Below are 135,907 nucleotides of genomic sequence, written 5' to 3'. Positions count from 1 at the left end.
TGACCCTCACTCCACTCTAACAATAGCGCATGATCTGTACGTGCCGCCACAGCCTGTGTTAGTCCTTTGCCCGTGACTCGACTTCGTTTCGGACTGCTACCCTATGTTCCTGCTTTCCCAAACCGAGCATCAAGTGAAAGTGGGCGTAACAGTCTCTTCTAGCCAATCCAAACTAACAAGATACAGCACAACCCCTTTATTGTGGCTTTTAGTCGCAGTATTATAATCTGTTTTAATAGACTATACAAAAACCGCTTCAAGTAACGTTCCCTAGTGGGGCATGGGTGGGAGCCAATTACTTGGCTCCATATTCCTTTTTTTTCTTCTTTTTTATGTTATGTATCTGTTGGTTTTGGAATGACTGTATGAGATTTCCACTCCACTGAAACTTGTATCCTGTAATCCTTTAGTTTATCTATAAAATGCTAAACTTGCCTTTAAAAAAAAAAAAAAAATCTAATAAGAAACTTTGGTTAGACACCTTATGTGCTATGTGGTATTTAGATTTAGGACCATGTGACATGAGGATGGGAGAACGTGTCATTTAACGCTTTTTACTATGCATGTTTGTTGTTAAAAATGAGTTAAATGCAACATGACACACGATATTTACATCTTATCACATTATGTTATATAATTAAAAATTAATAGTTATGTGGGTATTTTTAATAATATAATATCGTAATATACATACTTTCAATATAACTAATAGCAAATTTTGGTTAGACAACTTATTTGCTATGCTGTATTTAGGTTTAGGACCATCTGACCTTTATTTTGAGAAATAATCCATTTAGTACGCGTTTATTAAATAGAGAACACTTTGTTGGTTTTCCATGCATTAACACTAACTAAAAATATGTGATCAAGTCACAAGCTGTCACATGTCAAATTTAATTTTTCCTTAATATTATTCTAAAAAATCAAAAATAAAATCTCATAATAACAAAACTAGTTTTATATTAAAAATCAAAAAGAAAAAGGGTCGAACTGTGTCTTTATTTTTACATTTTTTATTTTCTTTAATTTAATATTTTACTTTAATTAAATGTGCACTAGGATTTAAAATTAAGACGTATCAATTTGTGATTCAACCACATTTTCATGGCTAACACCGATGGATAGAAAATTTTACAAAAGGTTGTCTTTTCTAATAATAAATGTATGCCAAAAAGAACTAGTTCAAAAAATAAAAGCTCCAATTAGCTATGTCTCATGGTAACACAACGATCCACAAGAGAAAATTATTAGGTATTTTCTGAAGGATGGTACGATATTTTTATTTTATAATTAAGTTAAAATTTATTTATATAAGTACTAACTTTAATTGACATGAAATTTTATGATAGATAAGAGTGTTAATCTTCAAAAATAATGCTACTCGGTCATTTAAAACTTATCGCTTATATGACTATCTTGAAGTGTTTATTAAAAAAACAAGTAAAAATAAAAACACAAAAAGGGTAAAGGGATGTAACTGGTCCGATTTTGGACAAATTCTAGAACCAAGCCGACCGATATATACCAATTTTGAAATTTAAGAACCGATTCATCACCGAAATCAAAATTTTCAGCTTTTCTGATTTCGGTCCAGTCCAGTCCGGTTTTTTCGATTTACCATTTACACGTGGCACTACATAAGTTAAGACTTGAGAGCCAGTTCCTCTAATGCATGTTCTATATAAGTTAACCATTTACACGTGTGGTACTACATAATATTTCATGTTCTATTAATTTTATATTATAAGATAAAAATTTATATGTTTTTTTTTTAAACAGAACAAGATCCATTATATTAAACAGAATGTTGGCAATCAGCCATTACAAGTGAAGAAATACAGGTAGCAGTGGCATCTATGTCTACCAATTCAGAAAGAAGTATCACAGCTTCCTGAGCTAGTCTATGAGCAACCATACTGACCTCTCTCTTAACATGTCTAATTTCCAACAAGAACAAGCAAATAAAAGCTTGATATCTGATACAAGAGGACTAAAAACAACCAGAATTAGATTCTTTTGCTTTAATGGCATCTACAACTTGAGAAGAGTCTCCCTAAAAAAACAGCATTGCAGCCCAAGATCCTTGCAAAACAAAGCAGCTTCAAGTAGTCCTCGAGCTTCAGCTATTGAAGGTTCTAAGCAAAATATCGGTGGCTTCATCAAACTAGCAAGAACCACTTACCATCACAGTCTCTAATAACAACTCCAATACCACAAAGATCTAGCAATAATAGCAAACAATGTTAAGTCCTGCAATGTCAATCTTTCTGTCATCTGCTTAAAAATAATACCAAAGTCAGTGGTTCGAGGCCTTCTGGATTGTTTTGTTTCCAAGTAACCAAACATCAGTAGCTGAAGGGCAATACCACAGAACACGATCTGGTGTCTCATTCTCGCAGAGCATTTGTACAGGCACGCCACATGAAACCTTGACTGCATTAGTGGTAGGTAGAGCCCAATCTTCTTCCAAATCACTTCAAATTCTTTCTGACTAGATGTTTCTCCTTTACTGCCAGGTTGAAGATGCATATGCAGATGATAGGCACTTTTCACATAAAAAAAAGGCCATTGTTAGTTTCCCCCCCAACACCAATTTATTTGAACTATTTGATAAACTCACTGGGAGTTTTAGAATATGAGAGATGTCATCCTCATTAAACACAGCCTGTAACAGATCCAAGTTCCACCAACCATTCTGCTTATCAATCAATTCTTCCGCTAGGGCATCTTCAGATAATAATTTTACAAGAGCGCTCTCTCGGTATCCATTTATCTTTCCAAATATGGATTTGTCTTCCATTACCAACCCTCCACAAATGTTATGTCAAATGTTATATTAATAGTTATACGATTAATTTTATGTTATATCAAATGTTATATTAAAATATTATAAAATTAATTTTATATTATATCAAATGTTATTAACTTTTTGTTATAAGATTAATAGGTATGAAGAATAAGATTAAAATTTTATATTATATTAATTAACAATTTAGCACATAATATATATAATATAATATAATATATAAAATTATATATAATATAAGAAATTAAAAATTATATCTACTGGTCTGATTTGGTCGGTTCAACCGATCTTTTTATTTTTTTACACTCCTAAAGGAAACCTAGAGTTTTAGTTTTTCTATTTTTATGTTTTTGGAGGCCTTTTTGTTTTAATTTTTTTTTAATTTTTTAATAAATCACGTGGTACCATATGGTAATATCTCGTCAAAATAATTATTTGAACAATAAATCTCAAATGCCCAATAACATTAGTCAATCTTCAAAACAAGGGGTACCAATATATCGACTTGTAAACCTAACACGAACATGACACGAAATTAGCGAGTTTGGGTTTAATATTAACGGGTTTTCAGGTCAAAACGAATTGACCCGTTAAGACACAATTTATAAACGGGCTAACAAGTCAACCTACTTAACATGAAATCAATCCATTTTGACCTTTTTAGAATTTATTTCAAAATTAAAATTTTATTATTGTTAAGTTCTAATATTGGTATTTCTTAGTATGCTTCTATTTTTATTATTGGGATTGTAGTTTTAGACATATGTTCATATTTATTATTGCATGGTTTGAAATAGTGGTTTTATTATACATTAAAATTTGAAAAATATTGATATATATTTTTTAAGATATTGTGATTATTAATAAATATAAATTTTAACTTTTATGTGAAATTATGTTAATCAGGTCAAATAACTTGTACATTTTAGTTCAATCCATTTAAATGAAACGAACGAGATTAAATGAGTTGTGTCATGTTAACTTATTTCTAATTAATTATTAAACAGATCAAAATAGAAAATACAACACGATCCGTTATCTAAATAGATTGAATTAAGATTTTAAAATTTGACATGTTTAATTTAACGAGTTAGATTTTAATTAATCTATATAGTTAAATATTCATGACTTGAGATAGCTTGAATGCGATCCCAAAACATGACCTGTGAACCTGTTCAAAACGCGCCAATCAAATAAAAATAGGTTTCTCGGACCAAACGACGCACAGCGAAGGCCCACCAATGAGCACCACCGCCAAACCCAACTTCTACGTTTGTACATAGAAAATTCGTATCCTCTTTCACTGAGATGAGATCTGTCTTTCACTTCAGTCTCTGGCGATAACAGTCTCAGAAGTAGTGGCAGTTTAGAGACCGAAGAAGCTGAATCCTGAATAAAACTCTTTCCAATTTTTTGTAATAATGAGAAGGTACATTGCTCCTTCACTTTCTCGATCATATTTTCCTGGAAAATAGTGAAGTGCCCGGTCTTCCATCGTTACAACCGGAGTTTAGTAATTGAGTTAAACCATTTTCTCAGGCAAGGGCATCATAGGCACCACGCGAAGCAAGGAGGGGTGAGGGGAATGGTGGGGAGGTTATCTATCGCGGTGTTGGTGCTCCTGATCTGCACAGTTTCGCTGATGTTTTCTTCCTCCAGCAGTGGAACTAGTCGATCCGGAAATCGCTCGGAGGTTAGTTAGGTCGATTTCCTAAAGCGTTTTGGATGTGATTGTTATTTTTTTTCTGTTTGATTGCTGAGAAAACGTGGGAAAATTGAAAGAAATTGGAATTCTGAAAATGCGATATTATATTATTTGAAACCTTTTAGATGGCTTTGTTGGCTCGAGTATTTGTGTTTTTTGAAGAATTGGAAGGGTAGTAGCTTTATGGTTTATTGGCTTCAGAATCTGAATTAGTGGACCGATTAAAGTGAAACATCGACAACTAGTGAATTCTATTTGGAGACAACTTAGTGAATTCACTCAGTAAAATGTTAGCTTGATCAGAGTGGCTGATGATTGGGAGCTCGAAGCCCTTACCACATATTTTAATCCGTTCTACTCTCCTCGTTTGAGAACAAGAGGTGAGGTCAAGTTGCTTTGGGCCCCATCCGAGAAAGGTGTGTTCAATGTCTGTTCTTCTACAATGTCCTTATTTCCCATAATTATAACCCCATTCCTTGTGAGAGAATATGTAAGACTAAGGTACCTTAAAGAGTTGCGTTTCTTGCTTGGAAGACATCTCTCGGGAAGATTCTTACCATGGACAATCTGAGGAAAAGACACATTTGTGCGATTGAGTGGTGTTCCATGGGGAGGACTAGGTGGCTTGTGCTTTATGGAGTGACTTCTTCATCCGGGTTGTTTTGGCTTGAGTCATGGAGAGGACTAGGTGGTAGTTCACAAAATCTTAGGAGTGTGGAAGATAGTTCCAAATATCCCATAAACTTACAAAGACTGATTGGCCTGAAATCTGAAAAAGGTGGCTGGAGATTCCTTTTTCCAAGTAAGGTTAATTGCTGTTGCATTGATTGATCTAGTGATGATACCGCCATGAAAGAAATACAGAACAACAGCAATCAAATTATTCATGTCGAGGGAAATAAATGATAGAAATTTTGATGATTTAGAATGGACGATAGAGGAGCTCAAGACTTTTTTCTTCAACACTCTCCTCCAATGGACAGCATCCATGGGCTTACTCTTTGTGATTATTTTGTATCGTTTTCTGTTTCTAGCTAGATGACTTTCACGCTCATTGTAATTGGAATGTGCCTTTAGCGTTTCATAATGAAATGATAATTACTTATCAAAAAAATGTGAAGGAGATGTGAAGTTGGGGAGAGTGGTGCAATTAGATAGCTCAGTGTATTTCCATTGTGCACTTTTTAGTCTCGGTAAATAGCATTTCCACAGGTCTTTGATTGCTCGCGTGGGTTGCCACGGGAATCCTTTGTCTCCTCTGCTGGTTATTATTATTATGGAGGCCCTTAGTAGAATAATCCCAGCTTTGGTGGATAAGGGTCTTCTACCAGGATTCGAAATGATGAATACCATCAGTGTCATGTCATATTGGATTTCTTCAAAATGAATGACATGGCGTGGTCCTTTTTTTTTTGTTGTTGTTGTTGTTTATCGGTCATATTTTCACTTTGCAGGGTTGCATTTATCTTTTTATAGAGATTATCACCATATTAGTGCTCCCAATAACGTTCCACTCTAAGTTGATATTAACTTTCTTGGAGAATGAGTACTTGGTGTCGACTAACTCCAGAGTACTACTCACCAGTGAACCAATGAGTTATGAAAGGTGTATTTTTATGGAGAGTTATGTGATGTTGACTGGTACAAGGTTGTAGCATAGAGGGAATTTCTAGGAAGAGTTAATTACTTGAGTTTCATGCCAAGCATATGGGTGGGCCCTACGATGTTACACCAATAGAAACACATGATTTTTATGAGCTGGATTTTTCTTCACACTCTTCCTGTGTTATCAGTTGTCCATTATAACTCATTCAACAATTGATCACTCATTTTCTTCCTGTTTCAAGCAGATCAAGGTAGAAGAACTTTGGAGAAGTGCTGATGCTGGTGGCTGGAGGCCATCCTCTGCTCCACGATCTGACTGGCCCCGTACATACTTTTCATTTTCTCAAAGAATGGTTGCCCCATGTTGAAGGGTCTGAATTTTATGCTTCTAGAGGTCCTAATTTTAAATTTTTTGTTTGGTGTTGTACAATGTGGCAGCTCCTCCAGCTCGAAGTGAGAGTAATGGCTTTCTGCGTGTTCGCTGTAATGGTGGTCTGAACCAGCAACGTAGTGCGGTTTGAATCCTTTTCTTTGCTACTAACATCGTTGCACATTTTCACTCATGGGTCCTTAAAATTTGCTCATGGTGTGCAAGCCAAACAAATATATTCCTTCCATGTTTGTTCCATTATTTTGGTGTGAGACGAAAAGATAAAAAGAAAAAAGTAATGAATGGTTGTTTTCAAATGTGCTGCTCAATTTGTGTTACCGAGCTAGAATTTGGGAACCCCTGTGCATGACCTAAATAAAATTGGCATCAGTGTTGTACTGCTTTTATGATGGAGTTGTTTGTTGTAAATTGATATATGCTCTTTTCAATTTTTTAGATTTGTAATGCAGTTCTTGCTGCACGAATCATGAATGCTACACTAGTTCTACCTGAGTTGGATGCAAACTCCTTTTGGCATGATGAGAGGTATGCATTTTCAAATAGTTTTGTGAACTGACAAAATATATTTGACCGGATGTATTTTTATTAGAAAATTCTGGACAACATGCCTTGAGCTATGGGTAGTTAGGTTTAGGATCCCATATAGTTTTTAATTATAAAAAATTTATTTATTATTTTATAAATATTTTAATATATATTCTCAAGAAAAATTAAAATTCATATGTGGCAGTTTGTGATTTGGAAAGTCCTTTTTCTAAAAACATCATACACAGGATTATGTTACAAAAAACTTTACACAGCATAGGGGGGGTCGTTTGACAAAAATTGGTGCATCAAGCATGGATGCACGCATGACTCAAGATGAAAGAAAATTTCAGAAAGGTACTTTTACGGCTGCATAGACAGGAAATTCTATATCTTAAAGAGATGAAAATTTTAAGGCTTCACTGGCTTAACATATGATCTGATCTGGGGTAGACCAGAAGATAAAAAGTTTTGGCTGTTCAAGGACTAAACCCCAAGGGGTGGTGCAATGATCCTGGGGTGAGCCGTATAAAACGAACGGCATGGCTGATTGCCAGAAAATCCCAGGAAGTTATTTATTAGTTTTCAACTTCTTCCATCCATCAAAATTCAACTTTTTAAGTCATAATTCAATCTACAAACCCTGTTTCTTTCTTCTAAAATCCTGAGCCTAGAGCTGCAGATGTTTATGTATGCCATCACAAGCACTGTAGACAGGTTCCTCCACATGTCCTGCGTCATTGACATAGGAAAGATCTGGAAATCCACCTATGAATGCTTATATGGTGGGTTTAGAGTTGGAGAATTTGTATTTCTAGGATTTGTTGAAGGTCTATCTGATGGCTATGATTTTGTAAAACTTGGAGGTTTCAGGGTTTGAAACATGTAACTTGGTGTATCTCATTAGATTAATAACTCATAATTTTTTTTGCTCTATGCAGCGGTTTCTATGGTATCTATGATGTTGAACATTTTATCAAGACGTTGAGGTTTGACGTGCGGATTGTTGAACACATACCAGAAATTCACAAAAAGGGAAGAATTAAAAAGATTAAAGCTTTTCAGGTGCAATGTTAGCATTTTCTTCACATTCATGAGCATGAATCTTCAATAATACTTGAAATATTAACTTCATATTTCTTTCTCTTGACTTTACTCAGTTACGTCCTCCTAGAGATGCTCCTATCAATTGGTATACTACAGTTGCTCTGGAGAAGATGAAGGAACATGGTGCTATTTATCTCACTCCCTTTTCGCACCGATTGGCTGAAGAAATTGACAATTCTGAGTATCAAAGATTGAGGTGTAGAGTTAACTATCATGCTCTAAGATTCAAGCCACATATTATGAAGTTAAGTCAATCGATAGTTGATAAGCTCCGCTCAGAAGGTCACTTCATGTCCATACATCTTCGTTTTGAGATGGATATGCTGGCATTTGCTGGGTATGGTATATAACTTTCTTACAATGTTTGTTACTTATCAAAAAAAAACTTTCTTACAATATTTGCATACACTTGCAGTTGGCTGAGCCTGTGCTAAGGGGTTAGAGATCGATAATAATTGCTTGAAATATTTGCTTATTTTATATGTTTATAAGAGAACGGTGTTTGCAGTAGGGGGAGAAGACACACTAATTGGTACATCTATCGCTAAACCATTAGGAGCTGTACAAGCATTTTTCATTTATTTAAAGGCTATATCAACTATCCGATTGCTCTATTGTAGTGTTCCACTGCTTGGCTCAACTTAGCTTTGGGCTGTTTATTTATAAAAATGTCCTTAGCTCAAGACTACTCTCAAGTTGTTTGAATAAATGAGCAAAATGGTGGATGCCCTGGTTTTGGAGGGCTTAGGGTTTCTTAGTGGCAGTTGGCATATAAATAGTCTGGTGATGTCATGCATAATAGCATTGTCATGAACACTTTGGTTATAAGTACACTGACGGGTGTGTTAAAGCATTAATTGTATGATGCATCTGTAAATGCATGTGTGTGTTTCCTCACATGCTTTTAAAGTGTGGTAAGGATTCCTCTGATGCGAGTTTCAAGGTGAAGGTAAATGGATCACCTCAATTCTGAAAGTTAGCAACTTCTCAAAAAATGTGGGCTGTTGCATCTGCACTATTCGTTTCAATCTTGGCTTAGCAAAATTTAAAAAAAGGAAAAAGGAAAATGTGGGACACAACTTATGCCCTGAAGTACACCTTGCACATCAATTTTAGTCTCATACAGAAAAAAAGGTTCAACTCTCCAGTTAAGGCTTAACAGTTAGGGCTCTTCTATTTCTCATTTCTATATGAATTTTGCAAATTTTTCCCTCATGGTTATTTATAGCTTTTATATCTTTAAACCATTCTCTTGCTTCTTGTTAATTTTTCTTTTAATATTTGGAATATTTGGACTGGGTGATGTTATACTTATTAGCAATAGCACACATATCCAAAGACCCTCACTGCTGGTCCTTCTTCATCGTTTTCCAATGCGTATAACTTCCACAACTTGATGTTTGCGTTGTAATTAAGTACTTTCCAGACCTAAATTTGGAGAAAATGAAATTGCTGATTGTTCTTTTTGTCTTTCTTTTTTTTTTTTTGGGGGGGGGGGGGAGGTAAGCTGTTTAACTGGAGCCTTCTAGATTTTTTTTAATTTCCCAATGAGTTCATGTTTTTTTTTGAGTAGAAGCTTTGAAACTATGTTTTCATCATATAGATTTTTTTTTCTGTTATATATATGGGATGTGGCTGGTAAGCTCTTGGTGAGCCCCCTTTACCATAGTTGATGGTTGTTCTCTTGTTGATCTTCTGGTTGACGAGATGAAATTATATTTTAGAAATATTTTTTTTTATAAGTAAATTATATTTTATATTTTAGAAATATTTGCATGAGAATACCGTTAACCTCAAACATTGGTTGTAATGACTTATAGGTGCTTAGATATATTTACGCCTCAAGAGCAAGCAATTTTGAAGAAGTACCGAAAGGAAAATTTTGCGCCAAAAGTACTCAATTATGACGAAAGGAGGGCCATTGGAAAATGCCCATTAACTCCAGAAGAGGTGATCTTCTTGCCTTTCATTGTCCTTCAATCTATTTTTGGAAAGATAATTTTTTCTTACACAGCTAATTCAAAACTTGTCGAGGCTAAGAAGACTAAAGGCTGGTTTGGATTCAGAGATAAGATGATTTTAGATGAAAGTTGAAAAAAATATTAAAAATATTATTAGAATATTATTTTTTAATATTATTATTGTTTTGAGGTTTGAAAAAGTTGAATTGTTTATTATATTTTGTGTGAGAATTTGTAAAAATTGTAATGATGAGATGAGATAAAACACTTTCCGAATCCAAACGGAGGTTTGGATATTGACCTGAGTTGAGATGAATTGAGTTCTTTATAAATAGTAGTGAGTTAAGATTGTGGAATGAGTTTTGTAGGGCCCACCTAAATTGAGTTTAGATGTGTTTAAATGTTAAGATGAGTTTAGATGTATTTATGAGAAGTTGAAAAAGTTGTGGGCCCCGCATGTAAAGAGGTGTTGAGTTGAAAAAAAGTTGTGGATCCCACTTGTAAAGAGGTTTTGAATTGAGATGAGTTTGGCCTCATTTGTTTTCGCAGATGATATGAGTTGAGATTAAAGTTAAAAAGTTGAATAAAATATTGTTAGAATACATTTTTTAATATTATTTTTGTTTTGGAAATTTGAAAAAGTTAAATTATTTATTTTATTTTGTATTAAAATTTGAGAAAGTTGTAATGATTAGATTAGATGAGTTGAGAAGTTTTCTGAAAATAAACGAGACTTAGTGATTTGAGAGTTGGATGTTTGGATGTTAGACTTAGGTTAAAATTAAACTGAACTGAAATAACAGTTCAATTTAAGTTCCAAACGGGGCCTAACAGACCATGATGGCATTGGAAAGATATTTTTTCTTACATAACTAGTCCCAAGCTAAGCTTGTCGAGGCGTAGAAGACTAATAGACTATGACGCCATTGTGGTGTCTAGTGATATATTCTGATTATTTTTTGTATTAGGCCATATACTTTTTTTTTTTTTTTTTTGATAGGTTATAGACTCTCCATATTTTAATATTATGATGTCTCTTCTCACTGCAGGTTGGTCTGATTCTACACGCAATGGGGTTTGATAATTCTACCAGAATATACCTGGCTGCTGGTGAGCTTTTTGGTGGGAATCGATTCATGGAACCATTTCGGACACTTTTCCCTCGTCTTGAGAACCACAGTTCTGTGGAACATACAGATGAGCTAGTTGAGAACGCCAGGGGACTGGCAGGGTCGGCTGTTGATTACATGGTTTGTCTTTTGTCTGACATTTTTATGCCAACATATGATGGCCCAAGCAACTTTGCAAACAATCTCCTTGGACACCGCCTTTACTATGGCTTCCGCACTACAATCAGACCTGACAGGAAAGGTCTTGCCCCTATCTTCATTGATCGGGAGAATGGACGAAAGGCAGGTTTTGACGAAGCTGTTAGGCGAGTCATGCTCAAAACAAACTTTGGTGGACCCCACAAGCGGGTGTCACCAGAGTCCTTCTATACAAATTCTTGGCCTGAATGTTTCTGTCAATCTTCACCACAGAATCCTGCTGACAAATGTCCACCTGATGATGTTGTGCAAGTTTTAAGCAGCCATTTGGAGAGTGAAGATACTGATGACTTCAAGTCATTGACAACCTCGTTAAATTCGACAATACCGGGGGCGGAAAGATGAGAAAATTTGACCCAAACTTCTAGCTGGTGGTTAGCCTAACTCGGTAATGAACCCCCACATGCATCAAATTGAAAAGCAAGAGATTTTCTCAACCATATTACGCGGTAATTTTATACCTGTAAAATGTCTTTTCTTAGCACCTGAGTGATTCTGCCAACATTCTTGAATGCTAAACTTGCAGATTTTCAAACATGTTTCATATTTTGTATTGATATAATAGGACATCCAGATTATACAAGAAAAGGTTTAGAGGAAGTGAAAAAGAATGTTGTAGAGCTCTTAAAAAAAAAAAAAAAAAAACGTCTTACAATGTCCCAGTTCAGTGCAAATGTTATATCATAAAGAGAAATAATAGTTACAGTCGTGTGTATGTAAGCGTCGCGCAATCATTTGAATAAATATGAAATTTATATGAAAAAAAATTAATTTTTTAATAATAGATTTCATTCTTTTTCAAAGTGACTGCACGATGCTTGTGCATTTCACAAATATGTATAGCATTACTCTTCATTTGATCATTTAAGTTGACGGTTGATATTTCAGTTATTCTTGCTGGCATAATCTCAGAAGATGCGTAGTTGGTGTTATCTATTTGGTGGTAGAGGTTCATGTTTCCTACGGTTCAGAGGGGTCGGTCATACAGATAAAGGTTGCTGGAGCAAATTTGAATTACTTTGAACTACCTGATTTTGTCGAAATTTGTATGTAACTTGAGAACTTATTATAACTCTATTATGAATGTATGATATCTGGTTGGTTGGCTTACGTCCAACAGGGAAAAACAGTGTATCACTGATCTTAATTTAACAAAGACAATTTATTGGGGCCTGGTTTGGCCAACATATACCAGTGGGTACAATTATACCTCATTTGAAAATGCCAAATGCACACTTTATCAAAAGCAATTGTAGCAAAAGGACACTAAACAAAAGCGACCAAATCAGTTCTTCGTATTTTTTTCACTTTTTGAATTATTTTTTTTTTAATGAATGATTAGTTTTAAAATCTTTTTTTTTTTTTATTCAAACAACAAATAAAAAAGAATAAATAATTTATTCGAAAACATCAATTAAGTTTGCTGGCAAGCTATACCGAAAATCAACTCATATTATTCTAAATCAAATCATGACACCAAAAGGGGGAAAAAAAATAAAGAAACTTGAAAGGGTAATTGTTACACAATTAAATCAACCTCATTTTGGGGGGGTGGGGTGTGAATACATGCATGTATTAAGGTAGCAATGAATTTCTAGCAAGAAGAAAAAACAGAAACAACGGATGTCATCCCTGAGCTGCCTATCATTTATTTACTTTTGATCAACACTTACATCGGGAATTCACAAACCTTAAATTGTGAACACAAGAAAAAAGAGAGGGAAAATCAAGAGTGGCTTAGAAAATTAGCCTATGGATTGTACTCGCAACGTGTTGGCAACATAGAGCAAATGACTGATGTTTGTTGGGGGATAGTTTTGGAGCAGTTTGAGATTCGATGTGAAATCACCTGCTAGAAGGCGCCGCCGTATGAGGATCAGCATAGCACAGCATATCCGAAGAAGGGTTTCCTGCAAACACAAATTGTCAGTTTTTCTGCCTCTTTTTGCATAAATTTAGAGATATATAGCAGAATAATGCCGACTACGTAATACTACCTGAGGACCTTCAGGGTCACTTAGAAGTGTGTCCCAAATGTGAAGGCTGTCGGAAAAATTGAATTCCTGCGTCAAGAGGAGAGTAATCCACCTAAATGCATAAAATTGGGGGTTGACCTGTGATTTACCAACGAAATAGTAAGTGTAGGAAATTGTCAAACAACCGGAAATTAACAATTATTTTATAAACCTTTGGAAAATTATGACAATCAGACAAGGGACAACGTGCAGAACACACTTAGAGCCCTGCAGGAAATTCCTTGTCATGCTACAGAATAGACAAATGGAAAAACAAGGAAAAAAGAGCAGTGATTGATAGCTACAAGAAAAGAAAAGCCCATATCAGAAATATTACACCCAACTCGCAGTAGCACCATCATATTCCCCACATTGCAACTAGGAAGGACAGTTCCCAAATTTTAACAAGACTACTATATCCACCCCCTTCCAAATCTATACTATTCTTGAACCAATTCCTCACTCTTCTTCCGGTGAAAAAGTGAAGACATACTTTAAAGTTTGTTGAGGAGACAAACCGAGTTTTCATTAAAGACGCTGTGAAAATGGGGTACCAACCAAGGGATAAATCCATGGATTTACAGCTAAAAATATTACAACAGGACATTTTACACCTTGAAATTTGTAGCTTTTTCAGTATTAGTTGTACTTAAACCCTTAAAACCTATCAATAGAAATTTAAAACCAGCGGGAAAGAAATAAATAAAAGAAAAAACATATGTGACCATTCCACTATACATATAGGAGAATAAGCCAAGTTTAAAAAAAAAAAAAATCAGCAACTTTATCAATCACTTCATTCTCATAAGTTACAGACACTAAACATTAAAGAAACAAAGTCACAAACACAAAGTTGTGGACGGATCATTCCGACTGGAGTAAATGGTGAGATTTCGACTCAAGAAGTTATGCGTCATAATATTGCTGATTCTTAACCCATCAGCCGAGATGAATAAACCTTAGAAAAAGCCTTTTGCAACTACGTATCACTTACCCATATCATACCCTTCACACTATAATAGTTAAAGCCAAAAGTAGAACCAAACTATGCTTCTATTCAACTTCTATTTTATTCTATTGGAATTTAGTTATGGTACGCTAATCAAAATGGTCCCATTATCTCATCAAAAGATATGTTTTTTTATATATAATTAAAAGTATCAAAAGATATACTTAAAGCTATATGGTATCCCAGCTGTGTTCTGAACCATGGGTCTGATGCCTAAATTGAGAGCCGCCCTATTCTTTAAGAGAAATTTGCATAGAAAGATAAGGAAGACTGAAAAGGCAGCATAATTTATCAGTTAAAATAATTTCTTACTTTGGTTGTGACCTCAAGATGACGCCACAACTCCTCATCATGCTCCTTAAGAAGCTGTGACAATTTTGTAATCGTGGAACGGATTCCCACAACACTATTATCAAGTTGCTGACAGAAGTGGTCACGGAATCCGCTTAATAACTCAACAAAACAAAAGAATGTGTCTGCTTCAGCAGAGGCCTGCATAACTTATAGATTAGAAAATGATATGCAATATTAAACCAAAGGAAATCACAGGAAACATTTTTTTATAAGTAAAATCACAGGAAACATGATAGCTGCAAATGACAATAATTGTAACATTTCCATCACTGTTATGTAATGTCTTCATAATTGTTTATTGCCAGCAACAAGCATTTCATACCAACATTTTTTTATGGAAAATGCCACTCTCACCGAGAGTGGCTACCGACACTCCTCACCGATTGCCTTTTTTTTTTTTTTTTACTTAATAATTAAGGAAGTGTTTTTTAATGAGTTTGTGATTTTTATTTTATTTTTAAATGTTTAAGGGGTTTAAAAAAATGTTTGAAAATAAAGGGCCAAAGGTGGTCTGGACTTTTCCTTAGGTCGTTACAGCCATTCAAGGAGAAATTTATTTGAGATAGCATTTTGGAAAGATGGAACATCGCTTAGCTGGGTGGAAGACACTGTATTTATCCAAAGGTGGGCAGGTAAATTTGATTAAAAACACCGTCTATCCTAGCAACTGACTTCTTATCTTTATTTTATGTCCTTGTTGGCATAGCCTAGTGCCTCAAAAAGCTCTAAAGGGACTTCTGGTGGGGAGGAATTGTTGATGAGGTTCAAGTTTCATCCAATGATCTAAGATTTGTACCCCAAATCTTATTTTTGACCACTAAGCTTCTATGTGAAAGTAGAATCAGGAAAGCATTGATCACCTTTTGCTACACTGTGAGCATGCTAGAGAAATATGAGCATAGATGTTCAGCATTTTAGGGATCGTGGACTTGACGGCATGCCAACAAAACCCTTGCGGAAGTCAATAGAAATTCAGATGCCTGAAAAATGGTCCCTTTGTGTGAAATGAGATGCATTTGGCAAGAACACAATGTCCAAAATTTCGAAAAGGGGGAGTGGATGATATCAGAGTTAAAAGCCATTGTATTCAATACCCTCTATATTTGGAGGATGCTCACACAAGTTCCCAATACACCAACTTTCTAGAGTTCAAAGACTTTTGCTCTTTTTGTTTTCATGCTAGTTGGGTTTATTCCTCTTTATACATCTAGTGTGCTAGGGTTGTGCTCTGCTGGCTTGGGTATCAAAATTTTGTTTTCGCTCAACAAAGTTCTTTTGAGCAAAAGTGCAAAATACCTAAAACTTAAGATGTAAATTACATAAATCCAGCAAATCCAGCACAGAAGAAATTTGGTTGTGTTTGAAACCCTGGCACCACATCAATGTATATGGCAAAATAAGATTCATTTAGCTAACTAAAGGTTAATACGGATTCCATCCACCAGTGTAAAAGAACTAGATAAACAATAAAAAACAGAACTTTGATAAAAACGCTAATTTTGTTTTGGAGTATGCCTTTCAGGGAAAAGAAAATTCAAACGTTTTTCCAAGCCAGGGAATACAACAACAATATTTGAGCTATAGAATGAAAGAGAACCTAAACTCATATGCTTCTGAACCAGAAACTTAAAGCAATAGTATAAGACTGTGCACCTGGAAGCATATATCTAAAGGAAAAAAAATAGTTAATATTAAAATCCGGAATCAAGCAACAAAGTATGTTGTGTGATCCTTATTGGCAGCAAGACAATAAAAGCTTGCATCCAACTACCATCACTGGATACTTTCAAATTAAGTTTGATATACAAAAAAAATAGACTGGTGTTCAGAAAACAGACACTTGTTCAAGAAAAAAAGGAACATAAATTAATTGACATTACTTACTGCATATTCCTCTTCAGGGTCATTTCTGAATATATAGAATAGAGGAGCCAAAATCTCATTCATTCCTTGAACATATTTTATGCCTGGATTTAACTTTGCAAATATGATTAATATGTTCTTTAAAGCCTCCTGAAAAATAAGGCGGATATAAGTCAGCAAAGCAGCTTATACTAAACAAAATTGAACATGTATGAATTAACTTTGTAACAAAAGGGAACACCTGATTACATTCTGCGAATTGAGAGTCCCCTGAGAAAAAGTGCATGCCTGGATGGGTGCGCTTCACATCTCGGTCAATCTGTTCTATAATCTCCGTGTCCTACATAACCAATGTTTAGAGTTACATATTTCACAAGAAGGCTGCACAAGCACCTAGTAATCTACATAACTAATGTTCAATTTCCCAAGGCACTGGGATTGGCACATAATCAGCAGACAGTAATCTTGCTAAATATATACTGGATATTTCCGGACAAGCTACAATCTTGACCATAGCCCAAAACCATCATGTTTACACTCATCATTAACCAACAAACATACTTCTGTGCAATGTTAACCATCATAGCAAATCCGGGCATATTTCCTAGAGAATAAGAAAACTGTGTCGCGCTGACAATTTTCATACCCAAGGTTCAATTTTCAATACATGAACGTTCTTTTGTACTGGAAGTCAGACACAACTTGTTGGCTCTAGAACATAATACTTTATCCTCCATCTTTATTTGTATAGGCCATAGGGTGAGAAGATGCCACTTGAACTAGAGCTCATTAGTCATTATGGAATGAGAAATGACCAGTGTGGTCCAAAATGATTAATTCAATGGGAAAGAAGGAACCTAATCATATAATATTCTAATGCTCCCCCTGCATATAAGCCCAGACCCCCTTAATAAGTAGGGTCCAACATGTTGAATATTTAACTGAAATGAGAAGTATAGTGTGAAGTCAAGATTTGAACTCACAATCTACTCTATTATTATGTGGAAAGGGTTGTTGCAATAAACCATGGAAAGGAAGTTTGGGAGACACGTGTAAGGGGATAATTTTGAACACATGCTTTTGGTATGCATGCGAGAAAGATATCTCAAAATGATAAAGATTCTACAGCGAAGAAAATCAAAGTTCATCAAATGGGGGTCTGATGAATATAGTTGTTTGAATAGCTAGAACCATACAAAAAAGATGGTGCACAGGATCTCGTGAGAAAGTTTTTGAGCATCACTATAGTGTATGCACATATTTTAGATCATTCAAGTGAAGAAAGATGGCAAAGAGACACAGACCAATCACAAATTAGATCCTAATTGAACCAAAATAGTTACACACAGTGAGAATTGCACAACAAAAATTTCATATACAAATTGATTCATAATAGTATTACTGAGCTTCCAGTTATGGAATTTTGGACCAATTTTCAATTGCTCGTCACTTGATATAATACCTGAAAGAATTGGTTCCATATGCTGGTCTTTCCAAGACTCAAAGGATGCTCCCCATGGGTAATTTCTGATCTTGAGAGCAAGCCCCTGCTTTCACTTTTTGAGTCGCCTTTGTCACAACTTCTCGTTTTATCCAACCTCCATGTGATTTCTGACTGACTAGCCACAGAAACATTCAGAGAACCGCACTTTTACAGAAAAAGAAAAAAAATTCAAAATGGATGCAACAAAAAGCACACTACATCATGTTTTAAGAAGTCATTTATTTTCATTAGCATCCAACTTCTCGTAGATGCGTAAAACTATTGACTATGAGACATACCATATCAGACATTAAGTGCATGTTTGGGATTGCGGTAGGAAATATAACTTAGTGTATGTTTGGGATTGTGGTGGGAAATATAGCTTATAGCTTTAGGGCTTATAGTTTATAACTTAAATAATAAGCTCTATAGTTCAAAAGTTGTTTACTGTTTGATAAACATGTATCTAAAGCACTTTTAAAGTTAGTTACATTAATTTTTTAAAAATATATAGTTATCTACAGGAGCTTTGGTGCTTTTTAAAAAAGTAGACTTTCAGATTTTTTAGGTGATTAAAGCACTTTTTATAAATTTACCAAACATATCATTTTTTCTTTAAAAGAGCTTTTAAATAGTTAAAAGCACTTTTTAAGCTTTCAAACTCAATCCCAAACAGGCTCTTAGAGCTTTAGGACTCATAGCTTATGGCTTAAAAAATAAGTTCTACTATTAAAAAGTTATTTACTGTTTGGTAACCATGTGTTTAAAGCACTTCCAAACATGTTATATTCATTTGGAAACAATTAAAAAAGTGTTTTTTGATGTAGAAAAGACATCATTTGATTTTAAAAAAAAATTATGACCATATCCATGAAAGTATAAAAATTGTAATTATCTTAAAGTTGTATGGGTATTTTCGCCCATTGACAGTTTTTTTAAAATTCGAATTACGTTCTGCACTATCCGGAAAAGCACCAAAATAATGATTTTCCTCAAATGTACTTTTTAGTTTATTTGAGATTAAAAAGTACTTTAATATGTAACACCCAAACAACCTAATTTTTCCATTAAAGAGATTTTAAAGTTATTTAAGTACTTTTTAAGACTCCTAACGCAACCCCAAACAGGCCCTAAAAGAACCGGAAAACTGAACTTATAGGCTCACTTGACGTTCAGGTTTTATAAAATGACGGCAAGAAAGGCCAATTGTCAAGACACATGAGGAAGGAAGTTCATTTGAGGCAATTTTTCATCCCTTACCCTGCTTATTCTAAAAATCAAACACATTATTAAAGCCAATAATGTGTTTTTATTGGTAATAGGCCATGCCCAAGCACACAAGACATATACAAGAGCATCACCTATGCATGATTATCTAGTGATACAAGAAACACATTATCAAAACCAAAGATAATACCCATTGTCTTTAAACTTCTAGTTCACACTGCTTAAAGCAAGAGGAATACCATGAATATTATTAATTTAGTGTATTATTATCTCTTTCTATAAGCAAGAACAAGCATACTAAATTCATTTGTTCATTTTGGCTAGAAAAAACAAGCACATGAACACGCGATCCTATTCCCAAAGGAAATAATGTTTTGAGAAAAGAAACCTTTAAAGAAATTGCATACAAGAGAATCAAGGTTCAACATTACAAAGTCAAGGAGGATAAGGCAACCAGAACTCCCCATTGACTAAGAAAAGCATACACGTGCAAGTGCACAGATATATGTATGTATGTATGCACGTACGTACGTATGCAACTATGCATTTAAACGGGGTGGGGGGTAATGAGGGTAAGATTAACTATATAAAAGAAGCAGAATGACCATCTTCAGGATCGAAAAAGGCTAGCTGCATTTTCTTAAATTCCACTATTACTAAAGAGGTGGATGATTGACTCAATCCATGCTAAAGTTAATTGCAAGCTTTTTTTTTTTTTTTGGCAAGATTGTGTTCAGTTTATCTGGTTTTGCTATTCCTTGTCATCTCAATAAACCAATACCACATGAAAATAGAAATGGAGTCATCAAAAATTCAAAATCCACAACATGACTTACAGGATTCATCAAAAGCTCCTCTTTAAATTGCTTGTACTGCAACCTCCTCTTAGCTAATTCTGATGACCAAAGCCCACGATCTGGCGGCAGATAGCCCAGCAAGAGCTGTGACAACCAACAATCCCTAAAGTCAATATCAATTCTATTCATCACAACATAGCTACTGCCAGAAACACTCATTTTTCTCCCTTTTTAATATCTTAAAGAAACCCTGTAAACTAGCAATGAGTATGAAGAAGAAAAACAATGCATTTTCTTAACAAAAGGCCCCTACGCAGTCCAAATTTTTGTTAAAACGTTAAGTGAAAACTTTGAATCCTAATTCTATGTTATTTTCTGACCCCAAATAACTAAATCTGCCACTGCCACGCCACTCAACCGAGCAGGCCAATTCCAGCAATTGACTAGAGGTATTTTTTCATTGAGAAATATTAGACCTAAAAAATGAAATACAAAAGGCTTAGCCAAAAAAAAAAACAAAACAAAAGGCATGCTTACAAATGGGTTAACGAGATACATCAAATCTACTGTATAGCCAAGTAATAAAAAAGAAATGTTACAATCTGCCGCATTAAATTAAACAAACCAGTCTGTAAAGTAATTGTAAAGAATCTTTTTATAATTCTCGTTGTACTTCCCCTGCATTTCTCTTCCTATTTTACTGTCCATTACTGTTCACTCTTTTTTTTTTTTTTTTTTTTGCCTTGGTCCGAGTAATTTCCGTGCAACTCGTCCGTGCAAATCATTTCCCAAACTACATACCTTCCAAACCATGGAACGAATCCCAGGGATATCCGGTATACCCTGTGATGAGATTCTTCGCAAGTCTCGTATGTTTATCACTTTCTTCGATATCTAAATTTCCATAAATACAACCAAAATCCGAGTCAATTTTCAAAGTTAATTTCAATATACATAAACACAACATTTTACAGAGAGAGATAGAACCGGGGGAGAGGGAGGGAAAGAGCCAACCTCGGCGAGGAGCTGAGACTGGCGAGAAATGTCGACGGTGGAGAAGTCGACTTCTTCGGAGATGTCATTGTAACTGAGATCGCTACTATGACTATCGTTGGAGGGAGAATCTTTGGTTTCGGGCGGCTTCTCAGGATCTACTCTGGTGGGAGAGGGAGGGGTCGGGGGGGTTGGAGGATCTAATGTGGGTTCCACGGCGGGGGAATAGGAAATGGTGGTGGTAGTGGTGGTGGAGTGGCGAGAGAGGCGCTCGTCGTCTTCGAGAGAAGGAGTGGAGGACCAGAGCGAGCTGTTGAGCCAGTCGGGCAAGCGCTTGTTCACCATTGTTAAATTCTTAGAACTGCAATGCCTACAGAAATTTGGAATTCCCGGGAGCAGAGGAAATCTTCTTGCGGAATTCTGCTGAGGGCTTTCACAGTCGAGATAGAGACGAGAGTAGAGGAGCCACGTCACCGCAATTTGTTCATTACATTTACCGTTAGTTATATCGAGAATATCTTAATTATTTGGATTAAAAAAAAAAAAAAGGTCATGTTCATGATATGATATGCATCATTTGAGTAATTGAGTTAATCTATGTATAGTCTCTAAATGAAGATTGCTCATATAAGCTCATAATGAAGATTACTCATACAAGCTCATGTAGTTATATTTAAAAAAAAATTATAATTATAATAATATCCTTTTTAAAATGATGTTTGTTTTCCTTTTACCATCATTCATCAATAAGACTGCAGATAGTCTTCCACTTAAAACTGTAAATAGAATTTCTCTTTATATATATAATTATTTATATATATATTTAAAAAAATTATAAATAAATATTTATGTAAACTTCGAGAGTGTTTTTATAATAATGTATTTTTCATAATTGATTTTGTCAATCTTAATCATGAACACATGAATATAATCATCGAAATATGTATAAGAAAATCATATATAGATATTTACATAAATCTCGAGATTATTTTTAGACTAATTGCTTTTCTTCACCCTTGATTTTGTTGACCCCAATCATACTTAATGATGTGACACATTTCAAACGGCTTCTATTCAAGTAAATGATGAAAGAAAGCCACTTAAAATGTGTCATATTACCAAGATTGACTTAGGATGAAAATATTTAAAATGAAAAATAGTATAACTCTTGTTATTATCAAATATAATATAATTTTTTTTCCTCAAAATTAGATAACTTGTGAACAACTTCAAACTCGCTTAAAACGTAAATAATTTATTTGTGAATATAAAAATGAAATTCAATGATAAGCTTGAGTCCGACTCATGTACGAATAAAAAGTAAAGAATAAGCTCCGTCTGGATTTAGAAAATATTTTATTTTATTTCATTTCATCATTATAATTTTTTTAAATTCTTACATAAACAATTCAACTTTTCTAAATCTTAAATTAATTTTTTCAAATTCTAAAACAATAATGATATTAAAAAATAATATTCTAACAATATTTTTTTTTAACTTCCATCTTTCATCTAAAACTATCATATTATCTCTTAATCCAAAAACTCCCGATGTTTTGCATTTGTTAAGTGAAATTAAATCATTATTCTCGTTGCATATCAAAAAATAAATAAATAAATCCTTATCCTCCTTTTTAAATGACTTTTCATTGAAATAACCGACGTAATAAATCTCTTAAAATGCATCATATCAACCATCGTACCTTAAAATGATAAATTTAAATGAAGAATAGTATATATTTTTGCAGAAAGTGCAGTTAAAAAAAGCCCCCCCGACAAGAGAACCTATGTTATCTGCATCACAGTGGATTAGATTTATTTGATATGGGTCCCCTTCCAACTAGTGATTGAGAAGTGGCAAAAACGTGTATGAAGAGTGATTGTTGCGAAAACCCAGATCGGGAAAAGGTAACAGAGAAGGTGCTGGAATGGGCATACATGGCAGCTCATGCCTTGCACAAGTACAGCAACCTCAGGCCCACCAACGCAGGTAAGCTTCCAAAGGCTAATCTGCTTGTTTGCCCACGTTCCTAACACGCAGAGACAAGCAAGTCCAACCACCATGCAATGAAATAATGATGTCTTATTCCACATTTGGTCTCGTGTTTTTAAATGCCTTGTCATTTCTTTTTTCTATTATAACAAGTAATAAAATAATGCAGAGCCAAAGCAGCTTACTAAATGAAGCTGAAACTGAAAGCTCCACCTTCTGTGCTTGGTTAACCTGGCACTTCTGAATATATCTCATGAAGTATGGTTTAGTAAAAGAACAAAAACAGCCACTCCAACTATTCAAGGTTCTCCTCAACAGAATGCTAACATTTAATCAATTGTCAATCTATTTTGAGATAATGCTACACAAATAGTCTGAAGGAATTCAGAGCATCCCAAGCACATTAGAGCAATAATCCGGTATTTGTGTTGGACAACCTTCAGGAAAAACGATGCATGAGAAGCCTAAATTTATCTGTCACTCAATTTGATGCTGCAACTTATGATAGGACCTTCTGGAAGCCCCCCATCCCCCGGAAATTGAATAACAAAAATTTGTATCCCAGGTCAAATGCTTTTTTAAATAACAGTACACGCTTGAATACATTCCAAAGTTGAGCTTCATTACATGAGAGAGCAATGATAGAACAAAACCATATCATACAAGACTTCATCTCCTTCTGTCTCCTCGGTGCCTTCTGTCGTGATCATCATCATCATCTAATGAGTTTCGCCTTCCATGTTCTCGCTCTTCTTTCCTGCCTTTGTAGCTATCATCGACTGCACTTCTTTTTCTCGGACTTGGCTCATCCCTTGTTTCTCGTCTGTCACTGTCTACATTTCTCTTCTTATATACTCTCTCATCCCTCCTTTCCTCATGACTATCATCGTCTACACTTCTCTTTCTATGATCTCGATCATTGCTCCTTTCTACATAGCTACCATTATCTGCATCCCTCTTCCTATACTCTCTATCATCTCTCCTTCCCACATGACTGGAACTATCTTTATTTTTCTTCCTGTAGTCTCCATCATCCCTCCTTTCTGCATGGCTACCATTATCCGGTGTTCTCTTTCTATAATCCCGCTTATCCCTGTTGTTATCATCTAGGTCTCTTTGTTTATGTTTTTCTCTATCCCTTCTCTCTTCAATATAATCCCGATCTCCTCGGCTTCCACTGGATCGACTTGCTTTACTATCGCGCCTCGTTTCATCCTCTTTGTATCCTCTCCTCCTGTCACTCTGCCTGTGCCTATCACTCCAGTTTTTATTTTCTTGATGCCTATGCTTTAGGTCTTCAGTATTTCCATCATTTATCTTTTGTTTCTCAACCCTGTCATCTGGATCATGACCTCGATGTCTCTTATCTTGTCTTGGACTTTCAAGAGCATCTCCATCAAATACCATTTCGTACCTATAACAATAACAATAAATAGCATTAGAGAGAGACAGACAGAGACTAAAGGGCAGAGAATCACGTGCAAGATTACAAACCTAGAATCGTTGTCTCCTCGCTGTCTGGTATCCTCCTTTAGAATATATTTTTGAGTTTGGTGTCCAATGGCTGGGCCCCCAGTGCAGTCCTTGGCAATGTGATCAAGAGCACCACATTTAAAGCAACCACTTCCTACAGCCAAGTAGAAATAGGGACACGTTAATTTCAGAGGATTATAGAAACTTACTGAGATTTCAAATGATAATCACATTCAAGCAACAATCCTAAAAGATATTGACTTGGCTTTATTTTGCCTTCCAGCAAACTGCCACATTAAGACTAACAATTAAAGAAGTTAATATTAAGGTATGTGCCAATTAGTTTAAGTTTTCATAATGAAAATCAGGACATCATGTTGCCAACCTAAATTCAGATGAATATGGGTGACACCAAGACCATTATCTTGTTTGTAGCACAGTATTGATCTTTATTGAGCCAGCATAACATGCATGGATGCCTTCATATAATCGAGAAACTGATTGCAATCCAAGCAGGACATCCAATACGGGATTTTTTATTCAATTGAAGCAGGTATCATGAAACATCCTGTTGTAATTACCATTAGTTCTTAACCCACCCCCCCCCCCCCCCCCAAAAAAAAAAAAAAAAAAAAAATGGAATTGCAATCCAAATGGGATGACATATACATTTTTAACATCCATCTCCACTGCTCTGACAGCCAAATGCGTGCTAGTTACCAATTTCACCTAGTAAATTAGACCAGATATGCTGTAACATACTGGTCCTAAATTAGGGCTTAGAATTATTATTTTTATAATTATTACTACTATTATTATTATTTTAGTAAATATTTTAATAGATCAGTTTTAAAATAGTGATTTTATTTGATTGGGTTTCGTCCCCTATCAACACCCCATGTATTCCTCTGTTGGTTTCCTAGTTTGAATAAGTTTCCTAATCGATAAACAACACTCACCTCAAAACCCTCTCTTTTACTCTTCATCAAACCCACGACATTCCTCCATCAACCAGCAGCATCTTTGCGGCCAGAAATCTTCCCAACGTAAATTCTAATTTTCTTCTACACAGCAGAGCCCCGTAGCCCTCCTCTTAGCAAACCAAGGTCCTCTCCTCGCCAGAAACCACCACAGAAGATGCCGCCAGTAAGTCTTCCTCCCCTCACAACGTGCGTCAACCCCTTAAAACCCCCCTGTCATCTCTCTCTCCACCGTAAATAATAGAACAGCCTTGTGTTTTGCCCAGCCACTGTCGACCACAGAGGATGTCGGAGCACCACCCACGCTGCCCAGAAACTGCCGGACAGCCAAACTCCATCGAATCCCCACTATTCCGGTAAGCCCACTACCGTCCGCCACCCTCCTCTCTCTATATTGCTTTCGGTTGACAATTTCCTCTCTCTCTCTGTCACACCATCATGTTCAGAGGGACCCTCTAGTCACCACCGTGAACCTCGGCCAGCAACCCAGACCCACCGTAGCAGTGGTTCTTCTTCCTTCTCTCGATGAGCATCACACAGCCATTTCCCTTCATTGTTCTTAGTCTCGTGTATTTTCCAGAAGGGTAGCCACCCTTTTAATTCATAATGGGCCCTTGGGCCTTAAGCCCATTTGGCCAAGTGCCTTGTTAATCTATAAGAGGGCTGATTTTCCACATGGACCTTGTTATATGCTGGACTCGATTTTTAATGCTTTTCAGAAACTAGGCACCTGGCCTAGGAGATGTAGAATGGGTGCTGTGGGAGGTTAGAGGCCATTTGTCAGGGCTATCAGAAGAGATTTCAGCTCTTATGAGGAAGGTTGACTGGGGCTTAGGCACATTAATGGGACAAAGAAATAGGGTTGCGCAAGAATAGGCCTGGAAAGGTTGTGCAGGAAAGGCTATGCAGGAACAGGCCTGCGCAGGAACTGTTGAGGCCCACGAATCAAGCCTGCTTAGGGTTTCCCAGCGGGTTGGGCTCGCGACCCAGAAACCCACCAAGCCCGTGAGCCTTCAAGCCTATCAAGCCCGTGACTCCTCTCAAGCCCGAGCTTCTCCCTCAAGCTAGTGTGCCCTAATCCCGTCGGCACCTTTGCGTGCAACACAGACATCACTGTCGGACCCCATCGTTCCTACCGGGGTCTTCTATGCGCGACTTAAGGGCACGGCAACAACGGCATCGACTTCGACAACGCTGTTTAGAGAGGAAAATGACACTGTCGTCGCTTCTCAGGCCATCGAAGGCTCGACGCCGCCACAGAAACCACCGATAGGCTCAATCGAGCCCTTGGGTGGCAACCTGGACCCTCTCTTGGCTCGAGATGAAGTCTCCACGAACCTAGTGGTCGTTGCCCTCTCTGGTCAGCCCATTCCCGTAGTCCCCACAGGTCCTCTCTCAATGGATGTCTCCAGGGTCCTTTGCTCAGTTGAGGAAGAGGAAGAAATTGGTTCCTAAGTGGAGGAAGAAGAGGAAGTCTCATCTCCAACTGGGTCTGGAGACATTGTGCCTTTCGCTGAACTGGGGGACTTAGGGGATGATCCCAGTCCTATCTGCTCTCTGCCCCCAACTTCACTGCAGTTTGATCCACAGCCAGATTGGGTTTTGCAGAAGATAGAAGAGATTTGGCATTGCGTAGGCATCTCCTGTGTTGGTTTCGAGGACCAATCGACAGCCCTATTCACAGCCATTGCAGCAAAACAGTCTCACTCACATCAATCCACCATCAAAAGAGAAAGGGAGCTAAAGAGGCTATCATGTTCCATAAATTATGAATCTAGGGAAGGAAGTGTTAGCAAGGGGAGGATTATGGATACGGCGAACCTAGGCGATCCATGAAGCCCAAGATCCTTTCATGGAATGTTCGGGGTTTGAATGACTTGAACAAACGCCTTAGAGTGAAGAACTTAATCAGGGATTGGAAGGCAGACATTATCTATTTGTAGGAGACTAAATTGAAGTATGTGGACAGGAAAATTATAAGAAGCCTATGGAATTGTGCGTATGCGGGATGGACTAGGTCTTGCTTCAAAGGGCGCATCAGGGGGTATCATTGTGATGTGGGACAAGAGAGTGGTTGATTTGGTGGAGGAGTTTATTGGGGAGTTTGTGGTTGCATGTTCTTTCACTACTTTGGAGGATGGATTTGGCTGGAGTTTTGAAGGCGTATATGGACCTAATAACGAAAACAGTAGGAAGCTTCTTTGGGATGAGATTGCTGGTTTGTGTAGCTAGTGGGAGGGCCCTTGCATTGGAGGTGATTTCAACATCACTCGGTTCTCGAGTAAGAGGTCGGGGGTTTCTAACTCGGGATGAGCCATGGCTGACTTTTCAGCCTTATTTCTTGAATTGGACTTGATTGATCTCCCACTAGCGGGGGTGACTACACTTGGTCAATGGGAGGGCATGGTCTCGGCTGGATAGATTTATTGTCTCTCCTTCCTGGGAGGCTCACTTCCCCACTCTATGCAAAAAACACCTCCCTAGGCTTTGCTAAAATCATTTTCCACTTTTGTTGGACTGCGGGGGCCTTCATGAGGGGCGGAGATATTTTAAATTTGAGAATGTGGCTAAAGGTGGAGGGGTTCATGGACAAAATCAAAACATGGTGGTCCTCCTATCATATCTCGGGCACCCCCAATTTTGTTTTAGTCGGGAAACTAAAAGCCTTGAAAAATGACCCGAGGACATGGAACATGGAAGTCTTTGGGAATCTAAATGACCAGGGGTATAATTTTTTTCAGGAATTGCAGCGATTCGAGGAAAAAGAGGGGATTGGGCCCTCACGGCTGATGAAAAGGAAAGGAAAATGGTTGTTGTAGCTGAATTGGAGAAAATCACACTTTTGGAAGAGATATCTTGGAGACAAAAATCTCGGGCTCTTTGGTTGAAGGAAGGGGATAAGAGTACTAAATTCTTCCATCGGGTTGCTAACTCTCATCGAAGAACCAACGCCATCGAGGTTCTCCATTCCGAAGGGAGGATCATATCAAACAGGGCAGCCATAAAGGAGCACATAGTCCACTTTTATGACCAACTCCTCAAAAAGCAACACCCCTGGCGGCCCAAGGTAGATGGACTGACTTTTGATTCTATCGATTCTCCTAGCGCAATGTGGTTGGAAAGGCCGTTTGAAGAGGAGGAGGTGTTTAATGTGTTAAAAGGGATTGGAAAAGACAAGGCCCCAGGCCCAGACGGTTTCACAATGGCTTTCTTTCAGGCTAGCTGGGACATTGTCAACGAGGATATCATGAAGGTATTTCTCAAATTTCATTCTTTCTTGAAATTTGAGATAAGTCTCGATGCTACATTTATCACCCTTATCCCAAAAAGGGCAAGATCGGTGGAGGTGCAAGACTTTCGCCCCATTAGCTTGGTGAGTGGGGTCTATAAAATCATCTTCAAAGTGCGAGCCCAGCGGATGAGCGCAGTGATGGGGAAGATCATATCAAAATCCCAAAATGCCTTTGTAAAAGGGAGGCAAATACTTGACTCAGTCCTCATTGCTAATGAATGTTTGGAAAGTCGAGTCAAAGCCCGCATTCCAGGTATTTTATACAAGTTGGGTATGGAAAAAGCTTTTGATCATGTAAACTGGGATTTCTTGGTACATATATTTGGCAGGTACGGCTTTGGGGAAGGTGGTGCCAATGGATGAATCATTGTATCACTACAGCCAGATTTTCTGTTTTGGTGAATGGCACTCCTGAAGGCTTCTTTGATAGTTCTCGGGGATTGAGGCAAGAAGACCCTTTATCACCTCTTCTTTTCATCTTGGTAATGGATGTCTTAAGTAGAATGTTGAATGGAATGGTGGATGGGGGTTTCATCTCGGGTTTCTTAGTAGGTGGCTCCACTCATGGTAATCTCTCAATCTCTGATCTTCTCTTCGCTAACACACTGATTTTTTGGAGCCAGATCCTAATCAAATTCGCTCTCTAAGAGCTCTCTTGCTCTGTTTTGAAGTCGTCTCTGGCCTCAAGGTCAAACTTACAAAATCTGAAATTGTACAAGTTGGTGTGGTTGATAATCTAAGTGTATTGGCTGATTTTCTAGGCTGCAAGGTGTCATCCTTGCCCATGAAGTATCTTGATCTCCCTCTGGGGGCCCCTCATAAATCCAAGACAATGTGGGATGGGATTGTCGAGAAGATTGAGCGCAAACTAGCGGGTTGGAAGCATCTCTATTTGTCCAAAGGTGGCAAAGTCACTCTTATCAAGAGCACACTCTCTAATCTACCCACATATTTTCTTTCTTTATTCCCCTTGCCTGCAGGTGTGGCGCATAGATTGGAGAAGACTTTTTGTGATTCCTATGGGGCAGTCTTGTAGTGCGCTACATGCGCTGAATCTACATATTGACGGAGAGGATCGTTTGCTTTGGTCATCCTCAGAGAACAAGAGCTTCTCAGTGCGTTCCTTTTACAAGGTATTATCGACACACCCCTTCAATGCATTCCCCTGGAAGTGCATATGGAGGACTAAGGTTCCCTTAAAAGTGGCTTTTTTTGTTTGGCATCCCGCAGCAGCATTCTAACTATTGATAAGCTGGGAAGGCGCGGCCTCTACCTAACAGGCTGGTGCTTCATGTGCAAAGCAGGAATCAAGATGCAGCGCTAAGAGGTAAGTAGTATGATCCTACCTTTATGTGTGCTGTAATTGTTAAGTTTTTGCATGAAAAATGTGATGTTTACCTACGCTATGCTACGAGCCAATTCAAGGTTAGCCCCTTTTCACGAACCTCTGTGAATTATTATGATATGCTTGTAAATGAGCCTATGTATGCTATGCCGATATGGATTGTTGTTAGACGGATGAGATGTTATGAAACTCACATGTATGCCATGTAATGTTCATGTAATGTTCAGATCATGTTATGCCATGCCTATGTTATGTTATGTTGTGTAAGACTCATGTTCATATGCCATGTTCAATGTTATGCCATGAACAAGAGTATTTCATGCCATGTAACTTCATGAAGTCAAATATGTTCATATGCATTATGAAAGTTAATAAGAAAACACATGAATGACAAGCAAGCTTTAAGATTGGCCTTAAGTTATAAGTGGATGTGCAAGCCACGGACTCAAGCATGGTCCACCACATGAAAGATATGATGTTTTGAGGTGACACAGACCCAAGCATGCTTCACCACAGGTTATGTTATGCTATGTCATGGACTCAAGCGTGGTTCACCATATGATATGTGATAACATGGACCCAAGCGTGTTTCACTACATGTTATAATATGTTAGACGGTGTCACAGACTCAAGCATGGTTCACCATATGTTAAGCGATAACAAGGACCCAAGTGTGTTTCACTACATGTTATGATAAGTTATACGGTGCCACGGACCCAAGCGTAGTTTACCCTATATTATGATATGTTATATATGGTCAACGACAATTGGACCGATGCACACATATAATGATGGCCACTAAATAAGTGAAAGACAAGATAAACAAGTCATGTATGATAGTTAGGAAATGCATGGAGTCAGTCATTCATGCATCCACGTTACATGTAGTGCCATAATTAAGTATGATTCCACTCATGTTACTAATGAATGATATATATGTTATGTGAATGTGTGACGATATATGTAAGTTTTCAAAATTAAGCCTAATGTTAAACTAAGTTAAGTTTACAGTATGATGTGCTATTACTAAGTCTTCGATTCATTTGTTTGTTTCTTTGTTTTTATGTTTTAATGTCTCAAATGATGATTTCGTGGATAACAGAGCAAGAGTGCCAGGAGGAGAATAAATTTCCAAAGACTTAGTCTATGATTTAGACATTTAAGCAATGTTGGTTTCACATAGAACTAGCTTATGTCATTACTTTTATTTCTCAGCTTTTATGTTATGAAAGACTGTCATACTATGAGTTTTATGATCGAATAGATGAGGTATTTTATGAGACCGAATCTCTTTACCGGGCGTTATGTTATGAATATACGTAACATTCTTGACCTACGGGAATGAGTGTTACATATGCGCACTGAAATCTGTGGGAGGCTTGGGTATCTAAAACTTGCTTGTGTTTAATCAGGCTTTACTTGGAAAATGGTTGTGATGATATCTACTGGGGAGGGAAGTTCTATGGAAAGTTGTAGTAAATTCCAAATATGATAGTGCTTCGGGCTAATAGGGGTCTAATGAGGTAAATGGACCACAAGGGGTAGGGTTGTGAAAAAATATTAGAAAAGGATGGAAAGTCTTCACTAGACACTAGACTTGAGATGCAAGATGGCACTAGGACCAAATTTTGGCATGAGTTTTGGTATGGGTAAGAGAGCTCTCAAGGAAGCTTTTCCAGAAGTTCATAGGATTGCAAGGAAGCAAGAGGCTTTGGTGACTAATTTAAAGGTACTTTCCAATGGCTCCCCTCAGTGGAATGTCAAATTTTTCAAAGCGGTCCAGGACTGGGAAGGTGACGCCTTCACAGACTTTTTCAATCTATTATATTCCATGAGAGTAGGGGCTGGAGGCATAGACAAACTTCTTTGGAGTCCATCCAAGAAAGAGAAGTTCACAGTCCGCTCATTTTACCAAGCCCTAAACTATTCAGGACACGAATTCCTCTCTATAGAAGAATATATGGAAGGCTAAGGCGCCCTTAAAAGTTGCTTTCTTCGCTTGGGAAGCTTCTATAGGGAAGATTATCAGCACAAATAACCAAAGGAAACATCAGATTATTGTCATGGATTGGTGCTGTATGTAGAGAAAGGGAGGGAAAACTGTAGACCACCTCCTACTCCATTGTGAGGTTGCTAGCACTCTGTGGTATGATTTATTTAGCAGAGTTGGTTTAGCATGCGTTATGCCTAGCAAGGTAGTAGACCTCCTTGCTATCTAGAGAGGATTAAGAGACAGTACACAAAGTGCAGCTGTATGGAGATGGCTCCCATTTGCCTACTGCGGTGTAACTTCGAAGATAGTGAACGTACATTGGATGAACTCAAAACTTTGTTCCATAAAACTTTGTTCCTTGGTCAATCACTGTAGATTTAAATGGACTAAGCCTCCATGAATTCCCTGTATCAGTTTCCAGTTCCATCTAGGTGTTTCTCTTGTACACAACACATGTACTTGGGCTATGCCTATTATTATTAATCAAATTGACATTTTCCTATCTAAAAACAAAACTGTCTAGAAAGTTAGGGGTACTGCTGCCCAGATTTATGGTAAAAAAACCAAAACGAAACAGGGATTTATACTTGATGAACAGCAAGTACACTTCCATCAGGAAAGATAAGGAAAAAATAAGTTGAAAGATATGGAAAATGGTCCTCACGTATTTGGTGGTATCTTTGGAGGGAGAGGAATGCAAGAAGCTTTGAAGATTGTAAGCGGTCAATGGAAGAGCTTAGAACTTTCTTTTTTAGCACTTCATTTCATTGGTCAATTGTAATAGATTTTAATGGCTTGAATCTCCACGACTCTCTTGTACCTCTAGACAATCATGACTAGGTGTTGCTCTTGTATATGTCCCGTTTACTAGGGCTATGCCTATTTCTATCAATAAGATTTGTATACTGAAAAAATAAAAGTTGAAAAATAGTGCAGCCGCATCATGCCAAAAATTGAAAGAGAAAAATGAACCAGAAAAGGAAAAAATAAAGATTTTTTTATAACTAGGAAAAAGAGATGAAACAATAATCCTTATAAAATTGTAATATTTACCTTTACCCATTTGGTGATCTTTGCGTCTGTACTGGGACCACAGTTTCGCAACACTCTGACTAAAATCCACATGTATCCTTCGATCATCAATTAGGGCATTATCCATCTGCCATTAAAATTAGATATAAGAAGTTTGAATGAACAAATAGATGCATAAACAAAGCGTGGTTTTACAGCAAAATAAAGCAGGTAATCAATATCGATTCCTCTAAATCTTCTATTCTTAGTTATTTATGTAAGGAAAATTAAAACATAGCTCTTATAGTTAAATCAAATTGCACTTTACCTCCCTGACTTATGAAAAATATAATTTGGATCAGATTTAGTGTATTTTGCTGAGCCAATCAAGTAATTCCACATTATTTATTTATTTGATGCCCTTATTTGCATATTTCCTTTTACTTTCCTCAAAACCTCTGCCAAATTGGATAGCCCCAGTCTCAAATTATATGAGCCGTAACTGGGAAGTGGTCCTTCAGGGTTGTGATAAACAAGGCCATGGGAAGGGTGCCAATGACCCAAACGATGCTGCCTCAATGTAAGAATGGTATGGAGGTGAAGTTGTAGGCCAAAGATCTACAGAGTGCATACAATCAAATGAAACAACCAGCTACCCCCACAGGGTTACGGAGTTCTACAAGAATTTATTTCTAAGGAACAAAATGAATGATCATGAAAAATATTCATTTTTCAACCTGTGAAGAAAATGAGTTTTTTTTTTATTATTAGTAATGCAAATTGCAAATTTTATTAAGAGCACAAAGGAGTGCAACCCAAGTACACAGGAAGCATATAAAATATATATCTTTTTTTTTTTATTGGCACTAGGTGTCCGGGAATAGCGTCCTGACTAATACTAGGGGCACAGGCCGTCAGCAAGGAGTTTCCCGCAAGTACAACTCAGGTAATTCAAGGGAAAAATCCTTCAGTCCGATGGACCCTAGAGATTGTTTGCACCCAAAGAGATTTGAACCTCAGACCTGGGGGGGAGCATACCCCCAAGCCCAAGGCCTTTACCACTTGAGCCAACCCCTAGGGGTTATAAAATATATACCCAATTAGCAAGAAGAAAAAGAAAATCCTTAAACTCTAATAGGTTGGAAAATTGCGAGATATTGTGAACAGTAGTCCAATTATCCATGCATAGAGATTGTTGAAAATTATTACTTTTAATTCTGACACTGTCCTCTCACGGTTTTCTAAAATTCGGGCATTGCGTTCTTGGAAAAATGCACCACACTAATAAAACAAAAGTCCTTAATGTCCATCTTAGAATAAGGGCAATGAAAGTAGCATTGAGGTTATTCTCAAAACTCATGCAAGACATACAATAGGTCTTCTTCAATAATCTCCCAACAAGTTTGAAAAAAGTCTAAAGAGAAAGCATCAGGGCTAGGGGCTTTGTCACCATTTATACCCTTCACCACCTCAAATACCTTACCCTCTCAAAGGCTCTCTCCAGCCACACTAACTTCTTTCCACACTAGAATCAAAGCTAAGATCATCCGACATTGGTCTCTAAGAAAATTGTAGAGAATAAAGACAGGTGTAAAATTGTAAGACATGGTTCCTAACTTCTATGTTGTCTAAAGAAGCTGCACCATCAATAACTTGAAAGTTTATCGTGTTATTTCTAATTTTCTATGATTCAAATTGGCCATCTAATGGAAGAATTTTGTGTTCAAGTCTCCTTCCTTGAGCCAAAGAGTTTGTAATCTGTGTCTCCGACATGTTTTCTCCAAGAAAAGAATCCATTCTAACTAGCTAGAAACCTTACTCATTTTCAATAGGTCATGCTCAGATGACGTGCGTTCTTCAGCAATAGTATCCAGCTCACTAAGTTCCAACATGAACTGTTCTTTTTTCTAGAGCAGTTACTGACTGAGAAATAGAGGCTGTTTCTAAATTGTTTGGCTTACTGTATGCTACACAGTTTGGGCGGGATGCGAGTGATAAGATGGTTTGGAGGCACACTGGTAATAAGAAGTTTTCAGTTCGTTCTTTCTACAAGTTGCTGTCTAGGCCGAATGGGGTACGCTCCTTTCCTTGGAAGTGTTTGGATCGGGCAGGTTTGGAGGGTGGGATGAGACACAAAATTCTCATCTCATCTCACCCTTTTCAAATCCCCATACAAAATATAATAAACAATTCACTTTTTTCAAATCCCAATTCACCTTTTTCAAATCCCAAAACAATAATAATATTAAAACACAATATTTTGAACTCTAAAAAAAAACACAAAATTCTCATCTCACCCCCCAAACCTGCCCTGGTGGCTTTCTTTGGCTGGTCTGCTGCTTTATGGAAGATTTTGACTTTGGACAATCTCAGGAAGCATGGACTAATTGTTTGTTTTGGAGTGGTGCTTCGTAAGTAAGAAAGCTGGTGAATCAGTAGATCATTTATTATTACATTGGGAGGTGACTAGGGTGTTATGGTATGAAGTGTTTAATAGAAGTGGAATGGCTTGGGTGATGCCTAGGAGGGTGGCGGATCTTTTTGTTTGCTGGAGAGGTTTACGGAATTTGCAAATTGCTGCTGTTTGGAATATAACCCCTTTATAATTGGATGAACTTAAATGTTTTTCCTTTAATACCTTATTGCAATGGGCTTCGGCTATTGTGTTTAATGGAACTAGTGTCCATGATTTTCTTCTTGCTTTTTCTAGTTCCTGACTTGTAACTAGGTTCAGTTTTTGTATACTTCATGTGTGCTTGGCTTTGCCTTGCTACTTGTCTCAATAAAATTGCTTATTCATCAAAAAGAAAAAACTTATAAAAAATTTTCTCCAGGGAAGAGGTTACAAAGTGTTTAATCCAACTAGAAACCAAGCTGTCGTAAAAACTGGATGCATGTAGCTAGTACATCGGGGTCAATAGATATGCAAGAAGATAAAGAGCAATTTGAGAGAAACAAGACTATAATTTCAGGCTCCAACCTACCTTAAAATATGCTTGTTCACAAGCCTCTATCGTCTCAAACTCTGGCATGGGAAAAGAAAACTGATAGCAATCAGATCATAATAAAAAACTTGACACTACAATAGAAAGTAAGACAACACCATAAACTAAGAAAATGACGATATGCGCAACAATTACCACGTAGACTGCGGTATAATGATACCCATGCCTATTATCCCCACTGATCAATTTCCTCCAAATGCTCTTAGTCAAGCCAGGGTTAGGCTATGGTTTGGTCTATCTAGAGGGAGCGCCTAGGGATCCCCTATATATGAACCCACCTAGCGTGCTCCTCATGGGTCCATTTCCTCTTGACACTTACCCCAGTGGGTAGGGGTACAATTATAGTCACACTTACAAATTTCCAACCGATGGTCTCCCACTCCTTGCCTTTGTTTTTGTCTTCTTTTTTTTTTTTGGCTTTGAATTAAAAAAAGAATATAAAAGGAAAAGATAAAGATAACCATAATTAGTTATGCATTCCATTAATGGAAAAACCTGTTTGAGACTTTTAAGATTTCTTTTCCTCCTTTCCTGTCCTTTTTTTTTTTTTGGCTTGGATAGAAGCAGAGAAGGGCATCATCCTAAGGGATTTTAAGGACCATATTAATAAATGTCCAAGCAAAAAGTTAAAGATAGCTGTAAACCAAAAATATCACTTCCTTCCCCAAGCTAAAGGAAATGCAAATTAAACACCATAATTATTTTTTTAATAGGTAATTGAAAATTTAATTAATAAAAATAAACATTCTAAGTAATTACAGCAGTCTTGTACAGAATGCAAAGAAATATTCACCGGGATAACAAATGGAAAAGCAGGAGGAAAAAAAATATTTCCCCACCTACGAAAGCATAGCATAAGCTGTCACCAGTCTTGTAGTCATGAATTATTTCAGCCCTGTAAGTAGCATTTACTTATGAGAAATGCATGTAGCAACCCTAAAAACACCCACCCCAAAAAATCAATAATTTTCAATACCAAAAACAAGCTATATCATCACTTACGATAATACTGTTCCAAATCGAGAAAATATGGTATGCAAGTCCTCATCCTGCAGTAAAAACAAGTAACCATTAAAGATGACCTTAAGATTAAAAACTCATTAACAAAGAGCTTAATATGAGTATAATTTTTTCTCAGATGAGAATAGTATCTTCCTAGTAATAGGAGTGATAGAAATCCCCTATCGCGATCAGAAAAGAAGCACTCACTTCAGTAACTGGATTCAGTTTACAAACAAAGAGCACATTATCAGGAGGCTTCATCTCAGCATCAGGAATATCTCCAATCTGTATGCAGATAAGGCAAGAAAAATAAATAAAAATAAAAAACAACTCATTTTATCAAAAAAAATCAGTGATCTTTTTTTTTTTTTTTTTTTTTTAGGATATGTAGAAGTACTGGGATCTATGCATATGTATCCAATGCTTACACTCTCAAGTACAACTGCTCTTGAATGTGCTTCCTTTGAGCGGAGAACCTCCTCAAGCTCTTCAGTACCTAATTGCTCATCCATAGGCACCCAATCATCTTCAAGCCGCACATCATCATCAACCTGGTTAGAACATAGAGATAGTCACGACTTTGAAGCAAAGATGCTTGCCACGTTACCAACAAATCCTCCAAGATGCCACAAAAAGAAAATGAACAATGATGACCCACTTTGTCTTCTGCTCACCTTGTTTAATGCACCCCACAAAGTAATATAAATTTACTTGGCATCATGTTGGACATTTCAAACTGACAACCAAATATCTGCCAATTATGATACTCAGAATTCCTATTCTGAATCCCTAGTTTTTTCTTTTTTAGGTAATTTCTAGTCTGAATCACTAGTTAGGAACATGCCATCAAGGTGAAAGAATCTCGTATAATTCTATCATGTTTGAGCAAGCTTCCCATGACATTGTTAAAATTAGAAGATATTATGATAGACAGGAAACAAAAAGTATCATCATTTCAATAAATCCTAATTATCTATAGATCTCAATGGCCATCTTAACCTGAGGACCTTATGCCTCTAAGTGCCTTGTAAATGACTTCTCACCCATTATTATTTGGCTTCATGCTTCCTCAAATAAAAATAATATCTGCAGCTTTTTCATTACCTCATCTTTTGGCTTTCCTTCAGGGGAAGCCTCAGGAATCAACTCAGGTAGCTGGGAAGGATCATCAAAAGGATCATCCAGTATGTATGTGTGTTTGATTCTGTTCAACAAAGGAAGAGATAAGAAAATATGACCTAAGAATCATAATTACATTGTTGGTTTTACAAGATAAAATATTTAGAATGGAAATAGAATCGACCGTATATTCCTATATGGTCTTCCCTTCTCATCCACATAAGCTTCATTTATCCTGGTCAATGTATCGAGCCCTTCTGCTACTTCCCCAAAGACCTACAATGACAGCAACTTTTGTGAAACGATTGTACATTGACCCAACAACACTATTTGGATAGATTATCCCATCATAAACTCCCATCAGCTACAGATATATAAAATCATCAAGAAAAAAAAAAATCTTTAGCCACAAAAGGGATTTAAAAAAAGTAAACTCACAAACTGATATGGCTTGATATAGTACATCAGATTATAAAGTTACTTTTATTGTAAAGTAGATCTAACGTATCACATAAAGTCACGTTAGTTTGTGAGTTTGCTTTTGTGAAATCTCTTTGTGGATGTAGCACTTCTCATAAAAAAAAAAAATACACAATCTCTGTACCCACACCCTGGCCTATGTAAAGAGTTGACTTAGTCTTAACCCCTAGAAGTTGGCTCAAGTGGTAAAGGTCTTGGTCTTGGTCTTGGTGGTATGCTCCCTCCAAGGACTAAGATTCGAATCCTCTTGGGTGCAAACAATCTCTAGGGGCCATCGGACTGGAGGATTTTCCCTTTTAATTACTCGAGGTGCACTTGCGGAAAAATATTTGCTGAGGGTCTGTGCACCCCTGGGATTAGTCGGGACACTATTCTCAGACACCCGGTGTCAATCAAAAAAATTATAGACATCTAGGATGCAATGACTTTATAGCAAGAAAGACTAGATAAGTAGAAAGGTTTTTTCTCATGTTGATACAGAGAATGATTTTTTTTATTGACACTGGGTGTCCAATAACAAAATCTCGACTAATCCCAGGGGTGCACAGGCCCTCAGCAAGGAGTTTCCGGCAAGTACACATCGGGTAATTCAAGGGGAAGTTCCCCCAGTCTGACGGCCCCTAGAAATTGTTTGCACTCAAGAGGATTCGAACCTTAGACCTAGAGTGAGTAAACCACCAAGACCAAGGCCTTTACCACTTGAGCCAGCCCCAAGGGGTTAAAAAAGTTTGCAAAATAAAGCTCAAAACACGATATTGCCTATATGCCTCAATATTACTTGCTCTCACAACTACATTGATCAGGCTATATGGATATGAAATCAATGTCTAGGTAAAAACTTCTTCAGCTAAACTGGAAGAATCCTTCACATTTCAATAGACACTAAAAAGATGCATAGAATATTAACATTGTTGATAGTCTAAATGTTTATTAAGAAAAGAATATAAGTATTGCAGTAATGCCACACTTATTGCAGTAATGCCACTAGTCTTCTAGCTACTCACTTACAAATGAAGTGTTTTATGATGAAACAAGAAGAATACAATAAATTTGTAACACCCCAATTATATTGGAGGGTGGTAAATGAGAGATTGATGAACGGGATCCCATATTGCAGGGGAATGAGAATTTTTTCATATTTATAATGATCTTAAAGAAGCTCTAGTTGTAACTATAGTTAGTACTTTTACTAGAACTAACCTCTTAAAAGTAATCTATTTCATTACACCTCCCCAAAGGGAACTAAAGGACAATAAGTTCTGCCCATGCTGTCCAAAGGAAGATAAAGCGCTAAACATAGGCTTCTTGACGGAAGCATATCACACAAACTAAGTAAAGAACATTAGAAAAAAGTTGAGATTCCTCCCTGAATCCACCTCTCCTTTCACATCCTTTATCAAGGGGAAAAAAACTCTTTAAATAAGAAATTAACTAGGAGAAGCGACAACTATGTCCACATCTTCAATTCAAGTAAAGGAATCAAGAAGGTACATGACATCACAAAAGTAGATGACTAGCCAAAACAAAATCATAAAATTAAACATTCCTTTATTCATTACTGGTGGAAAGAGAAATAGAAACCAAGAAATCACTGGGATAAGGAGACTCACAGTGTGCTTCCCATCTAGATAGTCCAGATCATCACGTAAAGTGAAATAGAACTGAAACAAGAGAAATTTCATGAGCAAAAGAATAGGTTCAGACGAGAACTCATTAAACTCTAATTCTCAATAAGATGCAGGAGAGATTTTGAATGCCTCTTCATCTTCAAAAGGTTATATAGTAAAAGAATCCTCAATACCATTAAGCAAGTAAGACACTCTTATACCTGAGAAGCATTAAGATTCTCTCCGGCACTAGCCATGGCAATGGTGCCAGTCTTAGAATGCTTTAAATCAAGATGAATCTCGTCACTGAAAAACCGAGCTTGCTCACCATATAGAAACCTGAAAGGAGAACATGGCATGATATAAGTATGTTCAGTTAGGTTGTGTTGGGGCAAAAGTTACTTTGCATAGCAGACAACTATCAATATAGAATGCAGTGAATGGTAACCCAAGTTACCAGAGAACAAAGCAGAGTCGTGAAATCATGCACTAAGAAACAAGAAGTGTAGACAGCTATCAGAATAGAGAATTTCCAGTAAGATTAATGTAATTTCCCACAAGTGGGGAAAGTTTTATATTGCTAATAGCTCATATAGATGTTCTTACTTGTAGATAGAATCACCACCAGACCCTGTTCCAGTCGGGTCACCAGTCTGTGCAGTAAAATCCTTCTGAACCGTGTGAAATAGGCACCCATTATAGTATTTGATCCTGAAACAAAAAGTAGAAATAAATATGGAACAAAATAGAAAACTAAGATATTCTGTAACCAATGCCCAAAGCAGTTTATCAAGCTCAGAAAACAAATTTCCCACGGTCATGGTTTCTTTGATAGTAAAGATTATCAATAAAGATTATTCCAACTTAATATAAAAGTTATAATACTCATCAAAATGAACAAAGTCGAACAAAGAAAACAATCCATAGAGAAAAAATTCCTCGTGGAAAATAAATCTTACAGTTACAAATCAACTAATTAAATATTAATTCGCACTTGTAGAAACTGAAGTTGAAACAACTGTGCGTCGAAAGAAATTTGAGGGAACAAGCGAGTTTCAGAAATGTAAGAAACACCAACTACGTGCAGCACCATTAACCCTCAAAAAATTAACTACTCACAACAGAACTGAATCTCCGCACTCCTAAAACCCGCTAAACATAGACATTCAGATTAATAAATAAAAAAGGACTCCAGCAAGGACAGTCAGAGTTCAGCAGCCAACAAATTGTTTTTCTCGGGAGAAAGTAGGAAAATAAACGAATCAAACTTTTTTTTTTTTCTCGGGAACCAAAAGGATGTTAAAAAATAGACAACAACTCACTTGCAAAGCTTTAAGAAGTTTTTGGAGGTCAAGGGGCACTTATCCGTGTGCAAATCCACCACTATGTCCCCTAAGCTCGTTACGATCAGCACCGACATCCTCTATACAACGGCACTCAGCTACGAATCTCTGCGATTTGCTTTCGTGCCGAAAAACATTGCCAGTAACAGCGAAAAAATGAAGCAGCGATTAGTTGAACCCTATGAAAGGACGGAGGAGGTAACTATACGGCGTCGTCCAACACGCGTGGACAGTAACGGGTCACTGCTTCGGTCGAAACGTACGGAACGCACTCTACGTGCTATTTATTTCCTTTTTTAGGCTTCCAAATTATCAACAATGATTTCTTCATAAAATGCCAAAGGATATGGTGTGGTGGCATAACACCTCAACCTCTAAACTGAAGTTATTGGGTTCGAACCCCCTCTCCGACTCAAAAAATAATAATAATTATTATTATTTTTTCATAAAATTATACTCCAAATTCAACAATTACTAAGATTTGTATAGTGAGTTAAGAAGAGAGTTAAAAATTAAATAAAATATTGTTAGAATGTAATTTTTTTATATAATTTTTATTTTAAATTTTGAAAAAGTAGAATTATTTATTATATTTTATTTAAAATTTTGAAAAAAAAATATAATGATTAATAAAATTAGATGAGATAAGTTGTGACCGTCAAATTAGAAGAATCTTTTACTATAAATTTTAGAGTTACTTGCAAAAGCAGTACTTAGAGTTTTCACTTTTTTATAATTTGAGGCATAAGTTTTTTATTTTTACAAACTAATATTTAAAATTTAAAAAACTCGTAATTTAAGACTTTCATTAATTTTGCTTTTAAAAAATTAAGAATCACGTGGCAGTCTTAAGTTGCATTTAGATTTTGAGTTTAATTGAGTTAAATTGAGTTCTTTATAAATAGTAATGAGTTAAGATAGTAAAGTGAATTTTCTATACAAAATCACATCTTTTAAAGATTAATTTTGTATATGAAGAAAATCTCTTATATTGAATTATGTATTTTTTAACTAAATAATAATAAAATATTTATTATTTTATTAATATTTTTTTTCTTAAATCAATAGATCATCCATGTGCATATAACCAAAATCAATAGACCATCCATTTGCCAACCAAAATCACAAGAAGTTGCTTATTTTAATTCATTATTCAATTGCCAACCAAAATACGAAACACTGCTTATTTTCATACAAATTCAACTGCCAACTAACATAAATGCTATACAAATTCAACCTTCTTGCCAAAATAAATTCCATACAGATTCACAATTTAATACAATATAATTCCATACAAATTCAACAAAGTTGATTTTAATACAATTTTTTTTTAAAGTATTTTAATACAAACTCACACAAAAAGTTGATTTTAATGCAATATACACGAACTCCAAAAGTGATACAAATCAACAAGTTTTTTTACAGCAGCTCCACAATAATTTTCATGTCGTTGATAGCAACCAGTAGTACAACAATACCCACAATATGTCAACACACAATCAAAATAATTACAAAATTACCATCATACAAACATACAATTATGTACTAGATATGACCTTATTCTTTTTTTCCTCAATGATTTCCATTTGAAAATTATAGAAATACTCTTACTGCATAGAATTCATGCAATTAGTATTCAATTTCATAATTTATATACCAGTTTTTCTCTTCTTAAGAGCTACTAATTTAGATTTATCTTATTCAACCTTAATTTTCAAATCAAGTTTTCTCTTCTTAATAAGTAATAACTTAGATCTTCAATTCTCATACTTCAATTGCGATTCTCTTCTCTCTATCATACAAGTCCTCATGTCATATTTGATTTGGCTCAAGGCTTTATTAATTACATTATTTTGTCTTTTGTTATATTTTCTTTGTTTCTCTCTTGTTTTTTCAACTTTCTTATCCGAAGGTCTCTCACAATCCACAAACATATTTTCGATGTCTTCCCTTAAACGTATTGAGTTTGGAATAATACCTGAATGTGATACATTGTCTTTTTTTTCTTACGAGGTCCATGTGTGTTTGCCATTTAGGTTGGTGCCTCAAAAAATTCCAACAATGATCCATGTTAAAGTTTGTTTTTTGGGTATCTTGGTACAAGATTTTTGCCTTATCAATTTACAAAAAAGTGGAACAATTAGTTGAGCTATATCATTGCAAATACTTAATAATTAGAACAACAAAATATCTAATTAAGTATTATATCTTGTCTAGCTCGGTCACACAGCTTGGATCCATTCCTTCAATTTGGGCTATGCAACCACAAAATTTATTGACAAATTTTTAAATGATTGACCACCGATTGGTCAAAGAGGGGATAGACCATTCTTGACCATTCTTGACACATTTGGGGAAAAACAGCAGAACCAAAGGAAAATCAAAACAAACGCACGTCGTTACCCTCTTAATTCATCATTCAATTGCCAACCAAAATACGAAACACTGCTTATTTTCATACAAATTCAACTGCCAACCAAAATAAATGCTATACAAATTCAACCTTCTTGCCAAAATAAATTCCATACAGATTCACAATTTAATACAATATAATTCCATACAAATTCAACAAAGTTGATTTTAATACAATTTTTTTTTAAAGTATTTTAATACAAATTCACACAAAAAGTTGATTTTAATACAATATACACGAACTCCAAAAGTGATACAAATCAACAAGTTTTTTTACAGCAGCTCCACAATAATTTTCATGTCGTTGATAGCAACCAGTAGTACAACAATACCCACAATATGTCAACACACAATCAAAATAATTACAAAATTACCATCATACAAACATACAATTATGTACTAGATATGACCTTATTCTTTTTTTCCTCAATGATTTCCATTTGAAAATTATAGAAATACTCTTACTGCATAGAATTCATGCAATTAGTATTCAATTTCATAATTTATATACTAGTTTTTCTCTTCTTAAGAGCTACTAATTTAGATTTATCTTATTCAACCTTAATTTTCAAATCAAGTTTTCTCTTCTTAATAAGTAATAACTTAGATCTTCAATTCTCATACTTCAATTGCGATTCTCTTCTCTCTATCATACAAGTCCTCATGTCATATTTTATTTGGCTCAAGGCCTTATTAATTACATTATTTTGTCTTTTGTTATATTTTATTTGTTTCTCTCTTGTTTTTTCAACTTTCTTATCCGAAGGTCTCTCACAATCTACAAACACATTTTCGATGTCTTCCCTTAAATGTATTGAGTTTTGAGTAATACCTGAACGTGATATATTGTCTTTTTTTTTCTTACGAGGTCCATGTGTGTTTGCCATTTCGGTTGGTGCCTCAAAAAATTCCAACAATGATCCATGTTAAAGTTTGTTTTTTGGGTATCTCGATACAAGATTTTTGCCTTATCAATTTACAAAAAAGTGGAACAATTAATTGAGCTATATCATTGCAAATACTTAGTAATTAAAACAACAAAACATCTAATTAAGTATTATATCTTGTCTAGCTCGGTCACACAGCTTGGATCCATTCCTTCAATTTGGGCTATGCAACCACAACATTTATTGACACATTTTTGAATGATTGACCACCGATTGGTCAAAGAGGGGATATACCGTTCTTGACTATTAGGTTTTTTTATAGGTGGAGTAGTACTCATAAATTTTACTCTACAGTTATGTGGAGGATTGGTCAGCCCCTTGTATAGAGTCCATACTAACTGTAAAGAAAATGCCTCAAGCGTAAATGCTATGAGGTGATCTTTATTTATACAATAAAACTGTACAACTATAAACAAGGAAATAACTATAAACGAGGAAATAATTTAAATATATACAATAAACGGCAATCTCCTATAATTAAGGTGAATTAGTGATAGGAGCTAGAATCATAGAGAATCAACTATCTTCTTGATCACAATCAGGGGAAGCGGATTCTCCTCTAATATCCCCACTCAAAGTTGGCGTGAGTGAGATGGGAAAAACACACAACTTGCCACAATCCAACAGAAACTGTAATTTCGGCACCCCTTTAGTGAAAACATCGGCCAATTGAAGATGAGAGGGGACAAACCCAAGACTGAGGACCCGTCGAGCTACAAGTTCCCGAACAAAATGATAATCAATGTCAATGTGTTTGGAGCGAGACTTGGTGACCGAGTTTGATGCAATAAAGATGGCACTTTTGTTATCGCATAACAATCTCGGAGGAGAGGAGAGTGTGATATGAAGCTCGCGAAGAAGTTGAAGTGTCCAGGAAAGTTCAGCAGCAACAGAGGCTAGAGCACGGTATTCAGCTTCAGCACTTGAGCGAGCAACAGTAGTTTGCTTTTTCGAACACCACGAGATGAGACTTCGACCAAAGTAAACAGCATAACCTGTTGTAGAGCGCCGGGTAACAGGTGGCCCAATCTGCATCAGAATAACCAAGCAAAGTCGAAGAAGAATCTCGCAAGAGTTGCAAGCCATAATGATAGGTGCCCTTAACATATCGTAAAATACGCTTCAAGGCACGGAAGTGATCAGTAGTAGGAGCATGCATATATTGACATATAGAGTTAACACTGTAAGATAAATCAGGGCGGGTAAGAGTCAAATATTGCAAAGCTCCTGCAAGTGACCAAAACTGAGTAGCATCAGAATGAGCAGTTCCAGATTCAGTTAGATGAGATCCCACCAGAAAAGGAGTGGAAATAGGTTTGCAATCCACCATGTTTGCCTGAGTCAATAGATCAAGAGCATATTTTGTTTGGCTAAGAAAAATTCCTTTTTCATTGCGAATAACGTCAATTCCCAAAAAATAGTGTAAATCACCAAGATCCTTCATTGAAAATTCTCGTGTCAATCGATCGATGAGTGTACGAAGCATAGACTGATTATTGCCTGTAATAACCATATCATCGACATATAAGAGAAGATAAATAACACCATGAGGACCATGATACACAAAAAGTGAGGAATCGGCACGACTCGCAATAAAACCAAGTCTAAGCAAAAACTGACTGAAACGCTGGAACCATGCCCTTGGGGCCTGTTTCAGACCATAAAGAGCACGTTGTAAGCGACAAACATAAGAAGGGAATTGGGGATCAGTGTATCCCGGAGGTTGTTCCATGTAAACTACCTCTGTAAGAAAACCATGCAGAAAAGCATTTTTAATGTCAAGCTGATGAAGTGACCAACCATGCATAGCAGCAAGGGACAAAATAATTCGAACAGTGGCAGGCCGAACAACTGGACTGAATGTTTCATTGAAATCAATGCCATGTTTCTGAGAAAAACCTTGGGCCACAAGACGAGCTTTGTGACGTTCTATAGAACCATCTACTCGAAGCTTCGTCTTAAAGATCCACCGACAGCCCACAACATTATGATCACTTGGACGTGGAACCAAACACCATGTGTTATTGTGCTTGAGAGCGGCAATTTCATCATCCATGGCAGAAAGCCATTTGGGATGTTTGACAGCTGACTTAAATCCATGAGGCTCATTGACAGCAAGATGTACCTGAAACCACGGTGGAGCAGACAAAGCATATAACGAATGAAGAGTGCGAGGTTTAACAATACCGTTCTTAGCACGAGTAACCATAGGGTGAGTAGTGGTCGGCAATTGACTAGAGGAAGAAGGAACAGGAGGTATGACTTCCAATGCTATCACCGGCGATGAAGGCTGGGAAGAATCTTCAAGAGGCGGTGAAGGAATACGTGAATCAACACAAGGAACACACAAGGTGGGGGCCGGGCGATGAGCTGAAGTCACACCTGAGGAGGAAGTATCACTAGAAAGAAAACTGTCATAAGGGTCATCAAAAGTGACATAATCAATGCCATCCAAAGGAGGAAGAGTCGAGCTGGAAGCATAAGGAAAATAATCTTCGAAAAATTGGACATGGCGAGAAATATAGACCTGGTTAGTTTTCTTATCCAAGCAACGAAAACCTTTGTGAAGATGACTATAGCCAATAAAAACACAAGGAAGGGACCATGGAGATAATTTGTTAGGCATATAATCACGTAGAAAAGGAAAACAAAGGCAGCCAAATGTACGTAACAAGGAATAAGGAGGAGCATAACCATATAAAATTTCGTGAGGGCACTTACCATGAAGAACCGGTGATGGGAGGCGATTAATGAGATAACAAGCCGTGAAAAAAGATTCAACCCATAAACATAAAGGTACATGAGAATGAAACATGAGGGTGAGACCAGTTTCAGTAATGTGGCGATGCTTTCTCTCGACGATACCGTTTTGATTTGGTGTATAAGGACAAGCGATACGCTGAATTATACCATTCTCACGAAGAAATGAGGTAAAACGATGATTAGTAAATTCAGTACCACCGTCGCATTGAAAAGATTTGATTTTACAGTCAAATTGAATTTGGACATACTTATTAAACTGAACAAATATGTCAAAAAAATCTGACTTAAGCTTTAACGGATAAAACCAACTAAAGCGGGAAAAATCATCTATCAAAACACAATAGTACTTATATCCAGAAGGAGAAGTAACTGGTGAGGGACCCCATAAATCGCAATGTATCCTTTCAAATAAAGAGGCACAACGTTGATCTAAATTGGAGAAAGGTAAACGATGACTTTTGCCCAATTGACAACCAAAATAAGGTTTAGAATCAATTATACTCTTATGAGAAAGGGTAATAGCACCATGCTTATTTAAAGAAGAAACAATGCGAAAAGATGGATGTCCTAGTCGTGCATGCCAAGTGATAGATGAAGCACGAGAGTTACATTTAGAAAGACTAGATAAAAAACTTGCATGGCCATGGTCAAGAACTTAGAGCCCTTTCTCACATCGCCCGACTCCCACCACCGTTCTTGTTGCTAGATCCTGTATGGTAAAACCAGAAGAAGAAAAAGTGATGGAACAATTGTTCTCACGAGTAAGCTTGTTAATTGACAAGAGATTTTTAGTAAGACTAGGCACAAGGAGAATATCAGACAAAGGTAAAGGATGAGAAGCAACAATGGATGAAATTGAACCGATGCGAGAAATAGGCATGGAAGTACCATTACCAACATACACCCGCTGATTACCAGTATAAGGAACGGAATTATCAAGAGCAGCAGCATCATTCGTCATATGCGAAGTAGCCCCAATATCCGTATACCACTCGGAATCAGTTGGTTCATCAACCGAAGTAGCAGCAAAGGCTTCAATCAAACCATCCGCATTGGCTTTCTTCAGTAACTTGCCAAGTTTATGACATTTCTTGGCAGTGTGCCTCTCTTTACCACACCACTGACAGGTAATGCCCGGAGTCTTGGAAAATTTTCCAAAAGCGGACGAAGAGAAGGCAGGATTTGGGCGACCAGAAGAAGCACTCGAAGAAGAAGAACCTCGTTGGGCAACAATAGCCAACTGTGAGGATGAGTCAACATGAAGGGACCGAGAGAAAAGCTCATGGCTTTCGGGCTTTCGGTACCAAGTTGACGAAAGAAGGCAGCGGCAACTGTGACAACATTGAGGTAGAAAAAATTTTGTAATCAGATCCAAGACCACGAAGAAACCAATGTACCTTATCCGTGTCATCAATGGGTTTGCCAATAGCACTAAGCTGATCACACAGAGAACGAAAAGAACGAGCATATTCAGCAACACCACGAGAGCCTCGTTGCATCAGCTGGAGTTCGTCTTTCAATTGAATCTCCCGAGTCTTAGAACTGTGTGAAAAAAAGGCTTCAAGAGCTAGCCAAGCATCACGAGCAGTAGAGCAATCCACAACTTCAGCCATACATTCCTCAGTGAGAGAGGCATAAAGAAGACTGAGTATTAGCTGATCCTGTGCGTGCCATTTCTTGTAAGTAGGATTCGGAACCAGATCAGTACCCTAGAGAATCTGAGCAGAAGGTGCCGGAGAAGACCCATCCAGATAACCCATTAAATCCTGACTTTCCAGTAAAGGAATAAATTGACGATGCCACAAGAGGTAATTTGTGGGAGTGAGTTTGATGGTCACCATGTGAACCATCGTATTGAGTGGAAGTTGGTTGGTGAAAGGATCAGCCATGAAAGCTTGAAAAAAAAGAAAGATCTCGGCAAGGATTTGACCGCCTGGCTGATACCATGTAAAGGAAATGCCTCAAGCGTAAATGCTATGAGGTGATCTTTATTTATACAATAAAATTGTACAACTATAAACAAGGAAATAACTATAAACAAGGAAATAATTTAAATATATACAATAAATGGCAATCTCCTATAATTAAGGTGAATTAGTGATAGGAGCTAGAATCATGGAGAATCAACTATCTTCTTGGTCACAATTAGGGAAAGCGGATTCTCCTCTAATACTAACGTTAAGTCAAGCCGAAACAAGGAGAGCATCTTCTTCTGCAGTAAATGACACATTCTGCTGAAATTTTTGTTTCCTTTTTTCCCGTTGGGGTTGTATCGCTTGGACTTCAACATTTGCACTGTCTATATGGGATTGTTAATACCACCCTCACCACTTTCTAACAGTATGGTGAAGAAAAGATCTTCATCAATTAAACCGTTCATCTTTTAACAAAATATTGAATAATAAAATGTTACTAAAACAACACATGAGAAAAGTATGTATGCATGAAAAATGCAAAACAAATGGAAAAAATATTCATGGAAGAGAATAAGATGAAAATATGCAAAATCAATATTTAAGTTGAAGTAATCTAAACGACAGTTTATCAACTAAACCAAAAAAATGAATATTGTCTTCGTGTGAGCAATCAAATATTCTGTACCTACTAGAGTTTCAATGAATATTAACACTTATTATTTATAGGTTTTTTTTTTTTTATCATATGTGGAAATTGGAATGATATATATAATTTGATGGTACTATTCGTGCCAAGGTTTCTGTGTCAGATTGAGTTAAGGCTATTTCCTGCAGGTTCACGAAGCTGCCCATGTCTGTCCTGGATATGGACAGTAGTAGTACTATTGAAAATACTCGTGATATCTTGAACCAATGACCCTCATGTGAGCACTGTCGAAGAGATAGCAAGGAGAGAAGGCGAGAGATGCCTTCATCGAAGAGAGAGCAGAAGGCTGAGATGCCTTCGTCGGAGAGAGAGCGAGAAGAGAAAGAGATGCCTTTGGAGTCGAAGACAGAGAGAGAGCAAGGAGAGAAAAACATTTGAGAGTTCCGTCGGGGGGAGAGTGAGAAAAAATAATAAAAATAATAATATTTGGTGAGTGAACAGTATTTCTTTAAAATTTGAAAAAATACTGTTTATAATAATGTAAAATTTTGAAGATATGTAATTCAATGTAAATCAATTTGAAGAGATATTATCCAAATATAAAGATGCATAAGTCACTACCAGTGTTCTAAGATGAGTTTAGATATATTTATAAGAAGTTGAAAAAAATTATGAATCCCACGTGTAAAGAGTGTCGAGTTGAAAAAAATTGTGGAGTCTCACGTTAAAAAAATTTTGAATTGAAATGAATTTAATAATTTGAGAGTTAGGTGTCTGAATATTAGAATAGATCTAAATTTAAACCGAATTCAACTGAGTTGAGTGCAATCAATGAACTAAACGACCCCTTGGATATATTTGCTAGAGTTTTTCTATTTTTGTTTTAACATTATGGCCTTATTCGTTGCCACAAATCATCTCATCTAATTATTATAAAAGTTTTAAACTCTCACATAAAATATAATAAATAATTTAATTTTTAAAAATTTTAAAATAAAAATCATATTAAAAATTTATATTTTAAAAATATTTTATTCAACTATATACCTCATCTCATCTTAATCAAACAATTCCTCAATTTATAACACCGACGTAATAAATATTGTGACACGTGTTATTATTATTATATGACTCATATTATAGCTATGAAAAATTTAATGAGTGGTTCAACTCTGCTACATGCAGGTGGCTGCTCATTGTGCCGTTTAGTGTAAATTAAACTTTTTGTTTTATTTTTTATTTTAAATATTTTTTAAATATGTTTAAATATTTTTAAAAAATAAAAAATATAATTATACTAATAATTACTTACTTAACCATTAAGAAAAAGAATTAAAAAAATTAAATCTATGATCAATCAAAACGAGAGAATAAATGCTGAAATAAATTGAGCAGGCATTTATTCAAATTTAACTAGGGAGAAAAGCGTGCGGAAATTTGGATGCCGTACACTTGTTGTAATTTCAAGTTAGTTGGCGGGCTCAAACCACATGTTGCCACCTCTGCGCCACCTACTGCCTCCTCGATTCTTGTCTTCTTCTTCTTCTTCTTGTGCCTTCCTTCCTTCCTTCCCTAGTCTCTACGTTTCATTCTGTTAACACAGGTAGAAGCGCAGATTCCAGAAGCTCTAAACAATGGAATTATTGACGGATCCCTTATTTTAATATATTGACATCGATTCTCGTGCATCTATCGGATCGGTTAGTCATGGCATCGGCAGCGGTGAACAAGATCGAGCGGGCACACCAGATGTACCGGGAGGGACGGCACTCGGAAGCGCTAGGCTTTTACACCGAGGCCCTGGCCCTGGCCAAAACCAAGCCTCAAATGATCGCTCTTCATAGCAACCGGGCCGCTTGTTTTCTCAAACTCCACGATTTCAACAAGGTTCTTCTTTATTTTTTCCATTCATTTTATTGGATATGATGCTTCTTTATCCTGAGTTTTTTTTCCTGGAATGAATCGCGTGATTTACCAAAGATTTTGAATCTTGTATGTATATATAGAGTTATTGGAAATATATATGTATTTGCCTCGGATTCAATGAGTTGCACGGTGAAAAAAAAAAAAAAATTGGATGAATTAAGATTTAAGTTCGAATCACCTAGGCTCTTGACTGAAAAAAAGGGCCCGTTTGTCTGTACTTGAAGTTCAAATTACTTCAGTAGGCAAAAGTATGTATATCTACGATGAGGAATTCAAAAAAGTTGCGATTAAAAAAATAGAATTGCAAGAAAGGATCCTATGCCAATCTGTCGTGGAGAGAATACCGGTCTTTGAAAGTGGCTCTACTGGAGACGAATAAAAAGTTCTTCATAAAATGTAAAACGTTTATTTTTATAAGTAATAAGAAGTTTTATTGAAACAAGTAAATAGGCATAGTCCTGTACACAGGAAGTATACAAGAGAATACACCCAAGCTAGAAAACATAATCATTCAAATTTTAATTGGCAACTTTACTTATATAAAAAAAAAATAATTGGCAACCAAACAAGCGTAAGAATATTTTATAATTTGAATGCTTATATTTTTCTGTGGGTATCATACAAACCAAAGCTGTCACCACCCCTGCCTGCATGCTTTTTATTTGCCATTTATTTCCATCGGTATCATGAACCACATATAGGTGAAATCACACAATTAAATCGATAAAGGAATAAGATTTTGTATTTTAATTTTCCATGTGTCATTTGTTTTTTGGCCTTCCAATTTGATTGTGCATGTGGTCCTCTTAACTAGGTGTTTCCTCTTGTATACTTCATGTTATTTGGGCTATGCCTATTTCAATGAATAAAATCTTTTACTTATATATATAAAAGAAAAAAAAAAGATTATACATGTGGGATATCCATGACTAGGAAGCAAAGAAAGATTTCTTAGATAAACAATGGCGCATGCTATTTTTAACATCTACTATTAATTCTTGTGCGAAGCAGCAGTGTCTTTATGGCATAATCATTGATAGTGCTATTTCCCCCTCAGTATTACTTATTCTTTCACTTCTGTTCGGAACTTTATTTGTACTGTGTTTGAAATACCAGTCTAGTTAATAAATATATTCAATGAGATTGCAAAAGGCCTAACTGTATATGGTAAAAGTTACAAACTTTGGAAACACATGCATGAAGGTTACGTGCACGCATGAAAATGGAGAAAATATTTACAAGAAGAGCAAAACTTCCAAAAAGGGTAGTCTTTTAGATAGTTTGTTCAAGAGCTCAGATATAACTATTACAAACAATGTTCTGCATCTCTCAAAAGTCTAGACTGCCAGGGATGGATGACAGAATAAGATGGCTAGATTAGACATTATTGATGGTGATGGCCCGATGGGTAGAATATGAACACATTGACCAGGTGAAGAAATTACTGTAATTTGGGTGGAAGGTCCAAACTAGCTTCCTCAATCAAGGCAGTCTTTACAAATGGTTGAAACAAATCTTGGCTAATAGCAATATAGCGAAACTGGTATACTGGATGGGTTCAGGACATGCTCCTTTTAAACGAGGCAAACTGGTTTTCTCATTGACAGCCCTGGCAAACCCCTTTCACAACAAACATAAATAAATTTGTTTTTTATCTCCTCAAAATGAGTCGTGAGAGGAAAAAAAAATCATTCAATAGCAAATTCTCCAGGGCTAGCTAAGCTGAATGCAGCACTAACATCTGATTTCTTTGAACTTTCCAGCCTTACCTTTTTTTTCTTTGAAAAAATGAGACTCGATAACTTTCTAGCCTCGCCTGACATCATTTCCCTTACCCATTCTGTTTACCTAAGAATTTTATAAGCAAATAGAGGTGCATAGAGAGGCATCCTACCATGCACTCATGACTTATTTTTTATTAAATTTTGGACAAGATTCTCGTGGTTCTTCTTATTCATGGGAAGTTGCACGAGTCTCTCTTTTGCAGCCGCAATGATTTCGTTCGACAATGTCTTTCTCAATTTACACTTTCAAATAGTCATCTTTTGTTGTTTATATATTATTCATTTTATAAGTTACATGTTTTAAGAGTCATCTGTGAGTGACAAAAAAGAAAGCATGGTTCAATTTCATTCATCTCCTCTGTGAAAAATTGTGTTTCTCATTGCTTTTGATTATTTTTGTTGGAAGTGATTTCCTAGCACAATTTCAATTGGAAGGAGTCTTACATATATCGCTAAATAAGGCATATGTCCACTTTCCCATTAGCAGACTCTCTATATTTCACACTTACTAGAGAAGGAATGTGTCTCACATAGTGTTGCTTTTTATGATTTTTTAATAGTGCCGTTGTTCTGTATGGATACTTGTAAAGTAGCTATGACCAGTCACAAGAAGTCAAACTTCCTCCTTATAATCGCTTAAAAAATTGTAAGAGGAAGAAAAACCATCTTGCTTCAGATTCCAGGATTTTCCATAGATAAGCTTGTCCTTTGTCTACTGACGTGGATCTTATATTTATTTCTGAATGGGTGATCAATGAAAACCCTGTTAACAATGCAGGCTAGTGCTTGAGCTTGATGATAAATGGGGTTAGATTTTTCCTTCTGTTATTATGACATCAAAACTCTCTGTTAATAGTCATGTAATATAATTCATATTGCAAACTGTTTTTGGTGGTTTTTAATTGTTGTTATACCATCTAGGCCGCAGAAGAATGCACCTCAGTTCTTGAACTTGATCACAATCACAGTGGAGCACTGATGCTGCGTGCCCAAACACTTGTCACCCTTAAGGAGTATCACTCGGCACTATTTGATGTCAACAGACTCTTGGATTTGAATCCATCATCAGAAGTTTATCAAAACCTTCAAGCTCGTTTGAGGACACAATTGGTAGACTTTCATCTTTTCTTTTGATTAAGATTTCCATCAGTTTTGTATGATTCGTTGTTTGTTAAAGCGGCAATTAGGATTTAACCATGAAAGAAAGGATAAAAATGAGGCCCATACACGACCTACTAGTTTGGTAAAATCAAGATTTCATCATTTACTGTCCTTGTATTAGGATGATACTCATTTTCTTTTCTGTTATGTTTGTTTAATTGCACACGGTTACTTGACTTTTGCCCATATAAATTTGATCACCTTTCACCTGCTGTTCTTATGCTAAGATACTTCCATTATTGTACTGGTAAAAATTTAAATGAATGTTGTTATATTTCTATTCATCTCTTTTGATTTAGGGTGCTTATCTCCTTGGGTCAACATGTCAAATGGTTGTCTACTTTGCTGCACTATGGCAGCTACATAAGACTGCTATAACTTATGCCGTATCTTTTTGAAACTAAGGCCCTGTAAATGATTTTTAACATTAGTTTAGTGGGTAACCTGTGTTGTGATAGATATTAACTCATCAGATGAAGAAACGTGATTTTGGAATGCAAAATATAAACTCAACAATTTATCCTAATTGAATTGGGGTTGGCTTTATGGATCCTTGTCAACTTCTCAGGCTCAGCCACAAATATTCTTTTCTGTTATTCTATTTTATGATTTATAATCACATTATATGTTGCCTCCCTAATCAGCATATCCTTTTTAACTACAACTGATCATGTTGTATAATAATGCAAAATATGACAAGTTCAATATAGACTTGTTTTTCCTAATTTCTACCTTCTAGGTTTCTATAAGTTTTCTTCTGGTCATTTGTAACATTGTAGCCTGCTTAACTAGTGTGGTTATTATTGATTTGCAATCTACATTGTAGTGGGAAGTTTCTTTCCTCTCAGCTATTAGTAAGATTTTTTTTTTTTTACTGCTCAAGGAAAGTCACTTGCTCCAATAGCTGAATCTGAAGCAGAGCTAGAAGATGAGGAAGATTATAAAGATGAATCAAAACCAAATGGAAATGAAGAAAAGGAACAATACAAGGAAGAAGAAAATGCGGTAGTTACAGTAGGAATAGATCAGAAAGAGTTTGATGGGACTCTTATAAATGCCGACGTTAATGTGCCTGAGATGCAGAGGCCCAAGGAATCATATGAACAGGAAAGGGAGAAATCCAAGCCTACAAAGAACTCTTTTACTGCTGTAGAGATTGCCCCTAAAGTGCAGAGCAACAAGGAACTGTTTGAACAAGATTCTAAAGGATGGCAAACAATTCCAAAACCAAAGGGACACTCAACTCTAGACTACGCAAGGTGGGACAGAGTTGAAGACAATTCTAGCGAAGAAGATGATGATGAAGAAGAGTCTTGCCCGCAGTATAAGTTTCGTGTGAAAACCATTGGTATGCGACCGGTAAAGTGAGAGGACCAATATATATGCACTATACATGTAGATGCCTGTGCTGATCCTCAATATCAGCACTAGAAAAAAGTTAATCCCCAGAGAGAGAGAGAGAGAATTATTTGGGAACCTCCCATTTGGGGGGCTATCATGTCCAAACTTAAGCTAGGAACGACCAACTTTGACTGGTAGGAGAGCTTGGCAATAGAACAGATGGATGCATGAGCAATGTGTACGAGAGGATTTTCATGCCAACCTCCGGCTCGAGAAAATCCAACTATTTTCAGTCTGGTTTCTCCTATTGTGCAGCAATTCAAATGCTTTATTCTATCAAACAGTGTCGCTTGGAGGGACGGTACCAACCATTTTACTCACAACTACTACCAGACGCCCAGGTTTATCTGAATTCTAGATCCGCAATAACGTGCCCATGTATATAATTTATATGGGACGTTCATATATTTATTTTATAATTGAGAATGCTCAGGCCAAGGAAATGCTTTGTGATGGTTTGTGTTTTTTAATTTCCTGTAACTTCTTGTTCAAAGCTGAGCTTATACTTGGTTGAAATAAAGCATGAATACCTCAGTTATTTTCTGAAGATTAATCGCAATGAGAATGATATCATGCCTGGAGAGATAATGGTACAGATTCCAGACACTTCCCCTGTCATAAAAGTTAGTCGCCGTGGGTTATACAAAGACACTTCGCCTGGAATGAGAAGAGAAACATTCAAATTCAAGCCCCAAAGACACTTCGCCTGGGGTTATAAATCCATTATATGCAAAGGTCGTGCTGTAGAATGTGAGAGAGAGAGAGCTCTTCCGAAAGGCCTCCATGGATGCACGATCCAGACTCAATCACCAGTCTAATTTGTTGAATTGATTCACCAACTTAGGGCCCATTTGGTTGTTAAACTTACTTGAGTTCAACTCAGTTCAATCTAATTTTAAGTTAAGTCTAATATCCAAATACCCAATTCTCAACTTACTAAATTATCTCAACTCAAAACCTCTTTACTCCACAATTTTTTTCAATTCAACACTTTTTTACACGTAAGATTCACAACTTTTTTCAACTTCTCATAAATACATTTAAACTCATTCAACTCAATTCAATCTAATTTTAAGTTAAGTCTAACATCCAAATACCTAATTCTCAAATTACTAAACTCATCTCAACTCAAAATCTCTTTACTCCACAACTTTTTTCAATTCAACACTTCTTTATACGTAGGACCCGCAACTTTTTTTAAACTTCTCATAAATACATTTAAACTCATCTTAACATCTAAACACATTTAAACTCATCTTAGGTGAACCCTATAAAACTCACTCTACCATCTCAACTCGTTACTATTCTTAAAGAGTTCCACTCAGCTCAACATTCAAACGCAACCTTAATCATAAGATGGGAGATTTTTAAAAAAATAAAAAGAAGTCGATCCACTCCTGGTGTTACCACAATGCAATAGTTCGATATATGCAAAATCGGAGGGTGTTTTGCATGGCATAATGCATGTATAATCAGTACAGATGCTCCCAAATTTGAATTCATACATGTCGTCCATCACAATCTCATAATCAACAAAGAACTCAAAGAACTCCGAAAAAGGGGTTTTTAATTGCAGAATCCAGCTCCGCTCCAGCTGAATTTAGCACGGCCATGTCAACCTTGTCCCTGGGTAGAAACAAGAACTCACCACCTTCAATTTTCTCAAACCCGCACAGCTCAAGAAACTCAATGCCCCCACTGAATGCACCAACTCTCTCCTGTTAAATGCAATTATCCATTATGAAACAATAACATGGGGGGCAAAAACGGATAAACATATAAAAGAGGGGAAGGTTTCGTTTTGTCAGGTATGGCAGGCATGTCAACCATTTTGAGGTTCAAAGAACATGTCCATATACCGTAGTAAGGTGTAACCAGGTAGGTGATTGGGGCAGTCCAAACATTCAATGTTTCAAAATGATTTAATGATCAAAGGGGAGCATCACCATTTAGCTTCTGACCATTTCCAGGTTGTTTAGGGGAATTTGGGCAGAAAATTATAACGATGTCCACTCTCGAGAGTATTGGAACTTTTGCACCTAGAATATTTTGAAATTTCCTACTAACAACCTCAAACATGCAAAATCAATCATAAATTGGGGTGGACCTGGTCTCAGATTGAACTCCATGTACCCTAAAATAAGAGGCTTTAGCATGATCTGTCCGGCGAAGTATTACTTACCTGAAAAGATGGGTTACCAAGTCTAATTTTTCTGAATTTTTCCTCATCGGGATTCCTGGCAACATTTCCTACAAAAGTTAGGAGAGTCTGGAATGCTCTCTTGACTTTGGCATCATCATCCTACTCACGCAGAAAGCAAACAAAAAAAAAAGAAGTTAGACCACTGTATAAAATGCAATATACCTAAAAGGAAAAAAGATATCGATTGCCTTCAGTTAATGGTGAAAAATTGATAAGCACGCAATTGTTTATATTAGAACAGGTGAATTACATGTTACATGGATACTAATAGACAAATGAAATGCCGAGGTGGACCAGGTTGAGTTCAAGCATGACAAAGATTCTAACACGGCACTCGTGCCATTCTCCAATCATTGAAATTGAAAGTAAAATATCTCTTCTGAAATGCAATATTAATAGAAAGGTATCAATTGATATTGCATGAACAGACATTCTACCAAAGAATATCTCATGAACAGGAAAAAAATCTCAAGCTGTCATGCGGAAGTGCATAGGGTCAGTTTGGTAAAGAAGCCATTTGTATAACAGAAAGTTCACAAAACCCATTTATCTTTTTGCATATTATAAAGCCTCTCACGCCTTTATATTTTTTACTTGGATTTTAAATCAAACCATGTATATCTCTTCCTTCGGGACACTACTTTCTTAATTATCAGTCCAAGCCTCTGGTTGATTCTGGACCAGTGAGATTCTTGAAGAAGAGATGCACATAAAGTTAAAAACTAATTCTCGTGAATAGTTAGGTCTCTTTTTTATCTTGTTTCTGCCCAAAGATTAAGTTAGCTCATGAAAATTTCTCTCCTTTTCAATGCAATACATATCCACCTTAAAAAGGAAGATAAGAGGAGCAGCAATTATGATGCTGGGTTTATTTTCAAAAACTCAAAAATCGAAATGCATACTAGAAGAAAACTTGAATTCCATAACACAACTGAAATAATCCTCACTTCAGGAAATAACTCAATTTGCTTGTAGTTCACTTGTAGACTTGCACATGGTACGTAAAATAGAAAAAGTGATACTAATGTTATGAAACAACATATGAATTTACCTTGTGGTTTTGCTTAAGAGATCGCAAGCTCTCTCTCATTTGCTCTGCTTTTGTAGCAGGTCTAACTGGCAACGAACTCTGCAAGTTCAATATGACAAGATAGATATTAAAACTTTGTACAAGATCTTGAACAAATTTGAATGAGCAAAGGCCAAGTTTCATTCAAAAAATGCTGTTACCTTTTTATCCTCCACAACAGGTGAAGGTTTTACAGCTGAAGGATCTTCAGGTGGTAATCCAAGCTTCCGCCTTCTTTCTGCCTGCAAATACATAGACAATAGGAATCAGATAACGATCAACAAGAGCAATTTATTGAACAGTAAAATTATTCTGGCAGGGATTTTACCAAATGAAATCTTGTTAACCTTCTGCCATGGTAAAAGAAAATACATTTTGATGAATGTTGGATTAAAAAATAATAGAAACCCACCTAGTGGGAACCATTGAAATGGTAGATTTCAAACACAATGAAAATCCATTTAGCAGGCACAGAATTGAACTTCGCACATTCCACAAACTCATTTTAGTCATAAACTGACTGATCGCGTTAACCAAAGGGAATTTACTTCTATTTTGATTCAAAACACCAATATCATAGAATATAGATGACCTCTAGCTTCCAAGTTCTATGAAGCCACTGTTTCAACAGCCTCCAATGCTCCAAATCAAATGTTCACAACTACCTACTTGGAGATGCCTGATTCACAGTTGATACTCCCTTCATTTTGCATTCATACGATGGATGACGTGGATATCCTCTATCCAACACCATTTATCACTTGAAAAATAGATGACATTAAGGGGATGTTTGAAAAACATGAGAATTCTCAAAATTCTCAAAACTTCTCATAATTTCATTCCCAAACATTACACAAGCAAAAAACACATTTCAATTTCAATTTTTTCATCTTATCATTACCTAATCATTATTCAAACACAAAAATCAATGCAACTTTTACAAACTTTAAAATAAAACACAAAAATCAATTCAACTTTTACAAACTTCAAAATAAAATTTATATTCAAACAATTATATTCAAACAATTTTTTCACTTTATTTATTCACTTTCACAAACTCCAATACAATACTTATTTTTAAAAATATTTTTATCCAACTTTTTCTCTCCATTTTTCCAAAACTCAATAAAACATCTTCACTCTAACCATTTCACTACCTATTTACAAAACTTTGAGATACTCCAAGTATCCAAACATGCCTTAAATCACCTCCATTACATTACAACAATCTTACTATCTTTGACCAACTTCAACCATCCTACTAAATCCCTTCTCAGGGGTGCCATGGAGGTGTATGAATTATGGAAATACATTAACTATCCCTATACCCAAGTAAAGCCAAGGCTACATTGGATCTTATACTCCAATGGACTGGTTAAGGTTACAATTGGATATTAAGGTTGTGTTTGGTTGCAAGACTCAGTTGAGCTCAGTCTAATTTTAAACTGAGTCTAACATCCAAATACCTAACTCTCAAATTACTAAACTCATCTCAACTCAAAACATCTTTACACATGGGACCCATAATCTTTTTCAACTTAACACATCTTTATATGTGGGACCCATAACCTTTTTTAACTTTTCATAAAAGTACTAAACTCATTTTAACATCCGAACACATTTTGAACTCAGTTTAGATGGGCCCCACATAACTCCCTCCACTACTCAACTCACTACTATTCATAAAGAACTGAGATCAGCTCAACATCCAAATGCAGCCTAAATGTCAAGAACTTCTCCCTCTAAGAAAATGTGGGATCCCGTTCACCATCCACCCTCTTGTAGAAGTTAATTTTTTAATTTCAAAACTAGTCAAGATGGTTTAACTCAAGCAATTTCTCAAGAGAAGCAAGAAATTTTGCTTGCAAGAACCCCTAGGGGTTGGCTCAAGGGTAAGGACCTTGGTCTTGATGGTATGCTCCACCCAGGTCTTAGGTTTGAACCCTCGGGTGCAAATAATTTATAGGGATGTTGAGATGAGATGGAATGTGATGAGATGAGATGAGATGAAATGAAAGGATCTTGCAATCTAAATGGGGCCTTAGACGTATACATCAGAAAAAGAAAAACTACTATACAAGAATCTCTTGCCAAAACAGTGTAGGAAGTTAATTTTTTTATTTTATTTTATAAGAAAACAAACTTTATTGATGAATGATAAATAGGCCTAGCCCAAGTACACGTGACGTATACAAGAGAAAGCCCCTAGCTAAGGATTAGAAACAGAAAGAGATACAAGGAAATCATGTAGACATAGCCCAATGTATGAAGTTAAGAAATTATCTACCCAACAAAGTGACTGGAAATATGAGTACCTTATCTTCTTCCAATTTCTGTCGAATTTTTTCTCTAGCTCTTTTCTCTTCCTCTTTCTCTGCTTTTCGCAAGGCCAATATCCTATGGGACAATAACAGATTTTTTATTCTAGTGGAAAATGAATCCAATGAGAAAGAAGAGCATTTACTGCCATACAATTGAAGATTGGATCACAAAGACATGATATCATAGAAAGATTACACTAGATAAGACAAACCGTTTTCTTTCATTCTCTTCTTCAATTCTCTTTGCTTCCAATAGTTCCTTGCCCACTCGAATTCTCTCCTGAAAAAAATTGATAAGCAAGATAAAACTGTTTCCAAAATACTGCAGAGGAATCATAGATGCCACAATTTAAGACTACTACGATGTAGCATTATCATACTACAAGGCAGGCTTGTAGACATTGGCACAATATAAATAACCCATCAAAAGAGTTTCAACATATAACCATCCAGATTACTGTCATTAAACATTTATTTATTTTCCATGATGTACTCTAATAGCAAAAAAACAAATCTCTATGGAGAAAAAAAATATAAGGTTAAATCATAAGTTGCAATTTTCTCTCTTGTTTAGAGGTCATATTGCAAGTAGTTTGAGGGAGGGTGGAGTATATTTTCCAATTAAAATAAAACTTGAATCATCAACATTATGCTTGCAGATACAATGGCAATTACCTTCGGAGTAAGATCACCAAAATGACACAGAGCAGTAGATTCTTTCACATATTTAATTATTAATGTAAATTCACCTTTCCGGTATTTCACAGATCACCTTTGGGTATTTTGTCAACATAATCAAAACCTAACGGGACTGAATCATTATGAGAATGCATGCACACAGGTGAAAGATGTTGACAATTGTAAGTTGCACAAAACAATGTATACTTGACAAAGGAAATGTATAAAAAGGCCGATACTAGACTGGAAATAATATACACACAGCAAACGTCAAGCAGGGTATAGTTACTGGGCAGAGTCATTATAAAGATGCATGCAACCATGCACGCACAGGTGAAAGATGATGACAATTGTAACCTGTACAAAACAATGTACACTAGACAGTGGAAATACTATCAGCATGCATCGACACACAGGTGAAAGTTGCACTTCTAAAGTACAACCAAACATAAGATAAGAGAGAAGTAATAGAGAACATTTCAATATACCTTTTCTTTCTCTTTTTCCATTCTCTTTTCTTCCTCTTCTTTCTTCTTGCGAGCCTTCTCCCTTGAGTTTTATCAAAAATAAAAAATGAAAACATTTTTTCCATAAGTAGTTCATTGGAAAAGAAAAATTAGCATGTATGTATGATTAAAGATCATAAGAATAATTAAAATGCAGTTTTTTTCAACACAAGATGAGAAAAACTAGAACACATTTCCAATCAAAAATATTAGCAGGGAAACCATCCATCTTCCATTGTTTGATGAAGATCAGAAAAATGTTCAGGAAAATCTTTTCAACATTTGGCTGGTCTGAAAATCATTTGTACACCATCACCACTAATCTATCAAAAATCTGCCCTCTATGAACACAACATTCTCAAAACCACTAATTATGTCACATAAAATCAATATCTTTTAACACAAAATTGCCATTGATTTAATTTTGTCCTCTCCTGCCCATCATTGTGTTAAGAACCCAATTTATTTCCATCAACTTCTTTCTATATATATATATATATTTTTTTTTTTTTTTTGTCAAAATTTACGTATTGACCTTGAAAAAATTCTCTCCCCTAAAACTTTTCTCTCTGTACAACTTCCCTCCGTACAATTTTTCTGCTTTGTCCCAATGGCGTTTATGGGAGCTTGATCGTGGGATTTCGTTCAGAAGGGAAGGATTATGGGTCTCTAGGAGTTGATATCGAACTAAAATCTTTTGAGGTATTAAGGGATGGGCGTAGGGTTCTCCTTACCGAAAGAGGGTGGAAGCTGGTGAAGAAGATGAGTTTGGAGTTGGCCACGGCTCACTGGTTCACTAAAGCCCTGGAAGATTGTTTAATGGCTGGGAGGAAGGAGTTCTTTACAGGGCATAGGGAAGGTGACAAGGGCTTCATAGCACAGATGTGCTCTAACCTTCAAGGTGTTTTCATGGCACTGGTGGAATACGGTAGAGGAGGTCGTTGGAACTGCATCTTTATTCCGGAAGATAGGGACAGAATGGGTTGGAGGAAGTTGGTGGATGTCTTGAGGGAGGATGGGCGAGAAGGTGTTTCCTTTTGGTTGGCACTGTTAGAGACGACGCAACTCCACCCTCCAATAGTTCGTACCTAGAGGCTCTAAAAAAACTGAGGGTCTTGGACCCATCCTGTCAACCTGTCAGAATTAGAGGAGTTACGCTACTGCAGTCTGGAGGAGTCGTTGCTTCAGTAAGGGTTCAGAGCTTGGAGGGGGGTGGCAGTGGAATTGTCGGTTTTAATAAGGAAATCATCCTTCGGGCTGTGTTGAAGATGCAGAGGCAAGTAGAAGACTTGCAGTCTAATATAGATTTGTTGAAACGGTGTGTTCGAGAGGAATTAGGGGTGGGAGTGGGTGTGGGTGTGGGTGTGGGTGTGGGTGTGGGCCTGGGGGATGGACAAAAGCTTTGGTCTGAGGTAAGGCCAATGGGCCCAGGAGTTACACGTAGGCCTCAAGGAAAGAAAAACTAGGGCTAGGCCCACAAGATTGGCAAAACTGTCGGGGTACACAGGCTAATCTGAAGAGGCCTGTTTGGAGGAGACGTCTATCGTCTAACTCAAACCCATCGACGGGTGGGCCTCAGCCACCATGGCCGGCGAAGACCCAGGTGGCCCCGGCAAAGGTGGCGACACCACTGACGGAGGCTAAGTTGCTAGAGTCTAGTCCGGTTGAACAACGACGCCCAATATCTACTGAGCTAGGTCCATTCCAACGCATTTCGAGGGACGCCGGTGCTTTGACGACAACAAAACCGCCGGCGGTTCCTTTGCTGTTAGTGAAGGCTCAGAGCTTTGAGGTCTCTTTCTGAGAAGAGATGCCTGCGATGGGGGGGCTTATAGTAAACTTTCCAGAAAACAGCCAAGTGGAGATGGTGGAGTTCCCACCACCGTGCGCGCTGCTGCAGCTTTAGGCAACCAGAAAATGCCGATGAACATGATGGGAGGGTCACCTCCCTAGTCGGAGGCCCATCTTCAACTCGAGGATCATCTTGAGTTATGCTCTGGAGCTCTACTCTGCTCTGAAGCTCCAGTTCCAAGGGTGGAGGTGGTTGATGATGGGCTCTCTCAGAGACTTGGGTGTGAGGTAATGATGGTTCCTGAGACTCAATTTCCTACTAGTAATGTTGTGGTTGAATAGGAGGGTAGAAACTTATTTGGGGAGGAAGATAGGGGGTGACTCCTAATCTACAGTGGGCTTCCAGTGAAGGGAAGCCTATCCCATTGAACCGCTTGCTACCAAATGAATTGAATGTATCGGATTGGGTGTTTCAAAAGGCGAAAAAAATGCAACACTGGATAGATATGAAATGTGTGGGTTATGAAGAGCAGTTTTAGGCTTTACTTACTGTCATTGAAGCGGATCACACACAGTCAAAGAAACCAGGGTAAAAAAAACAACGGGAGCTTAAGCGCCTAACTTGGTCATTGAATTACGAAGGAAGCTCAAGCTGTGAAAGATCCAAAGGGAAGGGGCTTGCATCTCCTTTATGAAGCCGAAAATTGTCTTGGAACGTTTGCGGGTTAAATGAGGCGAATAAGCGACTTTGTATAAAAAATTTACTGCGAGAATGGAGGGCGGACATTGTATGCTTACAAGAAACTAAGCTGAAAAGTGTTTCTAGAAGGTTAATTCAAAGTGTTTCGAGTTGTACCTATGCGGATTGGGCCTTTCTTGCATCGAATGGGGCTTCCGGTGGAATCTTAGTGATGTGAGATAAAAGAGTTGTTGAGAAATTGGAGGAGTTTGTGGGGGAGTATACAATGGCATGCTCTTTTAAGAGTGTGACAGATAAATTTGTGTGGGCTTTTGCAGGTTTATACGGTCCAAATGTAGACAAAGATAGACGTTTCTTATGGGAGGAACTTGCTAGGTTAAATAGCTGGTGGGAGCTTCCTTGGTGTATAGGAGGGGATTTTACTTGGTCGAATAATCAGACTTGGTCCCGGCTGGACAGATTTCTAATCTCACCGGAGTGGGAGGTGCACTATCCGGAAGTGTGCCAAAACAGGTTGCCACGTCTTTGCTCGGATTATTTTCCTATCTTATTGGATTGTGGTGGCATTCGAAGCGGGCACCGATACTTCAAGTTTGAAAACATGTGGTTGAAAAGTGAAAGCTTTGTGGACAAGGTTAAGCAATGGTGGTCTTCTTACCAGTTCTACGGTAACCCCTCATACATCCTAGCCTGTAAGTTAAAAAGTTTTTAAAAATGACCTTAAGCTTTGGAATTCACAATCCTTTGGAGATATAGGGGAAGCAAAAGAAACTCATGGTGGAGGAATTGCAACAGTTTGAGCGGATACTTGAGGCTAGAGCCCTTTTACCGGAAGAGTTATTGCGCAAGACAGAGTTGGTTTCATAATTGGAAAGAGTACTATCTTTAGAGGAGATTTCTTGACACCAGAAGTCGAGAGCATAGTCGCTGAAAGAAGGGGATCGGAGTACAAAGTTCTTTCATAGAGTTGCTAACTCTCATAGAAGAACTAATACCATTAAAATGTTGAACATTAATGGCATGGAGTGTAAGGAGGCCCCCTTGATTCGTGACCATGTGGTGGATTTCTATGTACAACTGCTTACAGAATGTGAGGGATGGAGGCCAAAGTTGGATGGTCTCATTTGTTACACGATTGAGCCTCAGGAAGCCTCTTGGTTGGAGAGGCCTTTTGAAGAGGAGGAAGTGTATGACGTAGTGAGACGTATGAGTAAAGATAAAGCCTCAGGTCCAGATGGCTTCTCAATGGGCTTCTTCCAAGCTTGTTGGGAGGTGGTGAAACTAGACATTATGAATGTGTTTCAGGAAGTATCCTCGGTTGGAAAGTTTGAGCCTAAATGCTACTTTTATTGCATTGATCCCGAAGAAGATTGGAGCGTCGGAAGTTAAAGATTTTCGACCCATTAGCCTTGTGAATGAGATGTATAAAATTATTTCCAAGGTTCTTGCTAATAGGTTGGGGGTGGTTTTGGGCAAGATCATTACAAAGCCACAAAATGCATTTGTTAGGGGGCCACAAATTTTGGATTCAGTCCTTATACCGAAAGAGGGCTTGGATAGTAGATTAAAGGCTGGCTCCACAGGAATTATTTGCAAACTAGATATGAAGAAGACATATGACCACGTAAATTGGGATTTCCTCTTGCATTTGTTGGGGAGGTGCGGCTTTGGCGCTAGGTGGCGTACTTGGATTAGTTGGTGCATCTCTACTGCCAGATTCTCAGTATGGATTAATGGCTGCCCTATCGACTTTTTCAGGCAAGGAGATCCTTTGTCCCTACTTCTCTTTGTTATCATTATGGAGGTCTTGAGTAGGATGATATCGGCAGTGGTTATGCATGTGTTTATGACTGGATTTCTAATTGGTGATCCCAATAGGGGCATTATTACTTTATCTCATCTACTTTTTGCAAATGACATGCTCTTATTCTATGAGGCAGATCGAAACCAATTGAGGCATTGAAGGCTTTGTTATTATGCTTTGAAGCAGCATCAAGCCTGAAAGTTAATTTTGACAAGTCAGAGTTAATGCTAGTGGGGAACGTGAGTAACACAAGGCAGCTAGCTAGTATTCTTGAGTGCAAGGTAGCTTCTCTTCCCATCACCTACTTGGGCTTGCCGTTGGGGCCTGCCGCAAGGGCCTCATCCATATGGGATTCAGTCAGAGAAGATAGGAAGGAAATTGACAGGGTGGAAAGATTGTATTTGTCGAAAGGTGGCCGGTTGACTCTTATCAAGAGTACCTTTTCTAACTTAACTACGTACTTCTTATCTTTGTTCCAATTGCCTACCAGGGTAGCGGCTCAGATTAATAAACTTTATCATGATTTCTTATGGAGTGGGATAGGGGATGAATTCAAATTTCACCTAGTCAACTGGGATAAGGTGTGTAGATCTCATCAGGTGGTTTGGGTATAAAAAATCTGAGAACATTCAATCAGACCCTGCTTGGGAAATGGCTATAGAGGTATAACATGGAGACAGAAGCCTTATGGAAACTGATGATTGATTGTAAATATGGAAGCTTGTGGTGGGGCTGGTGCACTGAAGAGGTAAATGGGGCCAGTGGTGTGGGAGTGTGGAAACACATAAGGCGTGGATGGGGGGATTTTAGTAGCCACTCTAAATTGGTGTTGGGGAGGGGTTCTCGTATTAAGTTTTTGAGGGATATATGGTGTGGGAATGAGGCTCTAAAGGATGCCTTTCCAATTGTTTTCCGAGTGGCACGCAACCAAGAAGCTTCAATAGAGGACCTTATGCCTCTATCAGGAGACCAAGTGCAGTGGAACGTCACGTTTAGTAGAGCGGCGCAAGATTGGGAAGTGGACATCTTTGAGGCTTTTTTCAGCCTTGTTTATTTTGTGAAGCCGAATAGACAACAAGCTAATAGGATATGGTGGACTCCTGCGGGTAAGGGCATTTTCTCAGTTCGATCCTACTATAAGTCCCTTTTCCAAGCCGCTAATATTCTGTTCCCATGGAGGAGAATTTGGAGAAATAAGGCGCCTCCGAAAGCGATCTTCTTTACATGGACAACTACGTTGGGGAAGATTCTGACTACTGACAATCTGACGAAGCGTCGGATAGTTATACTAGACTGGTGTTGCATGTGCAAGAGATCTGGCAAAACAGTGGAACACCTCTAGCTACATTGCGAGACAACTAGAGCCTTGTGGGTGGAAGTCTTTAGCCGTATAGAGCTATTCTTTGTTATGCCTGCAACTGTGGTAGATCTATTGGCCAGCTGGATACTTCCTAGAGGAGTTCAACAAATCAAGGCGGTGTGGAAAATGATCCCAATCTGCATTATGTGGTGTATATGGCAAGAGCGGAATGATCGGACTTTCGAAAACAAGGAACGATCTTCGGAAGAACTTAGAACTCTATTTTTCCGTACTTTTTTCTCTATGGGCCATTGCTTTAGATTTTAATGGCCTGAATTTTCATGACTTTCTAGTTTCTCTTACTTCGACCTAGATAGGTCTTATCTCTTGTATACCATCCTGTATACTTGGGATTTGCCTATATCTATTAATATAATATCAATTACTTATAAAAAAATATATATATATTTTTTATAAGCAGGTGAAGAAAGGAAATCTATATATAGATTATATGATTTCTATATATTCTTCCATATTTGACTCTGCATTTATTTAGATTTCCTTCTCATGGTAGCATTTCCATATTGGGTCTGGAAAATGGCTTATTCCTCTAAAAGCTTCATTTTCCATTGACCATGTGGTCTATTTTCCATTGATTAGCATTTCCTGCCCATACCAAACACTGGAAAATACACGACCATGTGGTCATTTTCCATTGACCATGTGGTCCATTTTTCCATCAGTTGAAAAATAGCCTTAGTATTTCTTGAACGTGCACATAGCTCCAGAGAAAAACATGAGCAAAGATGTTATGATAGTTAGAAACATGGGCAACAAACATATGTAAATCCATTTGCACCAGTTTGGCTTTTAGTTCTTCTTTTTGTTAAGTAAGTTTGGCTTTTAGTTCTTCTAACAACATTAAAAGAATATTTTGAAACATGGCATGAGATATTATGGAATATAAGATACTTCTACCCTTTACCTTAATTCTTGTTGTTTCACTTTTAGTTCTTCTGGCGTAAGAGAAGGTTTTGGAGCCTCAAATTTTGTATTGACAGGTACCTAAACCCATGTAAGCCAATAAGAGAGTTAAATCATCATGAAGTAATCTTTCTTTTTGCCTTTTTTATCGACAGTTTTAAGGAAGATTCAGCCTCTAAAAGCAATAGAGGGTGGTGTTCCATAAAGAGGTTATAGTTTGACTAAAAAAGAACGAAATAGGAATAAGAAAGCATACCAAGGGCATCTGATCTATGTCTGAATCATTTTCATGTTCTACCACCCAATTTACAGCAGCCTCAATGCCAGCATTACCTTAAGAGAGAACCAAAAGATTCAAACAACAGAGAACTGCAAATACTTACCATGTAAAAAGAACAAATTCAAAAGCAGATAAACCCAACAACCACCTAAATGCCCGCTAGTGGCATAAGATTAAAAATTGCAGAAGAGAAAACTACCTAGAAAGGAAAAGTATGGTTACATCATGGCTCAGCTGCATGTGTCACACTCACTTAGGCCTCGTTTGGGAACACAAACCATCTCATCTCAAAATTTCTCATAATTTCCTTCCCAAACATCACTCAACCACGAACAATTTTCCATTTCAAATTTTCAACTTTTTCATATAATCATTACCTAATCATTATAATTTTTCCAAAATTCTAAACAAAACACAAAAAAAAAAAAATCAACTTTTTCAAATTTCAAAACAAAAATTATATTATAACAATATTTTAACTTTATAATATTTTTATTCAGCTTTTTCACTCTCCTTTTCCAAAATCCAATAAAACATCTTAACTCAAACTATTTCACTACTATTCACATATTTCTCATCTCATCTCATTCCCCAAATGAGGCCTTAATATCAATATCTTGTCATGGCATCTCCTAGACATTTACAAAGAGTTTATATTTCTAGGATAAGCGAAACAAAACCTCTAGGGTAAGTTAACACCTATAGAATCCAATGGGCATGTAATCAGCAGTCCCAAAGATATTTCCAATCATTTGACGTAATCATGTGTCGATGGCAAATAACCAAGTAATGATTTGAAAGTAAGAACTTACTAGGCTGCTCATGGAACAGATGAAGTGGTTCCTAGAAAAATAATTCATAACTCATGAACTATTCTACATTATCAGACTTTATCCTTTTACAGAAAGTTTTCACTTTCAAAAGCCCTCCAACAAGGTGCAACTATTAAAACAAACTCAATTCCGACACTTAATTCCCCAAACATAAAGAAAATCCAGCTGATCAGATATGATAAATTGTAAAATCCAATATTTTTAGACTACACAACCACCCACAACCCCAATCAATATTGGTGTATAGCAGCCTCAACAGTAATCAACAAAAAGCTATTAAAAATATGATTTAAAGGAGATAAATGTTGGTATTTGCAAGGATTTTTACAAAACACCCACCAGAATAATGAAGTGCACGGGTAGCTTGTGCTGTTGGAAAACCCATTGCTTCAAGTTCCTCGAGCAGTTTTTTTGTCAACTTCCGGCACAACCATTTCTAGAAGAATAACATAAAATAAATCAGGTAATCACGAAATCAAAAGCTACGAGTAACCACCAATAATAACTGGCTCCAAGAAGACAGCATCAATTTGTAACTTCTTATAACCCGGCAGATTTATATATAAAGAAAATAATAGTTAGACGGATTTGACTTGCATAGGAAAAACAAAAAAACCTAAATTGAAAAATCCTTATTTTTTATCTAGAGTCCTGATTGTTCAGTCCAACCCAAACAATGAGAAGCATTAACAGGCTTATCACTAAAAAATTCCGAAATTAAAAAGAAAATGCACTTATAATAGGTTTTAACAGTTGTACTACTTTTTAACTGGGTTTCAAGCCAAACCCTAAGAAGCACGAATCCTTTAAATTGAAAAGTAAATCAACACTTAGAAGCTGCATTGTAAGGCTATGTTTGGTTTCCACGTTTTTTCAAAATCTTTCCAAAGAAAATTGAAACTGCTGATCTTGTTCTTAGGTACAGACTATGAAACTAAGTCCCAACTAAAATTAGGAAGATGCCACACACAAAAACAGCATTAAGAATCACAGGTCCATCTAAACAATTTATACTCTGGCTGTGGATATTAAGATCCCTAATTGTAATACCATTTCAAAAATATCAGAATGGGAAACATACAATATATCCAGTAATAAGTGCACATGCAAAAGTAGCCCATCAGGCATCAGTAACTAAGCAATCACCAGGCCTGTAATATGCTTCCTAGTACATTAGAAGTAATGTTAAAAATTAAGCTAATCTCCACATTAAAAATCAGAGTCGTTAACAAAATATTTAATACACTGAACTGAAATAGCACCTTCGGGTTGGCTAGTGCTCGCATTGCCAGCCTGATCGGACTCTGCATTAGCCTTTGGAACCTCCAAACTTATTGGTTTTGCTGCCTCCGAAGTCTTGTCAACAAAATCAGTGTGCCCAGTTCTTTTCGTATGCAAATCACTCTCCTTCACATAAATAATAAAATATAATATAAAAAAATCACTGATCTGTTTGGTAACCAAGAACTGAGGAAAATTAGTTCAACCCAACTTTAAATCTTACTTTCAAAATGAACTTTGGAATGCTGAGATAAGAATTTATCAGCAACCAAACGGCAACTTAAGCCAAAACTTTCCAAATTTAAACGTTTTACCACTCCAGCAAAACTAGCCACAAACTCAACCTCAGAAGATTAAAAAAAAAATCCAAATTTTCAAGCAGAATCGCCGATATCCCAGTTTGATTGCAAGCAAATTGGGTAAGTGACACTTCACCCACTCTTTCAATTCCAAATTCAGAAGAATTTACTATCACAACAATTAGATTGCGTTAGTTTGCCCCCCGTCTTTGCCGAGCAACTAAACAAAGCCTTAGAAGATCGTGTTTGGTTTAACCGGGAATCGAACTTAAGTTTTAATGCCAATGAATGCCAACGAAGTTCAATGTTATGAACCTGATGCAGAACGGTGACGTCGGGAAAAGGGAAGAAACACGTCGTTTTATATTTTAGTTAAGCTTTGCATTTGATTAAGTTGTGCGTTTTGTTTATTTCCTTTTACTATGCGTTTTATTGCCTGTCAGATAGGCAGTGTTCCTTTTAGTGTCGGTTTAGCATTTTCTTATGTTGGTTACAACTGGGAGGTTGGGAGTGCTGTGCGTGGGTATAAGGGAGAGGAAGAAAGAGATGAGGGGAATCTGGAAAATTATTGCTGAAACTTGTATTTTCATTTGGATGGAATTGGAGACCTCGAATACTCCAAGGTGTAGTCATTATCTTTATCTTCTTGTTCTTTGTTCTCTTGTATTGTTTATATTACTATTCTTTCCACTGGGTTCATTACAATTGGTATCAACTAGCAATTGATCCTCATGGACGGGGTAAGATTCAACGAAGAGCAAATAAAGTTGCTTAAAAATATTTTGGATAAGTTGTTGGAGGTGAAAGAAATAATGAAAGGAATGCAAGTAAATTGTAAGAGAATGCAACAAAGTTGTGTTGAGATAAAGCAGACTCTACGGAACTGGCAAGACGAAGAGGAGGAAGAAAATGGACCAAAAGATGAAGATGAACTCGTGGAGGAATACTGCTTGGTCTGGGAAGGCCAAGCTGCGGAGGAGGGTGTAAAAAGGGCAATGGAGGTAGAAGAAATCATCCCTGCTTCTTCTAATATTCAGAATCCAACTCTGAAATTAATTCATAACCCTAGACTCGTTCGTCACCACCATATACCTCCCCCGATATCCGAACCAACCCAAATAATAGACCATCAACATCGTCTTTCTGCCCTCAACCTCCAAAAGGAAAACACTACAATATTTTCATTCTTCGATTATGACCGATGCAGAAAATTCTTGGTGCAAAAGTTAAGAGTTAGAAAACCTCTTCAACCTCAGCGTACTGATTCATTGGGATCCCGGGAAAGAACTTCTTGGCGTCTCGGATGGGCTGCTTGCAGTGACTGCAGCCATGCTCAAGCTTCAGGTGGCATCGGTGCTACCAATGGATGCCTTCATCAAAGTTCAGAACTCGTTTGAGACCAAGAAATCCCAGCAACCCACAGTCGATGAGCAGTCCTTGATGCCATTGTGGCTTTGCAGGCTCTCAAGGGTGGGAGTGGTAGTAGGACATTTCCTCTCATACCATTTCACCATCTCAAAAGGGGCAACAATTGTGCCTCAGCTATTTGTGAAAACCTCAATTAGAAGTGGTGTCAAAGGTCGATGAACTCTCCCATCTCTTATTCACACACAGTTTGATTTTGCTAGAATGGGTGAACTGGGCATAGAAATAAAATTGAGTTCTAGCTCAGAATTGTGGTCTTTGGATGAATTAGGTATATTTAAGGGTTTAGGATTTTGCATGATATGTGACTTGGCGTTGGGTGTGTGGGGTTTTGTTGGAGAATCGGTGATAAAGCAAAGAAGTACAAGGAAATCGGACGAATCTGCTGATGAGATGGCAGAGGAGGGTAAAAATGTGCTCACCGAGGGCGTAGATTCGGATAGCAAGTTTGCTGTGACGCGTGCTTCGCAGTTGAAGAGAAGAGAATTGGATTGGGATGACAACTTCGGTTATTTCATAAAAAAGAAACCCTTGGCTCCTCAGTTGGTTGATGCTTTGGCCCTTAAAATTATTTTTAGGCCTTTTGATAGAGGAAGGGAAAGAATTACAGCTGTTACAATCAATCTATCAATTAAAATGAGTTGGTCTCAGAAACTGTGGTACTATGAGGGGGAGTTCTCCTTGACTGCACCATTTACTTTTCCTGAGTATGTTACTAAGGCTGGAAAGAAAATTCAAAAAAAGGAAAATATGACAAGGTACTATATGGCAATGAAGTCAAATTCTGCTGACGGTGGGGCTGGGAACTCTATACAAATTTTTGTTGTGGTTGGTCTGTGCTGTTTTTTCTATATACTTGGTGCAGGGCAGAGAAGTGGTATTGAGAAGGAACTTGGAGCTCTAAATCATAAGAGAGCTGATCTAAAGCTGACTAAGGCTTCCTTGTCAAAAAGGGAGCAGGATGTCATTAAAAAGGAAGCTTTACTGAACAAGCAACAGCAAGACCTACTTGTTTCACAGGAAAAACTTGCGAGTAAAGAATCTGATGATTATACAAAGTCATTGCCAATCAGGAAATTGCTGTGAGAACAAGGAAGTCTGAATCTGATGCTAAGCTGCAGCTGAAGCAAAAAGAATTTGAAGATGAAATGGAGCCTAAGAGAATACTTGGGTTGACTAATTTCTTGATGATAACCTTTTTACAGATTTGGAGTCAGTTTTGGTTACTCTTGGTGATAAGGATTGCATTTTGCCTAGGAGAATGACAATTCCAGTGACATCTGAAACCTGCATGATGCTTGGATGTTAAATTCCACACTTGGTTTGGTACAAGCATTTGGGGAGGGTACTGCACTTAACCAAGATCCGAGACAACACCGAAAAAGAATTTCATATGTTAAGAAACCAATGGTCAACCTGGAGGAGAAAAGAGTTGGTTTGCAGCATACTGTGAAACTTTATCATTCATGTATAAGACTTCCCTATATTAAAAGTGCCCTGGAAGGTTATGGGGGACAGGGTACTAAATTGATCAAGGAAAGGTATCTTGATTCCCTTGAGTTATGGACTGATGACGAGCATATGGATATGTTCATTGTCCTTGTAGATATTGCTGTTCACCTTGATCAACGTGAGAATGGGAAACACATGATGTCTTTGAGTTATGATCCTGCACCGTCTACTTTGAAAGAAGAGCAAGAGCCACTTGAGCACCAAGTACATAATCTGCAAAAACAATCTGCAAATAATCTTGACCTGCCCCTAAACAAAGCTTTCAGGTTAGATAAGGGCACACCAATACAAGGCTCAAAAAGCTGGGTGACCAATATCAAAAGAATCTTGAGTTGCTGCTGTCTTGCAAAAATTTCTAAGGAACTAGTATGTGCAACAATTGCACCATTGTTCTAAACCTTGAGGACAAGATTCTTTAAGGGGACGAGATTGTTATGAACCTGATGCAGAACGGTGACGTCGGGAAAAGGGAAGAAACACGTCGTTTTATATTTTAGTTAAGCTTTGCATTTGATTAAGTTGAGCGTTTTGTTTATTTCCTTTTACTATGCGTTTTATTTTGCCTGTCAGATAGGCAGTGTTCCTTAAGTTGAGCGGTTTAGCATTTTCTTATGTTGGTTACAACTGGGAGGTTGGGAGTGCTGTGCGTGGGTATAAGGGAGAGGAAAAAAGAGATGAGGGGAATCTCGAAAATTATTGCTGAAACTTGTATTTTCATTTGGGAGGAAATGGAGACCTCGAATACTCCAAGGTGTAGCCATTATCTTTATCTTCTTGTTCTTTGTTCTCTTGTATTGTTTATATTACTATTCTTTCCACTGGGTTCATTACATTCAGACTGCATTGCAAATCCATAGCCCCAAAAGAAGAAAAATCTAGAAAATAGAAATCCAATTAAACTACAGAAAAAAAGGAAAAACGCTGAAAAATACCGTCTTGGATCGGCAGGGTTTGCCGCAAGTAGTGCAGACGAGGTTGAGGATCGCCTCGGTGGACTCGGCGAAGTTCGAGTGGGAGGTCAGCTCAGCGTGCTCCTGGGCTTCCTCTACGGACCTCAGGAGGGCCCCACAGTCCCCGCACTTGAGTGATACGCCCGCCATGGATCGTGCTCTCTCTCCCTTTCTCTAGACCTTGTGCAATTGGCAGAGGCCGGGGATCCTTTTATATCAAAACCTCGTGCCTCTCTGTCTCTCTCTGTCTCTCTCTCGCTGGGGTACCGTTTGCCCCGTACGTGTTGCTTGTTGGGCAGGGTAGCTAACGAGTCGGGAGTGTTTGGCAACTGGATTAGAATTTTGTAAGTTCTGTAGATTGTTTTTAGAAAATATCTCATCTTATTTTATCTAATTATTACAATTTCTCAACTACTAATATAATACAAAATAAACAATTCAACTTTTTCAAATTTCAAAACAAAAATAATATTAAAAAATATATTCTAACATTTATTCAACTTTTTAACTTTAATATCAATTCAACTCATCTCATCTCATTTCTGAAAACAAGCGAGCAGTTTAAATTTGGATGGAACTGGTATCAACCCAGTTCAATCTAATTTTAAACTGCATCTAACATTCAAATACTCAACTTTTAAATCATTAAATTCATCTTGACTCAAAAATTCTTTATACGTGGGACTCACAACCTTTTTCTACTCAATATTTCTTTACATACAAGACCCACAACATTTTTCAACTTCTTATAAATACATCTAAATTCATCTTAACATCTAAACTCATTTTAGGTGGATTCCACAAAACTCACTATATCATTTTAACTCACTACTATTTATAAAGAACTCAATTCATTTCAATTCAGCTTAACATCCAAACTGGGCCTTAAGCTTAAAATTTATGTTTCGAAAAATTTTATACACTACATTACCATTTTATTTTCATCACATTATATAAGATCTGACACATTTATCATTATTAGATGATCTTTTATTAAATGATTATTTATCATCTAATGGTGATAAATGTTGCGCCCTTGACCCCCACGTGTGGTTTGGTAGGACTCGCGACACCAAGGTGATGGCCACTCAGGTCACACACCTCATTGCCAAGTGCAAGTATGTACGGACATGTAATATGTGTACAATTTATAAATGCAGCAAAAAATATAATTAAAGCAATTTAAAACTAAATACCAGAAATTCAAATTACAACCCCAACAAGATAATCCATAATTTATTGCAATCATCCGACTAGATAAAAAGGTAAATGCCAAATCAAACTACATAAGGGAAAAGTCTCCAGGTCATCACTCTTCAGGTGGGGTTAGTCCATCATGCTCAAACCTATCATCTGCATCAAAGTCTACGATTCCATTAGACGAAATCGTAGGTAGGAACACCACAATGAGATTTCACAATATCAGCAAATAAATCCACATATCGACAACCAAGAATTTCAAATATAGAAGCATACAAACAAACATGCACAGCTGTCATGAGAGACTTTCCCAAAATACCCATTATGTGGCCTTACAAAAAAAAAATCATTTATAAAAAGCCACTCACTCCAAAAATTCTATTTGTACCTAATTTACATCCATTTATTACGGTGTACACTATGATCTCCCATCGGGACCATCTGCACACTTTGGCTCTCTTCGTCACACCAAGGGTAACTATGCATCATCTAAGTCACACCAGCAAAGGGGCTACAGAGTCATACCAAGAGTGTTACTGTTTTGGTCGAGCATGTTGTCGCCTGGCAATAGCCAATGGGACATCACTCAGTTTTATATACTCTTGAGTGACCAGAAGAGTTTCACGGAGATAATGCCTCATCTTGACTTGGAGCCGTGATGTGCACGCATCACACATAAAAAATATAATTTCGATGACACCAAAAACTCAGTTTTCAAATTACGCATCATAGCATAGAACATAGTACAATTGAATAAATCATGATAGATATTAATAACAATTAATATGCAGATGCATGACATGCAAGTATTGGATGGCATGGCATAGCACAAGATAGTCAACCGCACAACAACGCAAAAGTCACAATTTCAAAAATTTCACACATCTCAACTATACGTGTTTCCCAATTCTTTGTGAGGCCCTCAGCTCACAATTCTAACAACAATTATATCGTTAATATCTCAACACTTCACAGGGCCCCAAGCCACTTCTTAATCACAACCAGATTATAGCAAAATTAGCGATAATTCCATGTTAGACAAATCAAGGGGTTGATCTAGGGATTTACTTAATACGCAGAAAGCAAATTTCTGGATAATCGAGCGTGATGGCTTAAAATGGTGACAAACCTAACGTGCTAGTGGGTGGAAGAGCATGGCGAAGCAGTGGCTAAAGTGAGCTTTAGCTCACGGGTTGGGTGGAACCAAGGGAGCAGGAAGGCGGGAATGGAAAGGGGAGGGCTAGGAGGTGGTCGAACGGCCACCAGAGCATGGCTGGGAGCGGCGGTGCACGGAGAAAAAAATTTTTGAAGGCTATAAAATGAAGATTGGAGAGAGAAAATGGCAATGAGACAATATTTGAGAGGAGGAGAAGGGGTTTGAGGGATGATTTGAGAGTGGAGAGACTCGGCCTATTTATAGGCCCAGGGTTAGGGGGTTGGAGATCTCAGTCGTAGCTACGATTAGTGGTGGGGGACGGTGAGGTCTTCACGAGCATCGCACATGTGGCATGCGATGAGTGGTTGGCTGCAACAATGAACAACTGCAATGGCCAAGGCCTCACGGTTGCAGAGATCGAACGGCCCGGATTGGTCAATGCATGCGGTGGAGGTAGACGAAGGAGAGGGGCTTCTGCCCGACGAACACGTGGAGTCGATTTGGTGGCGGTAGAGAAATGAGCTGCAAGTCACGCGCGGATGCAGAGGAAGAAAAAGAAAAGAGAAAAGAAATAAAGAAAAGAAAGAAAGAAGAAGAAGGGTGTCGTGCAGCACAGGGGAAAAATGGATCTTTGGATTTGTACCTTTTAGCTCAAAACGACATCGTTTAGGGGAGGACGACTAAATTTTGGTATAAGCCTCAAAATGGTGTCGTTTCATGTGGGGGAAAGGGTTGGGCTTACATGCAGACGGGCTGGACCTGAAATCCACTCACTTCACACTAAAACCAGTCCAACACACACGCAAAAATAAAAGAACCCACTTACTACAATCACTTGAGCTTAGCAAATAAAAAGAGGACGCACACACACTCACACAAACTTGGGCACTCACAATAAATATGTCATATCTTACATAGTAGGATAAAAGTGAAATAAAAATGTAGTGTATAACATTATTCTTATCTCCTACAGTAAACTTTGTTTTCTCTATGGGTTTTGTCGTTTCATAGTTGTGGCATATTTTAAATATTTCTTATTTAAATAATAAATATGTAAACATGTTTAAAATATTTCACATCAATATATATAGTCGAAAATAAAAAATATATATGATTAATTAATTTGAAATATGGATTTATGAGAATGATACAAAATATTTTAAATATCCTTGCCTAATTAATATTGATTATTAAGGCTCCATTTGGATGTCGAGATTGTTTCAACCCATCTCATACCATCTTATCTTATATTAACATCCAAACATCACTTAAATACAAATATTTTTTAATTTTTAATTTTTAAATTTTTAACTTTTTCATTTAATCATTATCTAATCATTATAACTTTTTTAAACTTCTAAATAAAATACAAAAAATAATTCAACTTTTTTTAAATTTCAAAACAAAAATTATATTAAAAAAATTATAGTCTTAACTCAAACTATTTCACTACTATTCATAAATTTCTTATTTCACTCAACATTAAAAACAAGACCTAAGTAGTGAACATTATTAGTATTATTGATGCTATTTTTATTTTTTAATATGCTTTTAAATAATTTTTTTATTCTTTTAATCCATTAATTTTTTTAATGGATTGCACCATACAAAGTTAACTTTTGCCTAATAGCTATAAGTAAAGGCATAAATTTATTACTATATATAAAAGCCAAGTTTTAACATCTGACTTGGCATTTAGACCACATTAATCGATAGTTCCCTCACTCCCAAACATCAACCGTAGTGATATAGCATGAAAATTGCATATGAATAACCGTCATTGACAATTTAAAATTTTAAAATCGGTTGACAATGAACTGTCGATGCTACCTCTTCAAAACCGGTGCTTCTATAACAGAGCCTGGACAACCAAACGGGCTCATACTCTATGTTGCATCCTCTACTTGGCTGTCGTACCCTCATAATCATGTCTTTGGTCTCCTGGGAGATGAACGAAGTAGATTACAGGTTTAGACTAATTGCAACCCTTTCATCACTCTTTTTTTTTTGTTCCCCTCAGCCTTTTAATCTTCAATTTAATCATCACTCTTTATGTAAAGCCAAGTTTTAACATCTGACTTGACATTTAGACCGCATTAATCAGTAGTTTCCCACTCCCAAACGTCAATCGTAGTGATATGGCATAGAAATCGCATACAAATAACCTTTGTTGACAGTTTTAAATTTTAAATCGGTTGACAGTGAACCACTGTTTCTGCCTCTTCAAAACTCCTACTTCTATAACAGAGCTTGGACAACCAAACGGGCTCATACTCTGTGTTGTATCCTCTACTTGGCTGTCGTACCCTCATAATCATGTCTTTGGTCTCCTGGGATATGAACGCCGTAGATCTCAAGTTTAGACTGATTGCAATCCTTTCATCACTCTTTTTTTTTTTCTTAAGCCTTTTAGTCTTCTATTTAATCCTCACTATTTATGTGCATACCTCAAACAAAAATTCTCTAGTCACGAAATGTTCCAGAATCTGTTCTCGGTATGCAAACTTTCTTATTTTCATTTTACTAAGTATTTGGCTAATACGTTTCAATCTGGTATGGGTATAGAATTTGTCTAGTTTACTCTATTGGTTTCTTATTTTTTGCTTCATATATTTCTCACCGCCATAACCCAGTCGTGAGCCCACATGGAGCCACCGTTGACCATCACCGAGAGGCCTCTGTTTTAACTCCGAGAAACAGAGCATCCACCTCTCCTTTTGCCAGCCACTACAACCACCACACTGAGAGCCCCATTAATATCACCAGGTGATAGTACATAGTCCTGTATTTGGTTTTCGGCAGGATTCCACATATTATTCCAACATATTTGTTGATCTATAGCTGCATTACTCGATCCAGATCCAGGGTCAAATTCCAACGTTTTAGACAATGCATCAAGTCTCCCTCTTTGCCCTTGCATTTGGGCTGATAACAATTTTGTAATAAGTAAAAATCTTGAAGAAATTTCCAACATAAACTGTAAGCCAGGTACACTTTTGTTTCAACTTCTTTTACGATTATTGTATAACTCTATTTTAGGTGAAAATTAATAACATAGAATTAGATTTAATTTGTTGGCTTGACCACTCTTTGTTATATACAAAAAAGCAAGAAATTAAAAGAAAATGATATATATATATATATAGAGAGAGAGAGAGAGAAAGAATGAACCTCGGGTTTGACTAGCCTTAATAGCGACGACAACAAGAGATGATGGAGGTCAAGCCATGCAAGAGATACAGAAGCTATGGAGAGTGGATCGGCTCTGCAATGTTTTGATTAGAAAAGAATTTGTATTCGGATATATACTAAATCCCATTTTATAACCTACATATTTGGATATACTTCACAATCACTTCTTTATTTTATGACAATCCGCGCATTGTGCGGGTTATAGACTCATAATTATAATATACAAATTTCACTATCGATTTATTGATATTCCATAACTCAAGTTTTTACCTATAAAAATAATAACTCAAAATTTTCAACTTATTCTTCAACTTAGGAAGTTTGGAATTATACAATTTGAATTGTATACCATTAACTCTAACGTCCATTTCATAGGAAACTTTGGTGGTGTCTCCATTTTTTTTTGTGTATATAAAGGGCTGCAAATTAATAGAGTAGTTTGCACATAGCTCTAGTTCGGCTCATGTATACTCAGCTCATTTAATAAATGAAATGTTCTTAAACACTAATATAAGTTCAAATATTAAACGAGCAAAACTCATATGAACTCGGCTCGACTCAATTTAAGCTTGTGAACAATACTCGTACAAGTTCAATTTGACTCGTTTGAGTTCATTTTGAAGCTCGTAATATGTGTTACATATGTATGTGTTATATTTATTAAATGTTAGTGATATTTTATATACTTAATTATATATTATTAATTTAGGTGGTATAACCAACTAAATGCATAATAAATACATATATATAATAAATTTGAAAGATAGAAATCAAAATTGATAAACGTGATTTCATTAAAAACATAATACTGACAAGGAGATTAATTCTCAGAAGGATTGGAGGCAAAAGACATGAAAGAAATTTTACAATGAGATTATTTCGGAAGTGAGGATTGAGAGAAGAGAAGGGTTTTAGATGAGATTTTTTTGAATGTCTTCCTTTCTTTACAGACCTCTTATTTATAGACACTGGAACAATAAAAGTAATTTCATACATAGTAATATGATAATGGACGCTTAAAGTTGTTTGTTTTCATGCATCGGCAGATAATATGTACCGATAATGCTTATTTCTGATGTGTCTAGCTAGAATCACATTATTATCTGAAGGTCGTACTCTAATAGATCTAGATCAAATGGATCCTGAGAGTCCATTAGATGAATAGGATGAAGGGATGAGTTGGCCTAAGAATGAGAAGCCTGTTGAGCTGATAATGATGTGGCTTGTTGCGATTGAGATGATCTGACTTAATGTAGTGGTGAGCCTTCTTCATTATTGTTGTCTGCGACTTGTGACATTGTCTCAGCTAATTTCATCAAATCTGTTTTGCTTATAATGGATGCTAATTGAGTCCGAAATCTACTTTGCTAGACAAAAACTTCAGGGGTTTTGGTAATTTTTTAAAATATTTTTACAACGTGATCATAATTATATTTCTCCCACTATTTGATGGAGACTTGGTGGACTAAGAATATAATGGTATTGAAAAATGGGCGATGTTTGATAAAATATTCTCACTTCATAATTCAATTTAATTTTATTCTGATGAAGAAAAGAATAAGTAGCGGATAATGTTTTAATGCGGGTGAATAATCATTTTGTGATGAGAAAATCTTAAAACTTTCTTGAAGAGGGATAGGAAGAATAAAGGCTTGTTTGGGGTCTCAGATGAGACACAAGATTCTCATCTGATCTCATTTCATCTCATCTCATCTCATCTTATTATCAAATATAATTTAAATACAAAATTTTCAAAATAATCATTACAACTTTTTCAAAATAATTATTACAACTTTTTCAAACTTTTAAATAAAAAATAAAAAACAATTCCAACATTTTCAAATCCCCAAATAAAAATAATATTATAAAACTATATTCTTACAATATTTTAATTTTATAATATTTTTAATTCAACTTTTTCTCTCTCATTTCCCAAAACTCAAAAAATATTCAACTTAAACTATCTCATTACTATTCATAAAATATCTTATTACTATTCACAAAATTTTCATCTCATCTCACTCCTTAAACCAGCCCTAAGAGGTTCAGGTCCATAACAATCTCACTATAAGAGGAACCATTGCGGGACTATCTTAATCTCCTATAATTTGTCAAAGTGGTGGAACCATAAATGATGCAAATTTTTGTTTTATTTCAAAAATATTTTTGTCCATACTTGTTGGTAATCGTAGTAATCATAACATGATAGGTCATAAGGATGAGAAAACTTCCTTGTCAAATAAGGATTTTTTTTTCCATTGTTTCAAGATACGAACTTGTTTAATGGTAATTTTATGAAAGACAATAATTGGAGATGCAGGTAGAGAATGTTGATTTTGAAGAGAGTAAGGAATTTCAGAAATAATAATTGAATTTATGATTACTAATATAAAGTCAAAAAAATACTGAGTTTTCTTAATATTTTGTGGAATGTAATGCCAATATAGTAAGAAAAAAATAAGTAATTTTTTGGATTAGACATGTACTTAATTTCAGACTCAATTTAGAAGACTGGATGCCAGTGAGTCTTAATAATAATAATAAAAGATGTATAAGGTTGAGATAAGAGTGGAGGACTAATAATATGAGAATGAGTAGTATAAGAAGGAGAGACAGTTTTTGAATATGTTGGTAATTTTGGATAAGCTAATGGTGAGAATGAATTATAAAATAGTCTGATTGATGTGGTAATGTTCCTAATACTGTATATGGATTTAGATTTGTAGAAAGACAAGATGAATGGTAGAGAGGAGATGGTGGTTTAGTATATGAGGATTTAGACTTTATTCTCAATTTTGAGGATGGCATGATTTTCCCTATAAGAATTCTCGGGATTGAAAATCAGGAAGAGAATTAGATTCGCCTTTAATATGTTCAATATCAAAATAAAAAAATACTTAATATAACTTGTCATCTAGCAAATATTTGTTTAACAACTAGATTTTTTACATCTTTAATCAAAACTTCATTGGCTGATTTGCAATCTATTTTAAGTAAAAAAAATTTTATTCAATAAATCATCTTAAAATTTAGAAATACATGATACAATAGATAAATTTCTTTTTAATAATACGGTAGTTATTTTGAATAAGATTCCAACACCATGCATGGAATCGAATAATCTGTTTAAAACTAGGTGATAATATTTGCTTCATAATTCTTTCATAACCAAGGTCAGAAATATCTGTTTTAACAAATTTAGAAGTATAAAGAGATGACAGTTCTAAGTGAGACTTAATTTGTTTTACAATATTTGTATGTTTCTTTGTCCATAGAAATGGATTCTTTTTTAGTATTTTGAATAATAGTTTACATAATAGTTTGAGTGATTGATAAAAATCTACATAATTAAGACTTCTTAAAAATATTTGTAATTGTTGTTTATCTTTAATTTCATCAGGAAATTTGTTAACAAATTCTATTGCTCTATTAATCGGTATAATTTTTCCTTTATAAATATCATGTCCAATGAATCTAATTTTATTTTGGAATGACTTTATTTTCGATGAGGAAACAACTAATCCATTTTTTAATAATTTAAACAAATGTATTTAAATGTTTCCAATGTGACTCAATAGATGAAGAAACAAGTAATACATCATCTATATAAACTATGAAAAATGAGTGAAATGAGTAAATATTTTATTCATAATATTTTGAAATTCACTATGAGCATTTTTTAATCCAAATGGTATAATATTCCATTCATAATGTCCAAAAGGAACTGAAAATGCTATTTTATACCGATATTTTTTAGTGATTTAGATTTGCCAAAATCATCTCTTCATATCAAAATTTGAAAATATAGTAGCATTATAAAAACGAGATAATAAATATTTTTCATTAGGAATTGAATATCGAATCCATTATAATACTTTATTTAATGGTTTATAGTTTATTAATAATCGAGGGACTCCTCATTCTAATTCTGCATTTTCTATACATAAAATGTAGCACAACTCCATTGTTATTTACTTTTTTTATTAGTCATTTTGTTAATAAACCATTAATCTCGTTTATACAAAATTTAATAATTCATTATTCATTTGAATTGGTCTTACTTTAATAGGAATATTGTTCTCAGATAACTTTTTATCATAGGGTAATCAATTATACGTTGTTTTCTATTCCAAAAAGCATTTGTTAAACTATAACACATTTATTTTTCAACCATTGTTCTAAAATTATTAATTTTCTGAATTAGTAATGGATCTTTTAATTGTTCTTAAACTCTTTTATACTTCAATTCTTGTTTTAAGAAATTTATTTGTTTTTCTTTTCTATTAATTATATATTTCATTAAAAAAGTAATTTCTTTAATTAATGAAACTTCTTTTAGAGAATTGATTTCTTTTTAAACAAGAGAAAATAAGAATTTAAATTGAATTTTTTGTCCAAGTATTTTAATAGAAATTCATTCTTTTGTTACAGAGAAAATGTATTGTAAGGCAAGAAATGGATTTCCCGGTATTACTTTTATATTAATATTTTTTACTAAAATAAATTTTATTTTAAAATAAATTTCATTATTACATATATGTGCATTAGATAATTTATAATTTATATATAATTTTGTTCCATTAGTTTAAGATAATGTTTCTTTTATTTTTTTAAAATATTTGGAAGGCATTAATCCTTGTTGGATACAATTTAAATCTACTCATGTGTCTAATAAGACAATTGTTGTAAAAGAAAACTATTGATTAATAAAAACTGTTATTTTAATTTACCATTTCTGAAAATTTATTTTATCAAGAATGTTAATAAAATTATGTCTCATCCTTAATAACTAGTATTGAATGTTCTCCTTGATCTTTATTAGGAGTATTAATATTCTTATCTATTTTTAATAATATAATTTCTTATAATAATTGTTCATTTGAAACCTCTAATTTAAAATTAGATGTTTTCAAATTTTTAACCTCTTGTTTTATTTAATTAATCTCTTGTTGTAAGTCTTGTAATGTAACTTTTTGTTTTTTAATTTCACATCTACTTACTGTTTCTGAAAAGTTATAAAGCGGGGTTTTTGAAGTAGTATGATTAATTTTTGTATCAAAACTATCTTTTAGTTTTACTAAGTAATTTTTTCTTTTTTGTAGATTGCTAATTTTATCAATTAATTTTAAAATAATATCTTTCTATTTTGAAATAACATTAATGATATTATTACAAATACAATTATCTTTATTTAGGAAATAACAAACATGAGCCCCATCTTCCTCTTCTTCTAATTCACTATCAAAAGATTGTTTTTAAATGTTTGATTATTTTAATTGAAAAAATTCTTTTGAAATTTTTTTTCTTCTTCACTTGACGGTATTATAAAAATATTTAATAATTTTTCTTTAAATGTTTAAGGTATATCTAATTCATTAATTTACTTTTTGACCTTACAATTTGACTTGTAATGACCAATTTTCTCACATTTATAACAAACAATTTATTTTTTCATTTTATTACACTTCTTTGTACCTTTTATTGGTTTATTATGGGTTTGTTTATCTTTTATCTTTTTATAAGATGTTTTATATTTTCGTTTATTGTTATAATAATTCCTATAATTTTTTTTCCCTTTTTATGTCTTCTAGAATGAGGCAATAATTGAGCATAATCAAACTGTTCACAAAAGGTACTTAATTATTTCTTAGCAATTTTCTTTTATTTATCTATTTGATTTTTTTAATCTTAAATCATTACGCATAGTTAAACCAATTCTATTAATAGTAATTATAATATCACCATATGTAAGATTTAAAATCAATTGTACTATATGATTTTACTAATGATTTTCTTACATTTTGACGAAGTAATAAGGAAGTCTGACAATAAACTTTTCCTTGCAGTATGGTTGTTGGCTATCATTTCTGATTATAACTTTAATTATACTAACGAAAATCAGATAATTGTAGCCATCTTAAATTAATTAATAAATCACTAATTATTTCTTTAAATTGAATAGGATCTTCAACAAAATGTTTAGTTAATATAAATATTAAAGTATTAACAGTATCTTATAATGGTTGATCATATTCTGTCTTAATTATTTGCATTCTTTCATTATGTTTATATTGATTTAATATTCTATTTCCTTGTTCACTTGAAAGATAATGATTTTACCAGGCTTTTAGGTCTCATTTGGTTACGCAGTTCAGATGAAATGAGATTAGATGTTTTATTAGAAGTTGAATAAAATATTATTATAATATAATTTTTTAATATTATATTTATTTAGAAATTTGAAAAAATTGAATTGTTTATTATATTTTGTGTGAGAGTTTGAGAAAGTTATAATGATTATATGAGATGAGATGAGATAGTTTGGTTTTGTATAACCAAACCAACCTTAATTGGCCAGTAAAACCTGTAACAATTATATGAGCCACTTGATGATCTGCTTTTTCCTTTCCTTTATAAACATTAGCAAGTATAATCATTTCTTGAAAATAATTTAATATTTCATATTCAGATAATCCATCTATATTCCATTCATATAACACATCTGGTGAAAAAGTAGATCTTACTATATGTTCTCTTTCCTTGAATTTCATATTTGGTAGGGTTGGCCACAGATACCAATTACGAGTAATGGAAACATGACGTTTAAAATCTTTAGCAAGATATTCATTAACATAAACTCTTCTAATCTTATTTGTTTGGAGATCTATATTTTTCAATTGGATTTCGATATTACTAATTTTAAAATCAAATAATAAGGTAGATGAGTCTCTTTTATCTAATATATTAATATGATGTTGTTTTAATTAAGTAGAAGCAATATTAGAAATTTTTAATTTTTCTAACTTATTGGAGATTTGTTCTAACAAATTATTTTTAATTTTAGAAAAAATAATTTTTAAATGGGATAAAATTTCATGAGAAACAAATAAAGGAGTTTCTTCTGCTTCTTTAATAGTAGGATTAATGGAAGATAACTGAGTCTCAATTCTCTCTAATTATCTACTCATAGTTTGTAAATATAAATTATTATAACTTTTTTGTTGAATTATATTATCTATGTTTCTAATATATGATATAGAATTATGTTTCTTTATTAGTGACGCTAAGACTTGAGTGCCTCTTTGGCCATACGACCTTGTTTGGATTTTGAGTTGAGTTGAGTTTTTTTTATGAATATTATTAAGTTGAGAATGAATTTTGTAGGATCTACTTAAGATGACTTTAAATGTATTTTGATGTTAAAATGAATTTAGATGTATTTATGGGAAGCTAAAAAAGGTTGCGAGTCCCGCATGTAAAAATGTGTTAAATTAAAAAAGGTTGAGGGGCTCACATGTAAAAAGGTTTTTTAATTGAGACGAGTTTAGTTATTTGAGAGTTGTGTGTTTGCATGTTAGACTTGGCTTCAAATTAGATTGAACTGAGTTGATCTCAGTTCAGTCCAAGTTCCAAACAGGGCCTGAATGATTTCAAATGGGAATATTATTCATAAACAATTAGACCACTCTCTTGTTTAATCAATTGATTAGTAATCCTATTTATGGTTGATAATTAGTTTGATTTGTAGATTTCAAACTATAAGCATCATCTCCAATTATTTGTGAATATGTTAGAGAATATGGTTCTTTTAATTGCTCAGGATTATGAGAGACTGCTAGTATACTAGGATTAACAGTAAATACATGTGTGTCAATAATATTTTTAGGAATAACTCTCATAATCTGGGTGTCTAGGATCTATTATGTGAAATTGAAGTAAGAACAGATCTAGGTATGTGATAACTAGAGGGTGCTGGTGAGGAATAATGAGAAAACTATTTTCTAAATGGTTGAAAAGATATTTGAATTGATCCGTCCATTTTTTTGATCTATGTATTCTAGATCATTTGTAGTAGTATTTTCTATTTTTGATAATGGAGATATATTATTTAACTTCCAATGAATCTGTTTTAGGAATTTGTATACTAGAATTTAATGTGCTAAATTGTAATAATAATGTACAGCTTTTTGGGCTAGTAATAAGAGTTTATGCCTCTAGTGTTGTTTTCATAAGTTTATAATGGATCCTATAAACTACAGTTAAAGTATGTGTTATATTTATTACATGTTAGTGATATTTTATATACTTAATTATATATTATTAATTAATTTATAGTTTACTTTATTTAATATATTTATTACATTCCCAAAGTGTATATAGGATAATTTGTTTACTAGTATATCATACAACTATAAACTTTGATTTATTATATAAATATATATACACACACACTTGTAAAGGGCAACGTGTGCTGCACATTTGCCCTGTTGACTAATTTTGTTATGTTTCAAATTTTTAATTATAAACGGACAAAATTCTATCTATATTTTTAGAATTTTTTTCTTATTTACAACACATATTATACACACCATCTACATAATGTTTATAACTATTATACGATTTACAAGAATAAAGTCACACCTATGTACATATATTTTTAAGGTATATATTACACGAGCGATAAGTATTTTGATGGTCCCAAAGCACAGAGACAATTAAAATACTGTTTCACAAAAACTATAATTCATTTTCTTTTCTTTTATTCTTATTCTCATGGTCCATTTTTTCCTCAATTCTTCTTCTTCTCTTTTTGTCCATCAAAAGGGCTTAGGCATCACTCGATTTTCTAAGGTCCGATCACTATTTCGATTGTTGAGCAGTTTGAATTCCTCAATAAACTGGAATATCTCGATGATTGCTTGATCAATACTTTCAAGGTGCTCTGAGCTCGGGCGAGCTCATGACAATCTTAGGTACTATTTTCTCCAGAGGAGGTGCCATGCTCTTCTACTTAGTCATTAGGGTTCTCGTCTACGCCTGTAACAACTTTTACCATTTCCGATGGAGGAAATAGTAGTGGAAACTATCACAGTGAGATTTCAAGAAATCTCAACAACTAAGCAATCAACATACAACAGATTATCACATACATATACAAGTAAACCACGAATAATAGCAATCTATAGATAAACGAATGCATGAACATGAACTTGACATGAAAACTTTGAGATGTATGCGATCAACTTTTATAATCGTTAAGCATCCCAACCTGTGTATCAAAGTAGCCGAATGGGTTTTGCTTCTGGTTCTCGCCGTCCTTATTTACACCAGAGTTTAGCAGGTTGCTGCCTGTTACGTGTTTCCTCGCTGCAAGGGTGCTGCTCGCTAGTTGCCAGTTGTTGCCCATATGAAGTGCCGCTCGCCAGTCGCCAGTTGCTGATCACACGAAGTGTTGCTCACTAGATGCTCTCTCACACGATGCTGCTCGCCAATTGCTCACCCACAAAGTTCTGCACGCCAATTGCTCAGCACATGAGGCAGCATGCTAGACCATAGCTTACCGCTCACTTCCAGTCGTCGTCTAACTCGCCACCAAAGCTCCTCGCCATAACTCCATTGAAGCTCCTCGCCATAGTGGTTTACTCGCCATAGGGACTTAAGTTTTCCGTGCATGGATTGCTCGTCGAGAGGTGCAGCTCGCCAATTGCTTAACCATGAGATACTCCTCGCCAGTTACGCAACATACAGAGTTTTCCTCACCAGTTGCTCTCCTACACAGTGTTGCTTGCCAACAAAGTTATGCTCACCAATTGCTCACCACATGAGGTATTCCTCGCCAGTTGCACACCACGCATATGGCCCCTCGTCATACACATTATTTTCCACGCCATTCGCATGAATTTTACCCAAAGATAGTCCGAGCAAAAGGAAGAAAAAAAGGAAGCTAATTGACTCGAAAGTGAACTCGCCAAAGACAAAGAATTTTAATTGCTACAAAATCGCTTAAGGATGAACAATTTTCCCATGCAAAAATCATTCAGTAGCAAATGATCTCAATCAAGACAAATTACTCTGGTTTGACTCTTTCAAATTTGTTATTTTATTTTTACTAACGAAGTTGATTTTTTAAAAGACTTTTCCCACGAAACTCTTCAAGGTTCCACGAGAAACTTGGCTGCTATATGTCGTGGGAACATACTTACTGGAAATGAATCGCAAGGAGCGAAACACCAACAATGAAGCGGATCCCAGGCTCCACTTATTCATTTCAATTTATCTTCAACAAAATAAGTCATTTGGTGTCGCGGGCTCCACTTATTCAGATTTCATTCTTATTTATTTTTCCTCTTGGTTGATCTCTATTTTTCCTATAGATCTCAACACATCTTCACATATTAGATTTGTTATTATCTCAAATTTGAAATATGAGATGTTATTGTCTGAGATGTTAATATTGTTTGTTTGTCAGATGTACAAATTTATTTCTTTTTTTTTTGTTATTATTTTAAATCTAAAATCTGAGATGTTATTATCTGAGATATTAATAAGTCGAAGTGCAAAATATTTGGCAACTCTGTTTAGATAAATTTTTTTTTTGGTAGCTGCAATTTCTAGTTTTTATGTTATTATTTGTAGGTGTATTTTTTTTTCTTTGTCACGTATATATCTATTATATTATGAATTTACGTTATAATTTTTTAGATTGTAAGTATTGGGCCTAAAATTATTAAACTAAATTTTTTTGACAATTCTGTTCAGGGACAATTTTTTTTAGTATGTAATTTAATTTTTTTTTTTAACATGCCTATATATGTACTATTTCATGAAAGCATAGAAAAGCTTATATTTAACTGAGCACAAAAGTAAACAGAAGCATACCGAGTTGATTCCAAAATCCACAAATGAAGAAGTAAATTTCACAAATAATTCAAAATCCAGAATCGAAGAAATAAATTTGGGAAAGTTAGAACAACGAGAGGACCAAATTTTATCAGGTAACAAACAATAGAAAATAAAGAAGATGAAAATCACTTTTATACTAAGCCACAAGCGGTGAAAAATAAAATAAAAATAGAATCATATAAGAGCTGTGGAAGTGGTGAGAAAAAAAAAACAATTGGAGAAAAAAATTGGCAAACCCTAGGAGAAAACCAAAACGTAGTAGAAGTCAAGGACAGAGCAGAAAATGAATAGAAAGTGGAGAGCAAAATTGAAAAAATGTTTAACTTAAACCAGTCAGTACAATCGGTGCAAACAGTGATAAAAAAAGATAACAATTGGAGAAAAAAATTGGCAGAACCAGGGAAAAAACCATAACCTAATAGAAGTCAAGGACAGAGTAGGAAAATGAATAAAAAATGGAGGGCAAAACTGGAATAAATTGTTATAGGACATGGCAAACAAAGAAAACAAAGGGTAAAACTGTAAAAATGCATACTAAAGATAACAGAAATCAAAGACAAAAAGGAAAAACAAATATAAAAGCAGAGGCAATCTTGGCAAAAAAGCATTAGATGACAGAAAATTGAAGGACAACAACGGAAAACAAATATAAAAATAGGGGCAGAAAGGAAAATACAAACGAAGGACAAAGTTGGAAAAAAGAAATAAATGAAATCGTCGACATTGGTGCTTATTATATATAAGATATTAAATAGTTTAGTTTATTACATTTATCTTATGCATCATTATTATTGTTTAATTATAACTATAATTCAATTTATAGTACAAAAATTTATACCATAAGATTTTTTTAGTCAAAACTATTTGGTTGAATAGTTAAGAGTTTTTTTTTTAAAAAAAATAATTAAAATTTTGTTATTAATGAAAAAATAAGATTCATAATTTTCAAAAAAAATAAAAAAATAATAATCGAGTTCTTGGGTTCGAGTAACTTGAGCTCAAGTTATTTGTTTATTTTTAGTAGAGCTCAAGTCGAACTTAAACAACATTAATGATTAACGAACCGAGTTCAAATAAGCATATGCGAGTTTTATTCAAATTTTAGTTGAGTTCGAATGAGTAAACATGCTAATCGAGTTTGAGTACCCTTATTCAAATTCGACTCGATACGTTTGTAACCCTATTAAATATATAATTAGATAAGTGTGCACATAATGATTAACAAATCGACGTGCCCTAACACATATATTCGAAGTAGTGAAAGGAGATGTGATCAAAATTTATGAGTGATATAGTATGCAGAAATTAGGACTGTAAGAATATTGGTCCAGACTGAAAAAATCAACTAGACCGGAGCGGGTTGAGACCGATCGAATGTGTATATATATATTTAAATATTATATATACAATTCTGCTACGAGTACCCGCCTTTGGGTACCCGTTGCTGAATCGCTGACGTTGTCACGTCAGCTTTATATTATTATTAAAAAAAACTAAAAACTGAGGACCCGATTTTAGACCTAGGCGCCAAACTGATTTCAGATTTCAGAAACCATTTTGCGCTCTCAGAAAAGTAAAGCAGGTCCGTCTTCGTCGTTCTTCATCGTCTTCGTGCTGTCTTCCATGGCCATCTGAGCAACGATCGTCAAGTGAGTGCCATCGTGGGATGCTCTGTTTTATGCATTTTGTTTTGTATTTTTCTTGATCTTTGGCACCCCATGGAAGGAATCTAAGCTTTTTTGTTGTGGGTATGAGCATTCTTTGCTCTGTTTTAGTGATGGTTTTTTTTTTCTATTTTTGTATATTTTTGGCCACCTAGTGTGAGAAAGGCAGTATCTGCATTCGCCGGAAACTCTGATCTTTGTGGGAAGCCACTGCAGCCGTGTAACCCATTCTTTCATCACCGGCTCCATCATCGTCAGGGAACCCATGCACGAACCCAGTTGAGAAAAAGTCCAAGAAAAGCTCTCCAAAGTCACTATAGTCTTAATAGCAGTTGGTTCAGTTGCGATAGCCTTTCTTCTACTGGTATTCCTCTTGCTCTGTCTCAAGAAACGACACCCAATGATGCACAGTGGTTGCTCTTGCTCTGTCTCAAGAAACGCTATAGTCTTAATAGCAGTTACTCTTCTTCTTTCTTCTTTTTCATATCTCTTAGAAGAGTCTTATACCAACACACAAATCAGAATAAATCAATAGTTTCCTGCAAACTAGCAAAGAACACCTGTTTTTCTGTATTTATTTCTTCTTCTTCTTTGTTATAATTTTTTTTGTCACATTCCTATTGGTGGAATTCCTATTCATTGTTTTTGTAGTATATGTGTTTGTTTTTATGCCACGCCTAAGGGCGCGTAGCCATTATCTTCTTCTTTTATTCTAGAACATGACTACTGGTCCCTAGCTCGTATTGTATTGGTGAACACACACCACGTCTTCACACTCTTACCCTTTTGCAATGTGATCTTCAACCTACAAATTTTGCACTTAACATCTCAATTAAAACAGTTGTGCCGTGCTCACTCAGATATGTATAGTTCTTAATGTTTTTGAACTATTACTCCATTTAGTTCCTTTTGCAATTTGACCCTCAAGCTATCAATTTTGGCACTTAACACCCAAACTTAAAATTGCAATCGCAATGTGTACCTCAAGGACCTGAAATGTTCAAATTGTCATTATATAAAAAAAGTCCAAAGGGCCCTTGCTTTATTAGCTTTTTGGGCAAAGGAACTACAGATATTAGCTTAGATGAAGGGTAGTTCGAAAATTTCAAGACTTAGAGGGTGTAGGTTGCAAATGAAGTTTTGAATTGGGGTGCCAGGTGTTGAAACCAATATTTTGGAGGTTACAGTGTAAAATAGGTGGTAGTTTGGCAGGTGGAAGGGGGATTAAGAATTTCCCTGGGTAATTAAATACTCAAGCTGAGAGAACTTCCAGGAATGCCCAACCTATGTCATAGTTGAGGATATGAACTTTGTCTAATCTCATTATCTCTTATGTCATTTGAGCATCATTATTTAATAAATAGATCTAGAACTATAAAAAGCATGAAATAGTTCAATATACTAAAGCAGAATAATTATCATGGATAATCATAATATATTTGCTGTGTACAAAGACAATTTGAGAACTTGTAGATGGGAAGAACAACTTGAAAAGAAAAGAAATATCCAAGAGCGGCAATTTTTTCCTTTTATAAGAAGGGTGTCGTTTTTTATTTTATTTTATTTTTTTGTGTGGGAGAAATATAGGATACTGAGTATAATAAGAGTGGATAAAAATAGCAATGGTTGCACAGTCGCAGATAAAGAGAGAAAGAGATTAGGAACAGAGTGAATAATCAATCATGGCCATGGTGGAGGAGTTTCGGCTTTGGATTGGTTTTTCTGACTTTGGGGGGGGGGGCATGCGTTTTTCAGAGCTGTTGCAAAATTGTGGTTTCAGTGTTTTAAATTGGCTAAGAGCTTGAATTTTGAGTGGTTCTTAATATCATGTTGTGCTTTAATTTGGTCTAACCTTTTTTTGACTGCTTAATTTTTTGAAAATTTCATAGTGGATATGGGCTTGAGTCATAATGAGTTTAAAGCATTTAATTCAACGCTTTATGGATTTGTATATTCTAACAAGAAGATAAAACTTTGAAGTTTTGTGGCTGAGTCTTTTCTTATGAAGTAATTGATTGTGGATTATGCAGTTCATCTCCTCTCGGCATGGAAAAAGAGGAAGAATACTCATATCCCCAAACACCATCTAGCTCAAATCCCCCAACCGCGGTATGTTATATTTTTTACAAATTTGCTTTATTTCTGTGTTGAGTTGATATTTATTTCCAAAATACATAAATAACTTATGTAATAACATGTTAGGATATACCATCAAGTAACCGGTGCTTTGTAAATTACACCAGTGCCGGTTACTATGGACCGCTTCCTACGTGGCTAATGCCTTTTCCGCCATATCCAAATGGCGGCCAATATCCAAGAAACATTCAAGTGGTGATGCAATTGTGTTCTTATTTTTTTGTTTGTATAAGTTGGCCTTTTTTTTTTAGTTTAATGTCATTGATTTTTTTTTTCTTTTTACAGAATGCTGGTTACGTGACTCCTTTCATGACTACAAGCTCCGCTACGAGTGGAAGAGTTGATATAGAGGAACCACCTGAATGTAGAGAAATTGATCTTCCATGTACCTCTGAAAGAGTTGAAGAAAGCAAAAAAGATAGACCAAATTCACAAGAAACTCAGGATGGCATTGCCAGGACACTGCAGTTAGAGGATGAAGTTGGTGGTGATACGATTGAAGAGCCAAAGTCGAGAATGAAGTTTAATTCTTTTGAAGAATTAATAGTTTATTATAAGCAGTATGGTAAGAAAAGCAGGTTTGGGGTAATGATAAAAATGATTGATAATGGGGATGATGGGACTGTCCGATATGTCACCATTGGTTGTGCTTGTGGTGGGAAGGCCCGGAATAGGACATTGAATGTCGCCAGACCATGTCCAACAGGAAAGACAGAATATAAGGTAAAGATTAATGCCTTAAAAATTAATAGAAAGTTCCGGTTGACAACTGTTCATAATATCCATAACTATGACCTTAGTTCAAATAAATCTCGCTTCTTTCGATGTAATAGAGAAGTGGGTGACTCTATAAAAAGAGTCATAGATATAAACGAAATGACTGGCATCCGAATGAATAAGAGCTTTGGATCTCTCGTCATTGGCGTTGGTGGATTCAAGAACCTCCCATTTTTAGAAAATGATTGCCGTAATTATATCGACAAGGCAAGACATCTAAGGCTTGGTAAAGGTGGTGCTGAAGCGCTTCGAGAGTATTTTTGTAGGATGCAGTATAAAAATCTCGGTTTCTTTGCACTGATGGATTTAGATGATGACGGGAGGTTAATGAATGTCTTCTGGGCAGACCCCTGTAGTATGGCAGCCTACCAATACATCGGTGATGTGGTGACATTCGACACTACATATTTGACGAATAGATATGGGATGCCCTTTGCACCATTTGTTGGTGTAAACTACCATGGGCAGTTAATTCTGTTGGGAGCAGGATTGATTTCCAATGAGGATACAGAGACCTTTGTGTGGTTATTCCAGACGTGATTGCAGTGTATGGATGGTATCGCTCCGAAAGTTATTATCACCGATCAGGACAGAGAGATGAAAAATGCAATTGCTATTGTCTTTCCTGAAAGCCGACATCGACTTTGTTTGTGCAATATACTGAAAAAAGTCTCTGAGAAGCTGTCCTCCTATGCTTCCTACAAAACTGGGATGAACAATGCATTGATGAAATGTGTGTATGAGACGCAAACTGTTGAAGAGTTTGAGAAATCTTGAGATCAGTTAATCACTACTTACAACTTGCATGAGAATGTCTGGCTGAAAAGTTTATACACTGAGCGTGAGTATTGGGTGTCGGCATTCTTGAAGGACTGTTTTTGGGCTGGGATGAGTACAACGCAGCGCAGCGAGAGCATGAATGCTTTTTTCAATGGTTATGTTCATGCTAAGACAAACTTGAAAGAGTTTGTCGATCAGTTTGATAGTGCGTTGAAAAAAAAAATGAGAGTGATAATAACACGGACTTCAACTCATTTAGCGTTACCATTCCTTGCATATCTAGATCTCCTATCGAAAAGAGATTTCAAGAGTTGTACACAAATGCTAAATTTAGGGAAGTTCAGATGCAATTTACTGAAATTATCGATTTGGATCCAGAGTTACTTAAGAGGGATGGTGTAGTAAAGACCTATCTGGTAGATGACGAAGTTCGTGTAGAAGAGTTCACTAACTTGGTTATGTTTTCTGTGGACTTTAATGAGAAAGATGCAGATACTAAGTGTTCATGTGGTTTATTTCAGATGAGGAGTATATTCTGTAGGCATATTTTCGCTGTATTTAAATGTAACGGGATAAAATCCCTGCCAGAGAAGTATATTTTAGATCGATGGAGGAAGGACATAAAAAAGAGATACACGTTAATCAATAGCAGCTATGACACAGGGGATCAGCGGCCAGATGCTTGCAGATATTCTAGTCTATTAAAAATCTGTTATCAAATGATTACTCATGCAACGCGTTCAAAAAAGCATACTAAGGATGCCACACATAAGTTACATGCAATGATTGAATTATATAATGAGAATCAAGAACCCCCATCAATGACCATCACTGGTTCCAATGTTGGTTATACTCAAAATGACACAACCACTGTGGGTAGTTCGAAACAAGTACTCAGTCCATTAGTTGTCAGAGGGAAAGACAGACCCCCATATCTGAGGAGAGCATCCAGGATGGAGAAAGACATGCAGAAAGTTAAAGGAAAGACAAAGAAAGCACCAGTAAACCGGAAACGTAAACAAGTGCACATTATTTCAGCTTTAAATATACATTTTTAGGTGGGTTATTTTATTAATGCAAAAACTTACTTGTTACCAATGCTACTTGTTTATTAGAGAGATGGAGGAGATACACCAGTGCTGGACACATGCATGAATTTATTTGGCCCATCAAAAATAGATATTTCTAATGTTAGTTATGTGCGATTATATTATTTTTGTTATATTTATATTTGAATTGTTATATTTATGTATTGATTTTTTTTTTATCACCAGCTTGTTCAAGACAAATAAGCTAATGTCATTGGTGAAACCCAGCTCGGAGAAACAGTGGTTGGGAGTCAAGAAAGTGTAATGTTTCTGCACTTTTCAGGTATTAATAGTAATATTGACATTACTCTAATTTTTACATATTAATTCTTATAGATGCAATTCGGGTCTGATGGATCACAATCGGTGCAAATTGGGTTGGATGAATCACAATTGGTTCAACCGTGGTTGGAAGGCCCAAGGAACTAATTTACGTAATATTTGCATATATAGTTTTGACCAGTTGGGTGTTTAAACATTTTTGTGTAATTTAAATTGGATATGGGGCTGATATGGTCTGGTTTTGATGGTTGATTTTGTGGTTTGGTATGGGGCTGGTATGGTCTGATTTCAATGGTTGATTTTGTGGTCTGGTATGGTTTGGTATGGGGCTGGTATGGTCTGTTGGTGTGACAAAGGTGACCGCTTGTTTCTAATTATTGAAGTTTCTAATATTTCCTGAATATTTTTACAGTTGGGGTCTTGGCAAATTTGTTTCTATCTAACAGATTATGTCGTTAGCATTGGTCATTTTCTGGGAAAGGTATCATTCTTTCTTAATGTTGTCATTCAGAGTTTTTTTTTTTTTAAGCGTCGAATATGTGCTTATAGGCAATTTTGAACATGTAGGACGTACATTAAATTTGCATGTAATGTTTCATATATATTTTTTTTTGATAAGTATGTAATGTTTCATATTTAACAAACTTCTATTGCAATTATATTAATTCTATTGATTTTGTTCTTACTTCACATGCAGGAAACTAAGGGGTTTATTCCCAATGTAATATATGGGTTTTCATAAGGTGAAAGAGTGAACGTGAAGGATTTTCAAGAACTGATACAATATGATGGATTAGTCATTTTTTGTAAGTTTATTATGTTGTACTCAGTGGTGGGATGACATGTAAGATTTTATTAAAGTTGTTGTTTTGTAAGTTGTAAATGTCACTTTTTTGGATAGATTGACAGAAGATACAAAATTGTTGGCAATGGTTTTTGTGTAGTTGGAACAAATGACTCCATTATTTTGGATGTTATGATAGTTTTCCTTCCAGGAATGAGCATGAAGATATTATTTCTTGGATTGGATTTTTTGGCAATTTCCTAGATGAAAGTAGCATTTTTTTTTCCTTTTTTGTAGAATGCTTATTTTATTTATTAGTGACATTGATTATGTTAGTACCTATTGGTATGTCATAGTCAAGGAAGATTTTGATGTGCAAACAGACCGGTAATTAAAGACCAATTTTAATGGATGGTTGTGACATATTATTGTGAGTTGACATATTATTGTGACAAGAGTTTTTTTCACTCATAATAGAAGTTGCGTTAGTTACCCAGATTAAAATAGGTGATTTTTTTTTATCTTTTTTGTAGAATTCTTATTAATGCTTTACACAGATAAGATACTTCCTGAATTAATGCCTTACACAGATACAATGGGGTTCAAATAAGATACTTCCTGAATTAATAATGCCTTACACAGACACAAACAGTTACTTCCACAAGTCATTAACATAAAATACAATTAGACTATACAATCAGACTAAGTTCTAACATCACCAACCAACATATAAACAACTTAGATATACATAGCAACTAACTTCTAACATTAATCCTAAGTCACTTATTTGCAAGACAAGTAACATGCTACAACAGATGCGGCAGCCCAATACATCCGGAGTAGTGTGCGTAAACGTCTTATTTCAGCTTCGCGTACAAGAAGCGCCAACTCCTTGTTCACAACCTCCTCATTTCTATTGGATAGCGCCATCTCTCTCATCTCGATCTCATCCGCTCTCTTACGGAGATCAATTTTGCTCTTTTTGATATTGTCGAGTATCTTCTCCAGCTCTTTCTTGGCTCTTAACAGTTCATTGTGAGTTTCTCTTAGATCGAACTTTCTGTATTGATCCTCCTCTACCCACTTGAAATACTTACAATATGGTAATCCCTAATCATTTTAAACATATTTTGGAAACATGTTAGATGCGCATAATATTTCAAATTTTATTAAACATGAATGTAATCAACTTTGTGCTGTAGTTAGGACACCCTAAGAAGGGTCGTCCTGGATTTCCTGTAGTAGATGAGTATCTTAGTTGGGCTTCAATTTCACGGAAGCATAACGGTAGACCCAGACTTCGTTTACCAAAAGATGAAGAAGAGTCCGTGGTGGATGATGACATATTCTTAAACTGAAGGTGAATAAGAAACAAAAGGAAAACAGACAATCGAGAACAAAACTAAACTTTCAGCATATTCTTTCAAAGACTATCAACTATCAAGACAAATTTAAACTCTCCACACATTTAAACTAAACAATTCTTACTCTCCACATATTTAATAAGATATTCTACGTGTTGGACCTTACAAATAATTAAAGTCTTCCTCTTCCCATCATAAGCTAGATTCCTTAACCACCAAAACCATCTTTAATTTGGTACCACTTACTCCTATATGTGAGATGAGAAAAACATAGGCATGTTCAAAATCTGAGACATGATGCTTATGAGTATCAATCACATAATGCTCATGTCTCCTACACACAACTTGTGTAGGAGACATGATTTGAACGTAGATCCTGCATGAAAGATCATTCTTGTAAAGTTTGAAAAACAACACACAAAACTATCCTAGTAACATTGTAACACATGTCTTGCAAAAGAAATGATTAGTAAAGATAAAACACACAACTAAGAACAGATGAAGGAATTAAATTCTTCCTTGATACTCCTCAATCTAAGTCTGAAAAGCTAATACATAATTGAAAACCATATTAAAGACATGACATAACATCTATTACTTATCATCCAGAAAGAAATAATGATCAAATTCAAAAATATTAATCAAGACATTATCATCTTCATCACCACCACTATTATCAGAATAAAAATGCTACTTGTACACGGGAGGGTTACCCTGTAGGAAAAGTGGGAAATATTGGGCTTGTATACTCATATTGACACATTGAAATGCAGATGGGAATCACAACTCTACTATTTTTTAACCAGTCAACAGATCGATAGAAAGCATGCAAAGGTGTAGGCAGGCGTACCAACAGAGATGGAAATATGTCTACTAATATCCAAGTAGATCGCTGTTCTTAAAATTATGGAATATAATATTGAGGATGTGTAACAAGATCAGTGGTATGAGGCATGGTTGTCCATAATCTAACAAAAGAGACTGGTGACAAAAGATTTGCATTTACCCATATATTAATTAAGTCCATCTACTGTGTGCTTGCAATTGCATTTACCCAATGTTTGAATTGCCAATCCCAGTAAATTAAACAAGAGTAATCCCACATGGACAGAAGATCCCATTTTTTACACGTCTATGAACGGATTAATGAGCATCAGCACTAACTTGTTGGTAAAATCTAAAGTGAAATGGCTAAACACTTCTCATTATTTAACCACAAAATAATTTGGCAATCCAAATATTTTTTCTTTTTTCTTTTTTATTTTTTTTATTTTGAGATCAATCATTGCCACTACTACTCAAACGGAAGGAGAAGAAGAAACAATCACGGCAAACGAACAATCAAGAATTGATAAAAAAAAAAAAAAACAGAGTATATACCGATTAGGGTTAGGGTTTCGAAACTACAAGTATTTCGAAATTAGGTGCAATTTCGACTCTAAATCAAGTTCTATTTCGAATCTAAAAGAATTTCGAAATCTCCCATTAGAGTTAGGGTTAGGGTTTCCAGCTATTCAAGATGGATGTATATATACCGATTCGGTGATTTTGGGAACATCAAAATTGTGGGTTGAAGAAACAACACCAATGGGAGATTCGGTTGTGGGCATGCGAACAAGAAGAAAAGATCAAGAAGAGAGTACCTCCCTTTGTGTTTCGTCTTCCTGCATGTCGGTGGGGCAATCGTGTGTTTGAGCAGAAGAAGATGACCACCCTGCATGAATTGTCATCGTAGTTTGCTTGGGAAGGTTCCAGTGTGTAGTGCGGGGTTTCATGGCCGTGTTTCTTGCTGAGGTGAAACTAAGGTGAGGTGAAAACGAGTGATTTCAGGAACCGGTTTAAGGAAATGAAAATTGCCTTCGAGTTTCAAGGAGCCAAACGACAAAAGGGATTATTAAAACGCCGAAAGCACACCGTTTTAATAATTCCACGTGGACTCCTGGGTACGCCGGGGGGGGGGGGGGGGAGGGTGGGGGTACCCCTCCCATGTACAAACAACATTTTTGTTATATATATAATATATTATCTTATACAGTAATTGTATAAGTTAATTATGTGATTTTTATTTAAGGGATCACCATTGACCATATATACAATGAAATTATTTAATATTCTTTAACCATATATAAAATATCAAGGAGATAACTTAATTTTAATTTTACTAATTTAATTAATTTCTTGTATTAATTTTTTTGTCGAAAAAAGAAAATGAAGAAAAAAATATTTATGGACCAATCGGACTGATAGTTAACAGTCCGGTTCAACAAAAATAATGAATCAAAATTTTCGATTTGTGACCCTCCAAACGGGACTTGACCCATTAGCATAAATGATTGACATCACATTTTGTTTGCCAAGGAAATATAAATGAACACAACTTCTTTATTTTTTAGATTAATAAATGAACACAAGTATTTTTTTTTAATCATAAATAAACACAACTTGGATACATATACAACCGGTGGTAAGAGCATTGAAATTAGTTTTATCAAATTTATTTCTAAAATTTAATGAAAAGTATATATTTTTCATAAATGCAAAACTCCCATAACCATAACTCCATATTAGATTAACCATTAGATTAGTAAAAATAATAATATAATATTATTTTTAATTTTTTTTTATATTTTACAATTGCACTAACTATGTATTAATTAATAATTTAATTTGATATTTAAATTATTGTTTTCCAACTTAAATACATTATAGCTCAAAATTAGAAAATAATAATTTAAGTAAATAAAATAATAGTTATAGAGTGTGAATAGTGAGTCTTCAAATTAGAAGATGAATTAGAATGCACTGTACCTCAAAATTTCATATTTTAGTATTTAGTAAATCCGATGCAGTAATTTTAAATATAAATTTTAAAAATTTTGAAAATTAATCTTATTTGATGATTCTAATACTAAAGTGCGTCTAGATCGTAAAATAAAAAATATTTTAAAAAACGAAGAATAGTATTTTTCTTTTCAAGGAGAAAGGTTGATACTTGGTTGGTGCCTGTCTCGTTGATTTATAGTTGGGTACTCGATTGCAGAGAACTATTTCCCAGGGACATAATGACATGAATACCCTCTAGAAGAACAACTTCCACTTGTCATATTTAGCGTTTACCCACCAAACAGTCGGTTCTCTTTCTTCCCCTTCCTCTCTTCCTCCAAAACAATTCCCAAACAAAATTTCCCGAGAAATTCCCGAGGAAATTAAAGCCAAGAAGTTGTTCGATGATTTCTAAACCCTAACCGGTCACTTGAGGACGATGAGGTCGACCCTCCCTGACATCTTCTTCAGCTCTAACATCACGTTTTCTGCTCCAATTTTCAATGGAACGAGACCGTGCTCTCCCTTCCCAGCCAAACAACAGCGATCCAGAGAATCCGAAGGTGATCGAGTGGGAAGACTTCGAGGAAGAGCTTGCGAGGTTGTGGAGTCTTTCTGCTGCGCTGAAAGAAGCTAAGGAAAAGAAACAAAGTCTTCAACAAAAGCTCGAGGCACTTATTCAGGTAGGGTTTCGATGGGTGAGAAAAGACTAGTGGCGGTTCTTGATTCATTTCTTGGCTTAATTGAACTAGTATGCCCTGTTTAATTGCTGAGAAAATGTACAAGAATAAAAAGAGAAGGATAAATTATATGATTTTTAATGTAGTTAGGGTCTCGGGAACTTTGGGATTGTTCCGTGTAAGTGCAGGAATAGAAATAAATGATATTTTTTCTTTTTCTATGAACTTCAGGCGCTGAAAATTTCAATTTCACACAAATACGTGAACCTTTGTTTGAATAAAACCTTGAATTTGTCATCATAGTAGGGTTCCATCGACTATAATTTGGTGATTTTTTATTATGGTCTGTTTTGTATGACGGGAAAATGCAGCAGAGGAAGGGAAAAGGTAAATTTATATTTTTTTTTAGGATTATATAAAATCTTAAATCTAACTTGCACTGGGATAAGCGTTATATGAGGGCTGGCTGAGTGGAGATAGATTTTTCTACTTAGTGATACATAATTTTTAAATGAGTTCTAATATTTTCTTAAGTTTTTGCGTCTTTCCTGCCCTCCACGTGTGAGATGAAGCACCTTTTGTTAGAAAAAACTACTTGTTGAAGTAATACGTAGATTGAACAAGATATTCAAACCAAGTTTGTATGATCTTTCCATAGATCCATTAAAAGAGAATCTTGGTTGTTTTCCAGGATTGTAATCGTATGCAAGAATGCAAGTATAGTGATAACAAGTTAAATACGTTATTTATGGTCTTCTGAAATTGTTTGGTTCGCTGATGTGATACGCACATGCACATACACATACACACACTCTATGGATATTCATCCACATTTATTAATATGTAAAGAAGAATTTTAAAGACTGTATCCAGCGCCCCACCTAGGATGTTATAGATCTAAAATGGTTACATTGATTCATTCAGTTTGCTGAACTGATGCAGCCTTAATTTGGTCCCTGATTCATAAAAATAAAAAACCAGCATTGTCTAGAGCTCTCCGTCTGAACCTTAGGGTAGATTTTGGCGAGAGATGGGCCCAACGTGTGGCCATATAACATTCAATGCCTCCTAGAAGACCGACCTACTTGAACAACAGTTGTAGGTCACATGCTACATCTATGTAATACCCCTGATTGTGTGTATAAAAATGGTGAATGAGATCCCACATTATTTGGGAGGGAGAAGTCATTTATAATGATATCAAGGGTCTCTAATTGTAACATTGTCCAATACTTTTAGAGTATTGGCCTAGGTGTAGTTGAGTTGCCTTCTTTGGGTCTTTATAGTCAGTCAAACCAAACCAGAAATATGGGACTTGAGTTGTGTTACTTATGATGGAATGACCCAACAAGAATGTCGAAGATTTAAGGGGGGAGATTGCAATACCTGGATTGGATTAAGTGTAGGAAGTTGGTGAATGAGATCTCACATTACTTGGGCTGAAGAAATTTTTGCCCTTTATAATGATTACAATGAGCTTCAAATTGTAACATTGGCCAGTTTTTTTCTTCCCATACCAACTTTTTTGATTGGTATGGCCTATGGTTTAATCTTATATGTATAATAAAATATCCCAAGTTCTGGGAAGAACCAAAGTGCTTGATTCGATATGGGGTGACTTAATATCTCGTCTTTCATTCCCATCCAATCAACAAGAGGCTTTATTTTATTTTTATTTTTATTTTTTATTTTATTTTTATTTTTTTATTGAGGACCTCTTCCACCGATCAAGAGTATAGCTGGTTCATCATTGGATTGGGTTTTGCAAAAGGTTAATGAGATACAACAGTGTGTGAGAATTATATGTGGAGGATTTGAGGATCAATTCACAGCACTACTCATTGCAGATATGGGTCACTTACTTGGAACAAAATTAATATCTAAGAAGAGTAGGGAGTTAAAGCATCTTGCTCAGTTGCTTGGGCAATCAACTACGATGCTAAGGGAGGTAGTCCAAGTCGAGGGAGGACTAGAGGGAGGGCAAAACTAGTTATATTATGAAGGCCAGATTTTAACTTGGAATGTCCGGGCAAACGCTTCGCTTGTGGAAAGTTGATATTGTGTGTTTTTTAGGAAACGAAAATGGAATATATTTCTCGTTGGATCATTTGGAGTTTGTGATTTGCCAATACGTAGGACGGTCCTATTTAGCTTCTAAGGGAGCTTTGGGTGGAGTATTAGTTATGTACCGTACAAGGGTTGTAGAGAGTTTTTTTTTTTTTTTATTATTATTTTTTATAGATTACTATCAATAGGCGTAACCAAGTACATGTGTATATAAGAGAGAACACCTAGCCCATAATAGAGAGCCCCTAATGAACATCTCCCAAAAGGGAGAAATTAGAAACCTATCGAATATACAGCAAACCCTATTGAGACAAAACGCGCCTCCCCAAAGCAAAGCAAGACATTGTAACTACCCCAACCCCTTGTTTGCCACACAACTAATACTCCACCTAAATGATCCTACAAGGACGGAGGAAGGCTTAATTAATGCCCTCCCTCAAGTCCTCTCTCGACTTGTACTACCTCCCTTTGCGTCGTAGTTGATTGCCCAAGTAAGACGCTTTAACTCCTTGTTCTTCTTAAATCTTGATTTTGTTTCAAGCGAGTGACCTGCCTCAATTGCAGTGAGTAGTGCTATGAATTGGTCGTCAAATCCTCCACATGTAATCCCCACACACTGTTATATCTCATTAACCTTTTGCAAAACCCAATCCGATGATGATCTGACTATATTGTTTATCGGAGGAAAGATAACAAGGGGACAACATCTTCCCCAGACATAGCTCCCAATTGTACACTAGACCCTAAACATTCATCCTCACAAGGCACCAACGACAAACCCATATTTTCCCCCCCACCATCTCCTGCATTCGAATCCCCTTCCTCAATAGCTCCATTGGTTCTCTCCAATAGTGAGGTCATGGTCATTGTTGGAGGTTCTGGGTTGGCAGCAAGTCTGGGTTAAGGAATGCATTGGGGAATATATACTTGTTTTTTTTTTTTAAAGGTGGTAGATGATTTTGTGTGGGCTTTTGCTGGAGTTTATGAGCTGAACCTAGATTGGAGGATTGGGGGAGGCGCGCTTTGCCCCAAGCAAGAGATTGTAGGATCATTCATATGGTCATCCAATCAAGCTTGGTCTAGATTTGGATAGGTTTCTAATTTCTCCCGCTTAGGCTTTGTTCGGATAATTTCCCTATCATGGGCTTAATCTTCCTGATTTCCTTATATATACAGATTTCTACTTTTGAGCTAGGTGCTTTCTCTTGTGTACATCTAGTGTAATTGGCTACGCCTATTGATATTGATAAATTTTTATGTATAAAAACAAATTTCTTGATCTTGATGAATCGTTAGATAAAAAGAGCTTTTTTTTTTAATCAAGTTTATCGATTATTTGATAATTATTAACACTAATCTTAGTATTTTTTATTCCTGTTAGTTATGGTATCAATATTAATGCAAAACCCCAATGGGTTGGCCCAAGCGGTGAAGACCTTGGTCTTGGGGTATCACTCCCTTCAAGGTTCAAGGTTCAACACCTCATGGGTGCAAACAATTCTTTGGGGGCCACACCCCGTGGTGAAAAACCAGCGATTTAACCAGTTCCGTATAGAGAAACTTCCAAGGATGCAGTGCACGGGACTGGGTTTACTCTGCAGGGGTGGGTTCGAAGGGCCCTGCCTTGGAGAGGTTCCCTGACATAAAAAAAAAAATAAAAATAATGCAAGCCTTAATATCAATCTTCTTTTTTAAGACAAAAATTGAGAATTTTCCAATAAATTTCTATCCGGAATATTTTCTATATCTATACTATTATCTTCTACTGGATAATTATTTATAAGGATACCTTCTATCATATCAGATAGTTTACGTTTAGGCATATTGTTATTTTAAGTATAAGAATTTTTTTTCCCTTATATAATTGTAACGGCAATCCATAAATATTTGAGTTTTCATCTTCATAATTAGTAGATTTATATGATAAAGGATCATATTGATATTTTTTTTTTTTAAATGTTCTCTTTTATTTAGTAATGAATCTATTTCAAAATAATTTTGTTTTTCATAATCAATGAATTGGTTTTTCTTTTCATATGAATCACATTTGTTTCAATCTTTATTTTTAGTTGTACGAATTTGATATTGATCGACTCTATTTCACCGATTTTGTGATGTCAATCTAGACCATCTAATATGAGATAAATCATATTGATAGTGACACTTTTAGCAAGTTTTTCCATTCAATAATTAAAGAATTTTGAAGGTTCTTATGTTGTCTTAATTGGAATGAAATGTTCCTTGCGTTCCAACAAAATAGTCTTTTATTCATTCTTAAGAAAAAAAGAGGTTCCGTAATAGTTAAGGACAGATCTGAACTTATATAAGTTACTGACTAGGATTTGTGATAATTTGTAGAATACATATGCTTGTGACAAGATAAATCCCAAAAAAATGTGAATTTTTGTTTTTAATACAAAGTGACTTTTTTATAGTCAAAATAAAGTTAATTATACTTTGATTTGTTTTATCAATTCTTTCTTGATTTGCTTTTATTGTAAATGTATTATTTAATAATTTTTATTTTAATTTAAGAAAAAACTATGCATTGATTCTAGGTATATTAATCTTTTGGAATATGGGCCCACATGTGGATTGTGCCTTCCTTGGGTTGTTCCTAATAGTATCAAAGCAAAACTCAACCAAAACTATTTTTTTGATAGTTAATAAGAAAATTTTATTACCATAAATAAACAAAATCCAAGTACACAGGATGTATACAAAGGAAATGCCTACATCACACTAGAAACAAAAAGAGCCTAAAACAAATTCTGAAAATTAACATCATTCAATACAAGAGCCTTGGCCCACGAACCCAAAGTCCAAAAGAAAAAATCCCAAAGGTCTCTCAAAGAATGTTCTTTGTCTTCAAAACATCTCTCATTCCTTTCCAACCAAAGACACCACATCAAGCACAAAGGAATCATCTTCCATATGGCAGTCACTCAAATTCTCCCCTCAAAACCATTCCAACATGCAAGAAGATCAACCATTGCCTTCGGCATCACCCAAACAATACTTGTCCGACCAAAAATCTCATTCCACAAAGACTTTGCCACCTCACAAGGAATAAAGAGATGATTTATGAGACTAGTCGTACTATCTGTATGATGGAATGGCTTGACAAGAATGTTGGGGATTTAAGGGGGGAGATTGTAATATCTCGGATTCTGTATAAGAAGGTGGTGAATGTGATCTCACATTGCTTGAGAATAAGAAGCTCAAGCTCTTATGATGATTTCAAGGGGCTCCAATTGTAACAACGATTAGTCCCGTTGGAGTATGGTCTCATATGTGGCTTGAGCCTTCCTTGAGTTGTTACAATATCTCTCTCTTAAAAAATCATTGTGGATTTCAGACAAAAAGCTCTAAAGGATCTCGATAAAAGAAAAATCAATGTAATTTTCTGTTATTTTGTATTTTGCCAAAAAAAAAAGGGGTAAACTCTTTTCAACTAAGCCATAGGGGTGTTCAACGTTTGCCATTTCTGTATTTATTCCCCATAATAACATTCCATTTCCTTGAAGGAGCATCGGGCGTTACTTGGAAAATGGTTGTGGCGATATATTAAGGAACCGGAAGCCTTATGGAAAGCAGTGATCGAGAACAAATATGGTGGTTTAGGGTAGGGTTGGTGTACTAGAGAAGTTAAAGGCACCTATGGAGTGGGGCTATGGAAACATATAAGAAGAGGGTGGGAGGCCTTCCATCATCATACTCGGTTTCAGTTGGGTACAGGGTTCAAGATCAGATTTTAGATGGATGCTTGGTGTGGCAACAGTGCTCTTCAAGATTTGTTTCCTATACTTTTCCTGATCGCAAGTGACAAAAATGCCACAGTGGTGGAGGTTATAGGAATCTCGGGTGGGAGTACACACTGTAATATCAATTTCATTTGGGTGGCACAAGACTGGGAGGTGGAGAGTTTTGTAGATTTGTATAGTCTATTGTACTCTTGTCGTCTGAATATCCAGCATGAAGATGGTTTGTGGTGGACTCCTGCAGGGAGAGGGTATTCACAATTCGTTCCTTTTATAAGGTTCTCACACAAGAACTTGAGACACAGTTTCCTTGGAAAAGGCTTTGGAAGAATAAGGCTCCACCCAAAGCCTCTTTCTTTGTGTGGACAGCTTCCTTTGGTAAGATTCTCACTACGGATAATCTAAGAAAGAGGAGGATAATCATTACAGACTGGTGCTGCATGTGTAAAAGTTGGGGGGGGGGGTGAGTCGGTGAATCATCTACTTTTACATTGTGAGGTTGCTAGGTCTCTTTGGCATGAGGTGTTTAAAAGAATGGATCTAGCGTGGGTGATGCCAGAATCAATGGTGGAAATGTTGGCGTGTTGGAGCTCCATTTGAGGTGTGCAACAGATCAAAGTGGTTTGGAAAATGATTCCGATTTGTATCATGTGGTGCTTGTGGCAGGAATGCAATGAGTGGACATTTGAAGACAGAGAGATCTATGGCGGAGCTTAAAGTTTTCTTTTTTAGGACTCTTTTTACTTGGGCAATTGTTGTGGACTTTAATGGCATGAACTTTCATGATTTCTTAGTTTCTAATGCTCCTATGTAGATAGGGCATAATGACTTTTGTATTTGGCAGTTGTTGCCCATTCTTGAATTAATAATACTTGTTTACTTATATAAAAAAAAAAAGCCCCCCCCCCCCCCCCCCCCCCCCCCCCCACACACACACACACACACACACACACAAATAGCTATATTTTTGCTTGGTTAACCTCAATAGGGAAGGTCTTCTCACCATGGATAATCTAAGGAAAAAGAGACATTGTTATTATTGATTGGGGTTGCATGTGTAAGGGGAGTAGGGAGTTTGTGGATCACCTTTAACTCCATTGCAAAACGACTAGTGCTTTGTGGTGTGTTTTTTTCACTCGGATTGGATTAACTTGGGTCGTACCTAGAAGGGTAGGGGACCTTTTTTACTTTTCAAGAGGGTTAGGTGGCTGCACACGAACTGTAGCCGTGTGGAAAATTGTGCCTACTTGCCTCATAGGGTGTATCTGGAGGGAAAAAAGATGGAAATTTGGAGGACTGTGGAGACAGATGATGGAGGAGCTAAAGACTTTTTTTTTTATTTTTTACTATCTTCCTTTGGAGAGCTTATATAGAATTTAATAGGCTTAATCTCTGTAGTTTTCTAGTATTTTTTTCTAAAAATAGATAATCGGCTATCTTGTACATATCTTGTGTACGTGGGCTGATCCTTTAGTACTTTGTAAGAAATTTATATTGCTTATAAAAAATTAGTTGAAAGAGATTCATACATATCAAAGAGTTTGCTTGCTTTCCTTTCCTCTATTATAATATGTACCGGATTTAGAATTTTAATTTGTTTTCCCTTTTCTTTTCATTTTCCTCATTTCTTGGCAGTCGAACAAAGCATTAAGGCTTGTGGTTTGTTCTATTTGACTCTTCCATCCGTTAGTTTGAGCAACTTACCTTTGTCAGAATTTCAGAATTGCTTGCTTTTGCCTCAAGTTTGTTTGTTTCCATTGTTTACGTTTTGAAAAAATGGGAAAAATGAATTAATTGAGTTATTCACATTATTGAGTTATCAATATTTTCTTTTCTGACATGTCATGTGAACTAAGTCTTTGTAGCCCCAAAGAGTTTTGGGGCACGACATTGGAGAAAGGTCTAAAGCTGTGAACTTTTTTATTTTCTTGAGCCTTAATGAATTTACCCGCGGATTAGCGGGCCACAACATTGTGGGCAGGTTGATGCTGAGTCATTGAGTCGATTGAATGTGCTTGATGAGATGCGTGAGAAACTGGAAGCTAAAAAACAGGTGATGGAAAGCATGTCAATGAGTTCTAAGCTTGCAAAGGAGGATGCTAAAAAGCAAGAGGACAAACTTAGTGTTGAAGTTAGATCTTTATTGGTTGCTGGGACAGCTCTTTCTGTAGCAAGGAAGCGATTGCAGGTAATTTTAATTCGTACCTGTTAAGATTCCAAGTATTGTTTGGATTTTGATTCATCTTGGAAAATTTAGTAATTTTTATTCTAATATCCACTGCAGTTTGTTGTGTTTACTCTTTGACTGACTTGAAAGCGAGCTTGAATTAAATATTTATGGCAAACAATGTGTATATATAGTTGACTAGATCTGCTAAGATCTTGGTGAAATATAATTATGTGGGAAACCAAGGTAAAAACATGTTTCCTGAGTTCAAATTTGTTAGCCAACATGTAAAGTGATCTCTTGAAACGCCATTGATTCCTGTTATGGAGCAGCTTGACTCCTGATGTCATGATTTGGAAACCACAGCTAGCAAATTAAGCCTTTGCAGCTGCCTTGTGAATATTGGATATCGGCTTCTTGATTTCTCGATAACAATTTCATTATCCATGGTCCCATAGGGGAGTGCCATAGTTTCTCACTTTCTAATGATGCATTTTCTCTCTTTTTATTCCCCTTCATGCTTGTTCTTTCTTACTCATGTATGTTTACTCGGAACTTTTCTTAAAGGATGCCTGGTTCTGTACATATGCATTGCCTGGTTCTTTAAAAATAAAATACTGAGGCTTACTACTGTTTTTTATCTTTTTTATTGATCAGTAAACAATAATTTTATTGATGAAAAATATAGGCAGCCTATGTACATGGGACACATATACAAGAGTGACACCTAGGCATGATTAACAGCTGTTACAAGGAAGTCATGGATATTCAAACCATTAAAGTCTATTACAATTGCCCAATGGAATAAAGTGTTAAGAAAGAAACTTTTGAGCTTGTCCATTGACTGTTTATGATCTTCAACGCTTCTTGCATGTGAGACTGAAGCTTTATGGGTTGTAGTATGAGAGGCTTTCTTTGTTACAAGTGCATGTGGATTAATACTGTTTTGGGTCTTATTAATATTGGTTAATTGAAGCCTGAAGCTTTATGGATTGCAGTATGAGAGACTTTCTTTGTTACAAATACATGTGGATTATGCAATAGATACCTTTTGTTCCTCATTGCCAAAGTTTCTATTTGTTTGTGCTCCATTTATCTAGATTGGATCTCTTTTGTGTTGCACTAAGTGAGCATTACACATTTGCTTCTTCTGTTAGTTTGTATTTTATTTTTCTTTCCATGAACAAGTTGATCAACTTCTTTGATTTTATTCAGTATAGGACTCCATTGGTCTTAAGAAAAGGGCGCCGATGGTCTTAGATTAATTTCCTTTTTTGTTGTATATTTTGTTCATTTATGTTTATAATTATTGAATGCTTTTATCTAGTACTAAAATCACAATTATCGCAGATAAATTTCTTTTAATGATATCAGTTTCTTATTTCTTTTCCTGGGTGAATGGCTGATGTTATCTTATATTTTATATTTGCATTGGTGTGATAGAAAAGCTGATCATTTTTTATTTACAGGAATCAAATAGGTTATTTTCTGGAGAAAAAGGTTATGGTAGTCTTCGGAATTTGCAGAAGAGGCTAAGAACGAGGCAACAATATATGATCTCTCAAGTTTCATTGCTCTATCCCGTAAAGATTTCTGTTGGACCTGCACAGGAGCAGGAACTTGAGTTGTTTCCAAGCAGTAGTCAATCAGGTATATGCCAGTGAGTTTTTTTTTTTTTTGGAGCAGGTATATTCTATTACTGGTCCAGTCAAATAATAATAGTTAAAACTAATATTTTATATATTTTCCCAAAAAAATATAAAGGCACACTTTTTGCATTTTAAGCTCACTATAAAAAAAAGTGCCGAAAGCACGATATGCACTTTCATAAAGCACTTTTCTTTTGGTAAATGAAGTGTTTTGCCCTTGGCACTTTGCTCTTTGCATTTAAGTGTGTTTTTACCAACATTATTTTGGAGTTCCCCCAAAGGATTTAAACTAGTAAAGTAGACCATCTCTCTTCAAGATAAGCCAGCTTCCCTTCATTTCAAATTCAATTGATATTGGTCTTATTGTAACAATCCATGGAAGGCCTAAGCTACATCTGGGCTATACGCCAATGGGCAGTATAACCCATTGGAATCTTTATAAAGAGTATGAACTTCTCCCTCACAAGCCATATGGGATCCCCTTCACCACCTATACTCCCCAATAGGGGTACCACAATCTCTCTAAATTCCCATGTTCTCATCAGGCCATTCCATTATAGGTGGCACAGCTAATGTCCCACATTTTTTGTTGGGATTGGTTTTGATGCCATTCGTAACCACAGAAGGAAGGCTCAAGCCACATTTGAGTCATACTCCAAAAAGACTAGGTAATAGTACAATTAAAGCCCATTGAAATTACTATAAAAGGCAAGAACTTCTCCCTCCTAAGCAATGTAGGACCTCATTCACCACCTATACTCCTCAATATGGGGTATCACATTTACTTGTGGAAATAATTTGGATTGCCTGCCACTTTTCATAATGTTTTGCTGTCTCTCTTGGAGAGGTTTTGCACCATGTTATAGTTTCGTCATTAATTTATCTTTGTTGGAGTCCATCTCCCTTAGCAACATACGAAGTTTGTGGAATTGTTGGCAAGTGGGGTGGTTGTATTTGCCTTCTAAAGGGGCATTGGGAGGTATCTTGGTAATGTGGGATAAAAGGGTCGTGGACAAGACGGATTATATGTGGAGGATTTTACAGTGGCCATATCTTTCAAGAATGTAGAAGATAGTTATCAATGGGCCTTTGCTGGTGTTTATGGCCTTAATTCAAATATTGCGAGAAGAGTCTTGTGTGATGAATTGGCTGGTCTTTGTAGCCTATGGAGCTTGCCTCGGTGCATTGGGATTGATTTCAATGTCATCCGCTTCCCAAGTGAATGATTAGGAGGTCCTAGCTCTAGTTTTGCAATGGCGGATTTTTCTGATTTCATTTGTGAGCAGGTCTAAGGTTCGAATCCTCTTAGGTGCAAACAATTTTTTGGTGCCATTGGACTGGGAGAACTTCCCCTTAAATACCCAAGGTGCACATGCGGGAAACTACTTGTTGAGGGTTTGTGCACCCCCGGGATTAGTCGGGACTTTGTTCTCGGACACCCGATGCACTTGCGGGAAACTTTTTGTTGAGGGCCTGGGCTACGGTTTGTGCTCTGGCACGTGAAGGAGTGTTGGGAATTAGGAACTTGTTGGTTTTCAATAAGGCCTTATTGGGTAACCCGGTTGTGGATATACCAAAAAGAGGGGAGCTTTGTGGAGGGTCATAATAAATCTAAAATATGGTGGATATTGAGGAGGATGGAGGTCGAATGAGGTGAGCGGATCACATGGGGTGGGGCTTTGGAAACACATAAGAAAGAGGATGGACAATCTTCTCTCAATACATACGCTTTGCAGTTGGGGATGGTTCAAGAATTAAATTTTGGCATGATTTATGGTGTGGTGATCGAACCCTAAAGGAAGCTTACCCAATGATTTACAGTATTGCATGAAGACAGGAGGCTTCAATTGCAGACCTTATGGATCTATCTAGTGGTTCCCCTCAATGGAAGGTCATCTTCCATAGAGCTGCACAAGATTGGGAAATTGACACATTTACACATTTTTTCCATCTTGTATACACTTGTAGAGTGAATGGGGGAGCTGACCAGATCTTTTGGTGTCCATCCAAGAAGGGAAGATTCATTGTTCATTCGTTCTACAAGTCCCTTATGACACAAAGTACAAATCCATTCCCATGGAAGAACATATGGAAGACTAAGGCTGTGTTTGGGTAGTATTCAATATTTTATCATTACTTTTCACTATTTTTTACTACTATTCACTATTATTCAATATTTTATCATTATTTTTTCACCATTTTTTCACTACTATTCACAGATTATCTGAGATCACCTCACTACCCAAATGTAGCCTAAGGCCCCCCAAAAGCTTCTTTCTTTGTATGGACAGGACAGCTTCACTAGGGAAGATCCTTACCTTAGATAATCTAAGGAAACGCTAAATCATTGTGTTGGATTGGTGCTATATGTGCAAGGAAAGTGGGTAGTCCATGAACCACCTATTATTGCATTGTGATGTAGCCATGAGCTTATGAAATGATATCTATGCTGAGTGGGGCTCCATTGGGTGATGCTACAAAGAGTGGTTGATTTACTTGCTAGTTGGAGAGGCATCCAAGGTAACTCTCAAATAGCAATTTTGTGGAATATGGTCCCGATTTGTTTATGGTGGTGCATATGGATCAAGAGGAATGGTCAGTTTTGAGGATCGTGAACAAACAAAGGACGAGCTTAGAACGTTTGTAATTAATACCTTATTCCCTTGGTCGATTGTAATAGATTTTAATGGCATGAATGTTCATGATTTCCTTTTTTCTTTACACACTCATGCATAGGTGTTGTTCTTGTATATGTTCCGTGTACTTGGCTATGCCTATTTTTTAATAAAGTTCTTACTTGCTGATAAAAAATAAAAAATAAAAATCTTTCTTTGTACTGTCAGGGGTTCTCCTGGATCAAAACCTGCTCATCAAGGATCCTTGACAATTTTAGGTCTCCACCTGAGTATGCTTCCTTTTAAGAAGATGAGCTTTTTCACGGATAAGAGGGAGGTTCAGAGGTCTGCAACTGCCCTGGGATATGTCGCACATGTGCGTTCTTTCTCTTTGCTTGACTTAAAAATTAGTATTATCAACTATTATGGATCATATACTATCTACTCCTTTATTTGATGAGTCACTGCATTCATTTGGTTTGGACATGGTATAATACAGTTATTTTTTATTAATCCTAAATGCTATCAACATTGTTTAATTGTGTTATTATTATATGCTGGTGCATTTTAAGTAGCAGGCTTTTTGTCAACTTGTTCAAAGCTTGGTTGCCAAAGCAAGATATTGGATTGTACTTTATCAGCCTGATTTTCTTGCAGGCTGTTTCTCTTATAGCTTCCTACTTAAACGTTCATTTGCGTTACCGTTTGCGCTTGGGTGGTTCTCATTCATATATTATTGACCATGCACCTTCATTAGAGCCCACTTCTTCAGATTTGTCATCAAATACAGAGATTTCTACAACTAAGAAGGATGTGGAGTTCCCTCTCTTTTTAGAAGGTCAAGACACTACAAGAGCCGCTTATGCTGTATTTTTGCTGAATAAGGTGTGCTTTATTTCATGTGGCATCTTTGGGCTCTATAATTCTCATGAAACATTAAATAAATTATATTGTTTGGACTATTAGTATGGCAACGTAAGGAGCTTGCCCAGGTCTATTGTACTGGTAGTCTTTGAATTCTTTCAATTATTTAGGCATTGCAATATTGCTTACTTACTCTAGTTGCTTCTCCTCCTGGCCCTGTTAGAGCTAGGTTTTTAAGCTATCCTCCTTTGGCCTTTTTTTTTTTTTAATGAGTAACAATTCATTAAGGTTTGAGTATAGTTACAATGCATTTTCTCTGATCCTACTATGGTTTTTCCATATATTTGGCAGAAATTGCATTTTCCGGCCCTAAACTATGAGTATTGTTACAATGTCTTCCCATTATTAAAATTCCTCAATTGTCCATTTTATTTATTCTTAATATTATGCATTTATTGCATTGTTACATAATCCTGTAATTTTATTTTATTTTACAGTGATCATGTGTTAAGGGGAAATTAAGGTTACAAATGGTGGAACATGGGGGAATTTTAGGTATATTGCAACTACTGATGTGATTTGGGGCGTTGGTTTATTATATTTATAGTTTAGGAAGAACATTGTTATTACCGTATATCTTTTTTTTTGTTTTTTTTGTAAGTCCCTATAGTTTGGGGCCGAAAGTGTAATTTATCCAATTTATGGTGGTCCATGAACTTTTTCCATTTTTCCCCTATACCACCTTTTCTTTTGGTGCTATTATTATGAAATGTGATGGTTTGAGGGGAATGAATTGCTTTTTGTAGAGCTACAAGAAAGCATCTACTAAGAGTTCCTCCCTCCTCCGGTTAGGAGGATGGGTGTTTTGTTTACTTCTCCTCTTTTGGAGGATGGAGTTTGGATGCGGGATTTTTTAATCTCTGTTTTATACAGAGACTGATACTCTCTTTTGAGAGTTTTATGAAGTTTAGACAATGCCTGTCGCATAATATTTGTGTACGGAGAAGCTTACAACAGGAGTTTAGTTTGGCTTGAACCTTGAGTCACCGATGTAACTTCCTTATGAATGAATGAAATGATGTCTATTTCCTATCAAATTAAAAAAAGAAAGCATCTACGAGCAAACCACCTAAATAGGAACCATTTGTGGTAGTCCATGAATTGCTCCATCCATGAGGTCACCACTGTCACGGGTACGACCGGAGGGCCATCTTACTTTACGGGACCCATCACACATTTCCTATGGAAAACTTAAGAGGGTAAACCGTTTGAAGGGGATGTTAAACCCCTCTATTGAGTAACTCGTGCCTTCCCTGTGAGAAATCTGATTCTTGATTGTAACTGATAAAACAAAATCTGATTCCTGGTTGTAGTAATTCTGGTTTTATACTACTTGGAATGGCTCTCATGTTGAGAAGTTTTGTCTAATGGTAATTAATGTGTGGTTTTAACCTAGCATATGCCAGACTCGCACATCTTCTTCCTTTTGTTTTTGATTGGTTAGTAGCACAAAAAGCTCTCACATTTTCAGGCAGACATTATAGAGGAATTGATGAACGTAACCTGTATACCAGAGTCATTATTGGATACATCTCTAAAGGGAAGTAAAGGGTTGAAAAGCTCACTTTTGAAATGTTGTTTATTTCATATTTTTATGTTTCTACTTATTTTTATATTCAGATGAAGGTGGCTAGTTTCTTGAGAATATGGTTTGGAGTTCATTCTCTTGAGGGCATTTTGCACGATCCATTTTGCACGATCCATTTTGCATTTTTTCTTTTTCTAATTTATTTTTGGAGAACTGAAATTCGGAGATTTTGTTTTGGTTACTCTGGATGACCTTCACCTGTTTGCCCTCTGGATGTAGGATTTGGAGCAGCTTTTGAATTCTGTTGGTGTAAAGAGTTTAGGACCGCGCCAGATATTACCTAACTTGAAGGAGCTTCTAAGAACTATCCAGTCTGCAGATTTTAGAAATACATGATGATGCAAAATGATCGACCGTAAGTTAGCTTCTCTGTAAATGGATTACTTTTTCTTTTTTTTTTTTTTAGCTTGGGTGCAATTTTTTTTATGGAGCACCTAACTTGAATGAATCGATATAGTTTTCTCTGTCATTACAATTGATTGAAGCTAATTTTGCTCAAAAAGGAAATTCTTTGTTGGAGCATAACTCATGTAAGAAAGGAGATTTGACTGGTTAATATGATTCTTCGTCGCCAGTATTTGGGGATGATGGATTTGTAATCGTTCATTTACTATATGTGAAAAGAGCCCTAAACTACTATGCTATACATGCTGACAAGATGGTATTAAGGACTACCTGTCATACGTTTTATTATTATATGTTTTAGGAGATGATTCCATTTATTAAATAAGGACTGACTACTTAATACTTATTGTTCTCGTGATATATGATTTTGTATTTTCTTTCTGGCTTTTGTCTTCTTTTTTTTTTTTTAAGGTATCTTAGGTTTATTATTATTATTATTAAGATGATTCGATTTATTAATAAGGACTGACTACGTAATTCTTATTTTTCTCGTGATATATGATTTTTTATTTTCTTTCTGGCTTTTGTATTCTTTTTTTTTTTTTAAGGTATCTTAGGTTTATTATTATTATTATTATTAAGATGATTCGATTTATTAATAAGGACTGACTACTTAATTCTTATTTTTCTCGTGATATATGATTTTTTATTTTCTTTCTGGCTTGCCTTTTTTTTTTTTTTTTTTTAAGGTATCTTACGTTTATTATTATTATTTGATAATTCTTAGGTTTATTATTTTTAAGTTTACGCGTTGGAAAAAAAAAAAAGTTGCTGAAAGAAGTATAAGTGAAAAACAAGGCCACCGTAACAGGAAAATATCTCTCTTTTGCAGAAGTTTATAGGCCTTGTTTTTAGAAGAAGGTTTTCATATGTATTTTTTTTTACGGAAGTGTATTAAAAAATATCTTCATAATCAGCAAAACTAAATAAATAAATAAATAAAAGAAAAAAGTCAGTACCATGATGATACTGTATTTGAATATGATAGTGTTGTGTATATTAATAAATCTTAAATACAAAATGTTTGATCTCAAAAGCTAGATGAATGCGTTTTAGGTGTTTTTCTTTCCATCAATACGATAAACTTTTATGTTACAGTATAAATCAAAAGAATCTCGTTTTGAATCTGTGCCACAGTTCTCTCTTGTTATGTGGAGCATTAAACCTGTAATCGGAATGAAAAATTCTACTCATTCTCCTCACACCAGACGCTACATATAATTTTTAATTTTTTAATTTTTTTCCTTTTACCAAATGTGTAGTGTATAAATGATAAATAGAAAAGTTCAATTAATTTAAGAAGAATGAAATAAAAAAAATAAGTAAAATAATTGTGGTGAGTGGCAAAGTTTAATTGGGATTATCCTGCAACTTACCCTATATCAAAAACCATATTCTAACCCACACTGGATTACAAGCTGCAACCCCGAAACGAACCCATCCCCAATAATTCCTGTATTGGTTGTTCTTCTCATGTGTTCTTCTCATGTGTCGTGAGGGCCGTCGCGACCAGAACAAGGTTTACCTAGAGATGGCTTTTGTCTTTGAGGATCATCCGGATTTGCTGCTTGAGTTCTCCTGGGGATATGAGAAAAATGGGATCTGGAGGATATTCGCACACGTCTTCAGCTCTTCCCTTTTCAGTTTAAACATCTATATAACATTCACGCAACTAACTGAAATTTTGGTGAGCTGTAAGTGATCAGTGTGCTTTTTATCTCATGTCATGTAACTCAACTCAGTTTTATGTGAAGTCAAAACAACTGCGACTGCCATTGCTTAAGGAGGGTGCTGAAAGCACATGAAAAAATACAAGACTACAAAAGAGAGAGGTAGTGGCAAACAACAGTAATCAGACTCTCTTACAATTGTTCTGTTTTTTTTAGTTTGGTGGTTAAGTAGACTATTACATGTTCACGTATGCTCTAATGACAACCTAGGCCTAACAACCATGGTCAAAGACAATCAAGTTTGGTAAGTAGTTCTTCCAGCTACAACTGCCACTAAACATGGGATCGCAATTCAAGCTGGTAAGTGGAGCCTTTCATTGTTCTTCCAGCTGCAAGACATATCAACAGGGCATCACCATTTTCTGCTTTTAATAGCATTATGTTTGAAAAGTTTTAGCAATATTAAAGCATTTACCTCTGAAAGTAATAGTAGAAAAAATCAGCATAGAGCAGTGTCTGGATAAGCCCCGATATCCAAGCTGCAAGAGCAGAGAACCGTTTCTCAGCACCAGACAAGAAAAAGAAAGGAAAAGAACGAAGGATTTTCATAGAGATGTTAAGAATCGGGTGCAACGAATGAGTCATACTTATCCATTGGACATAATGCTTCTCGGTAAAGTAGCGATAAATCCAGTTTAATATATACAGCACTCGATATGCACTGCAGTAAGGTAAGCAAACTCAAATCAATAATCATCTCAGTTTCAGCCAACAAATGATAGAGCAGTTCAGACTAAGAATCTACAGAACTATCATGTGACAAAATGGAAATTCAAAAAGGCTTGAGCTAATCAATACACCATTGAAAGTTTCAGTCATCTTCCCAGGCCAGGAACATGGTCATGTGGAGATAAATTGCATGCATTAAAAGACAAGTAGCTACTATATGTATGCAAGTGCATTTATGGTAGGACGCAAATGGAATGCATCAAATGATTGGAAATGCAAAGTTGTGAGGTGGTGAAGCAGTAACAACCTAATGGTATAATAAATTGCAATGGTGACTACAACTCTTAGTTTACGGATTAGCTTCTAACTCCAGGCCTAATTACTTGACTCAATAAAATTTTATTTTACCTATAGAAAAAAAAAGTTTCTATCTCCAGTGTAAGGATTGAATCCTGGAATTTCTCTAGATAAAATATTCCAGGATTCTTTTTCTATGTTAAGGGAATATTTTATAAAGTAAACTTCCCTTGCAAATTTTTATGTGGATGGTAATCATATTTTTATAGGAGTTTTTTTTTTTTTTTTTTTTTTTTCTTTTCAAAAAAGTAATTATACTTCTATAATGCAATTGTATTCAGCTATTGATATTTTGAGCTCTACCATGAATAGGCTTAGGACAGGTGTTATGGCTTGTATGGTGAAGCAAATATAGGAAGGGATCAAATTAGGATTGTTAAAAAGGTCATCATATTTTGGAGACAAAGGAAATTATAAGGTATTTTGCTCTGTTTTTCCAGCCACCTCTTCGTTATCTCTCTTTCCCTCCCTTAACCCTCTCCTTAAAGTAGTCGTGGCCTCAATCTATTTACATTACTTATATATCTGCTTCCTTTTTCCACACTAATCATTAAGCAGTTCATATCCAAGTTCAACGGCCTCATAAGTGGCTGTTTTCATTTTCTTTATTTTATCAGTATATGGCTGTTTTCATGTTGTAAGAGCATGTTTGTAATCACTTCAATTGAAGTCCTAAAAAAGGAACTCGAGAAGGAGAAGATCTAAGAAAGAGAGAATGAAAACAAGTTTTTATGAACTGATGATCTGGCAACAATACTATGATCTATGCTAGAGTAAAGAACAAAGTTTATCAAGGTTGGTTTCTGTCAAAAATCTATAAAATTTGGGACCCCATCCCGACAGACTGACAACCCCAGGCACTGAAAACAAGGCCTACTACCTTATGTATTGTTCCTCATCATGCCGTCCTCTTGAGAATCAATTTGGGGTGTTTGGGCAAACCAAAAACTGGGCTAGCTAAGAATACCAAAATGATTTTAAAACATTTTGTATTTGTCAAGTTTTTATAATATATAGAACTGTTTCATCAATTGTTAATATTTAATTTTGGTATTTTTTTGGATAAGTACTTAATTTTGGTAATTATAATAAATATGCTTTCCTTTTAAAAAAATTGAAACAGAATTGTGGGTGATGCAGAAAAACTGCATAAAAATGAAAACCAGTTCAAAACTGAATCAACTTTTAATTTTGATTAGTTATATGGCTAAGTAAACAACCCTTTTTAAGATGACTTCCCTAAGGTACTTTTAAACTAAGATTTTCACCACTAAAAGCACTCAATCTCCCTACCCTAATAAATAAATAAACAGTCTAAACTTGAGGATGTCTCCAAAGATCTTTCAGCTACTCTATAAAGTTGATTTCGCAGTTTTCATTAAACAAAATCTTTTCAGCATGACCCAATCAGTTTTTGCAAGTACGAAAGGGTCAGTACAGTTCCTAAATGCATATAACCCCCAAGGGTTTGTTTTGGTGTTCATTATCATTCCGACCTATTTATGAACACTGACCTGAGCTGGGTAATATAAAATTACATATACATATATGTTTATTAAAAACTACACGTAAACGTACAGGGGATGATTTTTTAGTGAGCTGGGTAAGTTCCTAGTTAAAGATGAATCTGCGTACACATGCTATCCTTCTGATAAGTAAATAGATATTTCTATATGCAGATTTATCTACACACACACCATATCTACCGAAATAGATCTATATGCCAGCCTATTTTGTTTGATGACGTGGAACCTCACCAAGGCCGGGCCCTTCAGAGCTATCTCTGGCAAGTAAAGTTTGGAAACACAACCCCACCCGTCAGAACTGTTATCAGGTAATCCAGGAAACTCCTTGTGCGAATTCGAACCCAGATGTTTGAGTCTACAGCTTATCCCAAGTTCACCATTTAACCATCAAGCTGCACCTTGATGAGTAAGATGCTAGACTAATTTGATTGAAAAACGTGACGCAAGAATGATTTAGCGAGACACGTTGACAGAAAACATTTGTGCGACAAATAAAAGAAACAAGAGAAAAATCAATATATCTACTTTCACATTTTCAAAAAATAATGTAAATACAATTTTATAGACAAAAAGAGCATGTGAGACCGATGCAAGCATTATAGACCGAACATCAAAACAAGCTTCCATATTTTACATATATAAGATTTACTTGTAACAATGCAAAGGGCAAAGAGTGAAACAGATCAACAACTTAACCATGGCAGTGACACGAGACTTAAGATTCCAAGAAACAGCATATAATTAGTATCTTGGTAATTGCATAAATTAGTAAAACAGAGACTTGAAAACGATAAGCTACCCAGATGGAAAACATATTTTCCAGTCAAGTATTCAATAACATTTTGTGCTCTGGAACAATAAAATACAGATTCGAAAAAGTATATTACCCAAGGAGGAAAACATATTGTCCAGTCAGGTTGTCAATATTTCTTGTCCTTTGCAACAATACCAGCTGAGGCAGTATGGCAACAGCTTCCAAATATATTGAAAAGGTCCACATTACCTGCTCAAGGGCATGCATTAAAACACATACGTATGAAAAATTTGGAAAAAGTACAGTATAGAGCCCATCATTTTCTCAATAAAAGTTTTTTAATACAAGTATCATAGTGTTATGTTGCTGCTGGTGACATTGACACAAGCATCAAACTGAGATTTATCGCTTAAGTAAAGGAATTTTGATACCTCCGTAAAAGTGAATTTGTTATTTATGAGTAGTGCCAAAAGCAGGCAAGGCAACACAAGAAGAACATGTTGAAAAGTGTCTTGGTCCTTATCATAAGTTCTGCGAACTATTTTGTGGTGCCTTATATACCAAACAATTGAGAAAGAGCTCCCCAAGAATATTAACTTCATTATGGTATTATAAAACGAGTTGAAATGTGTAAATAAATCCAAATAGCGAGCAGCAAAAACAAGAGCATAGAGTTCTTGAGTCTTCAAGGAAATGCCTGCAAAAATGTAGCGGGTCAAAATCCATAGACTGCAACCACCTTTATAAGCAGAAGTATAACATCGCCCCAAAGAAAACATATAGACCACAGCATACAATTGCATATAAGATTGGAATCAAGGTGAAAGGCGAGAAGCCGTAAGATTTAACTAATTACCTACAGACAGAAAACTTCACAAATACAGATTCTCATGAGCATATATATTGGCAAGTAATTAACATTAAAATTATTGCTCTGATGTAAGGTGTAAAAACCAATGAAAAATATTAACAAGAAACAAACAAGGAAAGAAAATTCGTAGAAGACAATGCATATGATGCATGAACTAGGCAATTCAGCAAACACAGTGGAGGATCGAAAATCCAGAAAAACTGGGAGAGAAGTCCTATGTTATGATTTCCTATCCAGCACACACATCTTTCCATCATAGAGATCTCAGCACGTAGGTTGTGTAACAAAATCTTCACTTCTATAAGCTTAACAGACCAAGATAAGGGGGGCAAGTCATAGAACTTCACTGATCCATCTATTTTACATAAAACTGAATTTAAAGTGAAGAATTAAAAAAATCTTACATGAGGCTATATTCAGGAAATTTTTCTTTTTCAAGAAACCATTGAACATAAATGTAGATGCATCCAATCTCCTCACTCAGATTGGATTGGTAACAAAAATAAATAAGACCTTTGTACATCACAACCTGGGTGGATGCTTAATTTCACTCCTCCCACCCCTTTTCCACTTATGTCATTTTGACCCACCTCCTATTTTTATAATCTGCCTTGAACTACATTAGTCCTTAATATTATCCTTGATCTTAGACATATAACCAAATTATCTCGAGAGAGATTCCATCATCTTGTCTTCAAATTTGTGCTGTCACTAGCGTTAGCAAAGCCAATTAATTCGGTACACGATCATTCGGTTGCACTTACACTGCTAAAGCTGGCAGAACTTTTAATAAAGTAAGGCACCAGTGCATTCCATATAAAGTATAACTTCTACTTAATTTAAAAAAAAAAAAAAACATAGTCATTTTCTTATCTTTCCAATCATCTTGTTCAAAAATCTTCCACCAAGTGTGTTAATTTCAGATAATTTCATGGCATTTCCATACCATTATGTATGGTTTTGCATAAGTAACTCTTTTCTCTTTCAGGTCATGGTATTATCAGTTTTATTTCTTTTACACTTCTAATGTACAATTACCTATTTTTTTTCATCTAACTAACTAAAACTAATTTTCAAGTAAAAATTTTCAACCATCGGATTCCCTCATGGTGTTAACTTAACCTTTTGTTTTTAATTTTTATTAGGAGAGTCTTTTCTCAAATCCAACTGTTTCAATACTAGTAAGAATGCTATTGAGTGTCTTTGCTCATGCAAATATTTATAGAAGTTCTTATATTGTCCTTAAAGCACCACTTTTCTCTCCAGTTCTTTTCAATTCCTAAAACAGACGTAGACCACAAAATTGTCTCTTAAACTTTTTATGCATGTTGAGTGCACATACAAACATATACATTTGCAATTGTTAATTCTATTTTTATGAGTTTTGCATTGCCTATCTATTTTAAAAAAAAGTATAATTTTCCCCATATAAACCATTTTTCTACAAATATAACATATGAAAACCACCCAAAATATATTGCCAAATACCAAAGAAATCAATAATGAATGCCACACGTTAAATATCATGCTCCATTGTTTTAATAAGCATACTTCTATTCATAGTTCCATTAAAAGAAAAAAATGAAAACCTACAGCTCACTCATAGCATACTCAAAATAGAACATGATATTTAAGGATCAGAATGTATGAATTAAGCATACTTTCATCTATACAGTACACTATTTACATCAAATGAAACCTTCTAATCCTCATGTACTGGAAAACAAAGTAATCCGAAATTTAGCAAACCCATCAAACTTACTCGTCTTTACAAAAGAACCCCCCCCCCCCCCCCCCCCCAAAAAAAAAAAAAAAAAAAAAAAAAAAAAGAAAGAAAAAAGAATCATCTAAGACCCAATAGCTTGTGATCAAAATAATTCTAAACATACAGAATTCCACCGATGAAAATGTGCGGTGATGCCATAACTACAATTTCCTCCAGTCTCCTACCCCACCCTTAAAATTACTGTTTGGTAGCTGACAAAATGGGACAAAACATAACAATCCAAAAATATTAATTAAGTATTCCGCCATTTTGCTTTTACAAGTAAGGATATTCCGCCATTCGAAACCCAGGAAACCAGAAACCCCAGCTTAACTGAGCCCAATCCAACCATTTGGCTCAGCTGAAGTGAACCAACTCCTCTCTCACCGAACTAAATACAAGATAAAATTACTTTACATTCAATACTAGTTTTCTTTATGTTTCCTTCCTTTTTACTCAGCTAGCAAACAAGCTACAACGAACATAGCTTAGAAAATGTAACTCATGATTATTTATATACATATATATATATATATATATATATATCTGTTACATACATAGGTAAAAAATAAAATCAACTATACTTCAAACAGAAATTAGATATGTAAGTATAATGGAGAGAGAGAGAGAAAGAGAACCAGCGCAGGATTTGATGGTGTGGATCTTGAGGAGCAAAACGACGACGCTGACCAAATGGGTCATATCCCCCGCTAATCTGAATAGATTCATCGTTCCGTGTGTGTGTGTTTGGATTAACCGAAAAATGCTTTCTCGGGAAAATGTGTGCGGAACTTCTGCAGATCTCCGACACCAGCCGATAGAGGTTAGAGAGATTCTTCACTCCAGTTTATTGTTCAGGTTTTTATCTTTTGAACTCTTTTTCTTTTTACGTTATCGAGACTATTTTAGAGTTTTTTTTTTTTTCTTTTAATTTCTACGCAGTACTTGTATTTGGGAGTTGAACTGAATCAGAATTAGGGGTAACTGATTTGGTTCAATCTGATTTTAGACAAAATTTAGGATCGAACCAGTATGTATTGGTTTTATATTTTTTAAAACCGATTATGCACCGGTTACCCTCCTAAATCGGTACTTCCGGTTTTACCGGTTTCCGATTCGATCCGGTCTGATTTTTCAATTTTTTTAAAATATAAGTTTTACAATTTGTCATTAAAAATTTATTTATAAAAAAAAAACTGATTTAAAAAAATTTGTTTTATACTTTAATTAATATATTAGACTATATAATAGTATTAATATTAGACTATTGGTATAGTTATAAGTTATATATTAGTATTAGTTATAAACTATATATTTCATATTAGTATTAGTTATAAACTTTTAGTGATTTAGTATTAACATTTTATGTAATAATTTATAAATTATAATAAAAAATTATTTCATAAATGAATATATATTATATATAAAAATTTCACATAAAAATTTATAATTACACATAATATATAAAACTTATATATATTAATATATATATATATATAATATTTTGTATAAAATTTATATATACAATAATACAAATATTATTTTTTATATATATTTTTTATCAACCGGTCCAGTCGGATCTGAAAAATCTTAAAATCAGAATCGGACTAGAATCGGCCGGTTTTTACATTCTAAGAACCGGTCCCGAACCGGACCGATTCAAAATCGAGAAAACCGGTCCGGATCCGGACCTGTTTTCCAATTTGAATTTACGCTCCTAGTCAGAATAAAGTAGAAGGAAAATCATACAAATGCATCTGACTTTTGTGCTACAAATTAATATATGACTTTTCAAAATTGTTTTTAGGATTTTGTATATCTGTCAACAAAGTAGAAAGCAGGAATTTTCCCATGGAGTTGGGCTTCAACTAATAGACATTTTGTGCTTTCGTGGTCTTCTGCATTCATTCATGTGCCTCTGTGTATCTTGGTTATTTGGGCTTGGTCCTTATTTTTTTTTTTTTGTTAGTAAAAAGAATTTATTAATCTACATAATTAGGCATAGTCTAGATACACAGAAAATATATAAGAGACGAACCTAATTACAAGCTAAGTACTGTGAAAATCAGCATAATATCCAAGAATCAATACAATAGCCAAAACCCAAAGTAACAATGTATAAAAGAAAAAGTCCCTGAACCACTCCCATCCAACGTTCTCTATTATCAAAATAACGACCATTTCTTTCATTCCAAAAATATACTAGGGGTGTCAATATTTGACACGACTTGTTAATCTAACACGAACAAATACGAAATTAACAGGTTTGGATTTGATGTTAATAGGTTCGGGTCAAATGGATTGACTCATTAAGACAAGATTCATGGGTCAACCTGATTAACCCATTTAGACTTGTTAAAATTTTTACTCAAAATTACAATTATATCATTTTTAACCTAAAACAAAAAATACCCTAATCCTATTTCGTATTTCCTAATTCTCTCTCTGACCCTCACTCTCTCTTGGTTCTCAGTTGATTAGTTCTCACGAGTCACGACTGCCTCGCACACTTCCTCTGGATTGTAATTTTGGTATTTTTATTGTTTGGATTGTAATTTTTGATTTATATAGTTAGTTTTATATTTTTTAGAGATATTGTGATTTTAAATTTTATTTGAAATTATATCAGATCCAATGAATTATTTTGGTCAATTCAACTCATTTACATAAATTGGTTAAAACGGGTCGACAAGGGTCGTGTTGTGTCGATATATTTTTAATTAATTTATAACGGATCAAAACGGGTCGTATCGTGTCAATTCGTTATTTTAATGGGTTGTGTTAGGGTTTGGAAATCTGACCAATTAAGCTTAACGGGTCGTATTCGAGTTGACTCATTCATATAATATACACGACTTGACACGACATAAACACGATTCGTTAATACGATTTGCCACCTTAGTACACCACATTAAGCATGGAGGCACCATCTTCCAAACAACCACGATTTGACGATTGCCCTAAATTCCTCTCCAACATGACAATAAGTCGACCACAGTGAAGAGAAATTCTTCTCTATCTTATTCTAACAAGAGATGGGCTTAATTCTACCATGCATTAAATGCTTACAAGAGTAATGATATTCTCTATCTAAATTTCATATTTTTAATTGAGTAATGCTAGATATAGTTATAAGTTATACGAACGTTGTGTACTTCTTCTGAAAACGAATATGGTCTATTATTAAAAAATTAATTTTTTTTATATGAATCTCATATTTACTCACATTTTTCAAATGAAGTGTGCAGCGCTTATGCATTTTATAACTGCAAATATCATTTCTCTTTTCAATTATATTAGTTGATGTGGTGTAGTTTTAAGTGGCCTATAAGTCAACAGCTTAATTAAATTCAATAATATATTATTATGAGCAAATTATTATAAAATAATATACTTATACTATAATATAAATATACTAAATTCACTAATAATAATTTAGTATACATAAACACCATACTATTAACTATTACTACTATGTAACACTAATGTATAATAACATACACTAGTAATGTATAATAATCAATGTATAATAACGTATAATACTAACGTATAAACGTTAATATATAATAACATGTATAATAACAATAATTTGTACAATGATTTATTTTTTCAATTTTGGTTATGTTTTAATAAAATTGAAATTGAAAAAATATTAAAAAAAAATGAAATATGGAAGCCCAAATCCGATTAGTGAGAGCCTAAGATTGTCAAATTAAAATTTCAAATGGATTAAGAAAAAAAGTCAAAATCTGACTCCACTCTAACAAGTCTGAATCAGAGTCGGATCGGAGGCTATGCGAATCGGAGTCAGAGTCGCGACAAAGTCAGAATTAGAGTCGGAGGTAGGGTGCTCAGCCCTAAGTTGGAAGAATCTCTTTGAAGTTAATTTGCTATCGTTTCGCCCACGAAAGTACCACTCTAAATTTGAGGGTTTTTTTTTTTTTTTTTTAATAAGTTAGGGCATGTTTGTACGACTTGTTTGGAAATATATCTCATTTCAAAATTTTTATCTCATTTCATCTCCTTCCCAAACATAATTTAAATATAAATATTTTCAAACTAATCAATACAATTTTTCCAAACTGTCAAATAAAAAATAATTTAACTTTTTCAAATCCTCAAATAAAAATAATATTATAAAACTATATTATAAAGTATTTTAATTTTATAATATTTTTTATTCAACTTTCTCTCTCTCATTTTTCAAAATTTAAAAAATACTTAATTCAAACTATCTTACTACTATTCACAAACTATTTTAGTACTAATCACAAAATTCTAATCTCATCTCACTCCCCAAATGAGCCTTCTATATCTCATAATTTATAAATAATAGTGAAATGATTTAAGTGAATATGCTTTCTTGGGTTTTGAAAAATGAGATAGAAAAATTTGAATAAAATATTATAAAGTTAAAAATTTTGTTTGACTATAATTTTTAATATTATTCTTATTTTGAAATTTGTAAAAGTTATATTAGTTTTTATGTTTAGATAATGATTAGATAATGGCTAAATAAAAAAGTTGAAAAATTGAAATTGAAATTGAAATATATTTTATGCCTGAGTGATATTCGAGAGAATGAAATTATGAGAATTTTTTATAATTCTGATCATCCTTTACCTGTCCAAACATGCCCTTAATCTAATGATTAATGGGCTATTAAGAAAAATCCAAACCATGCATTGAGTTGGAGGGGATAGTACTTTAAAAAAGAAAAAAGTAAGATTAGGTTATTCACGCAATGCTAGAGCTAGAGAAGGATACAGAAGAAAACGAAAGAAAGAAATTAAGCAAGAGTTCCTGCTTTTGAAGTGGCTTTTTTAACAACTTCATTATGAACTGCCAAAAAAATGCATCAGCAAAGACAATTGACCGTTACATTCACGTGAGACTCAAGGGAATAATATGTTGAGCTTTGGACAGCATGGTGCCATACGTGACCCGTGATGCCTAACAAAAACAACATATTTATCTTGAGAAATATTTTAATTACAGAAGAACTACAAAAAAATTAAGTAAACTCACAAATTAACGTGAATTGATGTGATACGTAAAATTGTAAAATTATTTTTATTATAAAATAAATATAAAGTATCATAGAAAGTCATGTCAGTTTATGAATTTATTTTTTGTGTGATTTATTTATTGTTGTAACAGTTCTATTTATCTTGTTTCCTTGTTTTTGGCTTTTTATGTTTGAGAATATTTAGCCACTTAAGAGGAGAGCACTCTCATTGGAATGGAGGGTTTAGCTAATAGAGTCACGAAATGTGTTGCATTGAATTATACAAATAGAAAAATGAATGACTTTTTGCTGCAATAAATTAGTTCTTTGGGTTATATTTGATAGTACTGTAGAATGATCAAAGGGAATAAAAAATATTTTTTTCTTTGCAAGCTCTCTCTCTTCCCTCAGTTTTGGCTTCTACTAAACTCCTTTTTTTTTTTTTTTTTTTTCATGTGTTCTTCCTCTCGAACAACACTTATGTTTCGTTATCCTTCCGTTTCTTTTTTCCTATCACTCCAAGTCTCATATTGTATAATATTAATATTTTCATGTAGCTCTTAATTAAGAAAAAAAAAATTAATAGAACAAAAAAATTTGAAAAAATATATTATTAAATTTATAATATTTTATTATTATTTTGACTAATAGATAGATATTCAATGTGGAAATAAGCTTTGAGTGAAATAATCAAATACAAATTCGTGTGATATTATGTAAATTTTATATTTATATTTACATAACCCAATACTAATGCTATGCTCTTAGCTAGTTGTGCATTTTTCCGGTCGTGGGGCTGATCAAGGACGTGTTTGAAAATAGAAAAAAATAAAAGACATCTTGAAATGAAAAGGTTGTCTACCATCTAAATTTGAAATCAATGACTCCATCTTTTTTTTTTTTAAATTTGAAATCAATGACTCCATCTTTTTTTTTTTTTTTTTTTTTTTTTTATCATGATCAAAATAATTTTTATTGTTAAAGAAAAAAAATACCCGAGGAGGGAATGAGGACGTCAAAAAACACTCATACAATTATAGCCGTCATCAAGTCAATTGTTGAATTAATTCATTGACCGAAATGCTCGAAACATCGAAGGTTTAACGATAAGAAGATGTGCATTGATGTACTTTTGAAAAGTGCTAGTGTTAATGCCTTCATTTCGTACAACGAACCGGAAGGGAGTAATGAATTATTCTCGATTCACTATGGTAATTTAGATGTCAATACGATATTTTTTACGTTTATCTATAAAATAAATAATAAATAAACAAGTAAAAATAAATAAAGAGATAAAAATTTACGTAGTTCGACATAATGTCTATATTCATGGTTGTTTGGGGGCAAATCTACTATAATAGGTGGTTTTACATTTTCTTATGGTCTCACATATCTCACATTATAATGAAGGAATTTAGAGAAAATCCTTTGGAATCGCTATGTGTGGTGAAATTTTAGCGTAAGGAGCTTCTCTGGAGAGCCTAAGGAGAGTTTATCAGATTTGTAGAGATCTCCTCCTTATATAGAGGTATATTTTATTAGAGTGATTAAGCCCAACTTACCTTATGAAACCCTTTAATTTTAGGAGTATGAATCTCTTTCTTTTTAGAAGTCTGAGTCAACTTGTTTTATCTCTTCTTGGCTCCATCTCTTAGCTTGATTTTCGGCTTTATTTCGAGGCTAAATTATAGGTTACTAATTTGACCCCTACAGATTTCCGCGATTCTTAAGGGAGATTTGCTGGACAAGAAGGCATTGAGAATCTTCAAGTCAATAATCTGCAGATTAATTTTAAAAATTGGTCTCTGGTTTTTTATTTGTTTTGTGCTAAGTGGTGAACAATTTAGCTTGGAGAGATAGGTGAGAGATGTACTCGACCACATTAAGTGCGAGTGCGGAGCTTGGCTTAGGCGGAAGATGTACTCGACCGCATTAGGTATGAGCACGAGGTTCGGCTTTGGCTGGAGATATACTCAACCGCATTAGGTGTGAGTGCGGAGCTCAGTTTTGAGTTTGTTTACTTGTGTGTATGTTTGCCTGAGAGATTGTTTATTGTCGACAAAAAGTGCATATTTTCCTGTTTGGTTTTTGTGCGTATTTCAATAATCATTGTTGCTATTGTTGGTAGTAGTGGATTTTTTGCCTCTTAGTGTAAATCATCGTTCGATGTTCCCATTTTGGGGTTGATGTTATAGTTTGTTTGCAATAACCCACACTTAAGTGGCCAGGAAGCCCATTGACTCCCTTAGTCTACATTAGGCAGTTGCCGAGCCCGTCGACTCATTCCTGAAGAAAACTTGCGCGAGGCGGTTGTAAAGCTCGGTGGCCCATTCCTATAGGTAATCCGTTGGCAGCTTCTGTGGCACGAGTGTAAACACTCGGCATTTGCTGGAGAAGATGTTGTGCGAGGGTCACTGAGTTTGTTGACTTGCACGCCCATTTTGATGGCCAGGGTCGATGGGTCGTACGACCTTTGCACCCATTCCGTTTCATCGCGAGTCTTTTTGCTCGCATATGGTTTTTGGGGGTCACGGGGTCGTCTGACCTCCGCACCCTTTGAGGTACCGTGAGCCTTTTTGCTGGCATATGATGTTTGGAGGGTAGTAGGGTCGTTTGACTTTCACGCCCTTTGAGGTGTTGCGAGTCTTTGGCCCGCATATGGTGTTTAGAGGGTCGTGGGTTCGTCTAACCTCTATGCCGTTTGAGGTACCATGAGTCTTTTTGCTCGCATATGGTGT

General features: G+C 35.5%; 8 protein-coding genes and 1 long non-coding RNA gene across 11 annotated transcripts; 5 read left to right on the top strand and 4 right to left on the bottom strand.

The window, feature by feature from the left end:
- Positions 1–4,023: 4,023 nt before the first annotated feature.
- Positions 4,024–11,963, top strand: LOC121266062 (O-fucosyltransferase 1). The gene is made up of 9 exons (XM_041169768.1): positions 4,024–4,235; positions 4,346–4,499; positions 6,362–6,440; positions 6,555–6,631; positions 6,944–7,032; positions 7,974–8,097; positions 8,193–8,476; positions 9,960–10,089; positions 11,150–11,963. The coding sequence occupies exons 1-9, from the start codon at positions 4,228–4,230 to the stop codon at positions 11,771–11,773; spliced, it is 1,569 nt and encodes a 522-aa protein (XP_041025702.1). The 5' UTR covers positions 4,024–4,227; the 3' UTR covers positions 11,774–11,963.
- Positions 11,964–13,001: 1,038 nt separating this feature from the next.
- LOC121236931 (TBC1 domain family member 13-like) lies at positions 13,002–21,642 on the bottom strand. 2 transcript variants are annotated; one of them, XM_041133452.1, is made up of 9 exons: positions 21,191–21,641; positions 20,978–21,070; positions 20,216–20,320; positions 18,132–18,284; positions 16,911–17,009; positions 16,691–16,819; positions 14,765–14,944; positions 13,426–13,542; positions 13,002–13,338 (listed from the first exon to the last, which is right to left on the bottom strand). In XM_041133452.1, the coding sequence occupies exons 1-9, from the start codon at positions 21,512–21,514 to the stop codon at positions 13,174–13,176; spliced, it is 1,365 nt and encodes a 454-aa protein (XP_040989386.1). In that variant the 5' UTR covers positions 21,515–21,641; the 3' UTR covers positions 13,002–13,173. The 2 variants fall into 2 exon arrangements, with proteins under 2 accessions (XP_040989386.1, XP_040989394.1); XM_041133460.1 differs by lacking the exon at positions 20,978–21,070 and having other exon boundaries at positions 21,191–21,642.
- Positions 21,643–23,409: 1,767 nt separating this feature from the next.
- Positions 23,410–42,059, bottom strand: LOC121265916 (peptidyl-prolyl cis-trans isomerase CYP59). Its single transcript, XM_041169579.1, has 15 exons — positions 41,792–42,059; positions 41,076–41,180; positions 40,691–40,808; positions 40,473–40,523; positions 38,567–38,658; positions 38,368–38,467; positions 37,692–37,814; positions 37,471–37,548; positions 37,264–37,310; positions 37,101–37,156; positions 36,241–36,281; positions 33,299–33,404; positions 24,657–24,789; positions 23,787–24,576; positions 23,410–23,693 (listed from the first exon to the last, which is right to left on the bottom strand). The coding sequence occupies exons 1-14, from the start codon at positions 41,887–41,889 to the stop codon at positions 23,832–23,834; spliced, it is 1,893 nt and encodes a 630-aa protein (XP_041025513.1). The 5' UTR covers positions 41,890–42,059; the 3' UTR covers positions 23,410–23,693; positions 23,787–23,831.
- Positions 42,060–51,950: 9,891 nt separating this feature from the next.
- LOC121241309 (protein unc-45 homolog A-like) lies at positions 51,951–57,221 on the top strand. Its single transcript, XM_041139031.1, has 4 exons — positions 51,951–52,383; positions 55,128–55,316; positions 56,256–56,738; positions 56,817–57,221. The coding sequence occupies exons 1-3, from the start codon at positions 52,204–52,206 to the stop codon at positions 56,733–56,735; spliced, it is 849 nt and encodes a 282-aa protein (XP_040994965.1). The 5' UTR covers positions 51,951–52,203; the 3' UTR covers positions 56,736–56,738; positions 56,817–57,221.
- A 950-nt stretch (positions 57,222–58,171) lies between these two features.
- On the bottom strand, positions 58,172–76,905 carry LOC121240303 (chromatin assembly factor 1 subunit A). Its single transcript, XM_041137703.1, is given in 13 exon segments — positions 58,172–58,486; positions 58,951–59,070; positions 60,023–60,100; positions 60,202–60,282; positions 62,356–62,437; positions 62,574–62,641; positions 63,528–63,588; positions 70,126–70,205; positions 70,381–70,457; positions 71,577–71,649; positions 71,651–71,673; positions 72,500–72,644; positions 76,687–76,905. Coding segments are annotated over 13 exon segments (1,233 nt in total). The 5' UTR covers positions 76,855–76,905; the 3' UTR covers positions 58,172–58,309.
- Positions 76,906–91,703: 14,798 nt separating this feature from the next.
- LOC121239953 (protein FAR-RED IMPAIRED RESPONSE 1-like) lies at positions 91,704–98,052 on the top strand. Its single transcript, XM_041137402.1, has 3 exons — positions 91,704–91,858; positions 96,630–96,708; positions 97,021–98,052. The coding sequence occupies exons 1-3, from the start codon at positions 91,704–91,706 to the stop codon at positions 98,050–98,052; spliced, it is 1,266 nt and encodes a 421-aa protein (XP_040993336.1).
- A 1,106-nt stretch (positions 98,053–99,158) lies between these two features.
- Positions 99,159–99,444, top strand: LOC121240322. The gene is made up of 2 exons (XR_005935518.1): positions 99,159–99,314; positions 99,408–99,444. It is a non-coding gene; the product is annotated as an uncharacterized LOC121240322 (long non-coding RNA).
- Positions 99,445–104,884: 5,440 nt separating this feature from the next.
- Positions 104,885–120,833, top strand: LOC121240312 (UV radiation resistance-associated protein). Of its 2 annotated transcripts, none has more exons than XM_041137716.1 (7): positions 104,885–105,316; positions 113,123–113,329; positions 114,778–114,958; positions 117,800–117,948; positions 118,230–118,457; positions 120,304–120,658; positions 120,743–120,833. In XM_041137716.1, exons 1-6 carry the CDS (start codon positions 105,137–105,139, stop codon positions 120,418–120,420), a joined length of 1,062 nt encoding a protein of 353 aa, XP_040993650.1. In that variant the 5' UTR covers positions 104,885–105,136; the 3' UTR covers positions 120,421–120,658; positions 120,743–120,833. The 2 variants fall into 2 exon arrangements, with proteins under 2 accessions (XP_040993650.1, XP_040993657.1); XM_041137723.1 differs by having other exon boundaries at positions 105,178–105,316; positions 113,101–113,329.
- A 1,489-nt stretch (positions 120,834–122,322) lies between these two features.
- LOC121235994 (ER lumen protein-retaining receptor-like) lies at positions 122,323–129,132 on the bottom strand. The gene is made up of 6 exons (XM_041132474.1): positions 128,800–129,132; positions 125,957–126,222; positions 125,659–125,774; positions 122,807–122,880; positions 122,635–122,698; positions 122,323–122,548 (listed from the first exon to the last, which is right to left on the bottom strand). The coding sequence occupies exons 1-6, from the start codon at positions 128,888–128,890 to the stop codon at positions 122,512–122,514; spliced, it is 648 nt and encodes a 215-aa protein (XP_040988408.1). The 5' UTR covers positions 128,891–129,132; the 3' UTR covers positions 122,323–122,511.
- Positions 129,133–135,907: the final 6,775 nt, after the last annotated feature.

This window comes from Juglans microcarpa x Juglans regia, chromosome 1D (genome assembly GCF_004785595.1).
Source record: "Juglans microcarpa x Juglans regia isolate MS1-56 chromosome 1D, Jm3101_v1.0, whole genome shotgun sequence".
Classification (NCBI taxonomy): Eukaryota; Viridiplantae; Streptophyta; class Magnoliopsida; order Fagales; family Juglandaceae; genus Juglans; species Juglans microcarpa x Juglans regia.
The sequence above is the reverse complement of the archived record's forward strand: the minus strand, read 5'-3'. Positions and strand labels throughout refer to the sequence as shown.

What these genes read in the sequence shown, in the direction of transcription:
- LOC121265916 (XM_041169579.1), bottom strand. Translation starts at nt 41,889, where the DNA reads ATGTCGGTGCTGATCGTAACGAGCTTAGGGGACATAGTGGTGGATTTG. An exon ending in ATCTAGATGGGAAGCACACT is followed by an intron (nt 38,659 to 40,472) that starts GTGAGTCTCCTT and finishes CTGTCATTGTAG; the next exon opens with GTCTTTGGGGAAGTAGCAGA. An exon ending in CGAGGAGACAACGATTCTAG is followed by an intron (nt 24,577 to 24,656) that starts GTTTGTAATCTT and finishes TTATTGTTATAG; the next exon opens with GTACGAAATGGTATTTGATG.
- LOC121240312 (XM_041137716.1), top strand. Translation starts at nt 105,137, where the DNA reads ATGGAACGAGACCGTGCTCTCCCTTCCCAGCCAAACAACAGCGATCCA. An exon ending in CCCTGGGATATGTCGCACAT is followed by an intron (nt 117,949 to 118,229) that starts GTGCGTTCTTTC and finishes ATTTTCTTGCAG; the next exon opens with GCTGTTTCTCTTATAGCTTC. An exon ending in CTGTATTTTTGCTGAATAAG is followed by an intron (nt 118,458 to 120,303) that starts GTGTGCTTTATT and finishes CTCTGGATGTAG; the next exon opens with GATTTGGAGCAGCTTTTGAA.
- LOC121235994 (XM_041132474.1), bottom strand. Translation starts at nt 128,890, where the DNA reads ATGAATCTATTCAGATTAGCGGGGGATATGACCCATTTGGTCAGCGTC. An exon ending in CAATATGTTTTCCTCCTTGG is followed by an intron (nt 122,881 to 125,658) that starts GTAATATACTTT and finishes ACCTTACTGCAG; the next exon opens with TGCATATCGAGTGCTGTATA. An exon ending in TTCTACTATTACTTTCAGAG is followed by an intron (nt 122,549 to 122,634) that starts GTAAATGCTTTA and finishes TATGTCTTGCAG; the next exon opens with CTGGAAGAACAATGAAAGGC.
- LOC121236931 (XM_041133452.1), bottom strand. Translation starts at nt 21,514, where the DNA reads ATGGTGAACAAGCGCTTGCCCGACTGGCTCAACAGCTCGCTCTGGTCC. An exon ending in TATGGAACCAATTCTTTCAG is followed by an intron (nt 17,010 to 18,131) that starts GTATTATATCAA and finishes TTGGTTATGTAG; the next exon opens with GACACGGAGATTATAGAACA. An exon ending in ATCTTGAGGTCACAACCAAA is followed by an intron (nt 13,543 to 14,764) that starts GTAAGAAATTAT and finishes GGTAAATCACAG; the next exon opens with GTCAACCCCCAATTTTATGC.
- LOC121239953 (XM_041137402.1), top strand. Translation starts at nt 91,704, where the DNA reads ATGGATTGCTCGTCGAGAGGTGCAGCTCGCCAATTGCTTAACCATGAG. An exon ending in CCAATTGCTCACCACATGAG is followed by an intron (nt 91,859 to 96,629) that starts GTATTCCTCGCC and finishes TGGATTATGCAG; the next exon opens with TTCATCTCCTCTCGGCATGG. An exon ending in GCTCAAATCCCCCAACCGCG is followed by an intron (nt 96,709 to 97,020) that starts GTATGTTATATT and finishes TTCTTTTTACAG; the next exon opens with AATGCTGGTTACGTGACTCC.
- LOC121241309 (XM_041139031.1), top strand. Translation starts at nt 52,204, where the DNA reads ATGGCATCGGCAGCGGTGAACAAGATCGAGCGGGCACACCAGATGTAC. An exon ending in AACTCCACGATTTCAACAAG is followed by an intron (nt 52,384 to 55,127) that starts GTTCTTCTTTAT and finishes TATACCATCTAG; the next exon opens with GCCGCAGAAGAATGCACCTC. An exon ending in CTCGTTTGAGGACACAATTG is followed by an intron (nt 55,317 to 56,255) that starts GTAGACTTTCAT and finishes GCTCAAGGAAAG; the next exon opens with TCACTTGCTCCAATAGCTGA.
- LOC121266062 (XM_041169768.1), top strand. An exon ending in GATCCGGAAATCGCTCGGAG is followed by an intron (nt 4,500 to 6,361) that starts GTTAGTTAGGTC and finishes TGTTTCAAGCAG; the next exon opens with ATCAAGGTAGAAGAACTTTG. An exon ending in TCCTTTTGGCATGATGAGAG is followed by an intron (nt 7,033 to 7,973) that starts GTATGCATTTTC and finishes TGCTCTATGCAG; the next exon opens with CGGTTTCTATGGTATCTATG.